The sequence below is a fragment of the Pteronotus mesoamericanus genome, unplaced genomic scaffold (genome assembly GCF_021234165.1).
Source record: "Pteronotus mesoamericanus isolate MK-2021 breed Mesoamerican mustached bat unplaced genomic scaffold, CSHL_Meso_final scaffold_21, whole genome shotgun sequence".
Classification (NCBI taxonomy): Eukaryota; Metazoa; Chordata; class Mammalia; order Chiroptera; family Mormoopidae; genus Pteronotus; species Pteronotus mesoamericanus.
In genome coordinates, this window is record NW_026555310.1 from 7035816 (window position 1) to 7179994 (window position 144179).

A 144179-nucleotide genomic window follows, 5' to 3' on the forward strand; every position below is an offset into this window, starting at 1 on the left:
TCGTTTTGTTTTTCTCAAATCAACCACATAAGGCAGGCATTGGAGCTCATGTTATGCACGGAAACCTGAGGCTTGGAGAATTTAAGTCACTTGACCCATCAAACAGCTATTGAGTGGCAGTTCTGTTATTTAAATATAAATCCTTTTGATTTCAACACTCAGGTTCTTGCCTCTACACTATACTATCTTTTACCAAGTCAGAAGTTGGCAAGAAATTTCAGAAGACCTGAAGGAAGTTCTCAAGAAAGGAGCATTTTTGAGCACTGTCAATATTTCCCTAACAATGTGTTGAAAAAGTGTTCAAAGTTTTAGACATTTTACTGGTTTATTTTGCAAGCAGAACAATAAATGAGTAGAATTATTTTTAACTTAACATCCACTGAGATAGCCATTGAGCCAAGCTAGACTTTGAAGATGGCCTGGCGATCTTTGCCTCTCATTCCACAAATAGAGCAGTGATGACTTACGTGCATAGACTTGGCACTAAACCCCCTCACTCACACACGCACCCTGACCTGCGGTCCCCAGCGACTTACTGCGGCTCTGAACGTTGACAGCCAGCCACATCTAAAAATCGCTGCAGGGAATAGAAGGGAACTGAGAAACCAGATAACCGCTCTCCACTCCCAGAACCTCACGGCAGCGTAATGCAGAAACCAAAGTAGGCCTTCAATAGGCAGCTGAAAGATGAAGTTCTGGGATGGCAGAATTAAACTACCTGAAGTGTAATCATTCAGGAGGCAGTTCGTCCTGTGCCCTGCAGCCACCAGAGGCCTCTGAAAGGCGAGCTGTTCATGAACAGTCTGGCTGTACTCCCTGTTAAGAGCAACAGGTTGTTCTGTTTATGAGCATACAATGAATGGGGTACTCCCTAATACCACTAATTGCCACTTAGTGTAGTCTTGAGCTTTATTCTTTCTGTGTGCTTAACAATCCCTTAATTGCTTAATTAGTCAGCACTGGCTGTGGAGGATATGAATTAGCAGGTAAGTTAGCATTGCCTCTGCATCTACTGGCAAGGGACTAGAAGTCCTATGAAACCTTGATTTTTTTCACACCTTGATTTTTTTCTTGGCCACATCTTGTTTTGAAATTATGTATACCTGGAAAGCCCTTACACTTGTTAGTTTTAACTAAAAAGGTCCCAAGTGACTTCTCAACATCATCTCTTGCTGTGCTCTAATCCAATGGTCCTTACCTTGTGGGCTGGTTAAAACACAGACTGCAGGGCCCACCCTAAGAGCTTCTTATTTTCTAGGTATAGGGGGGAGCCCCTAAATTTGCATTTCTAACAAGTTCCCAGGTGATGCTGATGCTACCAGCTAGGGAGGAAGCATAGTGGGTTCACTTTGAGTAACTACTGCTCTATCCAATGTATCAAAAGCTGTCCCAGAAGACAAAGGTGTGGGCAGTCTTCAACCAATGACCTAGCCTTGCAGGTGCCCAGCATGGAGACTCTGGCCTTTGTGAAGAGAAACACTGACAGTAAGCCAAACTCTGTTTTTTTCTCTTTGAAATGAATAGAAATGGGGAAAGCCACAATGACCCCCTAATTTAGTGGTTTTCAAAGTGTGGTTCCTCAACCAGAAGTATCAGCATTACCTGGGAACTTGTTAGGAATGCAAATTCTGAGTCCCCACCCCAGACCAACTAAATCAGAAATTCTGGGGCTGGGGGAGAATCAAGATGGTGGAGGAGTGAGTGGAAGTCACACTGACCTCCTCCCAGGACCAATCTGGAATTAAAACTGAATTGTGGAGAAATCGCCTGGAAAAAACAACCGAACAATAGCGAGAGAGGAGCTTTATAACCTTGGAGACAGAAGAATCAGCTTTAGTGCAATCTAACTGGTAAGGAGTGCGATAGAGACCCAAGAAGTCAGGCAGGGTGCCCACAGGTGGCAGCAACAGAAGTATATTGAAAGGGCCAGTTGGATTGCCCTGAGAAGAGAGGGGTCTAAACCAAAAGCAGGGACCTCCAGTCTACAGCACCAAAGCCCAAGAAGTACACAGAAAACACCTAGCTGCAAAAAGTGGCAGGCTTGTTCTCTGCCAGAGACAGGCGGCTGGAGATGCAAAGAGCCGTTTAAAGGGCCAAAACATAAATTTTTATTTGCAGCCACTTACCCTGGGCTCCAGCAGAGGCAGAGGCAGAGTGGGCTAGAGACGCCTGAGAAGAGACCAGGGAAGGAGGCTTTGAAGAGAGAATGGAGAGTAGCCAGCAGGGTCCCAGTGCTGACTCCTCCACCATACGGTAGCAGCCATATTGCTCAGGCAGACCACACCCCTGAGTGGCAGCAGCATGAGAGGACCCAATAACCCCACCCCCAGGAGGGACTCCGCCCCACCCTGAGCTGCCTAAGCTGGCCTGCTGAGCACAGAGTGACTAGATTAACAGCTGAAGGAGACAGCCACAGACAGTAGATTCCTGCAAGTCTTGAACAGACTGCCTAAGTTCAGACAGAGTCAACATCTGCCATCATCAGAGGCAGATCCAGAAAGTAAAAATAGCATTCTCCTACCATAGAAGTTCACACCATAAAGTCAGGAAATCAAGACAGATCAATTTAAAAAGCAGAAGGAAAAAAAAGAGTCTCACAAATAATGGGAAGACAAAGAAATACCCCCCACTCGAAGGGAAAGGAGGAATTCCCAGAAAGAAAACTAAATGAAATAGAGGCAAGTAAGCTATCAGATACTGAGTTCCAAACAATGGTGCTAAGGAAGCTGAATGAGCTCAGTGAGCTCAGAGAGAATTACCAAAAACTACAGGGAAACTAGGGGAACTTACTGCAAACTATATCAGCATGAAAAAGGACATAGAAACTATCAATAAGAGACAAGAGGAAGTGAAGAATACAATTTCTGAATTGAAGAACACAATAGAAGGAATCAAAAGCAGGCTAGATGAAGCCAAGGGTTGCATCAGTGAGCTGGAGAACAAGGTAGAAAAAAGCTCCCAGAAAGAGCAAGAAAATGAAAAAGGACTCAAAAAGGACAAAGAGGCATTTAGGGAAATGCAGAACAACCTGAAACATAATAATATCTGTATAATAGAGATACAAGAAGGAGAAGAGAATGAGGAAGGGATAGAGAACCTGTTTGAAAAAGTAATGATGGAAAACTTCCCTAATTGGAGGAGAGAAAAAGTCACACAAGTCCAGGAAGCACAGAGGGTCCCATTCAAGAGGAACCCAAATGAGGCCCACTCCAAGACACATCATCATTAAAATGTCAAATACCAAAGACAAACAGAGAATCCTAAAGGAAGCAAGAGAGAAAGAGGTAGTAACATATCAGGGAGCCCCAATACAGCTAACGGCTGACTTCTCAACAGAAACACTGCAAGCCAGAAGGGAGTGGCAAGAAATATTCCAAGTGTTGAAAAACAAAGGCCTGCAACCAAGACTGCTCTACCCAGCAAAGCTCTCAATTAAAATGGAAGGCAAAACAAGGAGTTTCCCAGACAGAAGAAGTCTAAAAGAATATACCTCCACCAAACCAGCACTGCAAAATATGCTGAAGGGACTACTTTAAGATGAAGAAAATGAGTCAATGAATACCCAGTTCCTTTCACAGTCACCAATACTTGATATTACCAATATTTTTAATACTTATTAATCTGATTGTGACAATGATGTGTTATTTTAATTGTTACTTTATTATTTGTTGAAACTAAACCTGTTTTTGTATATATTTTACTTATTTCTATTATTTTTTAAAAAAATCTTTAAATGACTTTTTGGTATTCTTTATCCATTTATTGAATAAAGGTTTATAGAAATTTTTCCCTTAAAAAAAACAATTAACCCTTTTTTAGATGTGTTGCAAATACTTTCCCATTCTATTACTTGTCCTTTAACTTTTTTTATATGTATATTACTATATAGTCTTAAATGTTTAATACAGTCATATTGTCAATACTTTACTTTATAGCTTCTGGGTTTGAATATTATACTTCAGGGTAAGAAAAATATTAGTTTGTATTTTTTCCTAAAACCTCTTAGATTCCACATATTGATTTTTAACTCACCTGAATATTTCTAGTATAATGCATGAAATAGGGCTCTATATTTGTTTTATTTCAAGTAATAGAGGTCCATGAAGCTTATTAGTTGAATAAATCTTACTTTTACCAATTGATTTGAGATATTAATTTAATCATATATTACATTGTTAGATATATACTTTTTTTCTAAAATGCTCATTATATTTCATTGATCTACTTGATTATTTCTGTGCTGGTGTCATGTTTTAATTGCTGAGCCTTTATAATGGTTTTAAATTTTTTAATATTTTATAATTAACTTTGACATTTAAAAAAATAAAATCAATCTGCAATTTAGAAAGGAAAGAAAGAAAGAGAGGGAGGGAGGGAGGAAGGAAAGCAGGAAGGAAGGAAGGGAGAAAGGAAGGAAGAAAAGTGGAACTCCTACCTTTTGCAACAACATGGATGAAACTGGAGAATATTACGCTAAGTGAAATAAGCCAGTTGGTGAACGACAAAGACCATATGATCTCACCTATAAGTGAAGTCTATTCAACAAAATAAACTAATGAATAAAATAAACCACAGGCATGGAAACATGGAGCAGACTGAAAGTGACCAGAGGGAATGAGGAAGGAAGACAATGGTGGAAAGAAGGGGAAGGGACTAGACAAGGAGCATTTATGAATGAATGACCCGTGGACATGGACAACAGCGTGAGAACTGACTGTGGGAGCAGGGGTTGGAGGTGGGATGGGTGGAGGGGGGCAAAGGGGGAAATATCGAGACAACCGTAATAGAACAAACATGATTTAAAAATTAAAAAAAAAGAAATTCTGGGGGCAGAGCCCAGCAATATGTGTTTTACTAGCCCCACCCCTGCACTGAAGCAGGTGAACTACTGCCTTGAATCTATTCTCAACAAGGCAGAGGGACCTTTATTATTATTATTATTATTATTATTATTATTATTAAAGAGAATGAGACATATATGATAGAAATCCTATTTTTCACTTGTAGTTTATTGCACAACTACATTAGGCTGCAAGTAATAAACCTAACTTTCAACAACTTAACTACATAGATTTATGTGTTTCTTGTGCATCTAGAAGTCCTGAGTTAGTCTCACAACTCTCAGATGTCATTAATATTCAGATCCCTTTTATTTCAGCTCAATCATCTTTGGCCTGCAGCTTTCAACTCAGTGAGACATGGTTACTGATTTCTCCAGCATGACATTTGAGTTAGATGAAGTCAGAAAGAAGGGCATAGCTAAGGAAAAAGGGGAAAACGTCTTTGTTATGTTTTTTAAAGTTACTATTGCAAAATGAGTGAGTTAGGTTTTGTTGACTAAAATCAAATAATATAGTCATCCTAGCAAAAAGATAGTTTAAAGACTAGAAATTAGAGGAAGACAAAGGAAAATGAGGCACCTTGGATGTTGGGTGGCCAATATACAATGTCTGCCATGTTACAAGTACACTTTATAAAGTTACTATTATAGTGAACTTCATAGTTACACTTATTTACAATGTTTCTGTTTTCATAAAATACTGAGATCAAAGAATGTCTTTGGGTTTTGACAGAACAAACCTCCAGTAAACTTCATTTGGTAAACACAATAAAGATTCTGCTACTGAGACTAGGTTTGGCCCATTATTGTTCAGTTAATAGCTACTTCCTAGCTCCTGGGACATGCACACACATGCAGTTCCACAGGAAGACCGTGTTTCCCAGACCATAAACATTGAGCATTGTCATGTGACCTTTCTTTGACTTCATCCTAGGAGAAGTATCCTTTCAAGGGCTTTGACTTGAGACTTGCACCTTTGACTTGCTTTGCCCGAGGGATTCTAGTAGATGAGAGGTGACCCAAGGCCTGAAATGAGATGAGTCTTGTTTGGTGTTGTTCTATAGTGTCCTGCCATTTAGAGTGAAAATTTTTCTAATTGAAATGCTATTTGATAATTGTAGATTCACATGCAGTTGCAAGAAATAATATGAGGATATTCCTTGTATCCTTTGCCCATTTTCCCTCAACTGTAACATTTTGCAAAACTCTAGTATAATATCATAACAAAGATTTTAACATTGATATAATGAACCTATTTTTTTCAATTACAGTTTACATTCAATATTACTTTGTATTAGTTTCCGGTGTACAGCACAGCGGTTAGACAATCATATACTTCACAAAGTGTTACTCTTCATATTTGCATCATGTGTATTTATTACAATATTATTGACTATATTTTCTATGCTGTACTAATGCACCTACTTTATTCAGATTTCCACAGTTTTATTCGTAGTCGTGTGTGTGTGTGTGTGTGTGTGTATTAAGCTCTATGCAGTTTTATCACCTGTGTACATTCATACATCCACCACCACAGACAATTTCCAAGACTATAAAGACCCTTCGGTTTATCTTTTGTAAGAATACCCACCTTCTTCCTGCACAGCTCCTACCTTCTTTATCCCTAACCCCTAGCAACCACTAATCTATTCTCCATTTCTAAAACTCTGTCATTTCAAAAATGGAATCATATAGTATGTAAACTTTTAGGATTGGCTTTTTCACTTAGCATAATTCCCTGGAGATACATTCAAATCATATATATTATTTTGTGTTTCTTTATGTCGCAGAGTAATTTCTATGTGTATGCACCAGAGTTTGTTTAATAGTTCCTGTTGAAGGACATATAGATTAATTTCCATTTTTGGCCATTATAAATGAAGTGGCTATGAACAGTCATGTACAGATCTTGTGTGAGCATAAGTTTTCAATTCTCTGAGGGTAAATACCCAAGAATGAAGTTGCGAGGTGGTACGTAGTTGCATGTTTAGTTTTATAAGACACTCCCAAACTATTTTTGGGGGTTGCTATACCGTTTACATTCCCACAGCAAAGAATGAATTACTCATTTTCTCAACATCCTCGCAAACATTTGATTTTCTCACTATTTTTTGTTTGAGCCACTCTGAAAGGTGTGTCATGATGTCTCGATGGGGTTTTCATTTACATTTTCCTGATGGCTATTGACATACAGCACCTTTTCATGTGCTTGTTTGCTGTGTTTCCTCCTCAGTGAAGTGACTGCTCATCTCTGGCCCATTTTCTAATTGCATTATTTTGTTGTTTCTGCTGTTTTACCATTTAAGTTGAAGAGTTCCTTATATATTTTTTATACTAATTCTTTTTAGATATGTGGTTTGAAAACATTTTCTCCTTCACATAGGCTTTTATAGAGCAAAAGCTTTTAATTTTGGTTAGGCCCAATTTTTTTCCTGGGTGAAAAGGTATCCATAGTAGTGACCTTTCAAAAAATACGTTGTGGTAAAATAGACATAACATAGTGATCTTTTAAACTGCTTCTCTAGGGTGACCTTTTAAAACTCAAATCTGATTATGTTGCTTCCCTGTCTAAAACCTTTTTAATAGTTACCTGTTGCCCTTGGTAAAATCCCTAGTATGGACCAAAGGCCTCCACGATCTCGCTGGAAGGCCAGTGTTCTCTGTACTTCAGCCAAACAGGAACCACTTTCAGTTTTTCTGAGACATCTGGTTTTCTCTCTCTTTCCTCCTCCTGAGACCATCTTTTGTACTCCCTGCCCCTCTAGAATTCTTTCAGGTCTTAGCTGCTTCACTGTGGTGCCCCCTCTCTATATTTCATAGCACTAACATTGATCCACTTGAAGCACTTACCACCTGGAATATTTTTTTCTGTTTTCCCTGTTCTCTAAACTCCTTGAAGGCAAGAGCTATTTCCTCACTGCTGTCTTTGCATTGCTTGTCAAAATGCCCACCACACAGGCTGCCCAGACCTGCCACTAACTGCCTTGATCTGCAGCCTTCCTCAGGGGACCACCCCAGGAGAAAAGAAAAAATGTAACCAAAATTTTAGCTCAGAAATTAACATCACCCTCATCATCTTCCATCTTCTTTCAAAACGTTCTGCAATTATGAAGAGACATTTATTGTTGAGTACTTGTGAGGAGTAGTGTTTTGGCAAAGTGTTTTATAATTAGCTTGTTGATTACTCCTCAAAATGCTTAAGGAGAAATGTTCACCCTCTCTCTGAGATTAGGGAACTGAGCCCAGAGAGATCAGAAAACTGTATCTAAAAATCATATGGCAAATCATTAGCCCTCCCTGCCAAGCGTCTCTATCTCCTTGGCTTGGACCCTGAAGTCTAAGTGCTCACTGTACTGGGGAACTCCACAAAACTCAGGGGACACCCAGAGGGGGTTATCTGATAGCGTTTTCTTTTTTGGACTATTAACAAAAATCGAATGATGATTATTTTAAATGTCTGTTGAGTGTACGAGTTGAACAAATATGTGCCTGCTTTTCAAATGTGGAACTAATATGCTTGTTTAAAGCACCAGGCTCCTTGTAAGGCCTGTTCATCATCAGCTTATTGAATAGTTTCTGGCTTGTGGAATGGAGTCCACAGATCGTTACAATCATTCCTGCAGCTTCTATAATATTTGGAGTAGAGAAAAATAGTCACAAATGGCACTGGTTCATTCTCTTTATTTTGCAAAGTTTAATCTGGATCTCTTTAACAGTTGAATGAAATTAAAGACATCCGTGGTAACCCTCCCACACAGTCATATCAACCTAAGCCCACAGCAGTGGGCCCTTACAAAAGAAAGAAGGGCTTACTTAAAGGGAATAGTGACGATAAAGAAAATTCTGGAAGAAGACTGACCAGCCCACCCCCCCATATAGTCTGCTCTTTGAGTTCTAAGGTAGTACACTTTGAGTCTATATCGTTGCCTTTGGGCTGCATTGATTAGGAAAAAGGTATTAGGGCCCTTCTTGGCCCAACGCTTGATTGCTGCTGGATCTCCATTCTTACATTCTTGTCCAAACGCAGAGAAGACAAAGGGAACAGGCTAGTCTCAAAGCATCACCTGAACTAATGAGCCAGATCCAACAGGTGCTCCAGCCTCCTCAGGGCTCAGGCCTCACCCCGCACCCATCCACCCGAACAGGAGCTGCTCACGTCTGACTGATCTGCCCCTGGGGCTACTGCATCAGGAACAGAAGTGTATTTCCCACAGACTTATTTTCTCCTAAACTCACTCAGAAACATATGGTTTTATCTTGCTTATGAAGGTAACATTTAACTAATACTGGATTTAAAACATTTTCGTAGTCAGGTTTTACTGAACAATATAAAACTATTGTTCATTTATTATTCAACCACATGCTCACTGAGAACTTCTTCTGTGCCCTACACTATGGCACTGAGGATAGAGGGGAAAACAACAAAAGCAAGACCTCTGCCTTGTGGAAGTTTACAGTCTAGCAGGGGAAGAGCCTTATAGTAAAGTCATACGAATGCACACATGCCTCCTTTATAGCCGGTCTACATATGCAGCATTGATGTATTATAACACCAAATGTTTATGTTTGAAACATTTTCCTTAAAAGACACACACAATGCACATTGTATATAAAACTTGCTGTTGCAGTGCACTGTGGCACACGTGTTTCCTGCATGCTCATGCTCAGCAAGAGCCGGCTCCACCCCTGGATCATCAGGCACCGCCCTGCAAAGATCCTCCACCTGCATGTCTTTCTCAGAACAGCAACACTGTGATGCCTACATCCACATGGAACTCGATTCTGCCAACAACTTGAATGAGCTTGAAAGCAAGTTCATCCCCAGAGCCTCCAGAAAGGAATGCAGGTCTGCCAACACTTTTGACTTTGTAGGTCCCAGATCAGAAAGCCAGCCATGCCTATTGGATTGCTATGGAGCTGTGAGATTATAATCAGTGTTGTTTTAAGATGATGGGTTTTAATAATTTGTTATAATGGCAACAGGAAACTAATGCAGAAGTAAGGGTATGAACAATAATCAATAAATTACTGCAAAATTTTAGCAAGAGATGTTGATGTCATGGTCCAGACAACTGAATGGAAGTGACTGATGAGATGTGGTCAGATTTTGTATATATTTTGAAAACAGAATCTGAATGATTTGCTGATATGGTGCATGATTGGGAGGAGCCAAGGATCACTCCAAGGATTTTGGTCTAAGCAATTAAAAGAATGGAGTTTGAACAATGGTGGGGGAATTGCCGAGGGAGTGGGGGGTGTTGGGTGGAGGTGGGAATGGATGGGAAATTGGGACAATTGTAATAGCACAATCAATATAATTTTTAAAAAATAATGGCGTTTCCATTGAAATAGAGAAATGTGAGAGGAGCAGTTTGCAAAGATGAGGTTAGAGAGAGAAGTAGGAACAAAAGTATACAGAACTTTCTAAGTCATGTTAAGAATTTTGAACATATCTCAAAAATAAAGAATAATTATTGAATACTTTTAAGTAGGCAAAGGTTAGAACCAGATTTGTGTTTTTAAAAACCACTCAGGAACCCTCACAGTGGTGAAACTGATGTAGGAAGGTGTGTTACAGAATCTACTCCTTTGGGAGCCAAGATACTGTTACTGAAACAAGCACCCTTACCCCCGAGGTCTTTCTGTTCTAGGTTTGTCTTCGCCTGCTGCTAGTATGAACTGTGGCTCTCAGTGCCAATTTGGTAAAAAGGAAGGGACTATTTATTCAAAGGTTATTCAGGTTTAGAGTAATGGTGGAATGTCACTGTTAAATTTCAAAGTCTTTTTAAAACACCCACAAACCCACACAAATAGTCCTGCCTCCCCTTACCAAACCAGGCCAGTCAGGGGTACCGTATCTCAGGAAAGGAAAGCAGAAGTCTGTAGCTTGGCTAGGCTCCCGTTCTTAATCCAATACCGCATCCTCATGGTGAGCTGGGGAAACCTTGTGCATTCTTTCAAACTGCTGAGAGTTCCACAGGGCTGCCACATCTTGCTTTCCTGCCTCCTAAGCTGCATGGTCAAGGGAGCCCCCACTCTGCTCCCTAAACCGCGGGGTTAAGCCCCTGCAAGGCTGCTGGTGCCCGGGTTAAAATCTGGCATGGATCTTCCTCAGTAACCCCATTTCTGACTCCTCCCACAATCGGTTACACCTGCTAGCACTCCCGTATTCTCTGTCTTTCCCGGCTGCCATAGTTAGTCAGGACAGGGGTGGCCCTGAGGTGTGAGAACCATCTCTAAACTGTAAGGGAGGGGAGCTGCCTCCAAGTTACATCCTGGGTAAAAGTCACACCCATCTTCCTAGCTAGCCTACTATTATTGATATGCAAAATAACTCCGCTGCTTTTCCCAACCCTCAAGCTAGGCTTGTGGGGGGCCCTGGGGCCTCTCAGCCTACACCTCATTATAGATGCATATGACCCACCTAAGTAGGTAACTTACCCATTTAGGAAGACCAGCAAAGGAAAGGTCCCTCAACACGAGACTAAAGAGAGTCTCCTAATTCATTAGAACAGAATTTCTCAAATATAAGTATTAAGATGAGAGACCATTTCAAAAGAAAAAAATCCTCATATATGACTAAGATTTATTAAGCTTATTTTAATGACAATGTTACTTAAATATGTAATAAAATTAGGCATAAACAGTGTATAATTATAGTTCTTATACTACTGTATAGTCAAATCAATTTACAAATTAAACACTAGGAAAATATAACTCAAATTTAGGATAGTAATATACAATTATAGAAGATGTTCTTTTGCAGAAACTAAATTGCCAAAGCTTGAATTAGTAGTTAAAAGATGCAGCCTCTTTTTATTTATTTATTTTTTTACTATCAACAACATAAATGTAAATGCCCGTTCTCAGATGTGTTGTAAAAAGTGATGTTACTAACATCAAAGCTTTCCTTCCTAGTTCAAGATAATCAGATATCATATTAGTCAAATATTGCCAATGAACCATCTTCAAATGGAACTTTAAATGAGGCACAATTTGATAGTTCTGTACAGTTTACTTACTGGCATCAAGACAATATAGCATTGCAACATTTAGAAGTATTTATTAACATGATATTAAATGGTTTTGATGAACATTCTACATTACATGTTACCTCTTTATTTACTACCAATGAACTATTGCGAACGGATACAAATAACAGTGGAATTCATGTAATATATCACTTAAAACAGCACAGTTCCTTTGAAACATGGCTATTCGCAAAGAAGACAAGGAGAAAAAAAGAAAAACTATAAGAATTACAAAGGAGAAAACGAAGTTATTTGCAAACGATAGCACTTTTTGTATAGACACGCCAAAAGAAGCTTCAGAAAATTAGTAGATATAAGAAGCATTAAGCAAAACTGCTGGAAATAAAAATCAAATATGCTGGCAGAACCCTGCACTGACCAGGAGGGGGCGCTTTTTTCTTTTTTCACACAAAGGGCCGGAGAAGCTCAGGGAGGCCTTGGGTGGACAATTTGATATAGGGTGACAAATCTAGAAAATGCCCCTTTCACACCAGAGGGTTGGCCTCAGGAGGCCATCGCTGCCACCACCCTGAGCACAGCAACATGTAGGGTGACAGAGCAAAGACAGACTCTGCCCACACCACCGTCATTCCTGTCACTGCTGCCAGAGAGAGAGAGAGAGAGAGAGAGAGAACACACACATCCTTAGGGTCCCCGGATGGAGTGTGTTGGCGACACTTGCATTGCTTTCAGCTCTCACTTCAAAGGAGGTGGGGAAAGTGAGTACCTGACATATTCCCCTTTAAGACTGAACAGCATTTGAACCACCCGCCAAGACTCCTAAGGTGAGGAATTCCCCAAACACTGGAAGGGGGTTTGGAAGCTGGGCAGCTGAGAAGACTGCCACACACTTGCTTGTTTTTGCTGCTTCCTGTCTTTGTTTCTTCTTTAACCTTTCTGGTATTCTAAAGCACAGACTAATGAGATGCCTAAATGCAACAAAAGACTACGGGAAATCAGTTGAAAGAGGTCAGCCCATGGATAAGTGATGATCTTAACTGAAAAAAAATTTTTTTCTAATTATTGAACTGTCCTTCAAGCTACTGAATTCATTCCATTTAAATGGATCACTGTAACAGGAGGAGATGTAGTAACTTAGGTGTTAGTTTGAAATGAAAGAACTAGATATGATTGTTTAACTCGATTTCTTATTTCAGTTTGACCCTGTAATATTATTGCCATACACACACACAAGCATGGAGAATGCTACATTATACATAGAGACATAGGTGGAGCAGTGTGTGTGTGTGTGTGTGTGCTCGTGCACACATACGCACATGTAACAATATGCATATAATATATAACATAATATATAATGTATATATGTATCAGTCTCTATGCTTGTGATCATCCTTTTAACTTTGCTCCTATTTTCTCACTTCATCTTGTATTTTACCTCCTTCCTCTCTCCCTTTTTCCCCAGCACTATTGATTCAACCTGATACCAAAGCATTGTCTTTCTCAACCATCAGCCACACGTTTTTGATCTTGGTTCAATGAATTCAACTGAATAAATATTTGTCTATGTACAACATATACAAATGTTATTTGAAATTCAGCAGCATGTCCTTTCTCACTTTGTCTCCTTACTCACAGCTCATCACAGGTCAAGCTGCCCCAGACAGATATCCTATAAAAACAAATGAGATGAATGGAGGGAATATAGAAAAGACACAGAAAACAAATGAATCAGTTATCCATAAAATATCAGTAAAATACTTCTCTGTCACAGCTTTTTTGTTTTTATTCTTTAATATCTGAAAACACCTGATCTTAGGACAGTCATTGAAAAGCAAACTCTAAATACACTTATAAATTCACTATCTAGAAAATAAAACCTGTGATGGATACATTAGGCTATTTTATACTATTTCATACAAGAGAAAAAATGCTAGAGATGTCTGTCTTATTGTCATTTCTCTTTTCCAATATTCAGTAAATATGTTCTTATAACATTAGTAAATGACATTTTGAGATGTGCATTTAAGATTAAGAAAAAATGTTCTGAGGCACTTGCAATGTACAAGAACTTAATTAGATATACTTGTTCAATATGCTAGATACAGCTGGGGTCCATTTATTGGCAATACTTTTGAAACCTAAGTGGGGCCACAGTCCCCTTGCTCTGGGGAGGCAACCGCTCCCTCCTGGCAAACCCGCGGGGAGGAAAGCTGAGTGACTTTTCAAAGTCCTGTGTTAAAATCTAATCGAGAGCCTAATAAAGACAGAGACAGTTGTACTGCTTTTAATCTAAACATCTGTCTTTCCCTTAACAGTCCTGAAGCCATGGATTATCTATTACTAGTACAATTACTGCGAATTGGACAGTTCTACAAAAGGACATTGTTGTTGGCTATGTTAAAAAGACAGCAGTTAACAGATTCTGAAACAAAAAGGTTTGCTTTTTAGAAGCAAATAGGCAACACACCCGGCCAGCTTAAAATCAAGTGCTGGGACTTGAATTTGGAGAGATGCAAGCGAAGAGCTATACAGAGCTCTGCTCTCGTGTATTTCATCCTGGTCTCTTTCCTCTTTCCCTACAACTCTTGTTGCTAATCTTCACCCTTCCTTTCAAGCCTCCCTGCTCAATTCCATCCCCTTTCTCAGCAAGTGATCTTGCCTTCTACCTTTCAGTGACAACGGGAGGTTGAACTCCCCCAGAGTCCCAACTTTTGTACTGACACAGATAGGTGTGTGATTATCTGCTGAGTGTCTGTACGTCTCCTGCTAAACAGAAAGCTCTGAGAGATCAGAGTTGGCGCCTGTTCCCCAGAGTCACCAGCACCCAACACGTGGCCTGCCAGGCACTCCAGAGGATCTGTCCCTTAAGCGAGTAAATGTACTTCCTTCTCTTCATTTATACGTTTTTGTTTTAAAAACAAAAGTTTTGTTTTTAGTGTATTATGTTATTATGGTAAAAAAAAAACAACAACCAAAATAGTACCAAATTATACTGAAGGAAATGTGAACATGGTCTTCCACCGGCAAACCCCACAGGCTCCCTTCCTCGCATCCTTCTCTCCAGCCCCAGGAGCAGACTTTCCCGGAGTCCCAGGTTTCCTCCTCTTGTGATCTCTTCTAGGAACCACTTTTCTTCCACGTGGACAAGTCAGGGAGGGGGACTTGGCGGTGGTTTCTTAACGTGGCCAAGTCTTGCAACAGCTGAAGGTGAGGGCAGTGGCATGGCCAAGGAGAGCAGTGGCCGGTGCCAGAGAAGCTAAATGAGTCATCAGATCTTAAGGGCGAGTGCAGGCTAAGGAAACTAAGAGGCAAGAGAAAAGCGCAGGGAATGCAGCAGGAGGTCAAGAATGGAGAGGCAGTGCAAGACCAAATGAGAGCATCCAGGGCCACATAGATATAAAGGACTAACTTAACAGTCACTTAAAAGGAAAACATTTTCTAAAGAAATATATGTACTTCTTAAAATTTCTCTTAACAATATTTTAAAGTATTAACATCAATAAGAGGGTTAAAAAAAATACCTGCACCTAACTAACCTCAAATAAATTTGTAATGTTGTACTTATTTTTGAAAAATTCCAAAGCGTACAAGATATTGGTATTTAAGTCGAGGGGTAGATACATGGGTGTTGATTATACGTCTTTGTATTTTTTGTGTGAATGGCATATTTCATAGTGAAACAACAACAGCAGCAATTAAATATTCCAGGAAATAAGGCCTAAGCCAATAAAAAGTCAGGTCAGAAAACTACATGCCAGAAGCAGTTAAAGAAAAAAATAATCAGAGACATTGCCAAGGATCCCTTTGGCCCCAATAGGAAAGGTTTTAGGCTCAACCTAATAAGATGGGCCCTAAAAGATTCTGCTGATATTTTGTAGGAATTTCCAATATTTTAGAAACCATAACAAATAAAATCTTGGCTCTGTTTGTATTTCAGGATAATGAAAGCAAGAAGTTGGCCAATATTATTTGCCTTGGCTGCACATTAAAGTCATTAGTCTGGTTTAATGAATAGATATTATTCTTGTGAAACAACATAAACAGAAATATTTAAGATTTGGAAGCAAATTATGTCTGAAACAGGAATAATGATCTACAAGTGATCGCTAATCAGAAATGGCTTTGAAATACGACAATAATGGAACTACTGTCTCCCTGCTACCACAACCACTGTGATCCCTTCCTTCCCGTGGGGGGTAAGGAAAGGTTTTAGATGGCTGCTTGGCTGAACCACTCTCTCTAGCCCTTGTGTTAAGGGATATGTGGCTCAGTAACAAACCTACTTTCTCATAGTACCTAAAAGAATGCAAACTCCCTTGCTTTTAGAAACTAACCTTATACGGAGCTATGAAGACAATTAGTACAAGAAAGGGCCATAGTTGTAACTCACAATGGTGGTGTTATTTCAAAAGGGCATAGGGTGCTACACCCAGAATTTTCTACTGTGCTGGGGGTTCCCAAGTCCACCTTGCACCATCCTTTTGGACTCGTCCTTGTCATATTGCTCCAGTGGTAAATAACCAGGCTTAGGGAAATGGTTAATGATGTCTCACCAGCTACCTGGTGAGTTGAAGAGACAGTTGCTCTGTGAAGTTGTGAAGAAACTGGTCCTCCCTCAGGGCTCACGAGCTTGAAGTAGCAGTTCTGTTATTCATGGGGTGATTGATATAAAAGGTTTAATTCCTCGAAGTCTTTTTTATTTGGTGCTAGAAAATTATGCATAGCATATAGTTGTTTTTACCTTATATGCTGTAGTTCCTTTTTATTTTTTACCCAACTTTCAGCAAAATCTGATTAACCCACGTAATTTTGTGTGGTGACTTCAGAGGGAAAAAGCATTAGCCAAAAATGGGAGTGTTCATTCACCTCTTCAAGTGGGTTGAATAGCAGCCTCCAAGAATTAATTCAGGTCCGCCTGAAACCTCAGAATGTGGTCTCATTTGGAATAAGTCTTTGTAAATATAATCTGTAGATGAGATTATCCCAAACTAGGGAATACCCTCGATTCAAAGACTAGTGTTCTCTGTAAGAAACAGAAAAGAGAAAACACAGAGATGAAGAGGAAAGACTAGGTAAAGACAGAAGTAGAGATTAGAGAGACCAATAAGCCAAGGAACAATAAGGATAGTCAGCAGCTCCCAGAAGCTAGGGTAGTAGAATGCAACAGACGCGACCCCTCCAGGGGGAATCCTGCTGACGCCTGCATCAAACTTCTAGCCTCCCGAACTATCAGAGAACCAATATCTGTTGTTTTAAGCCACCCGGTTTGGATCAATTTGCTACAGCAGCCCTAGCAAATTAATTCACCTCCAGAAAGGCCCTTGTGAAGGTGGCAGCGCTTCTTTGAGAGTTACTGGAATCCGTGAGTTTAGGGCTGTCAAAACCAGCACCGTGAGCAGTGGCCTGTGGCCGGGAGCAGGGGAGCAGAGCAGAACCTGAAACCTGGAGGATCCGGAGTCCAGGAGACACAAGTCAGCTCCTCCCCGCATTGCAATCACACTAGAAGGAGGAAATCCGAAGGGAGGCGGAAAGCCTGAGGCACGGGTTCCTCTAGACTGCAGAGTGCCCTAGTAGCCTCCTACCCTCCTCTCCTCTTCCGACGACCTTCAGACTTCCACACTTGGCAGAACTGGACGTCTCACCATGCCCTCATCCATCATGGTCTGAAGATTATAAGCAATTTGAGATAATGCAAGCTTAAATTTTAATCAATGTCATATAAAATTTCTTGGATCTTGTCAGAGAATGAGCTATCAAGTAAAGTGGTTTTCTTTTTTTACTTAAAAAATACAGCTTTATTGAGGTATAAGTAGCATACCATACAATTCACCTACAGTGTACAATTCAATGGTTTTTAGTACACTCACACACTTGCGCAATAATCAATTCTTTCCAGTTTTATTGAGAAATCATTAACATGCATCACTGTGTAAGGTCAAGGGGTACAGCATGATGGTTTGATTTATATACAGTGAAACGATTTTCCAAATAGGTTAAGCTAACATCCTTCATCTTTTGAATACAATAAAAAGGAAAATAAGAAGAAGAAATAAATACTCTCTTTGTGATGAGAACTCAGGATTTACTCGCGACAATTTTCCTATGTAGCACACAACAGTGTCAGCTACAGTCATCACGTTGTATGTTACATCCTTAGGATATATTTTATAACTGCAAGGTTATACCTTTTGACCAACCAATTTCTTCCAGTTCCCCCTCCCATCATCTTCCATCTCTGGCCTGACCTCTTTTTCTATAAGTCTGGGGTTTCTTTTTAGATTCCACATGTAAGTGAGATCATAGAGTATTTGTCTTTTTCTGCCTGACTTATTTCACTTAGAGTAATGTCTTCATCCATCCATCCATCCATCCATCCATCCACTCATTCACCATGGACACTTAGGCTCCATATCTTGGCTATTGTAAATAATGCTGCTATGAACATGGGGATGCAGACATTTTTTCAAGTTAGTGTTTTATTGCCTTTGGATATTTCCCCAGAAGTGGAATTGCTGGATTATATGGTAGTTCTATTTTTAAGTGTTTGAGGATCCTCCATGCTGTTTTCTATAGTGGTGCACCAATTTACAATCCTACCAACAATGCACGAGTGTTCCCTTTCTCTACGTCTTCGCCAGCATTAGCCTTTTGTCTTTTTGAGGATGGCCATTCTGACATGTGTGAAATTATATCTCATTGTGGGCTCCTATGTGCAGAGAACAGTGAACGTTCTTGGAGATGCGGCATGAGGGCCTGTCCCTATCATTCCAGAGATCCAGAATCTGAGGTCTCAGGTCATGTAAGGCCACAAAGACCTCGCGGCACCCAGTGTGAGGCCAGGGAAGCAGGACCAGCTCCTCCCGCCTTCCCTTCTCTGTCCCACATCTCCCCCTAAATCCCCACTATGCCCTGAGGGAGGGCAATTTCTGTCCTGGAAGCAGGGCCTGGGGCCTCAGCTTTCCAGAGTGAAAGCCTGAAGCCTGCTGATGACTTTCTGCCCAGCCGTCTCTCAACATTAAACAGATCCCAATTCTTTTATCAGAGTGAGGTCACTAATTACGGTACTTATTTGTGAGGTGGTAATATGCAATATTAGCACAGTCCCCATGACTTTGAGATTTTTATATCAGATTCTGTATGCGTTTGTGTTTCCCAGAACATTAAAACATAATTTGCCAGAAAAGCAAAATTTAATAACTAAATATTAGCATTCCAAATACTTCTAATACACTTGCCTCTTTTACTGTCACGTATGGAGGTAAAACATTTGCCTAAAAGCAATGTTTGGCTCCAAGGCTGTAGAGATGGTAGCTGTGTCCTTGAAAGCTGTGCTGAATCTTACAGAAAACATGCTTATTCTCTCCGTTGCTGAGGCATAGCCCAGCGTGGTTTCAGCAGTTGAGAAACTCACCCTCCGGGCTTGGCGGCTGCCAGTCTAGGAGCTTCCAGGTCCCAGCACCTTTCTCTCCCCTGCCCTCAACTCATTTCCTGGCACCAACGTGCAGGGAAGGTTCTCAGGGCAGCAGAGCTGGAGGCTGAGCCAAGAGAAAGAGGAGGATGCAGGAGCCATTGTGGCCTGTGCCCGCTGCCCAGAGACCCAGGATCATGCGGGTCCCTTTACCCCACCATTGTCCCAGCTCATCCGGCCCAGGTGGATGCTTGGGCATAGTGGAGGCCATACTGTGGGTGTGGACCAGGATGGCCCTCTCTGAGCTTCACCAAGGGGCTCCTTGGGCAGCTGCGGTAAATATAAATATATACGTAAGTATAGTACTTGTGATGTTATATTATATGATACCATATATTATCTCAGATCATATGGAATTGTATTACACTCCATGAAATTTAGGCTTACATAGGAATAGAACTTTGTAACTTAGAATAAAGAGACAATAAATATTTATGACTGAAAAAAACATATTTTTAGGACATTAAAGTTCTTTGTAATGCCTTTATACACTACATAGACCTGCAGAAAGAGACAGCAGATGAGTTTATCCTTTTGCCTAATTTCACATTTTAAAAATTTATTTGTTCCAATTCATATAACACAAATTAGTGGTAAAATGTTATTTTTTTTTAAATAAAGCACTGTAGAATGGTATTGTGTTAACAAAAGTCTATTTGTGTACTACTCTTAGTTGTGTTTTCTCCTTTATATTCTTTTAGTTCATTTCCTTTTGTTATTAAAATGGGCAAAAGTTATACAAATTACTTTAATTGGCTACATAAAGCAGCGTTTTTCATAAGTGAAAATAAGACTGAACTCCTTTTTTTTGCAACTACTCAGGGTTCTATTTTCCTCCCATCTTTCTCTTGGAGGGCTGAAATATTATGAGAAAGTGGTACAACAGAATGACCGCCCAGAGTTCTGCTGCATGACTCTCCTCCAGCTGTTAGGAAGCTGCGGCCCTCTGCCTCTGCACCGGGGCCTGAGTGTTAATGCAGCGCTGTCAAACACTGCTCTTCCTCACCTTGAACTACCCTTCCCTCATAATGGCCACCTGATTTTCCATTTGCAGAACCAATTTCAACCCAGTTCAGAGGAATCTTATATTCAGGGACTCAGTTTCCAGTCACTGGTGTATCCGGGGCCAACAGTGTGTTCCTACATTCTTCCTTCCGCCTAAAGTATTCCTTGGGAACCTTCCTTGGACTCCGGCTTCCTTGGAGAGACTGGTATCCTGCCTTCGCTTCTCAATGCCATAACCAGGGTCCTCCTGTTCAGAGAATCCCAGGACTGAAGTGTTTCCTGAATCTCCTACATCAGGGCCGCTCTTCACCCTCCCCACACCCCGCTCTAGAATTTCCTTGGCAGCTCCTCCCCTTGCGGGGCCCTCTTACTCCTTCATATACGGCAGGTTATCACCAGATCCTTAGGTGCTGTAGTTGGCCTGCTGGACCTGCCACCCTCCCCACACAGTCCTCAAATCTGTCTCCTCAGTGGGGGAGCCTGGTCTAGATGTTCTCAGTCTTAGTAAGAGCAGGAATCATGTGAGGAATTGGTAATGTGAAATCCTGCTCATTCCAGAGACTCTGATCAGCAGGCCTAGGGTGGGATGAGGCATTTTTTCACAAGTGCCCTGAGGAATTCTCATTCAGGTGGCCATCCAGGGACCCAGCTTTGCAAAGCATTGATTTGGTTCCAGGCCCCATGGTGGCTGCCACCACCACCCTCCCTCGCCGCTGCCCCCCGCTGAAGTTCATGCAGCATCTATGTAATAGATACAGACACTGAAATACAAAGAACCCAGTCTGTTTAGTGGCCTAAATCATACTCTGACAATAAGTGATGGTCCTAGGAAAGGGCGAGAGCTGGCCTCCCAAGGAGGCGTGTCCCAACCTGATATAACTTCAGGCATTTCAAGAAATAGCACAGTGGTTTCCAAACTTGCTCACACATTGAAATGATCTTGGGTATGTTATTAAAATATACATTCAAAAATCACAGCCTGACATTACTGAATCAACGTCTCCAGAATGGAGTCTAGGGATTTCTATTTTAGTCTGTGCTCCAGGTGAACCTGGTACAAACCTGTGCGTGGGCCTGTCAGTGAGTAGGGACTACAGGGGACATGGCGTGTTTCTTTCTGGCACCCAAAATTCCAGTTAGAGATGCATCACTTTGGCCTAAAGGTTGTTTTATTATTCTGCTAACATTAACCATCTCTATGCTAAAGAATGGGAATAATTAACATTAAACACTACCAGTTGCTTTGAGGAGGGCACTGATATATGTTTCAACAATGTTCCAGCTGGAACCATGAGCCTTCTTCATTCTACATTTTTTCATATGTGCTTCTCAACACTGTCCTCTACCCCATCCCAACAATTACTCTCATTTAGGATGATTATTATTTACACGTATACTCCCCACCAGGAAATGCTTAAGAACAGAGAATGCCCGATTTGTCTCTGTATTTTAGATATTTTCCAGTGGGTAAATGTTCAATAAATTGTTGCTTAATGAACACAAGATAGTACGTTAAAATCCTTACACCTTAATGCCAGTGAGTTTATCAGGCCTTTTCCTCTGAGCAGGTGTTGATATGGAGAAGGGCAAGAATATGAGGACACTGGGACATTTCCCCCCGCAACTTCCCATGGGGCAAGAGAAAGCTGAAGACATGTTAGATACATCAAAAGGTTGTCTTTTGTGCTGAGGTCAGTTCTAGAAAGGGTGCCCTATCAGCACACCTCTTACTTAGGCTTCCGTAACAGAGCTTTTTCCAGGGCTTGCTCTGCAAGCAAGAAGAGGGAGTAACTCTCTGTGGGTTTGGTTTAGATTGCACCTAAAGGCTTGCTTGCCCTAAATAGTCAGGCTGCTGATATCTAAATAAAACAAGCTTCTGATAAAATGAAAAAAAAAAAGACATTATGTTTGATGGGGGTGTCCAGTGATTAGAACACTACACCAGGGAGCAAAGCAGGAAGTTTGCCTTCCGGAATGGACAGAATGCTCTTTCTGGTCCTGCAAAAACATAGGAATAGGGCAGTAAACAGGCATGCAGGGACCAGAGGACATTCGAAGGAGAAACAGGCCAGTGTGCCAAAGTCACATTCCATCCAACTTACTCTTCTATCTAAGGCCAACTTAAAAGGGGCCCTATGAAGTGGGTTGATTTTAAAGTGAGAGCAAGTAAAACACTAAGTTTATGAGCAGGAGACTCAATTTGGTAAAGATATTTGGAAAACAAATGCCGTGATCATCTTGACAAACCTGTGCATTACCTCATAGTTTTGAATCAGGATGATCAAGTTTATCTGAGGGATTTTCCTTTTATGCTATAAGTTAAGTTGCTAGCATGAAAACTGGTTACATTAAAAATACACACACACACACACACACACACACACACACACACACACCCCCCCAGAACCTGGGATTGAGGTGTGACTTTGTCCTTCACACATTAAATATTACAGAATATTGCAACACGTCTTTCCTAACATACTACATGCTGCAATATGTCAACATAAGTTTAAGGAGAAATGAGGGGACTGACTCATTTGTCAGTTTCAAATCGACTTTCCCACTTTTTAGTGTGTGTTTGTTTAAAGTTTAAAGGAACCTCTCTGTGTTTCATGTACCAGGCCCTCCACAAAACGAGGGTGCTCAACATCCCTGCATGTGAGACTCATTCTTCACTGACTCACTCAGACACTATCTCCAATTTACAACCTGACTCACTATAAGAACCAGACCCCCTTGCCCCCTTGAACTCTTTGTGGCAAGTTAAACCAACAGATTCTTCCCCCCCGACCTTGCTCATCAGTGAGAGATCCGGTATCAAAATAATTCCACCAAGCCAGAGCATTCCTGCCATATAGCAAAGAGAGCAAAGCTAACAACTTTTTAAAATTGTTTTTTCCATCCCAATTCAGCGCGCCCCCCTCCCCCCGGCTTTTTTTCTCTTTCTACTCTCTCTGTTTACTTTTTCTCCTTCTGTTGCCCCTGCCCTCCCCTCCAGCGTGCGCCTTCGGAAGGTGAAACCAGGTTGGAGATGCTGGACTCGAGCCAGTGCCCCTGAGATCACCTCGCTGACCCTTGCCGGGCAGGAGTCCTGGAGCTCAAAGTACCAACTGAGCCCGGGTCCAGGGTGAAGCCCAGGTTCCGGTCCAGCACTGGCGATGAGCTGAAACTGCCCAGGGACATACTCTCAAAGTTTGAGCTGAGGTTCAGGTCAAAGAGGTCATCCTCGAACTCATGTTGGAGGCCGAGGAGCCTGCAGAAGAGGAGGCAGAGGAGGACCCGTGTGAGGGGGTACTATGGATGACCTTTAGCGCGATATGACTGGCCTAAGGCAGGACAGAAAGAGTCAAAAGCACTGTGCTGGGGGTGAGATGGGATCATCTGTTATTCCTGAAGGATCTGGCAAAAGGAGGAGTAACTCTGGTTACCTCTAGATGAGTAGAGCCTATCTCTGCATGCCTATTGATTGACAGGGGACCTCATAACACAGACACGCTAGCCCATGGGTCTCACTGATGGGGAGACAGAACTAGAATCAGGTTCTGGTGTTTATTCCATCTGGAGACAATGAGTATAGAACACTGAGCAAGGAAGAGGTTTACCTAAGGCAATCGCTCCACCTGAGATGGATCCACCCCTCCTACCATCTCAGGAGCTACAACTATGTCCTGTCTCAACTGCAGACCTGGGCTTTCCATAGGCCTATGCATAGGTCAGAGTCACTACTGTCTTGAGAAACAAAACTTTCCTCTCACTCATCTGTAAGAGTCTTTTCCCCAGGGAAGTCTTTGTCTAGGCCCAGTGTACCCTTCCTTCACTGTGGTCTTTGTCATTTTGTGTTTATTAGTATCACACTTTGATAAAAATATTTCCTTCTATTAAGTTATAATCTCCACAAGGATAAAGTTTGTGTCTATTTTTGCTCATGATTCTGTCCCTAGCACCTAGCACTTGGGAGGTGCCCCCCAAATGTCTATTAAATTGGAGGATGCACAAATGTGGACAGAACTGGGTTTTCTGGGGGAAGAGAGGGAGTCACCAGATCTGAATAGGGGGCTGCCTGTGGGCATTCAGAGTGTGGAGGGGAGAGATGTCTCAAATGAAGCAGCATCCACAAAGCATCAGAGCTTTCCTTTGTGCAGTTAAATTAGTCACAATTTCAACCTTGAATCTTCCACCTTGGAATACCCTTCTGAGATGTGCCTCACTCTTTAGAGCTTGGCATATCTACATAGCCTTGAAGGCTTTTGAAGGCTGACCAAGCAGGATGGCATGAAAGAGAAGGGCCTGGGCCCCCCACTTTGCTGAGGGTCTCATTAGGGAAGAGGCTGGAAGAGTCTTGGCCTCCTAGGTGGAACAGAGTTGGCATTCCCCTTGGTCGGTAGCAGTTGCATGAAGTGGCACAGAAAACCCCAAGAAGACAACTTCTCTTATGTCCCACATAGGTTAGGAAGATGGCCCTCCAGACTAAAGTAAGATTAGGCTGCCCATAAAACCAATATCTTCTTCACAGTAGTATTTCAATCTGAAATATTTTTATTTGATTAAATTCCATCTTTATCTTTAAGAAAATTATTACTCAGCTTTTTAACTCCTTTATAGAGTCAACGCAATCCCTATTAAAATACCAATGACGTATTTCACAGATATCGAACATTTAAAAAACTTATAAGAAATCATAAACGACCCTGAATAGCTGCAGCAATTTTGAGAAAGAAGAACAAAGTAGGAAGGGATCACAATACCTGACATCAAACTATATAATCAAAACAGTCTGGTACTAGCATAAGAACCGACATAGACCAATGTAACAGAATAGAGAGCCCAGAAATAAACCCATGTCTCTACGGTCAATTAACATTCAACAAAGGGGGCAGAAGCATAAAATGGAGTAAAAACACCTTCCTCAACAAACGGTGTTGGGAGAGCTGGACAGCTACATGCAAAAAATTGAAATTTGATCACCACCTTATACCATACACAAAAATAAACTCAAGATGGATAAAAGACTTAAATATAAGTATATAGATAAAAGAAAAAACAAACTGACAGTAATGAGAGAGAAGGAGGAAGGCAGGTAACGGGAAAATGAAGGGGAAGGGTCAAATCAAGGAACATGTATAAAAGACCCATGGACAAAGTCAGAGTGGGGAAAGATGGAGGGTAGGAGGTGGGGATGGGCGGGGCAGGGGAAACTGGTGGTGGGAAAATGGAAACAAATATATTTGAACAATAAAAAAAAAACAAAAGAAAAAGAAAAACAGAGAAACATCAGAGACTGAATGAATGGGAAACTGATTGACCCATTCATTCACTCAGAAAATACATTTTGAAAAAGCATCTGTAGAACTTAAAGTCTCAAGAGGAACCATGCAAACCACCTACTATACAGTGAGAAAGAAGGAAACAGTACCACAGCTGTGGAATAGCCAGATGAAGAAATAAGCACACGATTCTGACCTCTTGCAGACTGTCCATCTCCTACCCTGGAGACTAAAAGTTAAACATTTTCATGAAATTTGGCAAGTTTTGTCTTATTTTAGATTCAGTCTTGTGAAAATTAAGGAGTAGATGACTAATAGTTGCCTGCTCACCACCTCCTCAAAATACAAATAATAGGAAAATAGGGTTTGGGTGTGGTAACAAAGGAACAAAAGAAGTAAAAACTCAGAAGCTGTGCAATTGTAGATCGTCAAACTCGCACAGGATGCAGGAGCAAATGGTCTTCCCTCCTGTACTGAGAATGAGGAAACAGGCCCAGGGAATTAGCATAAAATTTGGTGGGCAATTATAAGAATTTATCACTAACATGTAATGTATTTGTAATTAACAATTTTCATTTGAAAAAGGACACATGGTTTAAGTGCCTAAAGTTATTCATTTAATTTTTTAATAACACTATACATAGGTACAGTTGTTATCACCAAATTACAGCTGAGGAAACTGGGGCATGGAGAGGTAATAATTTGCCTAATTATTATACAACTAATTTCTTGTTATGAGCTAGTAGCCCTCAGAGGTAGGTAGAATTCAAAATGAGAGAGACTGGTTCCAGAAATCAGAAACCAAATGTTTAACTTCACATATTACCTCTGGACTATATATATGAATATATATATATTTAATGTGGTAATTCTCATTAAACTTGTCTAGTTTGGGTGATACCCAAACATTTTTTATTTTTCTAGATTAAAAAATATAAAGTTAATATCGACAAGAATAAGTTTCTTACTCTCAGAGGAATGTCACAAAGGGTAAAATTTGCCTTTGGAGTAATTTGGCATTTTCTGGAAGCTGCCACGCTATTGCGTTACCTGGCAAGAGCACACCGATGTCAGTCCCTGCCCAAACAACGGTTTGGCGAAGCGCATAGGAGTGGCTGTAGCCTGACAGACCCAGCCACGGATTATCTCCCTGGGCACCAAAACGATAACTAGCCACCTACTCATGGTGCCTCTTAACCTTAGAGGAAAAAAAAAATAGAAGATTCAAAACATCATTAGGGATAAATCGCAGGTAACTTAAGAAATAACTCAGGCATAGAGAGAGTTTGTTGCGATATGCAAAGCATAGGGGCATTCTTCTTTCATTCATTCACTTACTCAACAAATATCTACAGAGTATGTATATGCCCAATGCTATGGCAAATACCAGGAACACAGATAATAACCCAGAGACCTGGCTGCTAAGGGGATTGCAGTCAAATGGCAGCCAAAATAGTGTCATTTGATGTGCTTCTGGAGCCCAAATGAGGGCAAGTCTAACAATGGGACAGAATGGGACAGCTTTGGAATTACAGACACCGCAGTCCTGATTCTGATTCTGCTGCTTGCAAACCGCTTAACTCCTCACTCTTTTCTCATGTGAAAGTGAGGACAAAAATACCCACCTCACAGGGTGGTTTTAAGTACTAAATTCCATGCCCAATACCTGTTAGTTCTCTCTTTCACCCTTCTTCAAACTTCTCTGTGTCCCAACTCCATGTCCCCAGCCTACCAAGGGAAAAAAAAATAGCTGGAGGAGTTGGGGTAGGTTTCATTCACTTAAGTGGTGACATGTGAGCTGGGGCTTGAAAGATGAGTAAATGGTGAAGCTGACAGGCAGGGCCTGTCGCAAGGGCTTCCAGGAATTGGGGACAGTGTGTTCAAAAGCACTAAGGTGTGGAAGACCGTGGCTTTGGGGAACAAAGGATAGTGAGTGGTTTAAAATACGGGGTGTCCGAGGGGTACAGTTGACTGGTGCTGTGAGCATCAAGATGGAAAGCAAAGGTGGATATGACTAGTCAGCTGTTTGCATGTAGTGCCATTTCTAGACCAGAGCAACAAAAACTGACCTCCCTGCCCTGGATGGTGTGGCTCAGTTGGTTGGAGCATCGTCTGCTAACCTAAGGGTTGTGGGTTCAATTCCCAGGCAGGGCATATACCTAGGTTGCAGGTTGGGTTTGTGGTCTGGATGCATAAGATCCCTAGTGCAGGGGCAGCCAATCTATGCTTCTCTCTTGCATCAATATTTTGCTCTCTTCTTTCTTCTGTCCCTTCTTCTCTATCTAAAAAGCAATGAAAAAATGTTCTTGGGCGAGTTAAAAAAATTTTTTTTAAAAGAAAGAAAAAAGAAAACCCGACCTCACTGAGGCTGGGCATTGCTTGGTGTTGTGCAGGAGCCACATTCTCCACTCTGAACTATTATCTACGTGAAATGTGGGGCTTGCTCTCTCTTTTCACTTCCTGGAAGGGACCTAAGAGTCTGAGCCCTGACATCTCAATCTGGGACACTATAATTGGATCCTTTAAGATCCTAAATCTAGTTTGATATGTTTATTTTGAGATCTGGTATCTAATTATTACATAATGTGTGAAACTGAGATGGTGAGTGATCTCTTCAAGTATCTTTTTCCTCATGCCAGCAAAAAAATAGTAGCCCATTTAGAGCACACACACCAAAGAAACTCAATTATACCTATGTTGTGGTATTACTCAATTTCTTACATAAATCAAATTCAACTTCATAGAAAAGAAAATCATTATACTGACATTAGAAGGTTATAGAGACATATCATTATGATAAGGAAATAATTATAGTAGTTCTCTTAAAAATCATGATTTTATAGCTAAGTATGTTATTTAAGGTTGGCTACATTGTAGGCAGAAAAAGGGTCATCAATCTTAGTAAAGAAAATGCTCAGAAGAAAAGAGAGATGAGTTATAGAAGGGGAGACATTGCATTTAAAGTCAGGAAACCTGGTTCATGCTCCCATCTGCCATTTATTGGATCTTTGGCTTTGGAGAAGTCACTTAACTTATCTGAACCTCGTTTTCTTCTCTCATTGAATAAAGAAAGTAATACCCCCATGGTTGACTTATTTTAGTATCAAGTAGCATAGTATTATGTTAAGACGCTTTGTAACCTAAAGCCACTTTACTACTTATAATAATTAATTAGAAAAAAATGACCTATGTTAGAAGTCTACTATCAAAGAAAAAGTATCATACAAAAGCCTACTAAAATCATTGCTGTCAAACTTTCTAATGATAACCCATAAACCAAGTAATGTTACATATATGGTGTTTGAATAATAATTGTGTTCTATTTCCTTTGTAAGGCATTTGTTTATACTAAAATCAGTAATGGCTCTCGATCATTAGACCCTAGAGGTATTCCTTAGAAAAGGGCTCATGATCACAGAAAAATACTGCACATTCTAACTCAACTTGGAGGGACTGATTAAAACATCTGGGGAACCCCTCAGTAACTTTTACTACAATGTTTTACAAACTTCCTGGAGCATAGAATTCTGTTTTCATGTACTAGCTTTAGTTCAAAAGAATATATTTTTTGAATATTTTTAATACAACCTCTTCTTAAACAAAAGCATCCACAACAAAACCAATAATACCAATACTAGGACCAGTATGTTAAAATAATTTTAGAGTGGAGAACCTCAATCAATTCAGCTTTGTCAAAATGGTAATAAATTATACTGCTCTATAAGCTCCATAAGCCTTTTTTCTTGATTGTAAGTATTTTATGTTCCTCCATCGCCATGTGAGTTTGCAGTACTCTCTGAAAATAAGACAAGAAAAGAATGTATTAAGAATCATTTAGAACGTAAAGTGACTTGGCCAAGGTCACACAGCTAGTAGGTGGTAGTTCTGAGATTCAAAGTAAAGCTATTTGCTCCAGAGTCAGAGAATGAGTTGATGATAAATCAAAATGTGTTTCATATTGTGGTCCTGCATGAATAATCATGTTGCTGGTTAGGGCTGCCGTGCATTCTTTCAAATTCCAAGTTAAAACAAACTCTTGAGGATTATTGGGTAGATTCAGCATATTCATTAATGGCTCAAGTTTTTTATTGTAGCACAGAAGATAACAGATTATCAGTTGTCTCATATCACCTAGACACTGCTTTGAGCTCCTCTAAAACTCTAATGATGTTGCTGCAAAAGATGACGAATTTGAACTTTGCTCAGCTCTCCATTGCTTTATGGATGAATGCAATTCATTTCACCTCATCCCAGAACCTGTTAATAATTAATAACAGCATATATAGACAGGTAACCCATAGTTCCCTGACAAATTATGCAATAAACCTGTTTTTGATCTTATTTGCACCAGCTAAGATGGAGAGACCAAGAACTGATTAAATAATCAGTGCTTTGAAAAAGTTGAGCAGCTGCATAGTAAACTAGTATCTGTCTTAGAATTGCATTGACTCCATCTTCATTTGTGTTTTCTCTGGAAGGGCTTATAGAAATCTTGGTTTTGCTTTTATTAAATCTCAGTTTAGACAGAGAAAAATGTGTATCTATCTTGATCTCCCATTAACCTCTCCCAAGTCTACCAATTTTGACATTTTAGTAGCTTTATAAAAGGTGCTTATATTTATTAAATGAAAATCAAATGGAGAAGTGTGATAGTGTAAAGATAATCTAGTTTCAACAAGTTCAAAGGACTTTCAAAATTATTCTGATGTATTCTAATTTTACAAAATGGAAACATTATGACAAACTAAAGAGTAAAGAGGTATAACATGTTTGGTAAGATGGGGGATAATCAGTTTTCATAAAACAAATATTTCTTATATAGACTTTTTAATAATTAATTAATTAATTTGCTTTTAGGTTCCAAAATGGTTCTTCCAATGAAAATACTTATTGCACCATCCTTCTATTAAATTTGCATTGTCGAATGGTTTTAGCACAACTTGTGTATGTGTGTACTGGTCATTTTTTAAAAGATTTTGTTCTTGTTGTTTATTGATTTGAGAGAGAGAGAGAGAGAGAGAGGTTTTTTGGTCCAACTATTTGTGCATTCATTGGTTAATTCTCATCTGTGCCCTGACTGGGGATCGGGCCGCAACCTTAAGTACTGGGATGATGCTCTAACCAACTGTACTCAGCCAGGGCTTACTAGTTGTGTTTTTAATGCTCCTTACTCTTATGCATTATTTGGTTGGATTTTTTTTGTTGTTGTTATTACCCTGTTTCTTAAAATACTAAGGTGCTACCGGAATTTTAGTTAATGGGAATTGTAAAATAAGAGTTCTAGGTATTCATTTTATGAACAGTGAGACTCTTCTGAATAAAGTTAAATTGGACATGTGAGAATTCAGAAAGTAATTTGTGTTACCTGGAGAGTTTGCCAAATTGTGGGGTCAGGCCTCCAAAGGAGAGTATTTTTCCCCCTGAAGAATGACAATGAGTACTAAATAAACAGGGGAGTGTGAACATATTTGTTATATGGGCTTTCTTCGAAACGAGAATCATGGTTAACATCAGAAAATGGTTTTAATATAAACAATTTTTTTTCTTAAAATGGTAGGTAGTGGCTTTAATAAACAGAATTGAAATGTCATTTATTATATCCTGGTTTCTTTTTCATACACGTTGAGGGTTATGCTTATTCTGGACTCCCAGGGGAAAAAAATAACCCTAGGAAAGCCTCCTACTCATGGTTAAGTGTTGGGCAAGTTATGTCCCACTTCCTTCTTGCATAAGGTGACTTTAACTGTGAATGACAGGTTTTTTCATTTGTACCCCTTCCCCATTTGTTTATTTATTTATTTTCCTTTATGTTACAATCAAGTGTGACACCCTCACACCTGGAGGAAGTTTAGTCACCTACCAGAAAGCCTCTTACAGACTTCAAAGTGAAGATCAACGTGAATTCCCGCGTTCCAGATAGATCCAATCTATGCAACCTTGACTAATGAAGAAACTTAATAGTCCAGAAAAACAACAAACAAACAAACAAAAACCCCAGTCACACAAAGATCTTCTCTGTTTTGGGGAGCCCGGGCCAGGGAGCACGGACTCGCAGCTCCCAGGCGTTGCTCTTGGGGGGCAGCGGACAACTCAGCCCCACCTGGGAGGATGCTTTTGTTTCTATCTCAGGTTGCTGCCTGGCGATTGGTGGCTGGGCTGCAAGGGAGGGTCCACAGGAAACGCGACACTGGGGATGCTGCCCCCTATCACATGATGGAAATTTCCACTCTTGGACGAAAAGAAAAGGAAGAAGGTTCTCTCAGTCCACCCTTTTCCGATACTTCCCCTGGATCCCAATCCGGAGAGGGTAGGAAAAAAGGCGGGTGAGTGAAAGTTTTTATATTTTCTGTTAGACGTAGAGACTTGTCAATATGCAAACTCGTGGCTGGATCCCAGCTGGGATGTGTGTATTTGCGTGCGTGTGCGCGCGCGTGGAAACATGCACACGTGTGCAGCCCGTCTCTCAACCGTCTGGGGCTTAGGTTAGGCGTTGCGGCTCTTCATAACTTGTTGATGATACCAAATTCTTAACATTTTCTAGAGGACCCCGCTCTGGGTGCAGGCTAATGACCGGATTGAATAGAAATTAACTAACACACGGAGGTAAAGGAGTCTGCCTGGGAGGGCTCGAGTGACTCCCTTCGCAAGGAGAGGTGGCTGTGCCAAGGCAGCCTGTTCTCGGGGGCGGGAAGGGGATGGCCGAACGTGGGGTCGTCCCGGCTCCGGGATTCCCTCAGGGCTGGGGTTTTGAGTTGGGTGGACCGTGCCGTGCCGCCTGCCTATCCCGCGCTGGCTCCGCATCAGCTCAGGATGGAGCTGGCAAGGTGTTACCCGAGCCGCGGGACCAGTGCCCGCGTCCTCAGCGCAAGGGCACTGGGCGCCGGACTTAAAATAGACCCATCGTCCCTGAGAGCTGGGCAGCCCAGGAGGACAGCGGGGTTCCCCGGGTGGGGGTCTCCGACCCCGGGAGCCCCGAGGGAGTCTCCATCAAGAGAGGAGGAAGGCCAGCACAGTGCTGGGTCGAGGGTCCTTGGCTCCGGTCGTGCGCGGGGGTGGGGGGCGGTGTGGAAGACTGAGCCCGCGATTCCCAGGGAGGCGTGCGCAGCCGGGTTGGAAGCCGAGTCGGGTGGGGTCGTGCTGGAAAGAAGGCAGGGGCGCAGAAATGACGAGCGCGAAAGGTGAAGTCCGTGAAACCCAGAGAGGACGTCGGGGAAGAGAGGGGAAGTCCAGGGAGGAGGGGAGAAGGCAAGAATTTTAAGTCCAGGCCCTAAGACGGTGGGAATGGGAGGGAAAATGGAGAAAATAGAATGAATGAAGCGAACAGAGAAAGGAGCCCGAACTTGGGGAGCCCCTGGGAGGGTGAGTTGGGAGCATATCCGAGTCCGGAGACTAGAGAGGTGAGGACGGGAACCAGCCAGCTGTTCGCAGGGAACAGCGGGCGGAGAGGGGCTCTTCGCTGGTACAGGTGGGCTCTGTGTCCTGCGTGGGCGCCGTCTGGGGATGGAGGCGCTGAGTGGGGGGACCCGGGAGTCCCCCTGTTCCCCTGTGCGCGCCGGGGACCAGCCCAGGAGATGTGCAGCGAGTTGTTGATTTGGTTAGAGGAAAGGGGCTGAACTAAACTGGGGAAAGCCAGCCAGGGAAACTTTGTCGCTGCGGTGCCAGGGCGCTCGCCGGGAGGTAAGGGCGCTGTAGGTGGGGGCCTTGAGATTCTTGGTGAAGGACCCGGAGATTCCCAGCCGCAGTCCTCCGCAGTCCTGTACAAGTCTGAGGCTGGTTTCATCGGAAGAGGAAGGGTTGACTCTTGTTCTGTGCTTCTCGGTGCAAAAGGCGCATCTCTACCTGTCTCAGAGGGATCTTAGATCCCGAGAATAGAAGTGAAGTGGTAGCTGCTACCGTGGAGCTGCAAGCTGACCGGGCCCGGGCGCTTGCCGGTTCCCCTTCCTCCAAGGCTCTTAGATCTGCATTCTTCGTTATCCACTCCGGAGAGGTGCAGCTCTCAGGGGAGGAGAGAGCGGCCAGGCCTCCACCGTGGATGGCCTGTTTCCCAGTTTCCTAGTTTCTTATATTCATCTTTAGTTGCTTTCCTGCTGTACAGACACAATCATTATGCCTGAAATGGCTTATGGTGGGAAGAGAGCATCCCAGGTCCAGGGCCTGGTAGCTAGGGTTATAGCTTGGGCTTGTTTTAGCTTTGGTTGCAGCCTCTTGTAGACCCTAACTTTTGGGTGGGGGGTGGTTGGAGTGGGGCAATTAGCCCATGGGGGTTCCCCCCCCCCCACTGTAAACAGTCTCTAAAAGAGTCAGTGAGACTGATGGGCTCTCTCACAAGGAAAGAGAGAGAGAGAGAGAGGGAGGGAGGGAGGGAGGCTCAAATTTTAACAAATGAAGTTACAGAAAAATCCATGCTCTTGGTAAAAGTTTATAAGGACAGAGACACTGAAGAAAACATCTAATATTCCCAAATTACTAAATACCATGTGTTCAGAGACAGGAAGCTTTTATTAAGCGGATTTTACCACAGACATCAAAAAGGAGGAAGACTGGCATCAGGGGATAAATAACTTCCCAGGCAGCAGGGATAGGAAGTGAGCTGAGGGTGCAGGGCTTGGTGCTCTGGGGAGGCAGGTCTCTGCTAGATTAATGATCACAGTGAGATATCTATCTCTCTCCTTTTATATTACCAAGAGCTCCTTTTATGTTAACATTTACTCTCATAACCTTGTAAGATAGATTCCATTATTATACCTATTTTAAAGATTTGGAAATGGAGATATAGTGTGGGGAGCATAGAACATCTTTGGAAGTTCTATTTGGACATTAATTTTTCCTAAATGTAAATGAATTCTCTTTCACTTTGGATTGTACTTCATCATGGGCAGAGCTGGACAGGTGACTTCTTAGGGACCTGAAGCTAATTTCTTGGTCTATTGCAGATTAATCCTATCTTAAGAAAGCCAATGGCATAACTGTGCAGCTAAAGACTAAATCTTTGCAGCCCCAGGACTAGATTTCTTTTTAAACAGGTGACATTTGAGAAATGCCTAGTATAACTATGGTTACCTGTCAGTGTAGCTCATGCTGAAAGCAAGCATCATAAGCATAGCAGCTTGTGAACTCTGTTCTAAATGTTTTCCTTCTTTTATGTTATTGCCTTTGTTCATTTTCATCAGTGTTTTTCAAGCATCTATTCCTTTCCCCCCATCCTTCATACTGCTTTACTGATATTTTCTAGCTATTTTTAAAAACTGAAAACCCTTTGTTTACTTTTTATATATCCAACGCAATGATTTCTATAAAAATCAAAGATTTAATAGGGTTTAATGACTACATATTTTTAATATCTATCAAAGCAATAATACAATTTTTAAAAAATGTGCCCCCATGTATCACCCAAAATGATCTCACAGGCCACTAACTGCCTTGATGACGTCTTGTGGGAAGGGTGAGGGACAGGCGTAGGGGAGGGACAAAAGAAAGGAAAGGGGGATTCTCTAAGTCAGCCTTTGAGCCAAGCCCTTTGCAGATGCGAGTCACATTTGGTCTTCCACCATGCTCCCTGCTATAGGTGCTGGTCAGCTCCGTTTCACAGAGGCAGATACTGAAGCTCAGAGAAATTAAGGAAAGAGCCAAGGCTCACGCAGCTAGGAAGCGGCAGTGCTGGCATAAGAACTATGTGCCTCCTAAGTCAAAGTTCCCGCTTCCAATAAAGGCAGCAGTAAGAGAAAGACTATTAGGAAACAGACACTTAAGGAAAGAAGAGGCTTAAAAAGGTGTTGCACAACAGAGTAGGATGCGAGAGATGGGAGCATGGAAAAATCGAATCGCTTTCACATGACTGCAAATCTTCCTCTGGTCTTCCTTCCACTATTTTCGTAATGACCTAATTCCATTCATGCATTCCACAAATAAGCATTGAGTATCATTATCTTTCAGAAACTGTGTCAGAAACTTTCTTTTATCCCTGTTTCCCTAACACCTACCACACTCGTGGGCAAACACTACGTGCTCAAGAAATGTTTGTTAACTAAGTGAATTAGTCTAGTGGGGGGAAAGAATAAATAAACAGTTATACTAACAGCATGTTGAGGGCCAGGGAAAAATCAGATTTAAGTACACTGCCCCTGAACCTGGCTTAGAAAAGGGGTTAGACAACATTTCAGACTAGGTGATGCCTGAACTAGGTTTTGAAGCAGAAATAAAAGTTAGTCAGGCAAGGGGAGTAAGAGAGGATTCTCAAGAGAAAGACCAGTCTCACAGAGAAACGAAAAGGTGGGGGCCACTCTGGGAAAAGAGCAGTTCAGAACTGAAAAGTGCAGGATGCAAGGGAGGCGACTGGGAGGAAGGTGTGATCTAGGAGGTCCTTGTACACTGTCTCTGCAAGTGTCTTATTGCTCTGCACCTCCCATGAAGTTCTGAAGTGCCGATCTGTAGGGAACAAAATCACTGACTAAAGTACGTCCTCACTTAACATGGTCAACATGTTCTGTGACCTTAAATAGAAGGACATATAACAAAACCAATCTTACCATAGGCTAACTGATATAAACAAAGTTTAAGCTCTTCCAAAATGACATTGAATGAAAGGATATTATTTGAGGAATTTGCAATACATTTTATTATTTTATCACTTTATTATGACTCTTTCTGTAATAGAGAGTTATAGTTATTTAGACTCCTTATAATGTTAGTGTTTTAAAACACATACTCAAATGGAAAAACTAGACTTTGTTGTCTTCTGCTTGGGAAAAAACAAGTTATTTCTCTGGTTCTCTAGTTCTCTGGTTCTCTGGTTCAAGGGGACATTCTTTTTTAGCATAGACACGGTCCACGCAATCATGGAAAATACTTCCAAACAAATGCTCTTCTGTGTTTTTCTTAGGGAGGTAACTTGAAGGGGGCGGGGCAAGGGTTTCTCCCTTTATTTTAGTTTTTAGTGGCTTTATTTTTTTTATTTCATCGTGTTACAGAGGAGTCAAGAAGTAAAAATGTATTTAAAATATAAAGTGAGAGGGGGTGGAATAACAGTGAGGAATAACAGAGAGATGTTTATGCCAGTTGAGAGTCTGGCTTTTGATAATAGACTTTAAACATTTAACTCCCAACACCCTTCTCCTTTTTTCCTTTAGGAATCTTTCATGCCAATTTTTCATTCCAGGCTCAGAGGTCTGCATGTCTTGTCACCATTTTCACACTTGTACAATACTGCTAGTCAGAGTGTTGTTAAGAAGGGAATTCAAAGGGTGAAGGAAATCTACAAATAACCCCAAACTTAATTTCAATTAATAGATTAAGTTCTTCACTCTTTAGGATTATATCCTTGCCATTATATCTAAGTTTCTTAATCTTTCTGAGCTTCGGTCTCTTCATCTATAAAATTAAGATCATACTGTCATTTACCTCATGAGATTGTTATAAGAATGAAATGAGTTGACATGTATAAAGTGCTTAGACTAATGTCTGATATATAGTAAGCATTCAATGTGTGATAGCTGTTACTACTCATATTATTACTTCTGCCACCTGTAGCGTTATTTTGAAATGTTAACATATGTCCATAGTAACTGTTCTTTGATAATGTGCTTTCCTCTGTCATAACTAAAATGAAGGAAACAGAAGAGAGGAAATGAAAAAAGGGCTGCCCCGGCTGGTGTGGCTCAATGGATTGAGTTCTGAAAGTGGATTGAGAACTGAAAGTTTGCTGGTTCGACTCCCACTCAGGGCACATGCCTGGGGTTGTGAGCCATGTCCCCAGCTGGGGGCATGCGAGAAGCAACCAATAAATGTTTCTCTTCCTCCCTTTCTCCCTGTCTTTCTCCCCGTCTTTCTCCCCATCTCTGAAAATAAATAAAGTCTTTTAAAAAGAAAAAAAGGCTACATAATGCATATATAGAGCAGTCCAATCCAGAATGTCATTTCCTATAAGATGGAAATGTTCCCTTATTTCCTGTTGGCTATTTTCCCCTATTGCTCCTGATAAATCTAATGTGTATCCATCATCAGAACGAATATCATCTCCAGTTTCCTTGTTTTCTCTTATTGTTGTCACTTCCGGTCAACTGCTGTCACCCTGGTGCCTAATATCGTGGCTGGCATAAACAGACACTTGGGCATGTTCGCTGAATGAATGAAGAAAAATCTGCTTCTTTTTTTTTTTCTAACAGTATTTATTCTTTAACTAAACACTTTCTCTTTGGAATGTTTAAAGCCTTTGAAAAGTGAGTATGTGCACTGTTGATAGTCAATATAAATATTTTTAAATTAAATTATTAATTCAGTGTGCACTGTTGCACAGGATTAAGTATGCAGCCTCAGGGGTCAGGGTGTGTGGGTATGAATCTCAGTGTCATCATAGAGTCGGTCTTCCTGGATTCAGATCTTGGCTCTGTCACTTGGTCTTCCTGTGATCAAATTTTGGCTCCCCCACATTCTAACTGAGTGACCTTAAGCAAGTCACTTAACCTGGCTGCTTCATTCTCCTCCTCCATGTGCATACCCCATGGACACAGACAGCAGTGTGGTGATGGCCAGAGGGAAGTGAGGGCTGGGAGGAGGGGGAGGAACGGGGGGAAACAGGAACATCTGCAATAGTGTCAGCAATAAAAACAAAGAAAAAAATGAGGGGAACTAGTTCCTATTTCATAAACATTTTATGAGGATTAAATGAGATAATATGTGTAAAGTATTTACATTCATATTTGGTACTTTGTGTGCATTAGAGGTATTTGCTAAATGAAAGTTTTAAAAGACTCTGGTTTTCGATTAAATATAATAGTACCTACCTTACAGAAGTGGTTCCCTGATACTTCAAGGCACATAATAAACACTCTTATAATGTTACTATTACTATTGCTATTGCGTATTTTTACTTCTATTTTCTGCTATGAGGAATTGGGGCTCTGACTTAGATTTTCCATTTTTGGGTCCATCAAAAGTCTTATTGATTCTATCTTACCTTTCACACTTAATCTCGTCTACTTACCCTGTGTTTGTCCTGTCATTTTGCCTTGCGTCATTGGCCCCTTTTACATGGCATACTCCTCAGGACAAGGACTTTGCTCTTTGTTTTGGCATAATTTTATAACATTGGGTACACTCACGGGACTATAAAAATGTTAAAGAAGAAAAAGAAAAAAGATGTAACTGACCAAGAGGCCTCGTTGGCGGACAGCTGGTCCGGCTGCTGTTCTGTTTGCAGTGTTGGTACTCCCGCCCAGCAGCATCTCGGCGGTGGCTAGTGGCTAGTGGCTCCCGGCTCTCCGGTGACGCGCGCGTTCTGCGCAGCCACCAGGCCACCAGGTCGTGCACGGGGCGCAGGGAGCATGAGCTGGGCCGCGCGGCAAGGGAGGAACGCGGGAAGCCAATGCCTTCAGGGACACAGCACCGCTCACAGGTTTGTCTGCTTTTGCTTGACTTTGCTGGAGCGAGCGACCGGGCAAATGAATGAGAGGAACCTGAAAGGAGGAGCAAAGAACTGAAAAGGGAGGGAAGAGGGAGAGATTCAGTAGGGACTGTGGCGGCCCTTTCTGTTTTAAGAAACGTTCCCTGCATGGCTACACAGGCTATAGGCTTATCTTCTGGAATTTTTCCATATGAGAGGAATGTGATATATGGATGTAAATATTCTTGTAAACTCTATGACCAAACTGACCTTGATTGTTAAAGTGGTCTGACTAAAAGAGTTTGTGTTTCAGGCCTTTGTGAATGCCTGAAAAGCAACCAAATGGTTCAGAACACTACATAAATGGGGCGATTATAGTCCTGAGAACACATTTCATCACTACTTTATATTCCTTTTTGTCTTTTGAAGCACTGTTTTAGTAACAGCATACTTAAAAAATACATCTGACACTTTTTTGGCAAGTGTTGCTGTGGTATATTTACACTTGCTGTACAGAGGAGTCCATACTGTTGGTTGACGGGGCGGGCGGGGGGGTGTATGACCTTTCTATTTTGAAGTAATTATAGATTTACAGGAAGTTGCAAAGGTCGTTCAGAGAGGCTCCAAATACCTTTCATCCACTTTCTTCTAATGATTACTTAGACATAATTTTTTTTTACCATAGCAACACCAGGAAATTGGCTTTGGTCCAATAAGTATGTATAGTTTTTATGTCATTTTTATCACATACAGAGATTTGTGTACCCACCACCACAACCAAGACACAGAACTTCCACTGCCACAAAGATCTGCCTTATGCTATTCCTTCAGTCACAACCACCTCCTCTCCCAACCCCTGGCGACCAGATGTTTTCCATCTCTATCTTTTTAAAATCATTTTGAGAATGTTACATAAAAGAAATCACACTGCACATGGTATTTTTTTCTATTAAGCATAATGCTTTTGAGATCCATTCAAGCTGGGTCAATAGTTGGGTCCTTTTTCTTGCCGAATAGTATTCCAGCTTGACTACATTTAATGGTATTTTTTTCTCTCAATTGATATACTGATTTAGAGCTTCAACTGAATTAAAGAAGTGCAGGGGCCACTTGGTGAAGTAAAATGTGTGAGGACAAAGTTTGAATAAGCTTTTCACTTTAAATAGTGTGTAATAGGGCAAAAGGATGCATAAAGTATACCTTCATTTAAAACATGCCATTGGAGGACTGGAAGGAAGAAACAGAACAGCACAGAGAAAAGTATGTATTTAGACAATGAGGTATAAAATCTGGCACCTTTAAAACTTTTCACACCCATATGATAATCTTTTCTGTGATTTTTATCTTAAGACAACAAGGATTTCTTAAAACTAATAAAAACAATGCCTCTGCTATAGGAAATTCCCTGCCCATCTATGTTCTGTCACATAGGTAGTAAGTCAGGGACAGAGGTATGGCTGGAAGCGACAGCAAGCAGATGTTCAGTTTGACACAGGTCACAGGGAGTCAAAACAGCATCTTTAGCATGAGGGCAATTATCAAGGGTCCAGAAACGCTCAGTCTTACACTTTTCTGTCCTTTCAACCCATCTGCCAATGCGAGAAGCTTCCCCCAGAGGTGGCTTAAGCTGCATTTGTAAATGAGGATGTTACTCTTCACCTGAATTCTCACAAGCATGGGGAGCCTGGGCCCTGGAGGCTGGAACCAGCTACGGGAAGTGCATCGCTGCTGAACAGCACCTCAGACAGTTACATGCAGCCCCCACCTTCAGCCAGCCCCCAGTGGAGAGCTCTCCCCACCACCACCCTGCCTCCCAAGCTGAGGAGAGAACAAAATACCCACTGCTATCTGCAAGTGTGAACACCCCTTTGAGTTTTTAGAACTTCACATTTTGGGCTTTCAGAGACATGTTGTTAATTCATAAATAACACAAGCTATCGGTCTGAAGCCCTGACTATACCCAAGTCTAATTGAAGGCACTGTCCTATGTCTTCATTTTTAGTGATTTCTATTATCTGAAAAACAGTCCTTATCCCAAACCCTACCAGGGGATGGAGGGTAGGCAGGGGTGCTGGTTCCAAAGCTAAACATGCAAAAGACAGACATAGCTAGCTTGTTTTATAGGCAGATTTGCTCTTCTGAGTCTTTTGAAATGGAATACAATTGCATATGCTGTCTTTATGATTTATTTTATTTTGGGTGAATATTGGACCATTAGACACTACACATTACTTTGCAGGCTGTTCCAGGTCCTACCTTGTGTGCGTGCACTGTCAGGTCCCACAGCATGCGGTAGGGCAGGTAGATCAGCCAGCTAATCTTGAGGGAATGAACACTTCCCTGTGAATCGGGAGACTGAACAAAAGGCCCGCTGAATTTGGTTTACCTCTCTGATGTTATGCTGTTTGCTTACTTGACTAACATGACAGTCAATAGAGGGGTGTGATAGGCAATGTAAACACATAGGCTATGGCTCCCAACATTGCAGGGTTTTTTTTAAGGGGCGATGGAAAGTTTTCTTCACTTTTTGAACTTTTTCTTTAAAGAGGAGAAATAGAGTTTTTCTGAAAGAAAAGTAAAATAGAAATGCTTCGTGTACTGCATCAGTGTAGACAAAAATGAAGTACTAGCTTTACTTTCAAACAGTTGTGTAATATTATAGCAGTATCTATACTTGGGAGGATGAAACCAAACACAATGCTTTGCATTATTTTTTATACCAGAATTCTGTCGTTTAAACTCCTTAACCTGGCAGTCAAGGTCAGCCTCAGCCAGACTCTCCACAAACATTCCATTTGAGCTAAAATAAACTGTAGTTGTTTGAGGGCCAAACTTCTGATCCCATTTCTCCTGCCTGGAACCCTCTGCTCTCTCTGAAGTCATATCATGCTTCCTCCATAATACCTGCTGTATTTGCCCTAGCTCTCATGCTGAGCTCTCCAGTTCACTCCCATGTCTTGAAGATGGCAATCCTGCTAGGAATAATATCCCGCACAAAGTATGTTCCCAGTGGTAATGGGATATCCTTAGAAGCTGGGCTGTGCAGTCAGGCATGGGGGTGTGAGTCTCGACCCAGCCATTTCTTCACCAGCTTGGGTCTTCAGATACGCTACTCAATCTTTTTGAGGGTTAGTTGCTTCACTTGTAAAATGGGGAAAATAATAATACCTACCCAAAAGGTGAGGGTATTACAGATTTGAAACCTGTGACGTGTTTGGCATGGTGCTGGGCTATCATGAAATATGATTGTTACTAATGAGAACTGTAAAAACTGAGATTTTAGACTTTACGAAATTAACAGAATTATGGTCTGAGTGGAGGATGCAGACCACAAAACTTGATTGTTTAGGCTTCTTTGAGTCTCTCAACGCTAACTGCTGTCATAAGAAGGGGCAGGGTGCCTCTATGGCCTATCAACCAGGAAGAGAGAATCTCCAGTTGCCTACCCACTTGGATTGGACACAAACAGATTGGAACAAAATGATCCTTTACTTCTTAGTTCTAATAGAAAGAAATATGTGTGGCTTGGCAGAGATTTTATTTTGCTATGAGGTAATCAAATGATGAATGAATTTCTATAAAGAAGGAACAAATGCTAGATATTAGTTTCAAAGACAATTAAAATAGCCTCATAATGAGTAATCTATCTTTGAAGTATTTACAAATACAACCTGTAGTCTTAGAAAAGTGAAAATTTCAATGAATTAACTGCTCTTTTGATCTACAGATTCAAAATCATTATGTTTTCTGATATTTCCTTACAAATTGGTTGATATTTCACTGAAGCATGACTTCAATCAGATCAAGGGTATAACCATTAGCACTTTTTTGGTTACACTGATGTCTAAACAAACCCCTTTTGTGTTTTGAATTACAGATTTAAAAATGGTTGTTTAGACCACAGCATGCAATTATTGTTATTACAAACAGAACAACAATACTTTGAGTAAATAACAAGGTACATTGGGTTTGGGATAAAGGATGCAGTCCCATGCAGATTCTGATTTCATTCTGTCTTGAGGCCACACCTTAAATACTTACTCTTTGTTAGGTGATTGGAGCTTTATGTATGCAAGTGTTTCATAATTTTTGAGAATGCCCTCAAAAATTAGATGAGGTACACATGGACATGTATAAATTTCACAATCACAGGAAAGGGAAAGTCTGCTCAAAAATCTCACTTGTCTACCTAAGGATATACAAAAACTCTTTCTAAACTAATTAGGGAATGAATGCAGTATTCTGGTTAAGAAGAAATCATGCTGGCCATAGACCATCAATTTTCAAAGAATTAGAATACAGCCAGAACCTTTATAAAATGTTCCAGAGTGCCTTAGGCTCAGCATTATTAATTTCAACTATAATGTTAAAACTCGTAAGTGCTAGTTAATAGAAATTTCTGGTTGACTGAAGGAATTTATAGGATCCTCATCCTGCTTTCAAACTTTTGGGAGGAATATCAAGAAATATATTATAGTAGTTCTAAACTAAGATGTTTAAACTTTTTAATATGAAAAATTTCTAATATATTTCAAAGTAGAGAATAGTATAATGAAATTCCATCTTCACCCAGCTTCCACAATTATCAATACTTGTCTGTTGTATTTCATTTATACCCACACCTCTCTTCCCTCTACCACTACCACAATCATTACTAAATTATTTATAAGCAAATTCAAGTCACCATATAATTTGATTCATACATGATTCAGTGTGCATCTCAAAAAGATGAAGAAGTCTTCAAGAATAATTAAAATCATATCACACCATAAATAAACCAATATTCCATTAATGTTATCACATTTCCAGGCCATGTTCAAATATTTCTGATTGTCTCTCTTTTTTGTATTACCCTTAGTTTCTTTGAATCAGAATCTAAACAGGGCTCACACACTGGTGGATACGTCTCTTCAGTCTGTCTTAATGTGTAGGTTGAACCACCCCTCATCTCTTTTTTTTTTTCCTTTTATAATTTATTTGATGGTGCAGTCACATCATATGTCCTACAGAATTTCCCATTTTCTGAACTTTGTAGATTTATACAACCTTTTAAATGTCATTTTCAAACTTCAGTATTCTGCTTCTTCAATGTCATATAATTGGTTTTCTTAAAAAAAAAAAACCAGTTGCAACCAGTTGCAATTCCTTTGCTTGTTTCCTTGAGGATCTTCTGGCCTACATGTTGCTCAAGTTTGCCCAAATATCCCTCCTTCTAAGGCTAGGAAGGTAAATAACCTGGAGTGGTCATTCAACCAGGTTTCAAAACATGCTGGTCTATTCACTGGGTGCTACCTCAGCTTTCTCTACAATTGCAAGACATCACCAGCAATCAATAGGGGTTGTTTTGATTTTTATGTGTGCCATGTACTACTTTTTAAAAAGTAATTTTCAGTTTCTGATATATACATATATGTTTACTAGGAAATTATATATTTGATATTTGCTTTAAAATAATGGATGGGAGGGGTGGTAGTTTAGATGTAATAAGATTGGCCATGGTTAATAATTCTGAAGCTAGATAATGCATATGTGAGGTTTCACTATATTATTCCATTTACATTTGTATAAATTTGAAATTTTTCACAATAGGAAATAAAAATGAAACTTACCTTTCTATCTAAGCTAAGTAATAAAACATTTCATTTTGGGTGTCTATATTGTAACACTTTTGCCAATGATCATCAAAAATTCACATCTAAGGTGGTGAACACACAATATAATGTACAGATGGTGTATTATAGAATTGTATATCTGAAACCTATATATGATTAATTGTATTAATCATATCCCAAATAAATTCAATAAAAAAGAAAAAATATCTAAGGAACAAAAAAGCACTTGCTTTTCTCATTCTGCAAGTCTGGTTTGCCAAAAAAAAAAAAAAATACCTAGGAACAAATCTAACTAAGGATGTAAAAGACCTATACTGGGAAAACTATAGAACACTGAAGAAAGAAATTGAGGAAGATACAAATAAATGGAAGCATATACCGTGTTCATGGGTTGGAAGTATTAACATCATTAAAATGTGCATACTACCCAAAGCAATCTATAGATTAAACACAATCCTTATTAAAATACCAATGGCACACTTCATAGATCTAGAACAAATATTCCAAAAACTTATATGCAACCAAAAAAACCTCGAGTAGCCTCAGCAATCCTGAGAAAGAAGCGTAAAGTTGGAGGGATCACAATACCTGATATTAAACTATACTACAAGGCCACTGTAATCAAGACAGTCTGGTACTGACATAAGAACAGACATATAAATCAATGGAACAGAATAGAGAGCCCAGAAATCCACATCTTTATGGTCAATTAATATTCAACAAAGGGGGCGCAAACATGCAATGGAGTAAAAACATTCTCTTCAATAAATGGTGTTGGGAGAACTGGACTGGTACATGCAAAAAAATTAAACTAGACCATCAGTTTATACCATACACTAAAATAAACTCAAAATGGATAAAGAACTTAAATGTAAGTTGTGATGCCATAAAAATTTTAGCAGAAAACATAGGCAGTAAAATTTCAAACAGCCCACACAGCAATAATTTTGCCAATGTATCTCCTAGGACAAGGGAAATAAAGAGAAAAAAAACCTAAATGGGACTACATCAAATTAAAAAGTTTCTGCACAGCCAAAGAAACCATCATCGAAATGAAAAGGGAACCAACTGTATGGGAGAACATATTTGCCACTGATACAATGGACAAAGGGTTAATCTCCAAAATATATAAAGAACTCATATGACTCAACACCAGGAAGACAAATAGCCCAATTAAAAAATGGGCAAAGGTCCTGAACAGACACTTCTCCAAGGAGGACATACAGATGGCCCATAGGCATATGACGAAGTGCTCAACATCACTAGCCATCAGAGAGACGCAAATTAAAACCATAATGAGATATCACCTCACACCTGTCAGGATGACTATCATTATAAATCAACAAGTCCTGGCAAAGATGTAGAGAAAAGGGAACCCTAGTGCACTGTTGGTGGGAATACTGACTGGTGCAGCCACTGGGGAAAACAGTACAGAATTTCCCCAAAAAATTAAAAATGGAACTGCCTTATGACCCAGTGATTCCACGGCTGGGAATATAATCTAAGAATCCTGAAACACCAACTCAAAAGAACGTATGCACCCTTACATTCATAGCAGCAGTATTTGCAATAACTAAGTGTTGGAAACAGCCCAAGTGCCCATCAGTAGATGAGTGGATTAAATAACCGCGGCACATTTACACAATGGAATACTATGCAGCAGAAAGAAAGAAGGAACTCTTACTTTTTGTGACAGTCTGGATGAAACTGAAGACTATTATGTTAAATGAAATAAGCCAGTTGCTAAAAGACAAATTCCACATGGCCCCATTTATAACTAGAATCTAATGAGCAAAATAAATGAGAAAAATAGAACCAGAGACATGGAAACATGAAACAGACCGATAGCTATAAGAGGGGAGGAGAGGAGGGGTGGAAATGGTGGAAGGAAGGGGAAGGGACTAGTCAGAGAACATGTATGAATGACTCATGGACATGCACAACGGAGAGGGGACTGACTGTGGGCTGGAGGGGTGGGCTGGGTGGAGCAGGGCAAAAGGGAAAAATATTGGGTCAACTGTAATAGAATAAAAAATTTAAAATACAAAGTGAAAAACTCAGCATATAAATAATATTTTATATTAAATGCTTTCATTTTCATTATTTAATATTATTATATTTTTATTATATGTTAAATATTTAATATTTGGGTAAATGGTTTGTAATGATTGAAAATATGAGTCATGCGGAGGTGCTTCATAGGTTTTGTGATTTATCTAAGCTGCTTTAGGGTTATAATGTGGCAGAGCTCACTGAGGTGCCCCTCCCTGTAAGATGTCTACCAATAGCTGACAAAAGACTCCTAGAATAGGAATGACTCAAACAATTCATTTGTCCCGTAAGAAGAGATGATAGGTTGGATTATGAAGGTCACATTTACAGGCATTCCCTGCTACTAAGCCAGATGATATGCAGGCTCTATTTTCCAAGGTAAAAGTCAGTAACAAACCTTTCACAAAGCCTTTCACCTTTTTATGTTAGTCTGAGTTCTCTTTATTTTGTTGAACCATTGAAAAGGTAGGAGAATTTAATGACATGCTTACACTAGACATATGTACTAGAAAATACTTTTTAAAGGACCTTTAGCTTTATTAATACTTTTCTATTCATTAATATTATATTTAAGTAATTTATTTAATAGAAATTAATTTTTAAGTGCAATTAGCTATGCAACAGCAAAATGTAAGACTCTAGGAACATTTTAATAAATGAAAGGTAAAAAATTGAAATTTAATTATTTTCTTACTACCAATTTAAAATATGTAGCAATATCATTTGTGATATTTTTACTTCTATGAATGTAAAAATATTTTACAGATTCACACAAGCTTGGCCCCAACCCTGTAACCATATCCTCCCCCATAAGCTGTAGAATTACTCATCCTGGAATTCTCTTGTCAGAGACTTTTCAGAAATTTGATCCTCTCATCTGGTAAGAAGTTATTCTGTATCCTCCAGTCCCTCTGAGCTGTTATTTTCTACACAGTCACTTTTTAAAAATTTTGATCAGAACTGAAATAAAAAGCCAGTTGGTGCCCCTTTGTAATTTTTTCAATAAAACTACTATTATATATAATTATGTGTTTCTGAGTTTCTAAATCTGTAAATATTTTAAATTTTGCAAAAAATTTAGAGAAACAATTTGAAAAACCATGCAAGCACCTTTTTTTACAGCTTTATTCTCCACCAAAATTAAGTGAGAAAACTAAATGAAGGCAACAAACTTTTGAGTAGAGAAAGGAAGGAGATAGTCAAGAGTGACGGCCTTCAAATTCTGTGGGATTTAAGCCACCAAATATGCCAGATATTGAGACTAAAAGAAGACCCAGTCATCTGCCCACCTGACAATAAAGCACAAATAATTTTCTCACAAAAATAGAAGAAATGTTTCATACTTCTTCTTTAGAAACAGGTGTCTCAGAGTGGTTTTGTTTCAGCTTCCTCAAAGCTGACTTTTAACAAACGTGTTCAGAAAATTTTAAGTAAAATAAAAGTAAGGCATTATATTTACACATCATGTTTTTTTATAAAAAGACAGCCATTAACCCAAATTCTTACATTGTTATGGTAGCGTATTCTTTGCCAGGGTCACTGTTATGCATACAAATACACTACACCTTTATGATTCCTATTGTAAATAATAATAAGTACTTAGAAATATTCTTATGGTTTCATACGAAAATGTTATTACCATACACATTTCCATTTTGCAGAAAATCTAATCGTATTTTTACAACTAACATATTTCTGTATGTTTCTTTTTTAAAAAAGAGTTCTCCTTATCTTAGAAACACACATATGCTTCACGTTGCAGTGGTTGCCATGGCAAGTCTGGACCTTTTATTGAAGACCAGGCCAGAGTAAACAGACACTGCATCAGACTGAGGTAGTGCTGGAGCCATCAAGACTGTGTCGTTATTTCTGTTATAAATATGTATGTTTTCAGGGTTCCCTGTACCTGAAGCATTAACTTCATAACATGGTAACACAAGGCAACAATGTTCATGTGGGTGAATATTTTAAGGAGCCCACTAAAGAAACATGTATCTCCTGGGGATCTGTGAATATTGCAAATAACAGAAATTTGGGCACCATTCCTGGAATATGTTTGCCCAGTAGACCAAGGAATTAAATTTGCCATCCGGCTTTCAGCCAAGAATACTGAATGAAATTTTTAAATTGGGGTTTGGTTAATACATGATAATTATTCTTCTGAATAAAAAATAATAAACTGTTTATGAGTAGGTTATCATAAAAATATTAAGTAGCTAGGCTATTTTATGTGGTTCACTTATTTAAAAATATACATACAACCAACAACAACAATTAATATTATTTAGTTCTTACTCCATCCCAGGCCCTGTTCTAAGCTCTTTACATGTATTATCTGACTTGCAGAAAAGGAAATAGAATATACACATGCGTTCTTTAACATGGTACTTTTCTCTACAAAAATAAGGAAAGAAGAGAGGGAGGAAGGGGGGGAAGAGTAATAGAGTAAAATATTAAAAATGTCTTAATTTTTCAATATACTCAAGATATAAAATGAAATGCCCAAGATAGACACCTTCTAACTACTTAGAATTCTTGAAAAGTTATCTGGCTCCTGCTGCCCATCCATATCTACTCAATACAGGCACACTATCATGGACATCTTGTGTCAATAATTCTCAGGTAACTTCAGCAGTCACAACACAGGGTGCCTAATTGTGATTAGAGGATGCAAAGCTTTGGAGAAAAGCTATTTCTTAAACATTTTAGATGAAAATTCATGTTCCGCAAAGCCATGTGACCTCATCTATTTCTGCACATTGAAAATAAATAAATATATAGAAGTATATACTTAAATATTTCTCATGGGTATATCTAAGCGTCTGTGATAATGCACCTGAGTACTTTTATTTGCTGGAATCCTAGGGGAAAACAGAATAAACAGAGCCTCAAATTTTTCACTATAGCTGGGGTGATTTAGTTTATTGAGGTAACCACAAAGATATTTCTCTGTTGAGATGACATCTAAAAATGTATTTCATTGCTATTGCAACACAGTTCTGAATCCTTATATTAATGTAATAAAAATATGTTATACTGACTATTAAAGAAATATTTAAGTAATCTTTTCTCTGACCAAACTATGACCACAAAACACTGAGTAAAATCCTAGGAGATCTTTGAACAGCTCACTGAAGCTCATTTTCTCTATTTTGGATTGTAGTTCTTGCTCCTGTTGATTCTTTTCATAGTTTGGCATGGGGGTGATAAAAATCTTGTTTACTTAATGATTGCCCCAGGAAAACAAGTCTAGGTGATTACACATTGGACAATTAAATAATTCATCAGACTAGTTATTATTATCTTACCACAGAATAGTGCTACTGATTTTTTTAAACTAAATTTGCCTTATAAAAATTAAACTGGGTTGTTGAGATCATGAATGTTACTACTCTGCATAGGTACTAAGCCTAAAGATACCTATATTTATATAATAAATATACTTCGATATTGTTCTGTTTAGGAGGAAAACAGGCACTTATTCATGTCGGTATGTTTACACTCGTGTGAGAACAACTCAGTATGTCAGCAACTAGAAGACCAACTGTCTGAAAAGGAAAGAGATGGAAAGGATGTAAAATACAGGAGTGGATATCACCAATTTTCATCAACATTATATTTATTTCCATTTGTACCCATACCACCTAATAGGTAAAGAAACTGATATATTTCTCAAATAGAATAAGACTATTTTATTAGAACACTAAAGGTTTTTTAACTAATGTTATTTTTAATTTCAATAAAGCTTCCTATTTGAAAACACCTGCATATGTGTTTCTAATTCGTAAAGAATGAATTGAGCTGGGCCCAATAAAGGACTTAACACTGCGGACCTTCCGATTCAAATTCTAAGCAATGTTATCCAGGTTAACCTCAAATGAATGAGAAGTAGCACATGTTCATGTTTGCAAGACCTCCTTGTATTTAAGAGATGTAAAGATGGAAGATGCCCATTAATTATACAGTCCTATTTGATCAACAAGCTTCCTCAAAGAGAGCCAGTCTTTCATTCATGTTTCCAATTTATCCATGCACTAACATATGATGATTAAAAGGGTCTTACATTTGAATCAACTATGATTAAATCAAAATATGTGGCTGGCCAATTTAAAAATGAGTAATAAAATGCCCAGCAGTCTGAAATCCTAGAACGTAAGCAAAACGTAGGTCACTTACTTTGGCATTTGGAAAATGTGCCTTGGTACACCTTTGGGTCTTCATGTTTTGTCAATTTGACTGAAAAGAAAAATAACCCATAAAAAGCCAAACCAATCCTCCCAAATCTACCAGTACATTTGCATATTTAAACACCGGCCCTGAGGACAAGTTCAGGAGTAAATATGTACCGTGGTGCTGTTCAACTTCACAGTTTGGTTAATGTTAAACAAACACGTATTGCAAACCCTGTCTCATTACGTGGTTGTTTTCTGAGATTCCATGGGTCATGGTCAAAATCTGTCCATTTTTCTAGCTTTTCTACAGCACTAATCAATAGTTTAACAAGTCAAATAATGGTCTAAATGAGCAGTGACAATACATTTCTGAAGCAAAAGGCATTGAAACTAATTTAATTCTATGACCAATTTCGTTAATGTTATATTGCCCTTATGAATGAATGGTAATAAAAATACCTTTTACATTTATAAGGCTTATGTATCCATTATCTCATTTAGGCTTCATAGTAATATTGTATAATGTTTTTATTGGACCCAATTTTAAAGAGAAAACTGAGTTTCAGAATATTTATATGATACTTTCTCAACAAAGACTTACTGAATCTCTATCATCATTAGGTTTTGACATTCAAGACAATTCCTTAAGTATGCATATCTAAGAAATATTTACATCATGTTTCCTATGTGCCACTCTTCTAAACATTCTACAAATATTAACTTAGTTAATCCTCATGATAGCAGCGTGAAGTAGGCACTATTATTTTCTTCTTACAGATGAGGAAACTGAGGCACAGAGATGGACACAACTTGCCAAAAGTCAGACAGCTAATAAGTGACCGGAATCAGATTTAAGTCTAGGCGCTTGAGGTCCAGAATCTATACCAGCTGACCCCTTGCTATACTGAATAAGACGCAGTGTCGGCTCCCGAGGGACTTCCAAGTCTAGAAGGGCAGACCTGTAAGCAAATATGTTAGCTCAGCATGTAAGCACAACAGCAAAGCTTGCAGCAGAGGGGAGCAAGGAAATAACTCTCTCTTGTCTAAAGTCTCTCAGAGGAGGAAGCAGAATGAAGATCAGATCTGTATTCTTGAATTTGAACTCCAATACGCTCTCCATTTCATGGGGTAGATCCATATTTGATAAAAAGAATTTGGAATTACAGTGAGGAAACAAAAATGCACTTACAAGAACATAACATATGAACCAAAGGATAAAAGCTGAGCCTCTTTGAATAGGAGAATAACGCACTATGACTCCTGATTAACATAGATATAAACATCAAGAGAGGTATGTAGACCTCTTTCTTCATAAATGTAACATATAATGTGTAATGTAATATATATATATGAAGGTACCGACAGAACTTATGTGTGTCAAATCAACTGTAAAGCTCCTCAGTTATTCCAAAGCTTGCGACCAGTCATTTGTGACCAGTCATCTGAAGCAGAGCCAGATATTTGCAAGTAGAAGGAAAGTCTAAAGACATGGAAACACTCATGACCATCATTCTGGACACACAGTAGATGTTCAGTGATTACTCCCAGTGATTGCTTGATTGACTGATTGAAACAGCAAAGGGAAAGAAGACTAAAGACGTTTCAGTCCATTCACCTTTTAACTTTGGTGAAAATTTTTATGAGAAAAATTAGTTAAATTGAAATATTTAGAATCAGAATTTTATGACAGCATATCAGAATTGTATGTCTGATGTGTCTTTATTGGACAACCACTTTGCTGTTTTTTTTACTGCTATTAAGTGTAGCTACCTACAATATACATTTCTAAGTTTTGTAGTCCAAACAGTGGCAAAAGAAGCTCCACCTGAAGAAGGAAATAACTATTTTGTCAGTTTGAAATACATAGTGTTTATAAGTGTATTTTTGGCACATAGTAGATCCTCAATAAGTGAATGAGTGAATTTCATTTCCTCCTCCCAATGGTCCTGTTTTAGCCCAGGAATGATATACTCTTTATGAATGAGAAAATGAAGGCCCAGAGAGTTTACCCAACTATTAAAGGTTCCACAGTTAGTGAGTGATGGAGTTGGAACTTGAACCCAAATCTGTGGAATTGAACTCTAACGCTAAGTGTTAGCACAAAAAAAAGGAAGAAAACTGTGTTCAGCTATTTAGATCCTTTGCGAGTTGGAAGATGTAGATTAGAAGGGATGAGTAGAGATACTTTCAAGCTGAAAGTGAGGTCTTAGGCTTTTTCTGAAAAAGCTAACATAAAAGTTAATGTTTTAAACAAGCTTCAAAGGACATGCCATCAGCCTTTTAAACTCTAGACAAGCGCACATGCAAAATTGTGTGCATCAATATGATTGTCTGATGCACATGTAAAAATCATACATCATTATAAAGCAAATACCAGTTTTCCAGTTGTTACATATCACACTACACTGGACATTATAAAAAAGAATTGGAGGCTATAGATGCCTGCAAATTAAGACAATCATATTACTTAATAAATTATTCATAATTTACTTAGGCATCAATTTTTACTTAGATGTATTTTTAAAAAGAAAAGTTTAAATATGTTGAACCTTAGAATCTAATTGAAAAATAATCTTCAAATATCTGGGAAGGCCTAGAGAAAGAATCTAGATTTTTATAGTTAAAAATTCAATTCTTGTAAGTCTTGTAATTAGCTTCTTTTTCATGTATTGTACAGTTTTAAAGCAAAGTACTTCATGACCCTAAACTTCTCTGTTCATAGCTAGATGATGATACAACAACTCCAATGGCCCAAGCACAAAGTAGAGACCCCAGCCCACATAAACACTCTCTCCAAGGACTCAGCGCAGGCAAGAGCTGCTGCTTGCTTTCCTGTGGTTTGGCAGTGCCCTTTACGATCACAGTTGCTAACAAAGCATGTTTTCTTCACATATCTGACATTTTGAGTTCTATATGGCACCACTGGGATGGTCTTATTTTTATGAACTCATTTGAACTGAACAGAACAAAACAAACCGAAAAAAGATACTGTGATCCACCAATGACTCCTGCGCTTGTATTTCTCTGCGTCCCAGGAACACCAGGTGGCGAGGGGCTGCTTCTTCCCTCCTTGCCTTTGCTCACACTGTCTCTCTAACACCTGACCTTCTCCCCACCCCTTTGTTCCTGGCCAGCTCCGTTTACGCTTTTAGTCTGAGCCCAGCTGTCCCCTTCCCCAGCAAATCTTCTCTGCCCCGCTCACTCTGAGCTGGGTGCCACTTCCTGCCCTTCAGTTCCCACAGGCATTTCCCCGCCACATGGTAGCATGAGGCCTATTTAAGTAATGGATTCCCATGAGAGACTAGAGCTTCTGGAGAGCAGAGACTGTGTCTTATTCTTTTTTATTGTCCTTCTTACCTTAACCCCTAATCATAAAGCCTGGAACATAGGTGTTTAATAATACTTGCTGACTGAATAAATGAGGATGACTCCTTATTATGCTATATTAAAAACTGAGTACCTCACAGCATTGCGTATTTTAAAATCTCCATTTTTCTCAACAGTTTTGAGATCTATTAGAGCACCACTTGCTGGTGGGGAAAAAAACAACCCGTCCTTCCAGAACAAACTGGATATATATAGTTCTACCTAGACTCTAAAAAACTTGTAAGTTCTCATTTAGAATTAAAAATGCTTAAAACATTCTCACTAAAAATAGAGATGTAGCTAGTGGCTAATGTCTGGGATTGATTCAAGATTGTTACAAAACCTAAGAGAGGAATTCTTTGGTTTTGCTGTTTTTGTTTTTTAATAACATTTGTTGTTTTTCTCAGAATGAAAGTAAATCATACTTTTTAAATGTTGTTTGGCAAATATAGATGAGAAAAAAATAGAAATTATCCACATTTCCACAATCTGGAAATAACCACTATTCATATTTTGATTCTTTCAGGCATTTTTCTTTTGCAAATGTTTTTATATATCATATGCATAATTTAAAAAACAGCACAGGGATCATATTACTATTAGATTTTGTATTTTGCTTTGAAGACCTTAAAATAATTATAATTTTGCCATGTCCTTATTATTCTTTGCATACTCTTTGAACACATGGTTGGTAATTACTGCTTAGTATTCCGGGAAGGCAGCTCCCTATAAGGGCACTAATGGCTCTGTGCATATACCAAGAACATTTACTTCACCATCTCACAACTGGCTCTGAACATGAGAAGTATCTACTATGTTTTAATATAAGGCAGAACCCATCAATTAGAATAGTTACTAGAATGTTACTTGTTGCAACCCTTAAATAAGTTCTAAAGAATTGTTTTGGAGGCACAGTACCTTTAAAAAAGACTTTCACTTATTCAACGTTTATGCAGTGCTCCCTATGAACTAGCCATAGCCTAATATTAACCAGGGTAAACAGACAAAAGAGATTGTTCACCACTAATCTAAACTGGCTGTCTGAAATACTTGAGTCCATCCCAAACCTACTAAATATACCATCTGCCTGAATGTCCGCCTCTGCTCTTGTCCTGAATGAGGTCAAGACATTTACTTTTTCTTAGTCAGCTTTCCTATATTTAAAGAAAGAGTGGTGCTACCAGCTTTCTACCTAGCCCTCCAGGAATTAAAATTCTTAACTCATGCAACCCATGAAGAAGAAAAAACTCAGTTAATCTTGCCATGCTGACCCTGCTAACCTTTGCAGCAAAGTGCCCCCCAAGGAGCCCAGCTCTGGAGTTGCTCATGGCCCAGCTGGAGAGAGAAGTACCCCAGCGTTCATTGAAAAGACCTGACTCAGGAAATCCTTCTTTGCAGTCACCAAAAAGTCCATTAGGAAATGTTAATGTCTATTATTTATAATATATGTAAACTATCTATGTATATATATTTATGTGTATATATATATTTATGTGTGTGTGTATATGTGTGTGTATGTGTGTGTGTGTGTATATATAAACTATCTGTTAAATATCTCGCTCTGCTCAAATTCCTTTGAAGACCATATAAGAAGGACATGCATTCTTTACTTCAACATGCCGAATAGGATGCTGCAAAGGCCAGCTTTGCATATCATCCCTTACCAGGAACACTGATTCTTTTACAGCATAGGCTTGTGTTGTCACCTTTTAGGAGAGTCCTCCCCATTACAGCGCCCGCTGAGTGCTCTTCTCCCTCTCTTGTGCCCTGCCTCATCCCAGACTAGCCACTCAGTCTATTGGGTCACAGCTCAAGATACTGTTGGGAGTCCAAATTCAAGCAAGATAACAGGTTTACAAAGGGCAATCACTGATGAAATAACAAAATAAAAATGCATAGATATTGTTCTGGAAGGGAATTTGTTTTTAAAGGAAAGGGATGGGCAGCACTATGAAAGAAAACAATGGAAATTCGTGTGCTGTGGCCCCCAAAGAATGCAATTTTAAAAAAATCAGTCACTATTGTGTATTAGAGAGACAGCTCAACTTAGCACTGTCTCAATACTGCATTTTATATGAACAACTTAAATTAACAAGGTGAGTTAGTTGTTTAGGAAGTGTTGTTATAGTTATCATTATAATTATGCATCTCTTAGCACTGCTATTTTCTCAAATAGGCATTTTAAACTGTAGGAATCATTCTTTAAGGCAAGCTTCTAAAAGCTCTAATTTAACATTTAGAATCAGTATGTTACGTTAGTTGCACTCAGTCGTAAGCCTTACAAACCTTGTTTCCTTCTTTACCATGACCTATCTGCTTAGGCAGAGGCCAGGAATGAACTTCTGATACTCTTTCCTCTGCATCCTTTCAATGTGGGATCAAGAAGTGAAATTGACCAGAAGGTTTTGCATTGCTTGAAAAGGGAAAGGCAGAGAACAAAATATCATCAACAACATGAGCTGTCTTCTGTTTTATTTTGTTTGTTTGGTTTTTTTTTTTTTTTGGTCAGCTGAGGCTAAAAGGGATTTTCTATTTAGGTCTGTGGCAAAGTCAGTAAGTTTGTCAACTCGCACCAAACTTGTTTGCTAATTTTGCAACATAGTAATTGACTATTCAAACATTTCTCAAAAGTACCATTGTATAACTGTAAAGGTGGAGTGGGCTAGGCTAACGAGAGAGGGTGCCATCCACGAAAGGCAATGTCCTCAGCACACCTGGGTCACTGCATTTCTCTTAGGGAAGTTTTTAGAACAGAAAAGCAGGGCCTCTCCCAGGGCCCTGGGCAGCGAAGCCCTTTGGGGCCTCATATTTAGAAGGGTCCCAGATTTAGACCTTTTGACACTATCATCAAGTAAGGCTATTCATAAAGTCATTCATAATGTATGTGTGTTAAGGTGTTGCTCTGTTAAACAGAAACATCAAAAATGTACTAAAATATAATAATCCAGTTTTGGATTTTTTGTTATGTAAGTGGAGGTTAATAATTACATAATCGTCAAGAGAGATACCTATTAACATAGTTAAGCTTTCATCACTCTGCAAGTGATATAGTAACACAAGTATCTAAGCACTCAATTCACTTTCAGAATAAGGTGGGATTCTGCTTTTTGAATGATTTATGAAGATTTCTGTAACATTTCTGCATGGATTTCTTCTTTCTCCTCCCCCTTTTCTTCCATTTCCTCCTCCTTCCTTTTGCATGTATTCATATTAAGAGAGATAAAATAAAGGATTTGGAGTGCCAGAGCATGACATTAAAATGGTGACAAATTCCCTTTACCACTGTAAGCCTGAAACCCAAAAGCCAGAGGGTAAATCCTATGTTAAAAAGAAGTAATCAAAATCTTGTTTTTAACTTCAGTTGTGCTAGTGTTTTTTGTTTTTAAGAATGACTTGGTAGGGCAGATAGACTTTTACCTACAATACTACAAAAAAGAGTTGGGTTAATGTAAATGATTTTTATGTTTGGAGGTACTAATATTGACTGTAGGATGAAGACAGATATATAATCCTGGGACTTGATCTACTTTATTAGATTTTGAGTTTACAAATCTGAGGCTAGGTGTGATAAAAACTAACTCTTCTTGGAGAATAAGGCATCATAAAAACAGTGTAGTACAGAAAGTTTAAAAAATAAAAACAGAAGCAAGAAAAAATGTAGGTGGCCCAAAGGGAGTTCGAAGTGGGAGCAAAAAAAAGCAAGCGAGTGCAGGTACAATGGCAACATAAAATTATTAAAAATTAGATAATCTGGTTTGTCAGTTATCACTTTTTCTACCTGTTTTCTTCTAATTTGGCTATAATCAGACTACATTTCCAAGTATTATTTTGTCCTATAACTAAAATTAGAAATTTGGGTACAGTCATGATTAGAACAAGAGGTTATCTTTCCCAGTGTCATTGCAAAAGGCCATGATGGTCTGGCTAAGGAATTTTTTTAAATTGTTGACCAATTTTGACTTCAATACAGCTGGCATTTTCTCTTTGAGGACATGACTGAAGTCAGAAATTTTAAACAAGGTGATCAGTGATTTTTAAATATGCACATAGGTATGATCTGAGTCACTTAATTTATTTTAAATCTTGTACATTTAATAGATGATATACTGGAATATACATTCTAGGACCTTCTCTGTACTATTGGAAAATGATAACCACAGATTGATGAAAGGGGTGTTGAAGGGCATGGATTATTACCATATATTCTCTCTCTCTCTATGTAACGAAAAATGAAGATTGTATTGCAAGTTTTTGTTTCTCATTGAATGACCACATAAAATTTTTTGTAGCTTGTATTGTTAGCTAGTGAAAGTGATAAATAGAAACACTAGTGCAAGAAAGAGTCAAACTATCATTGACCGCAATTCAAATCCTTTCCATTGGCCTTTTCTCCTGCCATTTTTCTCAGACAGGCGAATATTGCCAAAGCCAAACTATCAGTAAACCTCTTCGCTGTCCTTGCCCCGGCCTCCATCTTTACCCCATGATCTCACTTGCATTCCTTCCCTGCTGGTTTTCTGATTTCCTTTAGAAGCTTTCCAGAGATCTCCATCATTAAAAATCTGGGTTTCTACACTTCATGAATTTTACAGTCTGGACTATTCTACTCTGTTCTATTTTGCTCCAGAAAGTCTCCATTGCAGCCATACTGGTTCTTTTTGTTGCCAGAATATGTTTTTAGCATGTTTGCATTTTTCATCCAGGATGCATCTCCTTTTCTCTCTAGCTATTGATATATCACCTGGACTTCAAGGCCCTCATCAAGGTACATGGGCTCCCTGAAGGCTTCTTGGATGGCCTCAGCCCCCCAGGACTCTTTTGGAGGCCTTGGGCATACTGTGAAATTCTGCTAACATTAATCATGTTACAGTCTGAAAAGCCAGGTATCCCTTTACTTGGATATCTCTTACCCCCAATAATCCCTCTGTACCTCTCTGTAGACCAAGTCTCATATACCTGTTCCTAGTGGCACTTAACATGAATTCCTTATGTGAAGGATCAGTTAAAGTGTCATCTCATTGCTCAGACTTCATTATTCACTACCCACGTATTTTTCATTTTGTAAAGTCTACATTTTTTGGTCCATTACCTCTTCCTACAGTGATACTGGAACCAAATCAAACCTCACTAAATATGTTGCATTTGCCATGTTTTAAATGTCAAAAGAGTATGCATCTATTACCAACTATATATGAAGTTACATTATGGTATGATTTTAAGAAATATTCAAACACTAAACTATAATGTTTAAGTCTGCATTTTCCTTATGAAAGGAAAGTTACTGTGAGTTTTGTCAAGGCCAGACCATACATTTCTTCATTAATTTTGGCATGTCTAAACACGTCAAATATCTAGGGAAAAGCAGCCAAACAACAAACAAGTTCCTGAACTATTTTAATTCAGTTAACTTCTGTCAAATTAGTTTCATATGTGTATATTTGATTTTGAAGTCAGTGTTAGGAAAGCTTTATGGTAAGAATTTTGCAATTAGGGTAGGTTCAAAAGAAATATAAGACCCTTCATAGAAGCCTCTTATGTGTGCTTCTTATTTCAATCCAACATGCTAATCTACTGTAATTATTTAGTACACTTAAAGAAGATCAGAATTCTAAGGAATCCAAAACTTTAAAATTTTAAAGAGGTAAAACGTAAGGTATTCATACATTTATTGTCACCCTATTTTATATGAAGATATCATATAAAATTCATGTTTTGTAGTAGATTCATTCTTTTTCAGTTGACCCACTATCAAGTGGGATTTTATTAGGATACAAGTATTTAATTCTCTAACAATTATTTCAGGTTTTTGTTTGATTAATCTCATATTCATCTGGTAACTCTGCAAACAGAAGGAAATTGTAAATTGGAAAGATTACAATTAAATGACAAAAATTATTTGTAAAGAAATATTCTTCAAGTTTCCCTGAAATTAAAATAGTATATTTGTTATTATTTTTCCTAAAGCCATAATAATTTTCATCTGCTAAAGGGAAAAAAACCACAGGATAACTCTGAAAAACAAAGGACAAGTCAACTAAAATACAAATAAAAGAAAATACATCATATTAAAGTTAATAGATCAAATGGGCACATTTGAAAAGAAAATGGGTAACTGAACATTTTGTTTAATGTTTAATGTCTTTCATGAACTTAAACATTTCTTACTCTAAGAACAATGTTTAGTTTTTTTTCTAGAAATAGGGAATTAACACAACTGTTCTAATCTTGCATTTCTTCTGATAGCTTACTAGATTGTTTATTCATGTTAAAAAATTGATTTTAATTGAAAAATTGATTTAAAAAATCTTTTTAATCTTCACCCGAGGATATGGTTTTTTAAAAATTGATTTATGGGGAGAGAGAGAGAGAGAGAAACATCAGTGTGAGACATCAATTGATTGCCTCCCACACACACCCCAACTGGGGATCAAACCTGCAACCTGGGTGTGTGCCCCCACTGGGGTTGAACCCATAACCAACTGTTGGTTTACAGGATGGTGCTCTAACCAACTGAGCCACCTGGTCAGGGCAAAATATATAAAAGTTTTTAATATATAAGCATATGTACATTTTAAATCTTTCTCTGACATGTGGAAAGCCAAGTAGATTTTTCTTTAAAAGGGGGAAAACATCTATTTAAAAATTCTTTAAAACCTCCAAAAAGAATTTTGCTTACTCAGCACACTTGCTTTGGCAGGTAGCAGCAATAACAGGGCTTATGGCTTTCAACCTCACGGCACTTTGAGTAATTTGGTGTCGTTTGGAAGTGTCTGTCCTTCTACAATATTTTCTCTAAATAAGTCAAGAATTCGAAAGAAAATAATTCTTCTGCTGTATAACTAATATCTTCTATGCATTCTGATTATAATATTTCACTTAACAGTCTGACTCCATAACTATTATTAGTGTGTTGTTTCATTTTGACTTCAGTTCATAAGCCTTTGGAAAAGTTAACATTTATTAGTCAACCAGAGTACAGAATCTTGATACAGGATGACACCGATCAAGGTAGAACTTTCAGTTAAGTATTTTATTGAATAAAAGCCAAAATTCTAAAAGCAAACAGAAATTGGTGTAACTGATGTTTAATCCAAATGAAAAACAGTAAACTCATTTAGCTTTTCTTTTTTTAAGAGCTGACGCAAGTTGGACAGAGGGAGGTGTTGGACGAGGTGGTGGTGGTGATTGGCTTGTCTCCTTCACGCCCACCGGTCTTTAAATCATTGTCTAGATGCCCAAAGGTTCATACAAGTCAACTCTGTTTCAGGGTTCTGCCATTCCAAACAATTCCAGAAAGACTCCCAGGACTGGATGAATAATTAAGGTAAAGCTGTTTTTACATGAACATACGCAGTGTTAAAATAGTGCTCTTTTCTTCTTTGTATGGTGTTGATTGTTTATAACAAGTTAAAAAGTTTGAAAATACTGTCTGGGTAATTTTTTCTCATGGAAAAAAGAGATAAATTTAATATAATGTTAGACATTGAAATTATTTACCCAGGTCCCGATTGCAGTTTTCTTTCACTGATAATTTTAGGTTTGAGCATAAAATCAAGACAGCGGATAATAGGAAAGGAAACCATTTTAAAACTGGCAGGTAACAAGGCTGTAGTTATTTACATCAGTTGGTTAATTGTTGGATAGAATGAAGAGTTGATATAATTTGTCTTAGGAAAAAATTATAAAGTTTTAGAAGTACACTCTCAATTTATAACTTTGAAGATTTTCTTTAGCTTGGAGAAAATAAAAAGTAGTCAAAGAAGGAGCATCACCTGCAGCAGATGTGAAAGGCTGAGAGTTTGGGCTGCATTATTGTCATATAAAAAAGGGACATCTGTGTCTCGCTTTGTCTTTTTGTGTGACCATTTTAATGGAGTATTTTTAAAGCAAATTCACTAGCAGAAGCTGAGAAATTGAGTAGAACATAAGCATAACTTTAGATTTTGAAGGGCTGAAAACCGTTATCTAAAATTAGAACTATACTCAAATTTATTCATTAGAAAGGGGGAGAATTGTCAGTGGGTTTAGGTATTCTTGCATTTGGGGCATCTTACTGAGCATATGGTGATAATTTTAATTAAATATCCAGGTGATAAAACTAAGAGTATCTTATAACTCAGTGGAAAACTCTTAACTGATGATATAGATCATATTCATGGACAATTGGTTGAAAGTTTTACTTTTGACAAACTAAAGAAATTTAGGTGTGTGTTCTAGAAAACATTGCCATTTATTTTAAGGCCAACCTCTACCAGTCATTCAGATTTATATTTAGGTAATGTTTTGGTATTTTCTTGAAAGTCTTTATACCCCTAAGAAGTAGGTCAGTAACATTTAAATACTGAGACATGTAATTTTGAGGGCTAAACTCTTGAGTTCTCTATAACCATGTTCTTTGATTTATTTTCAGAAAAAAAAGGTACCTCTAGTGGTGGTTCACTATTGACTATATAGAATGGAGACATTTTAGAATTTACTGTATCCACAATCATTATAGTTTATTAAATATGCATCGACATGGGTAGCATAAAGAGTTCCCTATGCTAATATCATACATGCTACATATCCCTATACATTTATGGAAACTACTGTTTGGGGAAATAGGAATTACAATTTAAGCGGGAATTGAAGATGTTTCTTAGTGTTTAAGATACTAAAGAATCCTCGTCTTCTAAGAGCAGAGGTAGAAAGTCTGTAAGCAAAATAACATATTCAGATTTTATGAATAGTTCTTTACACCTCATCAAATGGTTGCTTTAATTCTTATACGAACAAGCATGCAATATTTTTAGTAAAGGGAAAGGCCTCAATATGTGGTTATTTATTTTAAATTTTCTACTCCTCCCTAGATACTACTTGTAAGCTATGTCTAAGCAGCGGAGAGGAATGAAAATGCTATGTTAGCACCAGCAATAGGGAGCAGTCAAGCAAATATAGTTCTGCTGTTATTGTCAGTTTCTTTTCTAAGATGTCCCTCAACTGACTGTAGTGAATGCTTTTATGAAAATTAATTTCTGTGAGAAATCATGTCAGAGACCAACAAGCCATCTATCAATGTGTGACTAGAATGGCATTGTTTGGGAAATTGTTTAAGAGGATTTAATATAAAAATAACAAGATTGATTTCATTGTCCAAGCTATGTCCGTTTATCTCAGATATGTTCTGTGTGGATTTAAATCAGTTCCCTGGATCCAAGGTAGTTTGGCTTTTAGGAGTTGCATGACCAGATACTTCCTCCTTGCTCAACAAAAAGGTAAATGACATGTGAAGCTATTGGCTACCTTAATGTAGATTTCCGAGTAGATTTGTCAGAACTAGGTTAGCATGAAGGACAAAACAGATAGGGATGGTGGAAAATGCTCTGACCGTGTTAGCTTCCTTTTTACTTTCACCTATCACACATAATAAATGTTGCAGTAACTCGGGAAGGTTATAATTGTTGCCTCTTGAATCAAGGGCAGTTTTGCTTTCCAGATTTGATGTTCTTTGAACAACATAAGTAAAAATTTGAGAAATTTGCTTTTCTTGAGAATCTTCTATCCTGAATTTCCTAGGTACTTATTCAAAGAAGGAGACATTATAGTGTTTAAAAACTAGAATTTGGGTATAATGAATCAGCTAGTTAGGGTATTTAGACACCTCTTAATAAAAGTGATGAAACAAAGTCTTTTAATGCTGATAATATTCTAAATACTTTTGTTTCAAGCTTTGATTCTGTATCTTCATGAATGAGTGAATTAGAACAACAATGCAAAAAACGACCGCACTGAGATACCCAGTTTGTTTCTGCAGACATCTTGTATCACAGAGCAACTTAACTTCATTGGAAAGAAAGGCTAGACTACCCAGAGTTCTATCAAATCAAATTTGATTTTTCTTTTAGGATAATTTTGAACATTCATTATGCAACAGAGCTGTTCTTTCTCTTGTAACCATAGAAGAGCTTTCCATTTCATTTTGAAATATTAACCTATCAATAAATAACAGTAATGCATACTTGTATCTATAAAGGAAATCATATGAAGATGCATTGGTCTTAGTAGAATATAACACCAGGCACTGTGCTAAATGTTGGGATTATATAAGAGCCTATAAAATGGTCATGATTTCCACCTTCATGAAGCTTTCTGCCTAGTGGAAAAGACAGCTATTTATCAAATAACCACAACTAAAAGTCTAAGTGCAGAGTGTGACAAGCACTGTGAGGCAGGGGAGAACATGCTATTATGAGAACACATAATGGAGGCATCAGTTTTCAATGTGGGGCCTCTCTGACCACATGGCATTTAAAGATTTTTAGGTCCTTTTAGTTAACTTTGGGAGACACCTGGGTTAAGAATGTGAGACAGAGCCTTCCAGGCAGAGAGAATGGCTTGTTCAAGGGTCCTGCGGTAGCAACGGGGAAATGAAAGGAGTCTAGTCTATCCCGTGAGTGAGGGGGGGTACGATTCAATATGGGACTAAAGATCTATGTCTGGGTTTAAATACGTAGGGCCTGACAGGATATTAGGACATTTGACTATGTTTTTAAAAGTTATGAGAAAATTGTTTTAGGGACTTTAGCAGGTAGTCATGTGGCCTAACAATAATGGTCATGGAGAGAGAGGTAAAAAATTTTAAATAAACGTTAAAAGAAAAGGGTTTGGGTACAAATTGGATTTGGGTAGAGGGGTTCGGGGTAGAGAATGAGAGGTGTCAACACTGACAGATTCTTCTCGTGAGCAATGGGTGGATGGAGGGTCTGTGTGCGGAGATATAGGGAGCAGCAGAAGACTCCATGCCCACAGAAATTACATATGTAATGTGCTATACATAATAGATTATTTTCTTTATTATTATGTTTTTCAATCACAGTGTTTGCCAGCATCGTTCTTTTCTAGCCTACCCATGCAGTGAATCATCAATTAGTTCAATAAGTATTTATTCAGAGGAAAAAGTGTAAATTATGTTATAATAGTTTGTTCAAAGATCTGTTTTCTCTACTAAACAGTTCATCAGGTGCAAGGATTCTGTCTGTCTTTCCTAGTTTCTGGCTCATGTTTCATTCTCAATATTTGCTGAATGAATAAATAAATGCCACCTGCAAAATACTTCTGCATTGCAGTACGATAGTATGATTAATCATGAGATTAAATTTCAGCAATTATGATGTAGTATAAATACTTCAAGGTATGTACTTTGGGCTGCAGGCAAATGATTCAGAATATCTAGTTTCTCCTGATGTTCTATTATTTTATATTGTGTTTTTAGCTTAAAAGAGATAGTAATAGAATCTGAAGAGATAAAGACATGAGCTCTGAAAATGTGTTCTGCCTTGTGTTGTCTCTTGATTGGGGCCAAGATTAGGATTAGGGGCTGAGGTCTTAAACCACTACATTGGGGCATATTATTGTATTATATTACCTTAAAAGAGAGAGGAATTAAGTATTTTATAAATGGTAAAGTAGCATAAGTTTAGGTCTCAATTTCCTTATTTGTGAAGGGGATACCTACCTCTTTTCTGATGTATGTAAGAGTTTTGAGACTATGTAACTGCCTAAGGTAAACTATATGCATGTGTGTATATATGCATGAAAAATACTGATTATTGGAAGAGGCAAAAGGGATTTAAATTTATTAAGGGCCTACCTATTACATGCCAAACTTGGACACGCAAAATATCACTTAAACCCTCACAGCACTGCTTGTGGTGAATGACATTTTCCTCATTTTTACATATGGAAAGAAAAACAAGAAGTTAGTTAACTTGGCCAGAATTTACACCCACTTTTACTTACCATCAAAGCCAGGGTTTCTTACACCATCCGGGCGTAGTCCTCTGTAGTGGAGAAGGCGAGCCATGCAGAGGGGCACGGCCTGGAGGCTACGTAACCTCTCCGTGCCTCCACTGCCTCATCTGTAAGATGAGAATGAGGACAAAAATAGGGCCCACGTCAGAGGGCTGCTGTGAGAATTAAATGAGTTGATAGATGTGAAGCCTTTACCACAGTGTCTGGTGTGTTTTGTTCACGGGCCACATGAGTGTTTGATATTCTTTAAAAAAAAATTCTGAGTATTAGCATGGCTTAGCATGAGTGAAATCAGTGAGGTTCTTACTAATAAGTACAAAGTGAAAGAGGCTCCAGCTGAAGTGGCTGCCAACATGTGTACTCCTGTAACCACCTAAGGGGTTTCCTAAGTCAAGTGTGGAACGCTGGAGGGAGGAACATTCCAGGAACCATGACCCAAGTGTGCAAATGGCCTGACGTGGTACAGAGCAAGGTGAGTTCTTGAAGGCTAGGTAGCTAAAACACCAAGGCGGGGAAGGTATGGAAGGAAGTAAGACTAGAGAAGTAGGTGGACTGCATAGAACCTTGTGGGCATGTTGAGAATTTTAGACTTTATCTTAAGAGTAAGGGAAAGACATTAAAGGGTTTTAAGCAAATGAATGATCTAAGTTTTGTTTTTAAAAGATCACTCTGGCTGTTGGGCGAAAACTGAATAGGTAGGCAAGAGAGGATTCAAGGACATCAATTAGGACAATATAAGAAATGATGGTAGCTTGGACAAGCGTGATGGTGGAAGAAGTGGAAGTAGACTAATTTGGAAAATACTTTAGTTAGTTGTAAAATCAGCCAGACTTCACAAAGGACTGGGCGCCAGGGAGGAAGAAAGAAAACATTGTAATATAAGACAGACACTTCTGGTTTAAGTAGCTGGGTAAGGGGTGACAACATTCTTTGGATAGGAAACATTGGAAGAGGTGAGAACTGTCAGTTAGATTTTGGACACATTTAATTTAAACTACCTTTGAGATATGCAAATATATACATCAGTTAGGCCAGGGGACATATGGAACTGGAGACCAGAGTAGATGTCTGGGCTAAAGATGAACTTGAGCTGTTCTTGTGTATAAAGTTTTGGGATTAGATTGGAAGAAAGGGGATTTAGGACCTAGCCTCGAGGAATTCAAGCAATGAAACTTTAAACAAAATGATACTTTTTAAAAGGAAAAATATCTGAAAAATAACAAACAGAAGTTTTAAAGACTTCTTACAAGCCAGAAGGCTGATAAGGCTGGACAATCTGTGAAGGAGAGAAAGAACCGGGGTAAACCAGGCTATGTAGCAGGAGGGACCATAGGGAGCCTGGTAGCAGTTTGAGTTAAGTCAACATAGACTAAGAAGAGGACTGGATCACAGGCAACCAATGCGTGTATTCACCAAGCAACCTCAGTGTGGCCATCTTGATCAGTTTGGGCTGCTCCTTTTGCCCATAGGGTAAGGCTGTGATCTAGTCTGTAAAGAAAATCTGAGAATGGACTCTAGAATGGGTATAAGGGCTGCCACAGCAGACAAAGACGGGTAACAAGCAGGGCTGGAGGCTCCACCAAGAGGAAAGTACACCACAGCATTTTGTTCCCAGAGGAACCTCTCTCCCCCAGAGTGCCCTTGGGTCTGGGAGCGGGCTCCCTGCAGGGTGCCCCACAGAGAGACAACTGCAGAGAAGCCACACACACAGGACCTACAAGGGAGCAACCCGTCAGTGACACAGGCTTGCAAGACATCAGAGAAACCCTGAGTACTAGCTGTCTAAGTTAAGCAGGAGACTCTTCATTCATGAATGTGAACAGACAACCAAGGATCACTAAGAATTTAAGGAAAACCAGCAGCAGGAAAGAGAAGAGCCAAAATGAACAAATAGAGTAAGTAACTCTAGAAAAAAATAATTATGTAATTTGAGGAACAAAGGAAATCTTGAAAACTTCCGATCAATATTCTGAGAAAGAGTTGAGAAAATATTGCATCCGAAAACAAAACAAAACAAAAGGTAATATGAAAAAAGAGGAAGTGGACAGGAACAAATTATTAGAAGTTAAAAACATGATTGTGAAAAATAACTAGTGAACAGATTTAAAAATAAAACGAATGCAGTTTAAACACTGTTTATCTACTCTCAATACTTTCCTCCAGTACCAAATGTGTGCATATTTTCCCACACTCACTGGTTCTCTTACACCAGCTGGGTGCCCTACAATTCAAATCAGTTCTGACACCATCTACCGGGACTTAGTGTCAGACCCCACAGGGTAAGGGCTTTGTCCCACGAGACTGCCCCCACTTCAGATGCAATTGCAAGAGCCCACATCCTGTACTTCTGACAAACCAGCTGTAAATCGAATTCAGTAATTCACTAGAATTGTTCAGAGAATGCCGGAAAGCAGTTTACTTATTAGATCACTGGTTTATTATAAAAAGTCATAACTCAGGAACAGGCAGATGGCAGAAATGCACAGGGCACAGTAGGAAGGAAGGGATGCAGAGCTTCCACGCCGTCCTGTGTGCTTCCTCCCAACAACTCTATGCATTCACCAATTCTCTTAGGAGTTTTATGGAGGCTCCATTATTGAGGCACAGTTGATTAAATCATTGACCATTAGCGATGAACTCAACCTCCAGCCCCTCCCCTCACCCAGGACGCTGCAGGGTGTGGGACTGACAGTTCCAACCCTCTGATCACATGGTTGGTTCCCCTGGGAACCAGCCCCCTTCCACAGGGGCTTCCCAAAAGTCACCTCATGAACTTAAATGCAAGTATAGTTCAAAGGGGCTCATTATGAATAACAAAAGGCACTTCTTTCACCTTTGTTATTTCAGAACTATTTCAGGAACTGGAGACAAAAACAAATATTAATGTGTTTCATCAGGAGCTCTGTGCCTGGGAACCTGGGAAGAAGACCAAATATATATTTCTTACTGTATCATGCAGCAGAAGATCACATGTATTATTTTGGACATGATGTCACAGATATATCCCTGAACACTGACTAGGAAGGCTAAGATAGAAAATAAAGGGAAAAATTTAGCGATATAGATCAAGAGTTCTAATATTAACTTATAAAAATTTTAGAAGGAGCAAATACAGAGGAAGAAACAGTTTTAAGATAGTATAATATTTTTATGATCAGGAGAAAGATACAAGTCTTTTAATTGAATGGGCTCTCCATGTCCAGAATAATATGAATTTTTATAACTATTCACATCTAGTTGCACACTGGAGAAATTCCAGATAATAATGAGAAAAATTCTAAAGTCATTCAGACAGAAAAAATCAAACAAAGAAGAATCAGATGCATCAGTAGAAGCTAGAAGTCAAGAGATAAATGTCTTCAACATTATGAAGGAAAATGATTTTGAATCTAGAATTCAATCAACCATGTTTGATGGCAAAGTAAAGACATTTTCCAACATGAAAAAGTCAGAAATTTTGTTTACAAACACATAGGACATGTCTGAAAAAAATTTTTAAAGGTAGTATTTCACCACAATGCAAAATCAGTTGAAGAAAGAAGGTGGAATGATAGTCAAGAAACATTGGCAGCTGAATGAGACCCAAAGGGTGAAGGAGAAACTGCTCAGAAAGTAAAAAATATGGCAAATCCACTTTCAACATTTGAGTTATAGAAGATAATATTTCATTTATTGTATAGTCAAACATACCACTTGGTTCTTTGGGTCATACTATTTACACAATCACAATGTTGTAAATCCTGATGATTGGTTTTTAGTGTGTAGAAACAATGTGTAGAAAATTATGAGATATTTGTCTTACAGAATAGTATGAAAATAGAATCTGAACTTTGTAAAAGTATTTAATTAACTAAAACAGAAATGTGTGATAAGGAAGGATAGAAAGAAGTATGTAATTTCCTTATCTTTCATAGGTACCAGCCCAGAGTTGATAAGCCAAGTCAGAGAGGTTTTAGTGAATAATTTAAATTTAGAATGGCTAAATTTAAAGAACTAAAAACAGGAACTGCCATTAGTGGTTGCTTCTGAGAAGTGAAGCTGGTCTGTGTGATGGGTGAGAGAAATCTTTCTATTCATTTAGTGCAAGATTCTATTTTTATTCTTAACCATGTGCACGTTTGACTAGCATTCTCTCAGGTGGATTTTAAGATTTTTCTCTTTATCTATGATGTCTTATACTACCTCCTATTTATGAATATATTCATTTTTATTCCTCCTGCTTAAAGTACTGTGTACTTGGTTTTAAACCCTGTAGATTATCATCTTTTTTTCAGTTCCAGACAATTCTTTGCCATTACATCTATTTTTCTCTTCTCTCCCTAGTTTCACAATTCTCTCATACTAGAATAACTATTACACTATGTTTAAACTTCTTATTCTTGTTTTTTCCCCAAGTCCCTTAACTTTATATTTTTCTTTATCTCTTTGTGATATAATTTGAGTGATTTCCATAGATCTATCTTCCAGTTTCATTACTCTCCCTTCAGCTGAGTTTTCTTTATGTCAATGACTACATTTTTTTTTTATTTTAAGAGTTCTTTTTTGGGGGGAGGGCTCTTTTTAAATCCAGTCTGACCTTCTTTTATAATGGTCTTATTCTACAGATGCTATTTCTTACTTTAAATCTTTTTATTATTTTCATTATATTATTTTTAAAGTCACTTTTTAGTTGCTTTACTATTTGTAGTTCCTCAGGTGTGGATCTTGTCATTTCTCATGCCTCCTGATGCTCATCCTAATGAGTTTCCATACGTGTTTTGTAACTTTTGTAATTTGGAGTGTGAATTGCCTTCCACAGATACGCTGCAGCAGCACTGGATTGTGTGAACATTTCCATATATACATGTTAGGGAACTTACGGATTTCATGAGTTCTAAAGCAATTTTTATGTTAGTTTCTCTGCTCAGGATTTCCTTACCAAATGGATAGTACACATTTCAGAACCGCACCTTGCAAGAGTAATAGCATTTTCCCCAATATAATGGTTTGGCACGACCTGAATGATTCTAAGAGTAAACACTTCAGACATTATATCAACAACATGATGGATTTGTAGCTTTTTCCCCCCCACAATGCCAGTCTGCCCCTTTTCATTACAATTGAGAAAAATAAATAAGGGGTAAATTGTTAAATAACTTGTGCTGAAGTCTAGTGAATTAAAGGTAGAAGAGATCTAAAAGCTGAATCTCTTTGTTGTTAAAGTGTATTTTCATTTTATGTGGATGGTGACTGATGCTGATTCAATGATAAACCTGTGGCTTTTGTTATTGTACTTAACTTGGGCTTCATGATCCAAGTGCCTGGAACATGGCTTCCTGAGCCTGATCCTACCCTGCTTTGCATGTTATCAAGCATTTTGACAGTGTTAATTCTTTCATGCACAATTAGCAGATTAAAATGGTAATTTTTGTATGTTACTGCTGGTAGGGACACTTACAGGTTCTGTGTTGGCAGATCTTCCTTTGTCAACACTTATTTTGTCTCCCTTTCTTTTAAGTCATGCAATCTGCTTACAAATACCTAAAGCTTTTTGGAGGTAGAAGAGAGAAAAGGGGTGATAAATGGTAGCAGAAGGAGACTGGACTTGGGGCTGAGAACACCCAGTACAATATACAGATGATGTATTATAGAACTCTACACTTGAAAACTATATAATTTTATTAACCAATGTCACCCCAATAAATTCAATAAAAACTTTTTAAAAACCAACCAAATACTTAAAACTTCTTGAAGTCTATTGTTACATCTTAAGATTTATTTTTTCTCCCCATGGTGACTAGCCAAGCATGTGTCATTTTCACATATATAGGGACTCTTGTTATAAACATGTTCTGATTTGGCAATGTATTAATAATTTTCTTCCTACAATTCAATTCAATCTTTCTGGACATATTTGTGTGAAGTTTTCAGGACTGCACTTCCTTTCTACATTTTTATAGAGAGCACACACAAAGTAGGTAATTCTTATTCATTTATCTCATTTAAAGAAAATTATTATGATTGTTTTGTGTTCTGGTTGCAGAACAGTGTGCACTGAACATCCATACAAAGTAGAAGAGCCTTAAGCTGAAGGCACAGGATACTTTTTACCCTGAAGGAGCTCGTGTGGACCAGGAAGCGCTGACAGCTCAAATGGATCCTGTGGAACTGAGAAGTGTCAACATGGGACCTGACGACGAGAGCAGCAGTGGGGACAGCGCTCAGGATAGCTACCCCGGGCTGGGGAGCCTCGAAAAGGCAGCCATGAGCAGGTACGCCTCTCGAAATGGCCTGGCTCTGTGGAAGAATTGGACGGGTTTATGGACAGGGAAAACAAGGTGCTTGTCCGGAAGAACTGGATTGATTACCTATCTGAGAGATAACGATGACATTGATGTTAACACATCAACTCCCTGATCCTGAAGGGCACATTTTATACCACTTTTATACGTGAATCCTCTGTGTGACTAATTTAGAATTGCAGTTACAGTGTTCTTATCCCCATTAAATATATAGAGTAACTTAAATTATATTAGCCTATCACTGCTTTTACCCATTGGATCATTCTATCTTAGATTCCTCTTCCTTTGACTACCCTTTAAAATTTGCTCCATGTCAAGTTCCGGAGGGATTCTTTTCTCACTAAAAGTGCACTATCAGCAAGCTCCTTCATAGCTATCATGGTTTCACCCACTAAATACATGAGATATATATATATCTATATCTGTGTATATGCATACACACACACATATGGAAAGCCATCAGGAGGAAGCACTATTCTTCCTCTAAAGAGTCAGTGCAGTAAATTTTAGGGTTGTTGGACTAGAAAGGCTCTGGAGATGGAATCATGGCACTTTTTAGAGCAGGAAAAACAATGTAGTAAAATTCAGGGCTTTGGAATCTGCATAGTAGTCGCTTAACGCTGGAGAAGATATTTATTTTCATTGAGCTTCAGTGGAAAATGGGGAATGGAAAAGTAGCACCCACTTTTTTGAGAATAAAATAAACACCTAGAATATATATAGAACTCAGTAATCTTTTGTTCTTTCTCCTCTGCTTCATGACCCTTAATGAATAGACCCAAATCTGAGGGCCCTTTTGTTTCTGAGAAGGATGCACACAGATTTGAGCTCTGCAGAGGTAGCCAAGCTGAAGGAGACACTTTCCCAAGGAGAGGTCTATCGAGCCATTCCACTTGGTCCTCTCAAAGCCATAATGGAAAGAGCAAAGATGCTTTTGTTCAGCTTCATACAACATGTTCTGGACTGCTCATAGTGCCTTACCTTTTCACTTCTGACTTAGACATGGGCCATCATTTTCCAATTGAATAATCACCTTAAAACGTGTTTGTTTCTGTTTGGGTTGAATTAATCCCTTAAACGAACATTTTTGAAAAATTCAACATAATGCGTTTATTTGGAATCCTTATACTTGTGTTTTCAATACATACTGGATTCAGATTCAAAACGTTTAGGACACCAGGGACATTTCTCATATATTTTATACAGTCTTGGCATGTTTTATGGATACAACTCATCCCATGCCAAAATAAGATCATGCAAATGCCTTGAAAAAGAAAATCTAATTACTTCCACATTCTAAATTTTAAAAATTACTCATGGACTAAAGGATTCTAAGTTATTGATTAAGGTAAAAAGTAGAATGTTAGATATTTCTGAGTTTAACTCATTTTTATTTTTATCCTTAGGCCCATTTTAGACTCCATTTCATCTTGTTGTCTCAGACTCCAATTATGAATATTATATACCAGTCTCCACATAACAAGTATATTAACTACAGACTAAAAAAAGCACAAAAGTGGGAGAGTGCCGAGATGGAAGAGGGCAGCGTCTGAGGGCCACACGCTTCCCCTGAGAAATAGGAGAGAACACCAGGGAATGTTTCTAATTTGTTTGCGCACTTGAGGTTCTTGAAAACCCACACCTTAGGTTCTAGAAAGCACGTAAAACTTTGTGATTTTGTTTGTTGGTTTTATCAATACCAGATAAGTGTTCTCCATTCTCAGAAGGTAACCTCATTATCCTTCCTCCTCACAAGATTATTTTCAGGATTCATTCCGATTATTAAATATAATTTGCACAGTTCTCCCATAATAATTATTTTCCACTTTTCTAAGTGTTATTTTAATGAAATATTCTCCAGTTATTTTATCTTACTATGTCATGTAAAAAATGCTCTAAAAATCACAACCATCTAATTATAAAACAATTTTTTAATTGAAATTATTTTTATTATATAAACCATGTCTCTGAGGACAAGGCCATATATTACATTATACAACAATAACATGATAACCAAAAGCCCAGCAAGAGGGCATATACTAACAATTTTCAACCAGCATCCATTCTCTCTTTCTATTTTATTTTTAATCTTTATTGTATTTTTTCACAATTCAGTCCCCTGATACTCCATGCCCATGTCCATGAGCTCTTTTTCTTTTTTGCTCAACCCCCTAACCTCGCCCCCCTCAGCTGCCACCCTGCTCTCCGTCTGTGAGTCTGTCCCCCTTTTTCTTGTTATTTCCATTGTTCCTTAGATTCCACATATGAGTAAAATCATATGGTATTTGTCTTCCTCTGAGTGGCTTATTTCACTCAGCATAATGTTCTCCAGGTCCACCCATACTGTCGCAAAGTATAAAATTTTCTTCTTTTTTACAGCTGAGTAGAATTCCGTTGTGTAAATGTCCCATAGTTGTTTTACCCACTCATCTACTGATGGACACTTGGGCTGCTTCCATACTTGGTGATTGTAAACAACACTGCAATGAACATAGGGGTGCTTATGTTCTTTCGAATTAGTTCCTTTGGATGTATTCTCAGAAGTGAGATAGCTTCGTCGAAAGGCAGATCCATTTTTAGTTTTTTGAGGTGACTCCATACTGCTTTCCACAGTGGCTGCACCAATCTGCATTCCCACCAACAAGGCAAAAGTGTTCTTTTAACTCAGAAGCATGCATTGTTGAGCATTTCATATGACAAAAAGAAAGCCTCTCTGATATTTTGCAGCGTCAAAATGCAATGGTGGCAGCTGGACTCATTAGTTAAGCCTCCTGGAAATGTGGCTGAGACTAGATTCATACCCTCATAGCCCCTGGCATGTGACTGCAGGAGCTGACCAGGACGGGTAGGGCTGAGCGGCTCCCAGCCCGTGCCCAAGTAGACCACAATCTCAATGTTCCCTCAAGAGTGACATTTTAATGCCCTGCTTCCCTCTCAACTCTCCTGCTAATTCATTGGGTCTCTTCAATGTTTTTCTTAGTTTCATTCATTGCCTAATAACCCAAGCATATTTTCATAGCAATTGAAATATACCAATTCACACAACAAAAACAACCAAACACAACACTGAGCTACCACTGAACTACTTTCCTGCAAGGGTTATATGAATAAATAGGTGGAACCAAAAAAGAGGAAAGTATCCGCGGGATGCTGGACACGGAGCCTGCTGGGGGTAGGCATGCCACTTCACCTACCTGAGCCACAGCCGCCAGTCCTTAGAGTAGGGGCACCATAAGCACTCTCACAGGGATATTTGAGCATCAAATAAAATGAGGACCATAGTGCCTAGGCACTTAATAAGTATTTATTGAATTAATAAAATCCGATTATGTTGTGGTAGTAGCTGAGAAACCTCCATTACAACTCTTTATCCTTCCTTTGGAAGGGCTCTAAGTGAGAACAAAATTAGTTCTAATTATTCTCTTCCCTGCACAGTTAATGTGGGGAGGAGAAATATGGCTTTAAAAATTCCAGCTAAAACCAGTATTTTCTTCCATAACTTCTTCCCTCCTTCCCATAACTGGAGCTCAGTTATTGGTCTTGAAGGAACACTTGTGAGGAGGAAAAGAGAAAAAAGAGTTTTGGGTGTCTTGTTTTTCCTCCCCTTAGTCAGTTACTGAGATCACCCGAACACATAAAATATAATTCAGAACATTGACTTAGATGTGTTTACTTTCTTATTTTCTTTTTTATATGTGTGTTCAGTCAATTTGCTAATGAAGATGATGAAAGTCAGAAATTCCTGACAAATGGATTTTTGGGGAAAAAGAAGCTGGCAGATTATGATGATGAACATGTAAGTGGACCTCTGCTCTCAGGCAATAAACAGGACTTGAGGGTGTCTCATCTACCTAGGTCTCTGTGGGAAAACAGTGTGACTGAAATTTTCCAAGCCTTGATCAGCACATTCTCTGTTTATTCAGGCCCTTACTGGAATAAGGGCTTGTTTTTCCTGTTCGCCATATGGCTACATAAATCATTTATGAAATTTATTTGTTTTTTGGAGAAATCATTCTAACCCAAATGTAATCTGCAATCATACATGCTTTCCCTTCTTTATGTTATTCAACCTGTATTTTCTCTTTTTACTGAGACCCTTGCTAAGGCTCAGCACAGCATTCCATTGAAAATTACATGGTTTTTTATTGAAGCTGAGTCAATAAAAAGCTTTCATTCACTGTGATTTTTATCTTAGTCTTTTATCTTACACAATAATCTCCAGTAAAGATAATGTGAAAATAAGAATAATCCAAAAGTGGTTCATCTTCTGGGAAATATTTGCTTATAATGTGTCCCTTTTTCTTCAAGCATCCCGGAACCACCTCGTTTGGAATGTCTTCATTCAACCTGAGCAACGCCATCATGGGCAGCGGCATCCTCGGCCTGTCCTACGCCATGGCCAACACAGGGATCATACTTTTTATGTGAGTGAGCGGACATGCCTGCCTTGGGTTTGAAGCCCATGCATACCTGGTGTTCTTCTAATTAACAGTTTGAACTTTGATCTTTGTGCACAGAAATAATCTGAGAAATTATTAGCAGATCCCTCTTGCTTTTGGGTAAAACAGCAACTTGAAGAATAATCAGAGCAGTTGAATCATGGTCCTTGTTCAGCCACCCATCCCCTAACCAAATGGCAGAAACTTTACGTGCTCAAACAACCAAAGTGATGGAGGGGCTCCCCAACCCCAGTCTACAGGACCATTTTAGAAAGAAATTCATTATTCAGTGGATGCTTACAATAATTTGGTGTTTAATAGTCAAACGATTTTTCTCAGAAGCAAATCTGACTTTATAACACTCTTAGGAGAGAGACCCATGCCATCCAGGGCCCTGCATACTCTGGGCCTCTGTCATCCCTCATCCCTCATGTCTCTGGGCACCAGGTGTACAGGGCACACTGTCTCTCCATCCCATGAAGATGCTCTGTTTTTTTTCTCACCACAGGGCCTTTGTATATGCTGTGGGAATCCTCTCCTTTTCCTTTTCATGCAGTTAACTCCTGACATCTGAGCTCAGCCTCATCTCTGTGCTGGCTTCCCCAGCCTCCGTGACTGGGACAAACTACCTTATGATACACTTAATCACCATTTTAAATATTTTAGTGCAGTTGTATGATTCATTTGATTAATGTCTATCTTCCTTGCTACACCATAATCTCCAGACAGTTGAGCTTATGTCTGTTTTTACTTATCACATGTCTATATCCCCAAGACCTAGTACTGGCTTGGAACAGGGAATATTTGTGGAATGGCCCGAGTTTATTCTTAAAGCTATGCACTTTAATCAAACATGGCCAAATGCTGCCTAAGATTAGTAATGTCACATAGCTGACCTGGGGGATGGATGCTGCATTGTCTGTGACAGACAGCCACAGATGTCTGTGTGCATTACATACTCCCTGGTGTTTTCCAAGACACAGTTGGCAGCACTGAAATTCTTCACAGGAATAAAGTCTAATGTTAACCAGGCATCTGTGTGAATGTAGACCACAATCTCCAGTGCAATGCTAGAGCATTAAATGACTGTCTAAGAATGCAACATTTGTATTACCCATATATGCTATTTATGTCCTGAACATCACTTATGATTAGATAATCACACAGCTATTTGCGAGCGAAGTATCAGACACGACTATAAACATTTATATTGTGTTAGTGCTTTCATTGAAGTGTTTTAGTTACAATATTGTTTAGCTGAATGGGTTTTTATATTCAAAATCAACTTGATTTTTATAAGCCATGTTTGAAATAAACTCATTTGTAAGATTTTCTGAACCTTAATGACTATAGACGTATTCACATATGTTGCTGTATATATACTTTTTCTCATTAATTATGTATACTATCAAAATAATTAGGAAGCCAGCATATATCACTGATGAAAAGAAAAAAATCATTTCCCTGTCCTAGGGCCAGATTATTCTCATGGGAGGAGAATATTCCACTTTTAAAACCAAGGGCCTCATTTCAGGCTTATAAACATGTAGCAGATTAATTTGGCCAGATAAATTAAGTTGCTAGACATTGGGGGTATGTTTTGGGTATCTAAGCAGCACAGATTGGATTCAGCTCTCTCTCTTAATTCACAGCAAGTAACACAGGATTTCATTGGTTTTACTCTTAGTATCTTCTGCCAAAGCAAGCCTGTGTTTAGAATACAGGATATGTTCAGTACTTTTCCAACGAACAAAATTGTGCAATCTAAATTACGTAATGCTTTAAAAACAGATAAGTTCATGAGGCATACAGAAAAATATATGAACAAGTCATTGATTATTTAGTTCTGGTACTGCATAGTAGAGTAGTTATAAAGTTAATAACTCATGGTCCAAATGTACAGCTGCAACACTGACTTCACAGGAATTACCGAAGAATATGATCAATTGCAGGAAAAATGTTTAGTGTGCCCTTATCTTGTAAAAACAGACAAAGAATACAGGGTTGTTCTTTTTTTAAGGTCAGGTAAAGTTTAGTATTGCTCCTTTAATTATTATATAACTGGCTCTATCCGTCTTATTTTTGCTCCTCAATTCTTGATCACCATCTACATAAAGAGATCATACATGCATATGGACATGTGGAGGGTCCTGAGATGATTTTTTCTGAATATAAATTTCCCTGCACCTTATACTTACGTTTCTCTGTTTCTCTCTTACACAGGCAATTGCTTGCCCCTCTGGGTCTCCCACTTGACCTCTAAGTGCCGGGTCAGTAGTGATGGAGCTCAGTCTCTGCATGCTGTGGCTTCTGTTTCTAGATTTTAGATTAAGGTTTAGTCAGACTATTGAATAACCCTTCAATTATATATGTTGGTGCACTATCATGCAAATATGATGTACATAGGCCCATTGACTGAGAAAGTAGTTGTGGTATTTGCTAATTTTGCCATACATTTAGCATCCTAGTTAAGTTATGAACCAGATTTTATTACAGGGTAACATTAAAAAAAAGATATGTTAGGAATTTCAGGTAGTGAGTTTTGGTACACAAGTAGCCAATTCCATTTTTGTGACATTAAAGAGTATGTGTGGAGCTCTGAAATGAATATCTCAGCTTCCCCCAAATCCACACACTTTTGAAAGTTAATGATTGAAAAGACCAATGTGATAACTTATTGTAATATCTGTTATTATGCCTTATTTATTTTTTACTCTCTATTCCCTTCACAGAATCATGCTGCTTGCTGTGGCAATATTATCACTCTATTCAGTTCACCTCTTATTAAAGACTTCGAAAGAAGGAGGTATGCTGCCTGTTCATTAAGTCTAAAATGTTCCATTTTGTTTCTTATTGAAGGGTATGTCAGTCTACAGCTCCATAACTACAGGATGATTTTGGTCAACTTCACATGCCATTTTCTTCTGACCCCAATGACATGGTTTCTCAATGTTTTTAGTTATTTGGGCAACTAAGAGCAATAAAAGTCAACTGGCTCAAGTGGAAGCCAAAGAGATAAAGAGATTTTTGGTGAATAATGCAAATAAGAGTTTCAACTTGTTTCGTGGAGCTTACATGAATAAAGTCATTACTTCTTGTTGAGAATATTTTAATATATTTTGCATTCTTTTTGAGATTGTGCCTTTTGAGTTTATAATTTCTATGTGGTGTTTATTCATATGTGAGACTCCAGTTGAGAATTATATTATAGAATTATTGTAGTCTAAAATAATCAATCTTTTTTAACAAGGGCATTTTATTTTTGATTGTAGGGTCTCTAATTTATGAAAAATTAGGTGAGAGGGCATTTGGATGGCCTGGAAAAATCGGAGCTTTTACTTCCATTACAATGCAGAACATTGGAGGTAAGGGGATATAGCTTTCAATAAGCTACTTAAACTTTCTAAAGAATGTTTAATATATAAGAAAACTGTTACAGCAATACACAAGCCCTTAAATACAGAAAAATAGATGCTTTGTAGTTTTTAAATTTAAAAAAATGTTTTTTTAAGTAGACTCACTCTCCTTTAATTAAAAAAAATAGCAATATGTAAGAATGTAATACTATTTAAAACCCTACCGATTGAATTCTAGAATTAAAATATAGAGTAAAACCTTCCTTGAAATCTGGGTGTCAGCCTAAATCTTCCCCTCGCTCTCTAACCCTGAATGTTCAATCAAACACCAGCCAGCTCCTGTTCATTCTATCTCTTAACCTCTTCAGTCTTGCCTCTCATTCTCTTCTTATCACCATAGTGATCACCTGAACTTGAGCTTCCCCTGCTCCCATCTCTAACTCATTCTCCAGATTAAGTTTCTCAAATTCAAATCTACTTTTGCTTCTCCTATGCCTAAGATTCTTCTTCCACCTACCCTCCCGATACCTTTCCTACCAACACTCTATCTATCTATCTATCTATCTATCATCTATTAATATCTGTTTTGCTATTTCTCTATCTATCCCCTATGTGTCCTGTGTCATACTATAACAGACTATATTCACTTCCCCTATTCTTGCAGTCTTCCACCCTAACACATACAAACATATAATTACACAGATTCATCCTCTCTCTCTCTCTCTCTCTCTCGCTCTCTCTCTCTCTCTGTCTCCTCCCATGATCTACCACTTCTCTAGGCTTTTAGGAACTACTGTTCCTTAGTTCCTCTGGGCTTTTATAGCTCTCTTTGTGGGTATTTTGTCTGTCATTATTTTTAAAAGGTATTTTAAAACCCTTGCATAGATAACAGACTTGTGGATTCTGATGCATTATGGGTTCTGAATTTGAGTCTGTTTCTGTCACAATCTGTGACCTTGGGAAAACCACTTTACTCCTCTGAGTCTAATTTTCCATCTATGAAAATAAGAGCAATATTCCACTCTCACAAGGTCATCATAAGGATGAATGAAATAAGACAACATAAGGCACATTATATGGGTTCAGTACATGCTTCTTTCTTGCCTGGCTATCAATTCAATATCCACATCTCCTGAGCCCTTCTGATTATTTTTTTAAATGGGCATTATTATAATTTTAAGACAAATAAATGCTAACTGTGAAAACTAAAGCATTACATAAAATATAAATGACAAAGAAATGTTAATGTAAGTCACCCTAGAAATAACTACTCCAGGTTTTTCTCTATGCCAAATTTAACGAATATATTGTTTCTGTTAAAATTGGATCTTCTTATAATACCAGTTTGCAGTTTGCTTTTTTAATTTAACAGTATGCCTCAGGTATATTTATATATTATACTTTTTAATGACTTTTGAGTTTTCCATTGTGCAAATGTAGCAAAATTAGTTTACTAAATCAGTTATTGATGAACAGTTGGATTGTGTCCAGTTTTTCACTATTACAAACAATGTTGCAGTAAATAAACTTGCACAGTGATCTTGCAAATACGTAACCCTGTTGGATAAATAAAAATGGATAAAAAATAAATAAAAACCACTGGAGTTATCTAGGATTTTGGGAATGTAGCAATTCTTTATAACCTTTATCTAACCTTACCTGCTATTGGTCAGGCATAGTTGTAAAGCAGAGCCAGGAGAGTAGCTAAGCAGATAAAATCCAAGGATATATTTATTTCTTCTTATATTTGTTTCTCCTCATATTTTTATGTACTAGGACTACAATCTTGGGCAGAATTTGGCAGTAACACCAGGATTGCTCCGCTCATTTTACTGGTTTGGGGTCATAAGTATTTAAGTCCCCTTATCCCCCCATCCTCCACCAAATAGACTGCTCTACATTTGGTTCAAATTTTCATCCTTATCAAGATTTAAAGTACCAAGGATGTCATAGGATCACCTCCTAGTTGACCTATTTTACTTGTTTGGACAACTGAAATAGCCATGCACATATTTAGCCCTGAATCTGACAGGCTGAGTGACAATAGCACTGTCTGTTGCTCAAAGTATAGCTGCTATTGTGCTTCTAGATAATGGAATGAACTACCAAGTGGTCTCTTGATCAAACCACACACATGAAAAGAAGTGTGGCTTTAAGGGAGTAAGATAAAATTTTATATTGTTCCTGACAGTGTTCTCACTTTGGTTACTCTAAATGTTTAGTGGTTATTTTGCCCTAAGGGAAATCACTTGTATTTCTGTATTTAGCAACTCCACATTTAGAACATTCAATTTTCTCAGTCCCCTGAAAATTAACATTTACCATGGATGTTTCAACACCAGCAGAATAATGTTGACATTACCTAGACAGGTCAGGATAATTCTGAATTTTTGAAGACCAAACACATTAACAGGGGTAACATCATTGAAAGTCAGCAATAATAGCTTCTAAAATTGAGCGGTACCTCACAGAGCCAGTTAATCAGAAATATCTCCTCTGTTTACACTCTGTAAGATTTAGCTTTAGCCAAGGTCTTTGTAAAGATTAACCAAATAATGTTTGCAGAAAATACGTCAGGTATTGTAAAAATCATTCCACTTCACAATAGAGAAGAAGCCACTGGCTTGAAATCAGGGAACTTATATTTTGGATGTGGACTGTCCTTTTCAGGCTATGTGATCTTGAACATGTCATATAAGTTTTATATCCTAAGCTGTGGAATGAAAATAATGGTATATATCTTGCCATTTAAATGGCATAATGTGCAGAACTGAACACCATTATTACATTTGTTTGAGGTTAAAGAAATATCTTTAAAATTCATTAATATTAATAGTTCTATTTACAACTTAATGTCTGCTTTAATATCTGTTAGATATAGCAAGGACTCATGGACAAAACCAAAGGGGAAGAGCTGAGGGAGGGAGGGGGCAAGGGAGAATGGTGGGGGGAGAGGCAGAGACAAATGTATTTGAAAAAAAAAATTTAAAAAAATTAAATTAAATTAAATTTTAAAAATGTTAGCAAAAACTTGCCAGAAGGATGTAGCATACAGTTAATGCTAACAATGTAAAACTTGTCCGTTTATTTTTGAGTCTTTTGACTGTGTGTCAAATAACAAATCAGTATTATACTTCACTGAGCGGGTGGACTTGGCAAAGGGATGTTGCATAAACCCCTACAACTGTAGGCAAAATTGTCTATTATGCATATATATACACATATACACTTTCCCAGGGTTTGGGTTTACAGATTTCATCAGGTTTTCAGAAGCGTACACGGTCACACATATGTCACTTACCTAGATGCTCAGGAAATGTTCCCATTTTGTGTAACTTCTAATATGGCCAAGGGGAACCAGGATGTAGAGGAGAAAAAAACTGCATTGACCAAGAGGGGAGAAGCTGTCCTGTCCTGTACGCTCATCAATCCCGCATGACTCCAGTTTAGATCCACTCGCGGGGATCACGGAGGCCCAGACGGGCACCCACCTGGGGAGAGCCAGAGCAGCAGGTGCCCTGCCCTGCGTCCCCCGCCACACTGACCTCTCCTTCTGGCCCATGCGTTTTGTTGCCGACGCTCCCTCAGACTGCGCGGACGCTGAAACAGGCGCCCTCAGGGTAGCCCCATGATGACTCAGAACTAATGAGGGGCGAACCTTCCGATTGCAGCTTCACCGAAAGCCTCAGAGAAGGATTTAACACAGAATCATCACTGATACCGTTAGTGAAGTTCCATACACAAGAGGCAGAGGGCCAAATGAGTATTTTTGAAAAGCACTTGGAAGCAGTACAAAATACACAGTGGGTGACTTTTCATGCTGTTTGGTGGATTCAACGCTCATCTTACTGGGAGGAATGTATATTCCAAATGCAAGGACTTCTCACAAGTTACCTGTGACTTTAGTGCTATGAACCCTACTAAGCTGTCATGTTTTTCATTTTAGCAATGTCAAGCTACCTCTTTATCATTAAATACGAACTACCTGAAGTAATCAGAGCATTCATGGGACTTGAAGAAAATTCTGGGTATGTCTTAGCTTCTCTCTGTAATGTCCAGTGACTCGTTCTAGTTGGTCTTTTCCAATCCCAATATTCTGGTCGGTTTTTCTCTTCTAGAGAATGGTACCTCGATGGCAACTACCTCGTCATATTTGTGTCTGTTGGAATCATTCTTCCACTTTCCCTTCTTAAAAATTTAGGTAAAGTCATTTTTTATTTTAATTTTAATTTTATATTGTAATAACAAGCTGATTGTAGATGCTGTATTAACCTTCCCGAATTTCTCTGCCAACTCCTAGGTTACCTTGGCTATACCAGTGGATTTTCTCTTACCTGCATGGTGTTTTTTGTCAGTGTGGTAAGTGATTTATTGACATGATTCTTGTAGCTTGGGGAGCATGAGGTGCATTTAGTGCCTAAATTAGTGTTCTCTTTTTCGTTCAAGCACCTCACTAGCATGAAATACTTCTTGTATCACAAGCATTTTCTTTTTTTTGTTTTCTAATTTGGAGTGAGAAAAGAACAGTCAGAACAGTCATGAGTTTAAAAATAGTTGAGTTAGAATGTCAAGACCATAGCTAATAGTATGTTTCAGGCACACAATACATATTTGGACAAAAAGAACACTTCAAGGAGGAACATGACAATAACCTAGTAGTTAGAAATGTGGAGAAATAAGATGATATGAGTCCCAGGAAAGAAATGAGTAGGCGACAGAATCAGCCATATCCACATGAATCAGCCATGTTCTCCTACACGTTCCACCCATGAAGAGAGGCAACCACAGTGGGATTAAAGCAGAAATCTCTCCTAACCTCCCTCCAATCCTAGAATCTCCCCCCAAAAGAGAATTTCTCATAACATTATAGCTGCCAAATTTTAATTTCTCCAAAGAGGTAGAGAAGAAGAATTTTTAATAACCTATATTATTGTTAGTTTGAAGAAATAAAGGATGTGAAATAGAGCAAGGAAATGATCATCTTTCTCATTAAAGAGTATGCGTGAAGTTTAGGATGGATTCATGCAAAATACTGTCCTGTTGACCCCGAGGGGCAGGGCTGCCAATCATAGTTCCAACTCTTTCCTTAGGACAGAGGCTAGAGGGGGTCTCCATTATCCCTTAGTCTAAAAGGAATCCTCAGCAAAGGCCTCTTCACCTTCATCCCATAAGGCACACGTATGGATTTTCATTTCATTGTTTTCCTCAAGAGGCTAACTTTTTTTTGTAATGACTGTGTCTAGGTGATTTACAAGAAATTTCAAATACCCTGCCCTCTGCCCATTTTGGATCACAATGTTGGAAACCTGACATTCAACAATACACTTCCAATGCACATGGTAATGTTGCCCAACAACTCCGAGAGTAATGGTGTGAACTTCATGATGGATTATACCCACCAGGATCCTACAGGGCTAGATGAGAACCAGGCCAAGGGCTCTCTTCATGGCAGTGGAGTCGAGTATGAAGCACACAGTGACAAGTGTCAACCCAGATACTTTGTCTTCAACTCCCGGGTAAGTGTGAGGCATGGGCCCCTAATGAGCCCAGCAGCGTGCCCCTGAGTTTTTATTTCATTAACTGAGATGGTCTGTGATTGCCTTCTGCATTGGGATGCTAAACATGCGGTATTGTCTTTGTTTTGCAGACGGCCTATGCAATTCCTATCCTAGCATTTGCTTTTGTATGCCACCCTGAGGTCCTTCCCATCTACAGTGAACTGAAAGAGTAAGGCCGCCATCCTTTTAGCATTCTAATTTGCTTTGAAAATGGGCTCCTATGTTCAAAGGTGCTTTATTCAGAAGCATGGTTTATAGCTTTCTCTTCAGAGAAAGTGTGTGCTACAGCCACTCTTCAGTAATGTGCTTGAACCAAAAAGGTGTGAATCAAACTCCTCCCTGCACTACCTTGTCTGCTTCCTTCTCTTCTGTTCCTCCATCTTAAGGGTCCAGAGGAGGGGACTCAGGGAGGGGGAGGAGAAGCCAAAGGCTTTAAGGATTGTGGTGGGCATGGAGAATTTGAATTCAGGTTTTTATAGAAAGAAGTGATGTCACCTGAACTGGGAATTAGCATACTCATAAAGACCGAAAATTATGGGTAGGGTGACCTTACTAAGCCACTGATGTCACTTGTTGTCAGTCCCTAGCCGTTGTCTAAAAGACATTCACCACCAAGATGTACCAATGTATGATCTTCATGGTCTTACCTGTACAATGGAGACACTGGGTAGGCAATCCTGTTTCTCCCAGCTGATATTCTACAAATCACTAACACTCTTTTCCCTTTGAGGTTGTTGACATCTACTTGAGGATGAGTTGGATCTGAGCCCACTATAGCAGCTTCCCTGTTCCCTTAAGGGACAATGTCTCATAATTTTCAACTTCTTTAGTCCAAACGTCAACAATGTCAGTCTTTGTTTCCACAAAATAGCAACAATTTTCCCCATAAATTCTGATTTACCTCATACAAAATTTTTGGGATTTTTATTTTGATGTCTTTGATTTTCTTGGAAGATCACATATAGCGGTACTCTAGAGGCCTGACAATTGACTTTTAGCCACTGGGTGCCTTCTAGAATGGTTTCTAAAAGTTGTCCAGGTATACATTTCAAGCATCCTGAAATAACATCAGAATTCCTGCAAGTAGGGTTTTGCTGATTCTAGTACATACCTGTCCTCATTGAACCCACCTCATTATGAAATATTAGGGTTTTCATATTAATTATATTCTTAAAATCTCAGTAGACAAGCTTACTTATCAGCATAAAGTAAACTGATCCTCTTCTAGAAGATTGGAAGGCTAAAGGAGTGATGTTTTAGAAAAATGGAGACAAATCCTTCATGACTCTCTAAGATAAATTTAAACAAGCTAGCTATGCTTGTGAACCTGAATGAGGTTTTATAATGAGTAGCACAAACACACTTTCTTTCATTATTTCCTTATTTTAATTGTAAAACGTGATCTGTTCATAAATTTAGAAAAACAAAACTCAGTGTTCCTTTTCTTTTTAGTCGGTCTCGGAGGAAGATGCAAACAGTGTCAAATATTTCCATCACGGGGATGCTCATCATGTACCTGCTTGCCGCCCTCTTTGGTTACCTAACCTTTTATGGTAGGTCGGTCACTTTGTCAAGGTCATTCTCTTTTTGCATATCCTAGTTGGACTGATCATTAACCCAGAAGGGTATCATTCTGTTAATTACCCTCTCAAGCAACATGAACTGTAGATACAAGTACTTAGTTAACATGCTGTCTTAGCCATGCCACTTGATCTAAGAAAATGGGATCCGAACCAGCTTGGTTAACAGGTTACAACAATTTGTAAATCCACACATATTTCATTTAAAATATCTCTCAAATTTAATTGTTTTCCTTCTGGAATAGATGATATTTCTTTGGCTTGACTCCCTGGTCGATCTCAGTCTAGAAGCAATGAGAGTGAATCCAATTGCATGTTGTAAAACTATTAAGCGAATGGCAGGAAAAAAACAACAACACAGCATTGCTGAGTTGGAACTTGCTTCTTATTTACCAGTCAAGTTGAATTTGAGGGCTTGAAGCATTAGGCATTTTTTTCTTTTTTCTTTTTCTTTTCTCCCTCTTTTTCTTTTTTTTCTTTTCTTTCTCTCTCTCTCTCTCTCTTTTTTTTTTTTTTTTTGGTTTGTTTTTGCTCATCCCATTCTATACTATTATAGTGCATGGTTTCCTAAAGAAAGAAAATTACATGACAGAATTCCCTTCAATCTGTGAATGTACTATCAAAACAAAATGTGACTATGGCCACATTAGATAATACTTAAAACATTTCCTCTATGGCGTGTTAACAGGACACAAAAAGGAATAGGACTGATATTCCCTTATAGGAAGCATGGCCTTATAGACAAATTTCAGGGAGTCAAACATGGAACAGCTAGCATTTGTTCACACTAATCAATGTGAGATACATACACACACACACACACACACACTCACACTTTTTATATAAACTTAACTTTTTGCATTCTTCCAAATGACTTGAAAAATGAAAGTGATTGCAAGACAAGTTGGGGAGGAAAAAGCTGGAGGAAAGGGATCATCATTTGATTGAGCTTTATTCTATTTGACTAATATTTGGCTATTAAACAAGTACTTGCTTTAGACTGGGCATTAACTCCTTGCTGGTTTTGAGTTAATAAGTCAGGTCAATACCACTGAAGATTTTTTTTAATCCACCTTTGTCTGATTTTGAGGTGAGTAGTGGGAAAATCAGACTATACCTGGTTCTATCGGCATGTCTTTGTGCCTGAAATTTTGAATGAATGTGTTTTCCAGGAAGGCAGCTTGTTAATCTTAGAGCAATATTCATTGGGAGACCTTGTAAAAATCATACTAACTCATCCTTACATGTTAATTATACTGACTCTGAGTTTCCTAAGATGAGCAAAAACTTGAAAAAGCCAAATGTAAGTTTATCAGTCTTGTCATGGAGTTATAACTGTTGAGCTTGAAAAAATGTTTGAGATCATTTATCCAGGGTTTCCCTACTGGGTTATGAGAATCTGCCTCAAGGCTGGCTGGGCAGGTGGGGGCAGAAGAGAGTGACAGGATGTGAGGGACAGTTGGCGGGGCTTGGGCTTTGGACGCCCTTCTCCCAGAGCACCTCAGTCTATCGTCTGTTTTGTGAGGCTTCTGTAGAGCGGAGATAGGTTTATCACCATGCAAATAAGCTAGAGAAGCCTCTCAATGATTTCCTATTAGCTTCTGCAGCTTACAAAGGTTCAGAACCCCTTTGTTCAACGGTCGCAGAGCTAATAAACTCAGAGACACGGTTAAAACAGAAGCGTCTGGACTCCCAGACATAAGTTTTTCCTGCTGAACTATGTTCCCTCCATAAAATGTTGAGATAGGTAATCAGTAATGACTTGACAACATCGAATGAACTCTTTCTATTCTTCCTCTTTGCAGGAGAAGTTGAAGATGAATTACTTCATGCTTACATCAAAGTGTATACCTTCGACACCCCTCTCCTCATGGTACGCCTGGCAGTCCTTGTGGCAGTAACGCTAACTGTGCCCATCGTGCTGTTCCCAGTAAGTACATACAGTTTTGATGAAAGAATCCTGCTTGACTCCATAGATTAGTACATATGTTCTGACTTGATTTGGGTTTAATTGTAACCTAAGTTTTCAATTGCAATGCCTGAGGACATTATTATTTTTATATAGCATTTTGGAGCCACTTAAAATTGACTACTTAATATGAGAATAGAGCAAATATTTTTTAAATGTTATTTTATTTTAAGACTTCATTTATTCATTTCTAGAGAGAGGAGAAGGGAAAGAGAAAGAGAGAGAAACATCGATATGTGAGAGAAACATTTATCGTTTACCTCTTGCATGCCCTCAACCAGGGACCTGGCGCGCAATACAGGCATGTGCCCTGACTGGGAATCCAAGAGTGGCTTTTTAGTTCACAGGCCAGCACTCGACCCACTGAGCCACACCAGCCAGGGCCAGATATTTTTTGTTGTTAAGAGTTGTTGAAGTATAGGGAAAAATCATGAACTTTATATTTATTTTCCAGCCTTATTGAGGCAGAAATTTATTTTTAAATTCAAATTCAAAAAACAGATCTTGAGCTCTTATCTTGTGGATTAGTAGACATGAGTAGGAATTCATATAACTTCTGAAACTTGAAAGCCGAAACCACAATAACTTGCAAGTCATACTACATTTTCACCATAGTTTTGAAGGTATTTCATTTTTTTCCCCAGTTTATGTGCAACGATAACATCCAAAAGTCACCTTATTTAATTCCTTGAAGACTAATGAGAAGGGGATTCATGTTAAGGAAATTGCATCCTAAAACCAAATTTCTTGAAAAAGTTATATCATCCATCATGTATCTCTTTTACTTCTCCCCAAATTGACACACGTCCTCAATGCATTGCCCTTTCTTGGCATTTGCCATTGACGTCATTTTTTCTGGGATCACAGAGCAGGGCTGGTTGTGGAGGTTTGGGCAGCGTGAGTTAAAACCACCACCTATGGATAAACATAGGTCTGCGCTTTGCTGCCAACTCTTCTCCTTTCATAAACACTGAATTTACTCATTCATTTCAGGGGAAAAAATAAGCGACACAGTAACCAGCACTGTCCTGTACGGAATGTTCCGTACGGGGCCAAACATACGAGGACTACTCATGTAATGACTGCGGTTACTTTAAATGCAGTTTGTGTCCTGAAATATTTTTTGGCACATTCCTTTTTCGTGAGTGCATGAAATCAGATCCTTATTACTGTGTTGGCTAATATTTACTGTTAAATAATGTCTTGCCTCTCGTGTATCTGAAAGTATTTTAAATGACACACACACAGCTTTAGCCTAAAATCAGCTCCATGGTGGGTACAAAGCAGAAGACAGCTGTAGACAGACAGGGTAGGATAGGGTAACATTTCTAGGCAAACAACGTCACTGGGAGAAGAATATCGGGAGCCTTTCTTTCTGTACGTAAAGATAGCACTAACTAAATTTTGGTACACAGTAGGTACATCATTGTTCAATCAAAGCATTTTATAAAAGAAATCTGGTATGTGCTTCTGTATTGCTGTATTCATACAGCCTAAATACAGTGCTTTCAAGTCTTGGTCTCAGGAGATTAACAGACTTGGCCGTGGTCACACAGCTAGTGGGTAATTGTTGAACTAATGCAGTGCTCCAAGCGTAACACTGGCGGCTGGATCATGACAATGGAAAGTACAAGTCAGCCTTTCATTTACTGATGACCTTTTCACCTCAACATTAATAACCCCAACATCCCCATAGACAGTCTTCCCTTGTGTCATAGATAAGGCAGTGGTATAAATCTGGCCATCAAGAGTCATAGTAGTTTTGAAATTCCCCCCATTAGATGTCCATTACAACCAAAATTGACCATTGCGAACAAGTTTCAGAAAAATAATGAACTGCTCTCCTTCATTATCCAACGTTGGCTTTTACAACACCTTCTACATGTAATTCTGTTTTGCCCTGACAGTGTCACGTGGAGATGATCTGTATGCGCGTCCACATTTCCCTGGGTTATAAATCCCTGGAGGTTAGGGATATACACAGTGACTGATGTAGGAGAGTCTCAGCAAAGTTCACTAAGAAAAATGCTCTCCAAATGAATCGTACCTTTCCTGGAGATGTACAAACTCCCTTTTCTAGCAAAAGCATAGACTGTTCCCCTTACTGATATTCGTCTCTAATTCCAGTTTGGGTGAACGTCTGGGCTGAATGAATGGAGCCTCCGTGGATGCGCGAGATGATGTAGATGGGGGTCCAGCCTCCCTGTCTCAGTCAGTGCCACACGGCTACATTCAGACGCTTTCCCCCACAGTGACAGAAAAGTTGTTAGTGGTGTTTTTGTTTCTTACAATCTTAGAGCCAAGAATTTCAAGGTATCAAATGCTGAGTCACAGTGTGGTTCTCCTGACAGGTTTCTTTGTATCAGGAGACTCTTGACAGATAAGAAGGTTATTTACTTCATCTTGCTATCCCTATAGAAATAATGAAGCAAACAAGCAAATGAAACGCACCTCCTCCCCAAGGACTAGCTGTGCTTCCCCTTATGTAGTAAGATTCACACCGCACCATGAAACACAGAAAAACAAGTGATTCTAACAGGTTTATTAAGAACTCAGAGATTTAGATTCCACCTGCCACAGCTTACAAAAAAGAGATCATGTCTCAGATTCTCTAGTTACTTTTATTTTATTTTACTATAGTAAAATTATTCTTTTTATGTATGTTGCCTTCAGATCTGTTGTAAAGTGTCTGTAGGTATAAGCACAGAAATATGGCAGATGTTGCTATGAAAACTGGAGTGGAACTGTGACCCATGGGTATCGTTCTAAGCAATCCTAAAAGTAGAACTGTGGTTTATTCCCTTTTCATGCAATTCAGACCTAAAGCTCCCACTTTCTACCCTGCCACTGCATTTCTGACTTTACATTAGGTCCCTACGTTACAACATAGCACCTCCTAAGAGGTCTTGTTCAGAACACTTTTTCTAGAGCTGCGTAGAACTTTGCTGGAATCATTCTGGTCAAAACCCATGGCTGTTGCTGGGGACTCTCCCCACCCCCGACAGCATCTGACCTACATTTCCAGGTTCTTATCAGTTTGTGTCTGTAGAGAAAAGGGCACTTAGATAAGTGGAACAGCAGGCAGTGCTTTGTGGGTAATCAGCCAGAGCGACCTCTACCCTGACATAGGTAAACAGAATTGCTAAGGATCTTTTGATCCCAGGCTCACTTGTCAAGGCTGCATTTTAACCTGGAATGACCAGCAAGTCTCCTTCTGTTCTTCTGCACCTCCACCTACCACCGCCAGCAGCCTGCTGTCTCCCTGTTCGCCTGGCTGCCTTCTTCAGGAATGAATGCCTTGGCAGCCCTCTGTGTCTTCAGTTCTGTTTGGGGTGCTGCCATTCCTTACTCGCTATGAGAGGCAAGCATTCACCATTTATTTCAACCATTTTTCTTGTAAACTCTCTGTCTCTTACATCATTGGGCTAAACCTTCATCTCTCTGGGAGCCATGTGACCTTTAGAAACTCTTTATATTGTACGTATAGGATTGCCTCTAACTCAGCTTATTGAGTTAAATGCATTACTTTAACAAAGGACTAAACAGCACATAGACGTGAGCTCTGCCTTAAAATAACCTATATTCTAGTTGTTTATCCTATAAACTTAGCACTTTCAGACAAACAAATTCTTAAGCACTGTGTATGTACCATAGAAAGCTCATTTTAACCCTACTAATTAGACCAGTTGGGCAATATTAAGTAAGCACTAATTGTAGGACATAACGTAGAATTTATAGTCTGTGGGGAAAACAAAATCAAGGCATTTGCTTTCCCCAGTCCTTTTCACAATGACTTTCATCATTTTTGCTAATCCAATTTTCAAAATCTGTTACAAAGTCTCCCTTAAACCATTTCCAGAGACTGTCTGGTTTGCCGTTCTGGAAATGAAATTGCCTTTTAAAACTGAACAGATGGCTTCAATTTTTGGTGGAGTGGTATGAATGGAATGTCACATTCGAAACTGCAAGCAATTCAGCTGGAAGTTTTTGTCATTCATACATACATACAGTGTTTCAAAATACTATATTTTACATTTTCTCTCTTTTAAGTAAATTCCCATCTCCATGCCACAAGAGACTTCAGAAGTAAAATTTTTAAGTGAAAATCAATCCCAGCACTTCTAAAAGTGTGAAGTCCCGGCTTAACTGAAGTGCTCACTTACTGAAAAGCCAATAGACTAATTCCACTAAGTCCAAATTGTCTTCTAAAAGATCCCAAAGATAAGACTAAGTTCAACTTTGTTAAGCTGTTCAAACAGGACTGGCACGCCCTCCGTCCACCCACGAGGACCTTTTTATCCAGTTACATCAGGGTAACTTGAGCGGCTGCTGTGAAAGGAGAGCCTCTCTTGACCCTTCACCTACTTATTTCAGCTGTTGAAATAGGACTGAAATCTGTCAAGGATCCTGAAGGGAGGGGAAAGATTCATCCTGCTTAATGTAATTCAGCATTTATTGAGTGCCTGCTGTGTGCCAGACTCGAAGCTAGAAACTCAGAGGAATGTTAACATTATTAGTTCCTTGCCTTTTTTTGCATTTATAATCTATAATTGAGGGTGGGGCAATAAAAGAGGAAAGAGAAAAAGAAGTAAACACAAAGAGTATTATATTGTAAAAATGTATCAGAAAAGAGTTAAGTACAATGCAAAATTAAAGAAAACCAAGGGTTGTAAAAATTCCGTTTGCAATCCCATGCAAATCAATTCAGTGCTCCCCTTAATATGTGATCAGTCTGATGAGAAGTAATTAGAAATCAACAAGACTTTTAATGTATCTCTGAATTATACCTTTTATATGTTATTTTATCTTTTTCTGACTGATATTATTTTTAAGAAAAAATTCTGAAACCTGAGGAAATGAGCACAAGATAAATATATCAACAAAGAAAAAAAATGACACATAAAAATCAGCACTGCACAAATTTACTTAATTAATTAATACAAATTTACTTAATATCACTAAACTGTACACTTAAAAATGGTTAAGATGGTGAATTTTATGTGTATTTTACCACAATAAAAAAATTCTAAAAAAATCAGCATCAAAATCTTTTCTGGGAAAAAAAGGAGAAACAAAGAAAATGCTCCAGGGCAGAATATTACATTAAGCAAAACAAGCCTGTCGGAGAACAGCAAATATGACATGATCTCACTTGTATGTGGAATCTAATGAACAAAATAATCTGACAAACAAAATAGAAAAAATGGAACAGACTAACAACTGTCAGAAGTGGGTGAGGGCCTGGATGAAAAAGGTGAAAGGATTAACCAAAAAAAGGATATACATAACACTAAGACACAGACAACAGAGTGGGGTTGGGGGCACAGGGGGAAGGTGGGCAAAGATGGAGGGAAATGGGGACAGAAAGAGACTTTGCTTGCGGGGATGGGCACACAATGCAGTGTGCAGGAGATGTTTTGTTCAGTTGTACACTTGAAATCTATATGGCTTTGTGAACCAGTGTCACCCTAATAAATTCAATTTAAAAAAAAAAGAAAACGCTCGAGAGCAATGAGAATATTTGAAATAATAAAGTTGAAAACAAAGCCGTAACCTTGCCTTTGAACTTTCTTGTTGCAGATTCGTACATCAGTGACCACACTGTTATTTCCCAGAAGACCCTTCAGCTGGATAAGACATTTCCTGATTGCAGCCATACTTCTTGCACTTAATAATGTTTTGGTCATCCTTGTGCCAACTATAAAATACATTTTTGGATTCATAGGTAAGTTTCAGAAAGGCTTTGGTTTTCTATCTAATTTAAATTTTATTTATCAATTATAGTTACTTTCAATATTATTTTGTATTAGTTTCAGGTGCACAGCATAGGGGTTAGACAGCCGTATACTTTATAAAGTGCTCCCCCAGTATTTCCAGTACCCACCTGGCGCCACACACAGTTATTACAATATTACTGGCTATGTTCCCTAAGCTGTATTTTACATCCCCTTGACTTCTGTAACTACCAATTTGCACTTCTTAGTCCCTTCACCTTTTCATTTAGTTAAATGTCAGACAAGGAGACTCTTCTGGGACGTCAAGGATCCCCACTTGTCTCAGGCTCACAGTGGTCCTAGGAGTCCAGTGGGACTCCTGCTGTCACCTTCCCTCCCTCCCAGGTGACACTGGAAGTTACTCACAGGATCAGAAAATGTTAGTGCCACATGCTGCCTTATAGGTCCTCTAGTCCTTTTCTGACAGACGAGGAAACGGAGACTCTTAGAAGTCAAGTCATATACCTTGGAGTGGGCCCAGGATTTGCACTTAGGTCTAAACTCTGCATCAAAAAGTAAGGAAGATAGATTTCACCTATGGGATGCTCTCTCGGGTCTGTGAGTATTAGCTGAGCATTAAGAATATCTTTGAAGGAGGAGAAGATTGATTTTGTAAAGCATATTATTTCCCTTTACTGTGTGGCCTGTTAACATAGTTAATTTCTTTATTCTGCTGACTTGATGGAGTACTCCATTTTAAAATACAGTACCATATAAAACTTCTAAAAATTAAGCGTAAGCCACTTGAGAAGTTAGAAGCGTATAGGAAGGGTGTGGGATGAGTTCAGCCTCTTTAATAGGTGTTTATAGCATTACCAGTAATACTATAATATCCTGTAAATTTGTAACAGTCATTTTATTATTGATTATATGTTATGTACACTTAGTATGTAGCTGTGATGTTAGGTGCATTTTAATTTTCTTTATAAACCTATCTCCTTTGAATAAGCAACCAAGAGGATCTCAGGATGCTTCTCATGCTAAGATTGGGGTAGCTCTGGATGTGGTGTGTTTGCACTGCGTGCCCTCGGTCTCTGCCTCGCTGTCCCAGGCCTTCTGTGTGAGCCACTGACCCATCCTGTGTTCCTCTCGCAGGGGCTTCTTCGGCCACTATGCTGATTTTCATTCTCCCAGCAGCTTTTTATCTTAAACTTGTCAAGAAAGAACCTCTTCGGTCACCCCAAAAGATCGGGGTAAGTAAGGCTTGCAGTTTTCCCCATTGCAAGTCATTTTTTAACTACTTCGAATAAACCAGAAAATACACATGGTTCAAAAAATATGAATTGATGAACAAGAATGAAAAATTAAAGATGAGCTGGAGAGTAAGGGGGGTAGATTTCTGGCGCTCAGATGATTCCCGGATTGCTTCTGTTCAAATACCAAATATCTCGTATTGAGTTCTTCCTGCCTGTCAAAGGCTAATGGAGTTTTCCCACAGGCAACGTGTATACCAGGCGTCCACCACTCAGCTTTTGCTGTACTATCTGTGGGAAATTGTGCAGGAAGGAATGAGGCTCCCCAGTAGTGTTATGAAATAATGTAAACATTTGGGCCATATTCATTATGTTAGTAAGGCCAAAAGAAGAAATGATGCTTTTGTTTTCCCTTCCACAGTTACCTATCATCCTCTGTTGTGGACTGAGGTCCAGAATGGAAGCATTTGTTTTCTTACCTCTTTAGATATAAAATATAGTTTCATTAAACTAGAGAATATGTATTTCTTTTCCATAATAAAACTAACGAAAAATATGTTAGAAATAATTATTTTTCCAATAATTGAATATTACCAATGACTGCTTAATAAAGTCTTATATTAAGGCTTGAAAAGAATGCCTCTTACTGGATGAACTACCCTGAATTTTGCCTGGGAATCATTCACCTCCTCAGTTGTTCAGCACTTCAGGGCAGTTTGGCATCAATAGCTCTTCCCTTCATCTCACGCCTAAATTTCCACTCTAAGTAGTCCATCCTTCTTGGACTTTTATAACAGTGTGACCTTGGCTAGTTACTTATCCTGTTTGAGATACCCATTTTCAGTTTTATCAGATGTAAAAATGAGTAAAATTGTATCCTCGATTCTTTCTAGTGAAAAGAAACATCAGCCGCTTCCTTCGTGTATAGAATTAGGAAACTGACCTGTGCAGTACTGTATAAGGCTGTTTGTACTGCTAAAATTCTAAAACATTCTATTATGCATACACATGCACACTTTGTTTTATTTCCCCAAGGAATATGCAACATATATTAGGATTTTATTTTTATTGGTTTGCTTTATAAATTTTGATTATATCATACATGCTACTCAATCATGACCTACACTTTTTCACCTAAAACATTGTGTGCCTTCCCTAGATCATTAAATTATTTTCTGTTACTTGATTTTTATTGATCACAGGGTATTCCATCCTTTTCATGTACCTCATCAATGAACCATTACTGTATTTTGAACATTTGAGTTAAATCTCTCCAATGTTCTCACCCTCTTTCCCCTACTATGGTTTGAAATTGACTGAAATGTTAGGCATGGATATCTGAGCTATAAGAATAATATGATTCAATATTCAAATCAGATTGCTGGCTTAGGTAAACAATTTACTGTTTCTGTGTTCCCTAACAAGTTCTCTTTGACTTGCAGGCTTTGATTTTCCTTGTGGTTGGCATCATCTTCATGAGTGGAAGCATGGCACTCATTATAATTGACTGGATTTACAATCCCCCAAATTCCAAGCATCACTAACCCCCCCAAAAATACTTTCTTTTTCTACTGGACGTGGTTGCAAATTATGCTCCAAAGGACATGTGAGTTATTTTGCCCCAGTGATTGGAATGTTATTCATAAGAAATAACAAGAAGATTCGAAAGACGTTTACTAGCAACATCACCAAGCACCTTCAGAAGAAGAAATCATCATTTTTGTCAAGAATGGCTGTTTATGTGTTTAAAATCTGTGGTGCACATTTCTTCTACCCAGGTTTTGCAAGAGGAGAATAAGATGATGTATTTTTGCTGCTGTACAAGCAGAACGGGTAGCTGAGTATCATTGTCATTGGATAATTCCCTCCCCCACCCCCTCCTTCTTCCCAAAGTACCAAATACTTGTATTCTCAGAACATCAAACAAAATGCCCTGGTGGCAAAAACCAACTAATGCCTTTCCCTAATCTTGCACCAAATATTCTGGGTCTATTTAATAAAAAAGGCAAAAGGCATGTCTTATGAACTGTCCCAGTAAGGCACATGAATGATCAGACACCGGGCTAGAATATCTTCTCGTCAACAGTAAAAGAATATTTTGCCCATTCTGTTTGTGACATTGAATTAGTGACTTCTTCATTTAGATATTCTGGTAAATGTTAAGAGAGGGGTTTTATTTAAATTATAGAGCAACGACAAAAATAATTCTTATAACTAAACCGCCTGTTCTGGAGGCATTTGCTTTTTAATGTTATTCCCAGTCCTCTTGTCATACTTTTATCATTGAACAATGCTCTCCCTCTCGTCTTCCATTCTCATTCAGAATTTTTAGAAGACCACAGTTCACGTGGTGGTACACTACCCAGTATTGATACATTTTTATTTGATAAACATTCAGTGCAGGAAACTGTGATTGCTATGTGTTTATGTATATAGTCTTATTCTGTCGTCATCAGAATTTTAGTGTATGGTACATTTGATTTTTATTTTTTACATGTGTAGTTGTTCTCTCATTACAGTCAAAACATTTCTATTACTTGGGGTGGGGGCAGGGAGTTAAGTTGATGGACTCAAAAAATCCATTTGTATGTATCTGTCTATTGAGGATATTTTAAATTTGAAACCCAAGTTATATATAGTTCAGTAATGCTCTTCAATGTTTACAATAGCATCATAATCATCTGCAGGAAAATAAGTTCTTATTTGAAAGTAATTGTTAATACTAATGTTCATTTAATTTAGCATATCTAAAATAGCATTTAGTTCATTTCACCTTCTACAGGTGTTTGTTGACATTCATTTGCCATTTAATATAATGTCGAGTGGTTCTCCATCAAAATAAAAGTGCTAACACTACAAAGAGAAGCAAACTATTGCTCACTTCTACAACATAAATGAAATGGAGTTTGCTACTTTTTATTTTCAAATTAGTAGCAAGAACATTTGTTATGTATTTTATATTTTAGTAAAGTCAAGTATGAAATATAAGTGTCATATAAGTATGATAATATTAAATCATATTTCAATTGTTTTTCTGCAATGTGTTTAAGAAAGTATGTATTTGTTTTATATATTATTTTCTAGGGGCGCAATATATAAAATGGTGCACTTTGTTATGGAAATTGAGCATTACTAGAAACTATCATAACTTTTAAGTTACTATTATTGGAAAAAATTTGCCAAATAGCATTTGAAGATATATTTTCCTTCATCTAAAGAGATAGCAAGTGGAAAAGCTACTTTCTGAGTGTTAAAAATGTTTAATCTGAATGTATTTAAATGTAAATATCAAAGATTAATCCAAAAAATGGAAAACTGTAAAATCTGTATATATTTTGAATACTTCATGTTTGAAATGACTAACTTGAAAATATCAACATGTGTAATTATATAAACATTCAAGAGAAGTACAACAGTGCCGGGTAATAAAGCACTATTTCTCGTGGCCATTTTCAGAGGAGTCCACATAGACTGCAGGGCAGATATATGTATGTGCTTGTACTAGTTAATTTAACCCCATTTATAAACAGATGAAAATTTTATTTTCTTATTTCATTTGTAAGATGGTTCAATGCATTGGGAGGCTTTTTTATTACAGAAAGTGTATATTAGTATATAATAAATGAACTTTTCAAATGCCTATGATGTGATTTTCTTTCTAATGTTGAAGGCTATGAATTATTTGGACAAGAAAACATTTTAAGTCTAAATATTTTCTTCTTAAATTGGTGTATGTTCTATTTTCATTGTCACTCTTGACATATAACTAACATCTATAGTTGTCAAAACTAGTTACCATCTTATTTAGGCAAAATACACAGCTAATTGTAAGTCACCTTTATGCCATCATATATGTATCTCCTAGGATAAATGTGGAAGAAATGAGTCTCTTTATAGTTAATTAGAGAGAATTTATTTGAGATGGAAAAAGAGGGACTAAAAGAAGCATGAGAATAGTAAAGTTAAAATGTGGAAGATTTGGGAGAAAGGAAAGCAACATGTGAGTGCTGAGGATTGGAGAGAAATGGACTGTTAGTGGGAATGATGGGTAACATGGTAACTGCATGCTTAACCTTCTAAGATACTTCCGCATACTTCTCCAAAGTGATTCTACCATTTTAATTGTCCCCAGTAATACATACAAGTTCCAGTTGCTACATGCTTGGCATTGTGTTTTGTACTTTATAGGCTTTCAAGTGAGTGTGAACTGGTATCTCATTGTGATTTTCATTTTCATTTCCCTGGTGACGAGTGTAGGAAACATCCATGTGTTCCATGCCCACTCATGTCTCTTTTTTATAAAGTGTATGTTTGAATATTTTTTTTATTTTAAAATTAGGTTGTCTTTTTATTGTCGATATGTCAGCGTTCTCTACATATTCTGGATCTATGTCCTTTGTCAGACTGCAAGTATATTTCCTCAGTACCTGGCACACCTATCCATTTTCCTAAAGGTGTCTTAATTACATCCTTCTGGAGCCAGGTCTTCCTGGCTTGAAGCTCTGCCATTCCTGTCTTACTGGGATAAGAATAATTGGAATGGTATTGTCATAACTAATGTTTAGATTTTCAAGTTTGGAGGGTAAGAGTCTATTTTTTTGGTTAGTTGGGGTTTTTTTGTAGTTAGCTTATTAATGTAGGCTAGTACAGCTCTTTTTTATACCGATATTTAATTAAAAATAACTTTTTCTAAATTGCTTTGAGTCTTGGTTGAGACCCAGTACTACACAGACAAGCCCGGGATATCAAAAACCCATATTGGCTACTTGTCATCCACTTGATAAGTTTTCTCAGCACTAGTTACAAACACATGTAAATGAAATAGGAGAAATTACTTCATTTGGTTCTTATTTACCAGACTGGAAGTTCTGCCGTGTTCTCCTGACTCTGCCTTTTGCTTTGTGTGCAGAAGCAGGATGCATAGCCTCTGCAGCATGCACCCTCATGACTGCCTTTTCCCAATAAAAGTTTTGCATTAATTATTTAATGGACAGTATTTAAGAAACTGACTGAAAAAAGAAGTAAGTTGAGAGACTTTCTTCACGTCACACATCAAAATGAAAAACTTAAATATGAAAGTCAAAACACTCCCTGTGGACACTTTAGGAAGAACTACTTGATAGCTGCCTTGGAAAGCAGATACAGTGGAAGAAATCACAAAAGCAGTGATGAATGCACACAACTGCACAACAGTAACAAATAATCTTGTACCTTAGAGAACAAGTAATTTTTAAAAACTAGCTGCTACAAAAGAAGACCAATATATCTTTGATGGATGAAGAGATAATAAAAATCACTAAGGGAAATGCTAAGAAGCTAATAGCAGAATGGGTAATGGACATGAAATCACAGAAGAAGAATGGTTGGTTAATGACTATTTTCAAAGTTTGACCTCACTGTGAGGCAAAGACAGGCAAGTGAGGGTGGGGATGGATGGCACACTCTCATTCCATGCCGGTGGCAGAGATCTTGGCTCCGTTTATCTGGACAGTATTCCTGCAATGCTTATAAAGATTCCTAAAAACATTTGTAGCAGGCAGAATGCCCCCACCTCACAAAGATGGTCACACCAGAATCCCTAGAACCTGAGAACATGTTACCTTACGTAGGAAATTGGACTTCACAAATGTGTGAGGTACACATCGTAAAATAGGGGGATTATCCTGAATAATCCAATCTGAGAACTTCAGCTGAATTTAGAAAGACTCCAAGAGTCTTTCTCATGAGAGGGACCCCACCTGTCATTCCTGCCATGAGGATGGAGGAGATTACATGGAAACTGAGAAGGAAATGGATTCTGCCAGAAACTTTCACGAGCCATGATGATTCTCCTCCTGAGCCTCCAAAGAGGAGCCCAGGACACCAACACCCTGATTTATGGTTTGAGAAGCCTAAACAGATTAGTAGTGGGGTACAGCCAGTACCCTAAGCAGAGCATCAGCTTCTGAGCCAGCTGGACTTCCAACATACTAATCTGTGAGATAGTGAATAAGAGCTGTTTTAAGCTGCTAGCATTAGGAAACAAATATAACGTTTATGTTCTTTGATCCACTAACTTCTTTTCTGAGACTCTAGTCTTAGGAAATAATCAGAAAAGTGATTTGACTTTTATGTACTAATGTATTCTTTCAACATATAAGAGGTTGCAACTTGGAAATACTGCAAATGTCCAAAATTGTGGAATGATTAAATAAATTCTAGTGTCTTCATAGGCTGGAATAAAATATTTTTGAATAATCACCAATGAAATAAAAAACTGTGATATAATATTAGGTGAAAAAAATGCTTTCTTATCTCATTTCACATGTTTAAAATGCATGGAATAAAAAAATCAGGAGCAGGAAAAAAGGAAATAGACCTAAAATGTTAAAAGTAGATGTCAGTCTTTTCTTTTTATTGTATCTATATGAGGGGATGGCTGTTAGTTGAGCCTATTGTGGTAATCATTGCACAATCATATCATTATGCCATGTACCTTAAATGTATATAGTGATGTATGTCGATTATTTCCCAATAAAACTGAATAGAGAAATAGATACTTACAGATAGCAAAACAGTGAGTGATATTAGTTTTCATTTTTATACGTTTCTGTTATTTTCTAAGTTTTCTACAAGGACTATATATTCCTTTTATAGTTAGAAAAAACTTTTAAGAAAGAGAAAAATTCTTTCTGCCGATTTATATTTTCTGGAATAAGATATAAAGCATGTTGCCAATTTCTATATATTTTTATATTTTCAGCTGAATCCAAGGGCAGAATCGGATGCAAGTGCAATTCACAATTGGGCAACCGTCACCAATGATGGAAGCAGAGGACAAAAGGCTAGTGCAGATGCTAGACAGGGGTGGGGCTGGAAAGAGAAAGGAATGACTTGTTGAAAAAATCAGTGCAGCACAGCCAGTAGACAAGGATTTGAGTCTCAGATCCACTATATGAGCAAGTCATTTAATTTTATTGAGCTTTAGTTTCTTCATTTTTGTTGGAATAATTTTTGTGTAATTCAATTACTAAGATCATTTAGCTTGAGGTCATTGGAAATATCAGAAAGTCCTTATAGCAGTCATATGTCTAGTACAAAGGCTTAGCAATAGTCATAAATAAGGGATCATCAGAAAGCTATAAGGAATGCTTTGCAGTAATGATTTTTGTAACTTGGTCCTAAAAGTGAGTAGATAAGTCAAATTCTTCTGAGGAATACTCTGCCTTGCCACTCAGACTGAGTAATTTAATAGATAAACATTTATTCAGTGAAGTCTGGCTGCCAGATACTGTCCTAGACACAAGAACAGAGTAGTCCTCTCACAGTCTAGAGGGTGGGGCACATATATACAGTTACAACATAAAATGGAAAATGCGGTAATATATACCCAGAATTCAATAGAGCATCTACGGGGAGTGCCCAAGTCAGCCTTGGGGAGAGATGAGTAGTCAGAGGTTTCTGGCAGCAGATGCCCCCGATGCTGAATCCTCAAGGATGCATTAGAGTTAATCAGGCAGAGAGGGAGAAGCAGAGTGAGCAGTATGCATGGAAGCATGACTATTCTTATTGACCTCCTACCCCACACACTCTCTCAAACACATACATGCATATAACTTCCACAAACTCTATATTAGATTTCTTTCTCTGTTACAACAAATTACCACACACTTGGTGGCTTAAAAGAACACATTTTATTATCCTACAATTAGCACCAGCAAGGATCAGTAGAAGTCCCAGCAGAACTATATAAACTAAACAGACCAAGTAAAACGACAGAGGTTCTTAAAATTAAACTGTGATTTAATTCTACAGCCACAAAGTAGACCAGGACCTGTGTGCCAAGCCTAGACAGAGTGACTGCTTACTACAATAAAAGATTTAAATAGGTCTGGCACACAATTGAAAATTACCCATTATACCAAGAACCAAGAAAATTACAGCTGGCATGAGAAAAGATAATCGACTGATGTTAACACTGAGACAAATCAGATATTTGAATTATCTGTTAAGGATTTTAAAGCAGCCATTATAATAATGCTTCAATGATCAATTACAAATGCAAATGAAAAATAGACAGTGTCAACAAAAAACCTAAAGCTTTAGAAAAGAATGAACTGAAAATTTAAAGAAAACTTCATTGGATGCCTCAGTAGTAATATGGAGATGACAGAGGATAGACTCAGTGAACTTGAGTAAATATCAATAGAATTCACTTAATCTGAACAACAGAGAAGAGAGATGTTGGGAGAAAAGAGACAGTGAGGGGAAGTAGAAGGGGAGAAAATGGGCTGTGGGCCTGTGGGACAAAAAGTAAAAAAGCAGAGTCTCAGGAAGAAAAGAAGAAGAGATTAGAACTAAAAGACAATTTGAAGAAATAATGGCTGAAAACTCAAAATGTTGTGAAAGTCACCAAGCTACATGTTTAAAGAACTTAGTGAATCTTATCTAAAAGAATTCAAAGAAATCCACGTCAAGTAATAATCAAACTTCTGAAAACTCTTGAAAGCATCCTAGGAGAAACATCACATTGCCGTTAGGGGAACACTAATTCAAATGTCAGGATTTCTTAACAAAATGTGAGGATGAGAAACAAGTGGCACATTTTTCAAGTGATGAGAGAAAAGAAATGTCAACTAAAAATTTATATCCAGCAAAACAATTATTTAGGAATAAAGGGGAAATAACATTTCTAGAAAAAGAAAAACTAAAAGAATTGTTGCAGACCTATTTTAAAGATTGATTAAAGAACCTTTAAACAGAAAGTAAATGATAAAAGAATGGATGTTGGAGTATCAGGAAAGAAGAAACAAACAAACAAGAAGTCCAGAAATATGGATACCTACAATAGACTATCATTTTCTTCATGAGTTTTATAAATACATTTACTGATTGAAACAAATGTTAGAATGCCATTGGATACTCAAGGCAACCAGTTTTTTAAGTGGGGAAGGTAAAAAGGACCTAAATTAAAATAAGGTTTTCACAATTGCTCAAGGTAAAATGTTGATAGCAATAGACTAAATCACATATGTATGCTATAACACTCAGAGTAACTATTAGAAAAATTATGTACAGAGATACACTTAAAAACATTTTATATAAATCAAGATGAATTTCTCAAAAATATTTAAGTAACCCACCAGAAGCCAAGAAATGAAAACCAGGAAAAAAAAAAAGAGAGAAAGAACAAATAATAGAATGGCAGACTTAAGCAATAACACATCAATAATTACTTTAATGTAAAAGTATAATGTAAGTATATCAGTTAAAGAACAGAGATTGGAAAAATGAATAAAAATCATGACCAAACCATATGTCGACTGCAAGAAACTCACTTCAAATTCAATGACATAGGTAGTTTGAAAGTAAAAGGGTAGTTTGAAAGTAAAAGGACCAATCCAGCAGAAAGACATACTAATGTTAAGTGTGCCCACGCCAAACAGCACAACCTCAAAATACATGAAGCAAAAACTGACAGAGCTGAAGGAGAAAGACGAATCCACAATTAGAGTTGCAGACTTCTGCACTCATCTCTCAGAAACTTATAGAACTACTAGACAGAAAATCAGCAAAGATATCGAATATGGAATAACACAATCCACAGATTTTAATTGAAATACATAGAACAATCCACCGCCAGCAGCAGGACACACCGTTTTTTCAAGCACCCATAGAACATTCACCAAGATAGACCACATCCTGGGCTATAAAACAAACCTCAACAAATTTAAGAGAATTGAAATCATACACAGTATGTTTTCTGACTATAATGGAATCAACTAGAAATCAGTAACAGAAAGGCATGGAATTCAAACATCATACCTCTATATATTTCATGGGTCACAGAAAAAGGATAAGAAGAACTAGCAAATAAAAAATTTAAACACATAGACCTGGATAAAAATAGCAAAATATGTAGCGTGCATTTAATACAGTGCTGAGGGGTAAATTTATAGGACCAAATGCTTACATTAGAAAAGAGGGAAGGTCTCAGATCAATTAGTTAAACTCCTACATTAAGAAACTAGAAAAAGAAGCCCTAACCAGTGCGGATCAGTTGCCTGGGCATCATCCAGCAAAGCAAAAGGTTGTTGGTTTGATTCCTGGTCAGGACACATGCCTGGGTTGCAGCTTCTGTCCCCAGTCAGAGCGCATACAAGAGGCAACAGATTGACGTTTCTCTCTCACATTGATGTTTCTCTCTCTCTCTTTCTCCCTTCCTTCCTCTCTCTCTAAAAATAAATAAATAAAATATTTTTTAAAAAAGAAACTAGAAAAAGAAGAACAAAATAAACCCAAAGCAAGCAGAAGAAAATGTTAATAAAGATAAGAGCATATATCAGGGAAACAGAGAATAGGAAAACAACAGAAAAAAATCAATAAAGTAATGGTTGGTTCTTTGGAAAACTTAATAAACCTCTAGCAAGACTGACACAAATAAAAAAAGAAAAGAAAGCATGTGTCTCATTTTAATTAGCAGCATTTTTCCTCTTCTAGAGGTATATAACATAATGCTTTATCTTAAAATAAAAAATTATTATTCTATGAGATGTGCTTTTTGTAAAAAAAATTAAAAGAGCTTTGTCTTCTGTGGTCAAAAGGATATGGTGTTTATTTTTCTAGGGTTTCTGTGCACAGCAGTACAAAATGGTTTGGCAACCATCACCATGTGCCATTCTAATTCCAGGATGGAAGAGAGAGTGTGTGTGTGTGTGTGTGTGTGTGTGTGTGTGTGTGTGTGTGTGTGTTGGAGGGGGGACTGAGGAGGCCAGACCAGACCAAAGGAGGGTTACAGAAGGTAACCAAATAAAACATGAACTCACTGCAATCTAATTTTTTTTCCAAATTAGTCTAATTGATTTTAGTTTAATTGATTAGCATAGTAGACCTATGGGAAGAAAATATTATATCCATTTTACTGAAGGGACATAGAGACCCTAGGAATAAAAGAGTAGTAGCAAAATTTCACCACACTGCAACTGGCCTCCTGGTCTCTGAAGCCCCAAGCCATGGCTAGGGCAACATGCAGTTCCAGCATCAGGCTCCTGGGCAGCAATCTGCACTCTTACATTGACATTAAGTTTAAGTGTCACTGAGTTGGAGTTTTTCCACCAGCCCTGCAGGGAGAGAAACAGAAACCTGATTCTTCCCTGCTGAGCCTAACCCACCTTCCCCTGGCACAAGGTCATGGAGCATTTTATCAGGGTTATTTGTGAATAAGTTACTTGAGATTGATTACTCTATAGTCCACTTCCTGGCATTATCGTCTCAAAGGAATACTTGACTGTTCTCCATAAAGTGATAGGCATATTTCTTCCATTATCGTCAGCTTTTTAACTTAAAATTTTGGAAACTCATCAAATTTTACTTGGTGAGCGAGAGGTTATCTAAACCTGGTCTGAAGCCCAAACCTCTGTTCCCAGAAGTGTAATCAGCAGTTCTTTCAGTTTATGCTAACTCAGCAATTTAATGAGGGACAAAAATAGTTGCCATTTTGCATTGATTTCTTTTTCTAAAGGTACAAAATTTGGTCATCCGCTGATGGGGTGTTGGAAAGGGCATAGCTGCTAAGATGACAGCAGTCCTCACCTCGCTGTGCAAGAAAGTGAAAGGATAAGACAGACTATGTCGTCAAATAATTATTTATCTATAAGGAATGCTTATCATATGCATAATTTTCTATTTAATAATGTTATGAAATGAAGTATTGTTTAGTAGGGGTTAACTTAAGGATTTCGAGACTATTTATTTAGAATAAGAGTTAGCCAAATTAAATTATTTTACTTCCAACTCCAACTCTACTGATGAGAGAGTTAAAGTTCAAGAACTGAGATTTGAAGGCCTGAAATGTAGTTACTCTCCCTGCCAGGGGATCTGGGAAAGCCCCTCCCTGTATGAAAGCCTTACTCACAGAAAACACAAATGAACTGAACTGGATCTTCCCTAGGGGCTCTCTGAGTCTACAAAGGAGCCTTCAGCTAGAGGGGAAATTTACCAAGTGAAAGTTGTAAAATGCTGGGTTTGTGTGATATTATCAAAATCTCCCTGAAAGACAGACTGCTCCACACTTTGGAAAGAATTGTGTCATAGTCAAGAGCCAGGATGTAACTTCCTGGTTTATACAACTCTTCACATCCCAGGCCCATGTTTCTCTCATCCCAGTAACCCACACACACATCACGGTGGACTGAATGTTTGTATTGCTACCAAATTCATATGTTGAAACACTAACTCCCAATTTGATGGTATTTGGAAGTAAGACCTTTGGGGACTAATTAGGTTTAGATGATGTGTTTTGTATTGGTCTCAGCCAATCAATAACCAAAGTAGCAGCCAGACCAGCCCTTGTGGTTCTTATTATAATTACAAGATGTCCTTCAGCAATAGCCATCAGGAAACTTTGAAAAGAATAATGGTTTATTACTCACAGGACCTGGAAATTACATAGCACACCTGGAGCCACACAGTGAGGTAGCAGGGAAGAGGGAGAGAGATAGAGAGACAGAGAGAGGAAGAGAGAGAGAACACGGGCCTGAGGTTCTGCTTTTATTGGGGTCAGGGGTAGAGGATAAAGTCTTTGTGAGGTCACTGTCTACTGGTGAATTTAAACCATAAGAGTGAGCCCTTACTGGTGTGGCTTAGTGGATTGAGCGCCGGCCTGCAAATCGAAGGGTCACCAGTTCAATTCCCAATGTAGGGCACATGCCTGGGTTGTGGGACAGATCAAACACAGGGAGGAGACAAAGAAACATTGCCCAAATGAAAGAACAGATCAAAACTCCAGAAAAAGAACTAAATGAAATGAAGATAAGCAATCTATCAGATGCAGAGTTCAAAACTCTGGGTATAAGAAGAATCAAGGAACTTGGTGAAGACCTCAACCGCATAAAAAAGATCCAATCAGAAATGAAGGATTCACTAACTGAAATAATGAACAATTTACAAGGAAACAACAGTAGAATGGATGAAGCTGAGAACTGAACCAATGATTTGTAACATAAGGAAACAAAAAACAACCATGCAGAAGAAGAAGAAAAAAGAGTTAAAAAAACGAAGATAGTATAAGCAGCCTCAGGGACAACTTCAAGAGGTCCAACATTCACATCATAGGGGTGCCAGAAGGAGAAGAGAAAGAGCAAGAAACTGGAAATTCATTTGAAAAAATAATGAAAGAAAACTTCCCTGATTTGGCAAAGGAAATAGACATGCAACTCCAGGAAGCACAGAGAGTCCCAAACAAGATGGGTGCAAATAGGCCCACTCCAAGATGCATCATAATTAAAATGCCAAAGGTTAAAGATAAAGAGAAAATCTTCAAAGCAGTGAGAGAAAATAAGTTACCTATAAGGGAGTTCCCATAAGACTGTTAGCTGATTTCTCAAAAGAAACTTTGCAGAAGGGATTGGCAAGAAATATTCAAAGTCATGAAAAGCAGGGATCTACAGCAAAGATTGGTCTACCCAGCAATGATATAATTTAGAATTGAAGGGCAGATAAAGAGCTTCCCAGAAAAGAAAAAACTATGGAGTTCATCATCACCGAACCATTATCAATGAAATGTTAAAGGGACTTATTTGAGAAAAAGAAGATCAAAACTATGAACAATAAAATGGCAAAAATACATATCTATCAACAACTGAGTCTAAAACTAAGCAAACAAGAAGACCAGAAACAGAATCATAGATATGGAGAGCATTTTGATGGTTGCCAGATGGGAGGGAGGTATGGGGGAATGGGTGAATTGGTGAGGGGATTAAGAAGTACAAATAGGTAGTTACAGAATAGTCCTGGAGGTGTAGAGTACAGTATAGGAAATGGAGTAGCCAAAGGACTTACAAGCATGACCCATGGACATGAACAATGGCGGGAGGGATTGCCTGAGGGAGTGGTGGTGCTTGGGGGAGGAGAGAAAGAGGGGAAAAATCAGGACAACTGTAATAGCAAAATCAATAAAATATAATTTTAAAAAAAGTGGAGAAAGCAGGGCTCTTTCTCTCTCTCTTACATGTGAGGATCCAGCAAGAAGGCAGGCAGCCTTCTGCAAGCCAGGAAGAGGGCACTTACCTGGTACCAATTTTGCAGGCACTTTGACTTCTCAGCTTCCAGAAACTATGAAAAAAAATGTCTACCGTTTAAGCCACCCAGTCAATGGTACTTTGTTTGGTCAGTTAGAGGCAAGGTGTACACACACACATCCCTGCATTACTGTGCCATGTACATGTATACTTGCCACACAACACCCAAATGTACACATGCACATGTGCCCCTTCCCTCCCTGACCCACACATACATACCACTCAGCACTATGGCCTTGATTCACACTGATCTTCTGTAATCCTCCAAGTGTGCCATGTTCTCTTTCACCATTCAGGCCATGACACAAGCTATTTCCTCTATATGGAACTTTTCTCTGTGACCCTCTTCACCTAGCTCATTCTTCTTCATCCTTCAGTTTTCACCTTAGAAGCCTCTACCTTCAGAAAGCCTATCTGACATCTGACATCCCCCTCCACCTCCTATCCCATCTTGTTCAGATCCAGTGAAGTACTGTGGTTGTCTTGTACTGGTTTTCAAGATCTGCCAATCAACGCACAGCACCTCTTTATAACTCCATAAATAACATGTTGATAGTTTAAAATTGGTTGGACTCTTCAGACTGTAGAAACTCACAAACACTACAAATGAGGGAGAGGAGCATTTGTTTTGTTTTGTCTTTTTGGTAGAGCCAGTTGTTAAACACTTACCAGCACACTACTGTTTAGATCCCTCTGTGGTCTTCCCATAGCACCTTATAATTTCTCTTTATCTGCATTTAACACATATTACTCTTGTTGTTTCCTTGTCTCTATATCCCTCAAGACTATAAGTTCTGTGAGGGCAGACACTGACTGTCTTGTTCACTACTGGTACACCCAGTATCTTGTATAGTATCCAGCTACGTTGACTTCAATACATATGTTTGAATAGATGACTAGATGACTTCTTGTTGTCCCTCTTCTACTTGATATCTCACATGGCCAATAACTAACTAACTGTACCAGAAAGCCATGGGAAAGTGGTTACAGAGCACTTCTGTTTCAGGTAACAATGGACAACTTTCACAAGCTCAGAGCCAAGCTCTGGGCAGCATCTGTGTCTGGAGAACTCAGTCCCTCCAGGGTGTTATTACCCTTTTATCCCCAGCCAGCTTTTAAGAAAGTTGATAGGGTGAAGCACTTAGAAAACCATAAGGTGTGACTCAAAAGCAAAACTCTGAAAAGCACTTCCCCATCTTGATAATGCCTGAACTTGCCTTAAGAGAGATAAATCATTTCTTGCCATGAGAGAGATATAAAATGTAAATGTTCCATTAGAAGGGCTTATCTTGTTTCAAGTTCACAATTAAAGTAAAAGAATCCTATAAAATCTTCTTAAAAGCTAGCTTTGATGGAGATAAAGGGGAGAGGAAGGGCGCCAAGAGCTGAAGGATGTTAACTGCTTAAAATAGGGAAAGGAGAATAGGTAGATGGTCTCTAATGTGGTCACCGTAACTCCGCCACCACCACTGCCCCGCGCTTGCCCCGCCTCCCACCATGAGGGAAGCCCCCAGCGTCTGGGCTGGCCTGAGACTTTCTTGGACCTTGGATGTAGTTGAAATGACCCAATGCCAATTCTGGGCACTTAAGAGACCTGGAAGCTGCTTCTTTCGTATTCTCTGTATATCCTTCCCGTTCTTTTTCTATATTTTTATATCATAAATAAAAATATAAGGTTTTGCATCTTTTTTAAATGTAAGTGTATATGGTACTCTATAACTTTCTTTTTCTTACTCAATATAATTTTTTGAGATCTATTTTTATTCATGCATATAAGATTTCATGTATTGCTTTAACTATGGTAACCCCATTGTATGAATATATCACATTTTATTTAAATACTCAAGTAACAGTCATTTGTCGTTTCTAATTTTTTTATTATTACAAAAATGCTGCAGTGAATTACGTAGGCCATCATTCATACGTTCCTATATACAAGTGCAGATGTTTTTTCTGGCTGGATCATACAGTCTGCACATCTTTAATTTAATTGAAACTGCCAAATTATTCTCCAAAATTACTGCATCAATGTATTCTCTAACCAGTAGTATATGAGATAACTCATTTCCCTACGATTTGATAACTTTTAGATAGTCTCATTATTTGATAATTGCCTTTATGTAAGGAAATACAGAATTTCATTATTTTAATTAGCATAAATCTGACTACATATCTAGTAATATGTTTATAACAACTGCTTCATCACTGGAAAGTTGTTTGCTTATATTCTTTGTCCATTTTTCTGTTAGGATGTTTCCTTTTTCCACATTAATATGTATTATTATCAGTTTCTTACAGACATTGTGTTTATGTGAATTCTAAATGACCTGAACAAAGTCTTCTGGTATCAGATATCGCAGTGCAGGAGGTAATTTAGTCACTTGATTTGATTTGAAAGGAGAGTATATTTATAAAGTAAATATTCACAGACACCATCAACTTTTTGTCTAACTTTTTGGTGTCATGTTGTACAGTCCCCAGCCCCCTCAGATGCAAGTTCTCAGCCTCTCTTCCTGCTATGAAAATCTGCTGTGCGAATAGGATCTGGTATCAGTCATTTTAGCGATGGTTGAATTTAAACCCCTTGTTTCCCTCTTCCTAAACTATTTACATACAAAGCTTCTCTCAAACTAAGATTTAAAGCTCTGACTCTTTTTTTAATGGGGTAGAAAAAATATATAAAGTTTACCATCTAAACTATTTTTAAGTGCACAGTGTTAACTCAAAGTACCTTCTTGGAGAACAGATCTCTAGAACTTCATCATCTTGCAAAACTGAAACTCTGTACACCTTGAACTACTCTTTCCCCCTCTGCACAGTCCCTGGCAACCACCATTCTACTTTCTGTTGTTAAGAGTTTGATTACTTTAGATACTTCATGTAAGTGGAATCAAGCAGTATTTGTCTTTTTGTGACGGGCTTACTTCACCTAGCATGACGTCCTTAAGGTTTATCCATGCTATAACATATGACAGGATTTTCTTCAACATGAATTAGAATTTTTTTTAAATTATGAAATTAGAGACACAATTAGAAAACAGTAAGTGGAAGTACATAGTAAGAGCTGTTTTGTGGTCACCGTCAAGGCCACACGGTTCAAATTGGGCAAAGCTTTTCTGGGATTAGAATAGTTGGTGAATTGGTGTGCCTTAAAGCTCAAAATGGATGAACTACTTATTGCTTTCTCCTAAATGTTATAGAAGAAAAGAAATCAAATCCTTAGAAGCACTAGACAACCAAAAAGCTGGCCTTAGCAGACCAGAATATTAGGAATTTCTCTTTTTTTTTCCTTTTTATTGAATTTATTGGCGTAATACTGGTTAACACAATTATACAGGTTTCAGGTCCACAAATGTACAACACATCATCTGTACGCTGTGCTGTGGGCTCATCACCCCGAGCCAAGTCTCCATCCATCACCATGTATCCCCCCCATACCCGCCTCCGCCTCTCTCCACCGTAATCATCACACTGTTTGTCTACGTCCATGGAGAATTTCTGTATGACATAAAGCAGATGGGCTGAACTTGGGTGTTGGCAAAACCCAACAGATTTTGGGAACCTGCTTTCCAGGCAATTACTTAAAGAGTTTGCCCCCAGTCAAAAGTCCTAACAATACCTCTCCAAATAATAGCATTTACTTCTAGGGAATGGCAGCATGGGCCCTGGGGCTGGAGCTACCGTGGCTGGAGGGTGATACCCTAGGTCACTTCTGTCTTCACTGTGGACATGGAGCTCTATATTCAGACTATAGGCTTCTCTGGCCTTCAGAAAGAGCCCACCCATCACACAGGCCCACCTACTATAGAGCCAGGTCCCAATATTTGAGGAAAAGAGAATGGAATGAATAGAGGAATTATTTTCATGGGAAGCACAATTAATGGAAGAGACTAAATAAACCCTAAATAACTCTTTAAAGAAATGTCTTCTGAGAATTCAAGAAAATCATATCTATTAAATAAGAAAATAGTATGAAATTCAAGTATGAGAACAGTAAATAACTCTTGAAAGTTAAAAATTGGGTTGCTAAAGTGAAAATTCAGTAAAATGATTCAATAGAAGAACAGAGAGGTCTAGGGGCATACTTAGCAACCTGGAAGCTTAAGATAAGGCCTTTTCCAAGAACACAGAAAAAGGAAGGGAAAAAAAGAGAACTATGAGAGAAAAATTAATAAACATGGAGCTATATCCAGAAATCTAATATTTACCCAATAAAATGAAGAGAACAGAGAGAATGGAGGAAAAGAGTAAAATCAAGGAAAAAGAAGAAGGAAATTTCCAGATGCCAAAGATGGGTGTTCAGGTTAAAAGGGCTCATTGTGTGCTTTATGCAAATATTAAGAAACAACGCATTTCAGTGATTTTTTTATGGCTCCCAAGGATAAAAAGAAAATGCCACAAACTTTCCAAAATGGAGAGGGTGAAAGAAAAGGAAAATAAGGAGTTAGAATGAATCTGGCACCAGACTTCTGACTGACAAACAGAGAAGCTAGAAAGCTGTGGAGAAATAGCCAAAATATTCTGAGGAAAAGCATTTGGAAATTTTTCCCAGCCAAATTACTATTCAAGTATGAAGGCAAAATGAAGATAATTTCAAACATGCAAGCAATTTAGAAATTTTGCCACCCACATAACCTTCTGAAAATATTACTCAAAATAAAAAAAGTAATCCAAGAAATAGAATAACATGAGATACAAGAAATAGAACAAGAGTGGAAGAAATAAAACAAGTAACCAGTAAAGCATATAATTAAGACACATAACTTCTGATCATGAAGCTGTAATAGGTATTCCAATTGTTGAGCAAAGATGCCTAAAATAGAAAATGCAATTTAAAAACAATCTGGAACAGTTGTTTAAGAAGAAGGAAAAGGAAGAGGAGGTGGAGGAGGGGGAGGAGAGAGAAAGGCGAGGAGTGGGTAAGGAGCAGAGCGATGTCAATGGTCTTGTTTTGTATAATTTTAAGAGAAGGCTGGAGGGAGGGTACAGTGCTCAGGAAGGTACAGATTGGTGAGAAGGACCCCATCCACACAATGTCCCTGAAATTTCCATTGAGTTCTTAATTCAATCAGCAGAAATCACAATTTATCAGAACTCCAGAAATCCTATAACAGCAGATGCTACTTATCCCGATGTGGCTTTTTCCTGACCTCTTGTTATTTATAAATAAGTTGTCCATTATTATCCAAATTTGGACATGTTTGAGAGTGAATGGGGCTATTAACTGGACGGATGCAGGAACAATATGCATAAACCAGGACTGTCCTAGGAAATGGGGGTATGTGGTCATCCTACCTGTAGGTAGTCATCTGTCAGTCACACTCACTCTGCAGGACAGAACCCTGTCAGGTTGGAGGAAACAGCTGGATCCTTTCTTGGCCACAAATCATTTATGGGCTTTCATTAGCAGTGCTGAAGAGTTTATATTATGAAGTGTACACTTCCATGTAAAAGGGTGGTTTGCAAACTTCAGGATTTCTAAGTTCTTGAGTTAAACTCTGCTAAAGGCTGTTCTTGATGAGAGTGCCCACTCTGCCATTCTGTTTACCCCTGAAGGGGTTAAATCTAACAAAGAAGGTGACAAATTGGAGGTCTGTTGCAACCCTTGTTTAAAATGACCATTTCCTCACACTCCAAAGCTGAGAGGCAGAGGTTGTAAAATGCTCCTTTGAAGGGACTTAAGAGGTAAATTGCTATCTCAGTGGCTGAGAGCTCTGCACTTAATACCCATATGGGCTGGTCGTAACTCAGGAAAACAGGAGGAAGCACGTGTAGATGAAAAGACCATCAAACAAACTTACTAAAGCCAACTGTGCTTGAAGTGCAGGAAAACAAAGCAGTTAATAGCTATAAGGGCCCAGGTGAGCCAGAGCCGGGTCTCCCTCCCACTCACAACCCCGGTCTCCACATCCTGCAAGTCTTAAAACATCTTTACAGGAGAGGCTTTCCGGGGATGAGCTTCCCAGGATGTGGGCCCTGAATGCACGTTCCGGTACATTCTCTCTGACTTGGGAGTGTTTATTCTCTGTGTACTACTTTCTTACTGTCTTTAAGTTACTTAAAAAAAACAAACAAACCCCACACTTTGGTTATAATTAAATTGTCCCAAATACAGACATGCATGTGATAAATAGGTGTGTCATTACCTTTCAATTATTCCTGAGTTTTTCTGGAAAACCAGTATCCAGTCATGTTAAGCAGAATTTCAAGTGTGAAACCAGGTGTTAAAAGAAATGCAAAATTGAGCATCTAAAACAACTGGGTTATTTTTAAAAATTTTATTTAATCTTTATTGTATCTTTTAACATTACCTTTTAGTCCCCTTACCCCCCAGCAATCATTGTCCATGTGTTACCGAATGTGGACCTGTTGTGGAGGAGCCCCAGATGCTATTACAGGAACAATGCACCCCCTTCCCTGGGGTCCCTCTTTTACAGGTTCTTCACCCATCACCCTTAAAAATTATGGCTCTCAATGATAGACTGGTGAAAAGAAAAGGAACTATGTATTCAAAAATTATATGGGTTTTGAGTAATGGCTAAATATTGCTGTTAAATCACAAAATCCCTTTAAAACACCCTCCAACACACACAGCCCTGCCTTCCCTGCCTTTGCCCAGTCAGGCCAGTCAGCTGTACTGTCCTCCAAAAGATAAAAAGAACAGAAGTCCCGAGCTCAGTTAGGCAGGCCTCTCGCTGTTCCCAGCACCATCCGCTGCATTGCCGCAATCTCCAGCTCTCAATTCAGGACCATGTGGCACCTTCTCATGGCCCACTAGCAAGAGTCCTTTTTCCCTTTTCCTTCCCGCATGGTCTTCTCATGGAGCAAACTACCTCCCAGCTCTCACCACACAAGCTGTAACCCTCAGAGCAGCTGTCCAGTTACATCCTGGGTTTAAGTTGCACAAATCTTCCTGGTTAGCCTTGTTGATATGCAAAATAACCATCTTTGCATATAAGGTTTGAAGCTATTCTGCTGTTATTGACATGCAAAATGACTCTCAATGGCCCTGCTCCAAGTGTCCCATCCTCCATGGCAGCCTGCCTTGGAGTGGGGAAATATCTTATATTTTTCTTGGACACCCCAAGTTCTGGACCCTGTTACAAGTCCCCTTTGGGGGGCCTAGCTGCACTCTGTTACAAATGTCTATGAGTCCTTTTGCCTTTTTGCTCAATCCCTCCATCCCCTAACTTCACCCCACCCCGCTAGCTGTCAGCCTGCTCTCCATCTATGAGTCTCCCCATTTTCCTTGTTAGTTCAAATTGTTCATTAGATTCCACATAGGAGTGAAATCACATGGTATTTGTCTTTGCCTGTCATTTGTCATTTGTCTTATTTCACTTAGCATAATGTCCTCCAGGTCCATCTATGCTGTGGCAAAGGGTGAAACTTTCTTCTTTTTTATGATGGAGTAGTGTTCCCTTGTGTTAATGTCCCACAGTTGTTTTATCCACTCATCTACTGATGGACACTTAGGCCACTTCCATATCTTGGCAATTGAAAATAACGCTGCTTATGTTCTTTCAAATTAGTGTTTTGGGTTCCTTAGGGTATATCCCCGGAAGTGGGATCGCTGGGTCAAAAGGCAGATCCATTTTTAATTATTTGAAGTATCTCCACACTGCTTTCCACAGTGGCTGCACCAGTCTGCATTCCCACCAACAGTGCAAAAGGGTTCCCCTTTCTTCACATCCTTGCTGGCACTTGTTTGTTGATTTATTGATGATAGCCATTCTGAGACTTGTGAGATAATATCTCATTGTGATTTTAATTTGCATTTCTCTGAGAATTAGTAATATTGAGCATCTTTTCATGTCTATTGGCCATCTGTATGTTTGTTTTGGAGAAGTGTCTATTCAGGTCTTTTGCCCATTTTTTAATTGGGTTGTACATTTTTTTGATGTTGAGTTGTGTAAGTACTTCATAAATTTCAGATATTAACCACTTATCGGATGAATCAGCTAATATGTTCTCCCATTCTGTGGGTTGTCTTTTTATTTTGTTGATGATTTACTTTGCTGTGCAAAAACATTTTAGTTTGATGTAGTCCCGTTTGTTTATTTTTTTCTTTTGTTTTCCTTGCCTAGGGAGATATAGCTGATAAAAAATTGCCACAAGTAATGTCTGAGATTTTGCTGCCTATGTTTTCTTCTGGGATTTTTATGGTTTCACATCTAACATGTAAGTCTTTGACCCATTTTGAATTTATTCTTGTGTGTGGTATAAGAAGATGGTCTGGTTTCTTTTTTCTGCACATATCTGTCCAATTTTCCCAACACCATTTACTGAATAAACTATCTTTAGCCCATTATGTGTGCTTGCTTCCTCTGTTGAATATTAATTGACTATAAAGGTGTGGGTTTATTTCTGGGCTCTCTTTTCTATTCCATTGATCCATGTGTCTGTTTTTATGCCAGTACCATGCTGCTTTGATTACTGTGGCCTTATAGTACAGCTTGATATTAGGTAATGTGATTCCTCCAACTTTGTTCTTTTTTCTCAGATTCACTGTTGCTATATGAGGCCTTTTGTGGTTCCATATAAATTTTGGAAATATTTGTTCTAGTTCTGTGAACTATGTCATTGGAGTCTTGATAGGAATTGCATTGAATCTCTAGATTGCTTTGAGTAGTATGGACATTTTAATTATCTTAATTCTTCCTATCCATGAACACAGTATGTACTTCTGCTTATTTGTGTCTTCTTCAGTTTATTTCTTCAGTGTTTAATTTTTGGAGAACAGGTATTGGTTAGGCTTATTCCTAGGTATTTTATTCTTTTTGAAACAATTGTGAATGAGATTGTTTTCTTAATTTCCCTTTCTGTTAGTTTGTTATTGGTGTATAAAAATGCAACTGATTTCTGGAAATTAATTTTGTATCTTGATACTTTGCTGAATTCATTTGTCATTCAAGTAGTTTCTCGGTGGAATCTTTGGGGTTCTCTATGTACAGTATCATGTCATCTGCGAATAAAGACAGTTTTCTACTTCCTTTCCAATTTGGATGCGTCTTATTTCTTCTTCTTGTCTGATTGCTATATCTAGGACTTCCAGTACTATGTTGAATAAAAGAGGTGAAAGCAGACATCCCTGTCTTGTTCCTGATCTTAAAGGGAATGCTTGTAGTCTTTGCCCATTGAGTATGATGGTGGCAGTGGGTTTGTCATATATGGCCTTTATTATGTTTAGGTATGTTCTCTCTATTCCCACTTTGCTGAGAGTTTTATCATAAATGGGTGCTGGATTTTATCAAATGCTTTTTCTGCATCTATTGATATGATCATGTGTTTTTCTCCTTCATTCAATGGTGTCCAACTTGCAGCCCACAGGCTGCATGTGGCTCAGGATGGCTATGAATGTGGCCCAACACAAAATTGCAAATTTTCTTAAGACATCAAGAGATTTTTTTGTGTGTGTGATTATGTGTCACAATGTATTTAAATTGTGGTCCAAGACAATTCTTCTTCTTCCAGTGTGGCACAGAAATGCCAAAAGGTTGGACACCCTTGACTATGTGGTGAATCACATTTATTGATTTGCAAATGTTGTACCAACTTTGCATTCCCAGAATAAATCCTACTTTATCATGGTGTATGATCTTTTTGATGCATTGCTGTATTCAGTTTGCTAATATTTCATTGAGGATTTTAGTATCTATGTTCATCAGAGATATTAGCCTATAATTTTCTTTCTTTGTACTGTCTTTATCTGGTTTTGGAATTAGGATAATGCTGGCCTCATAAAATGAGTCTGGGAGATTTCCCTCCCCCTGAATTTAATGAAATAGTTCAAGAAGGATTGGTGTTAGTTCTCAGAATATTTGGTAAAATTCTCTTGTGAAGCCATCTCATCCAGAGCTTTTGTTTTTTGGGAGTTTTTTTTTAATTGCTCCTTCAATTTCACTAGCTATAATCTGTCTATTTAGATCCTTTGATTCTTCCTGATTTAGTTTTGGAAGATTGTATATTTCTAGGAATTTATCCATTTTATCCAGGTTGTCCAGTTTGTTGGCAAATTGTTGTTCACAATATTTTCTTATAATCCTTTATATGTCTTTGATGTCAGTTACTATGTCTCCTCTTTCTTTTCTGATTGTATTTATTTGTGTTCTTTCTCTCTTTTTTTCTTGATGAGTCTGGTTAAAGTTTTGTCAATCTTATTTATCCTTTTAAAGAACCGGCTCTTGGATTCACTGATTTTTTGTATTGTTATTTTTGACTCTATTTCACTTATTTCTGCTCTGATGTTTATCATTTCCTTCCTTCTTTGCACTTTGAGCTTTGTTTGTTGTCCTTTTTCAAGTTCCTTTAAGTGTGAAATTAGATTGTTTATTTGAGCTTTTCCTTGTTTTTTGAAATAGACCTGTAATGCTATGAATTTCCCTCAGGGGATTGCTATCCCAGTGTCCCACAGATTTTAATTGTTGTGTCCTCATTTTCATTTGTTTCAAGGTATCTTTTGATTTCCTCCTTGAACTCATTGTTGACCCATTTATTGTTTAATAACATTTTATTTAGCTTCCATATCTTTGTGTGTTTTTCAGTGTTCTTCTTGTGATTGATTTCTAGTTTCATAGCATTGTGGTCAGAGAAGATGCTTGATATGATTTCAATCTTCTTAAATGTACTGAGACTTGTTTTGTGTCCTAGCATGTGATCTGTCCTAGAGAACACAGATGTGCACTTGAAAAGTATGTATATTCTGCTGCTTTGGGGTGAAATGCTCTGACAATACCAATTAAATCTATTTGATCCAGTGTGTCATTTAAGATGACTGTCTCCTTGTTGATTTTTGCCTGGAAGACCTATTCATTGAAGTCAATGGGGTGTTAAAATCCCTGACTATGACTTTTTTTCTATCAATCTCTCCTATTATGTCCATCAAGATTTGCTTTACATATTTAGGTTCTCCTATCCTATGCTGGGTGTGTAAATGTTTACTAGAGTTACATCGTCTTGTTGGATTGATCCCTTTAACATTATGTAGTATTTTTCTTTGTCTCTTATTACGGCCTTTTTTTTTTTGAAGTCTGTTTTGTCTGACATAAGTATTGCTAACCCACCTTTTTTTCATTTCTATTTGTATGAAATATCTTTTTCCATCCCTTTACTTTTAGTCTGTGTGTATCTTTCCATCTGAGATGGTCTCTTGGAGGCAGCATATATGTGGGGTCTTGTTTTTTTAATCCATTCAGCTACCCTCTGTCTTTTGGTTTGAACATTTAAGCCTTTTACATGTTAAGGTGATTATTGATAACTATGTATGTAGTGCCATTTTATTTTTAGACTGTTTTCCTCCATTTTTTTCCTTTCTCTTTCTCCTCTTTCTTCTTCTTCTTCTCCCCACCTTTCCTCCTTCTCCAACTCCTTGTTCTTCTTCTTCTTCATCATCCTCTTCATCTTCCTCTTAAACCAAACCCTTTAACATTCGTTGTGGTACTGGTTTGGTGTTAAACTCCTTTAGTTTTTTTCTTGTCTGGGAAGCTCCTTATTCTCCTTCAACTTCAAAGGATATCCCTGCTGGTTAAAGTAGCCTTGGTTGTAGGTCCTTGCTTTTTATCATCTTGAATATTTCCTGCCACTCCCCTCTGGCCTAAAATGTTTCTGTTGAGTAATCAGATGGCAGTCTAATTGGTGCTCCTTTGTAGGTAAATACCTGCTTTTCTCTTGTGGCTTTTCAGACTCTCTCCTTGACTTTAAGCTTTGTCATTTTAATTATGATGTATCTTGGTGTAGGCCTCTTTGGGTCCAACTTATTTAGGACTCTCTGAGCTTCCTGGACTTGTGTGTTTTTTTCCTTCACCAGATTAGGAAAGTTTCCTGTCTTTATTTCTTCAAATAGGTTCTCTATCTCTTGCTTGCTCTCTTCTCTTTCTAGTATTCCCATGATGCAGATGTTGCTATGCTTCATTTTGTCCAAAATATTTCTTAAGCTCTCCTCATTTTTATTTAATTCTTTTTTCTTTTTGCTGCTCTTCCTGTGTGTTTTTTTCTATCTTGTCTTCCAAATCACTGATACAATCCTCTGCTTCATCTAACCTACTGTTTATTCCTTCCACTGTATTATTTATTTCAGATATTGCATTCTTTATTTCTGACTGGTCCTTTTTTATGGTTTCTATATTGTTATTCATGCTTTTGAATATCCTTATAATCATTACTCTAAACCCCCTATCTGATAAATTGCTTGCCTCCATTTCATCTAGTTCTTCTGGAGAATTATTTTATTCTTTCTTTTGGAGTCTGTTATTTTGTCTCTCCATTTTAACTGTTTTTTTACATTTTCCACCTTAGTTGTTAAACTAACCAGCCACTAAACTGATCAGTTGTTAAACTAATTAAGCTGTAATCATATCCTGGCTTAAGCTCCACAGGGTGGAGCAGAGTAACTTCCCCTGAGACTGATGCCACTTGGAGGGGACTGCTCTGCCTGAGAAAGATGGCTCCTGCAGTAGGGGGACTGACTCAGCACAGGGATCCTGGTAGTTCTTCCTTCACTTCTCTCCCCCAAGACACCAGCCCCAGACTCTCCTCATGAGTCTCTTTGCCAGAGCCCAGGATAAGTGGCTGCAAAAGAAACTTATGCATTGGTCCTTTAACAGGCTCTCTGTGTCTCCAGCCATCTCTCCCTGGCCCACAGAAACCCTGCTGCTTTTCACAGCCAGATATTACCTGGATTTCTTTCCGGCTCTGGTGCTGTAGTCTGAGGAGCCCATCTTGGGGTTTAGGCACCACATTTCTCAGGGAGAATCCCCCCAGCCTCTGAAATATGCCTCTGGATCTTCAGCTGCCACTCATGGGAGCCCAGCCGGCCCTCTCATGCCTCCGCACTCCCTATCAGACATGCTGTGGTGAAGTGGTTTCTTCTGTTTGTCCTTAGTTATAAGGCTTCTCTCTAGCAAATGTTCAGTTGGTTATTCAGGATACTTCCTCTACAATTTAGTTGAAATTCTAGATTGGTCCTGGGGGGAGGTCAGCGTAGCTTCCAATTACTTCTCCACCACCTTGGACCTCCTTTAACAGGGTTACTTTTATGCATAATATATAAGTTTAATCACATGAAATTAGGTCTGATGTTCACCATCAGTTTATTCTCCCTGAAGTATATCAGCTACAGCATGAATGATGTTTAATATCTTTGTCATGGCAGCACTGAAATCACCCTCTAATGTTTTTCACTCAAGAGCAAAATTTAGTATTAGATAAGCCCATCTTGCAACACTAACAACAACACAGATGAATCTTGAGAGCATTATGCTAAGTGAAGTAAGTCAGAGAAAGACAAATACTGTATGATTTCACTTATGCCTGTAATCTAAAAAACAGAAGTCATAGATACTAAGAACATATTGGTGGTTGCCAGAGGCAGTGAGTAGGGTTGGGCAAAACTGAGAAGGTGGTCAAAAGGTTCAAACTTGCAGTTACATGTATCATAAATAAGTCCTGGAGATATAATGTACATCATGGTGACTACAGTTAATAATACTGTACTGCATATTTGAAAATTGCTAAGAGGGTAGATCTTAAAAGCTCTCATTATGAGAAAAATTTTGTAACTATGTGAGGTGATACATGTTGACTAAAATTGTGGCAAACATTTCTCAGTATATATGCATATGAAGTCACTATGTTGTACACCTTAAACCAATGCAATATGTCAATTATATCTGAATAAAACTGGAGGGAAATATGTCTATCTTAGATCCTATCCAGAGTGATTTAATTCCTGAAGTTTTTTTTAAATCACTGTAGAGCAAGTGGGGCCCCAGAGTATGTATAAGTATGCCCATATCTTTAAACAAACAAACAAACAAATAAATAAATATCAAACAATGCTTACTATGTGCCTCAAACTATTTTTAGTGCTTTACAAATATTAACTCATGATAATGAAATCAAAAGAGCTTTACTCTACTAAAGAATAATATGAGCTGTTTCTAATAATATAAAAGTCCTATTATTACAGCAAAAAAGGGAGACAGAGGAAAGGAAAGGGCAAGAGAGAGAGCAAAGACCAATGAACTGAGAAACAGAAACAGGAAAGGAGAGATAGAAAGTGGGACTTCCTTCAATAGGAAAGATAATTGATAAAGAGAGTTAATGATGAGAGAGGCAGTATGAAAAGTTACTCACCAAAAACAAACCCCCTTGCAGCATTGACATTTAGAGAAAGCCTTTTATTACACTGGTAGCAAAAAGAAAACACTGTGAGGATTTAGTACATGGATGAGGCATTTCTGCTAAATGAAAGCTAAATGATGTCATTGCGTACCTTATGAGAAAAGTTATTTTGAAGGAAGAGATAGGAGTCTAGAGTAATCCCCTGGTGCAAGAGAGCTTGGGTAGAGCAATCTCAGAAGACCCAAGTAACACTACATTCACGTTTCAAATTGCAACTTAGCCAAGGAAAACAATGATCTATCACACTGAAATAATATTGTTAATTTTGAATATTATTGTTTTTACAGCATTGTTGATTTTTAGCACATTAATTAATTTTGTCCTCATGTTTGTGTAGAAATTGTGGGTTACAAGAATTTATAAATAATTTCTCTCTTTTTATATGTAAGACATTAAAACAAAAATAATTCCAGTTTCCATTAACCTTTACATGCACACACATACAACCCAGGTTCAATGTTTTCATGTGGGAACTCTTCTTAACATTAAAGAAGAAATAACAATACATTTATACAAACTCTTTCAGAGAAGAGAAAAAGAATAAGCATTCCGAACTCATTTTCTTAGGCCAGTATAACTTTGACAACAAAGAATGTCAAGAATATTACAATAAAAGGAAACTGTAAATTAATCTCTCAAACAATGATGTGATCCTCCACAAAATAGTAGCAAATTATATAAAAGGAGACATTTCACCAGAATTTATGAATTATTGATAAACCGAGGCAAACATTTATATTAGAACAGCACTATTTAGCATTTGTTAATTGTTAACATCATGCATTTAAGGAGGAAAGACTTATTTTAAAAGTCAACAGCAGCTTTTTCTTTTCTTTTTTAGTGAGATAATTATTTTTTATTTGACAAAACACCTTGATAGGCCATGGTTCTGGAAGGTGGAGGTCTGAAACAAAGAGAAATTTAATGGCTGTAAATATCTTTTAAAAAGGTGGAGTTTCTTTGGCAGTCCAGGAAAGAGGACATAAGGAGACTAAGCTGAAAAGGAACAGAGATGAAGAAGTTTAAGCTGAAAGAGAGAGAAGAGGCCAAGCAACTTGGCCCTGTGAACCAAAGCAGGGGCCAGGAACACATTCCCAGCCATGGGAAGGTCCAGTGGGCTTTCAACAACACAGGCATTGTGTGATACTCCACAGTGAGTTACCATGTGTGGCACAAGCTGTTGCTGTATTACCCTGTAAGCCTTGGATAAAATTCTTCTAACTTGCCTTGTGATGAAGATACTTTGGGGAAATCCAGGATAAGAGACTGTGGTCTATATGTGGACCAACAAGGCAGGAAAAAAGAGAACAACCACAGGACATGAGAAATGAGTGGAAGTGCTCAGCTAGCGCAAGCTGCTGTATTCTAAGGAAGGTGCACCCGTCCGGGGGCAGGCACCATAGATAGGGCCTGAACTTTGGCCATTTTAATTTTAATGTCAAAAACAAGATGATTCTTTGAGATGACAACATTTGGGTTAAATATGTATGAGAATACCAATATTTATTGAGTTTTTAATACGTACCAGGCTGTTTTCCCAAGCCCTTTAATATATTAACCTATTTAATTCTTACAACAACCATATAACTAGGTAACATGATTATTTCCACTTTGCAGATGAAAGTTAGGTAACTTGTGGAAGATCACACAACTCTAAAATAGTAGAGTTGGGATTTGAACCCGGAGAGCTGATTTACCAGCACCTATACCAGAATCTATGGTTTTACCTGCCAAAGCATGCTGTCTTTTAAAAATGATACATCTGCAATTTTTCTCCTTCTAAGGACTCAATCATACTTTAAGGCAGACAAACAAATAAAAACAAAAAAAAACTACCAAAAAAATCCACCTTTCTGTTGATGTCATCAAGTCCTGTGTTATAGTTCAACTAATACTGCCTGAGGCCAGAACCTCCTCTTCTGCAGAGACTGTTCTCTAGGCTAGTCTCCCTTCTCCAGCTCACAGCTCCCTTCAAAATCCCTCATACTGATTACGCTAAGTCAGCTATTTTCAATGGGCGTTCCATGGCAGGCACGCCATTGTACCACAGGAATTTTTAAAACATGCAATTCCTGACTATTTAGTCAGGGGTGCTGACCTCTTTTCCCTTAGACTGGCAAATTTAATAAAAAAGGACAACAGCTAACACAACAATAACCTTCCAGTGTGAATGAATCAAATTATACCTAATTTTTTTGTCAGACTGGCAAGAAAATACATTTTTTGGTGTGTCACCAAATTTCAGTAATTAATTTATATGCATCATGATATGAAAAATGTTGAAAATCACTGCTCTCTGTAATCATTGTTTTCCACAGTGATTAGTTTAAAACACAAATTGTGTGGGTCAGTATTTGACCTGGGTGGACACTACCTGACCATCTCAGTCAAGACTTTGGCGGTCAGAGTACACCAAAGCGAGTACTCGCCATGCCACACAGAGCGTCTTGGGTCTGTTGGTGCCTCGCTCTGCTCTCCCCGCAGCAGCCAGGCAGCTGACACTGCCAGAGAAATTCATACTATTCTGCTAACCTGTGTTCTTCTGGCTCTGCTGAGTCTTCAGCTCTGCCCTTCACAGTTTTGTTACCTTTGGTCAGCTTCTTCTCTATAGTCAGTTATTATTGTAAACCTTCACCATCCTCCAAGCCTTAACACACTACTGCTCCTCTCATTATTAGCAGATGGCATTGCTTCCTATTTTACCCCCAAAACTAGAGAAGACAGCCTTATGCTGCCACAATGTTTACCATTCAGGAGCGTTCAACCCTTGGCCTATGGGCCGCATGCAGCCCAGGACAGCTTGGACAGATTGTGGCCCAATACAAAATTGTAAATATACTTAAAACATTACCTAGTTTTATTACTTAGATAGGTACATTTTCTATATTAGTGATCACAAACTTGGGACCTGCTCAATGATTTTAAAAAGATTATCGAAAGGACTGCTGCATAATTAGGGTTATTATGTGAGGACTTTTTTGCTTATCTGTGGTGGCAGATATCACAAAAATTATGCATGGACTCTTTTTTTGCTCATCAGTTTTCATTAGTGTTTGTGTATTTAATGTGTGGCCCAAGACAACTCATCTTCTTCCAGTGTGGCCCAGAGACACCAAAAGGTTGGATGCGCCTGGTACATTACCTTCTCCTCACCCCTCCTGCTGCTCCTATATTCTCTATTTCAGGTGGTGACAACATTATCCATGCAAGTCCCAAAGCCGACAGGGAAGGAATCATCCTTCATCCTTCTTCCTTCACCAATCCTCAATCAATTACCAACACTTTTCCAATTCCTCCCCAATACATCCCCAATTTGCCTCATCATTCCAGCTAACACAGACCTATGATGTCCTCATTGTCTTTCAGAAAATGACTGCAATAGTCTCCTCTGGGTCGCCCTGCATCAGGTTTTTTCTCCTTCCAAATATAGCCTTTCGGATCGATTTTTAATCAGATGTCTACCACCACTGCTTTGACATCCCTGATGTACAGGATAAAATGTAAACTAATCTCCTTCTTTTCTTCCCCCAGTACTTGCGTGATGACTAGATCATCAGGTTTATGTATTCTAAAGCCATGTCTATTGTTCAGCCATTTGGGATCAGGACAAGATAAAGAGAGCTGGCATTTTGAAACTCGTTTGCGGCCCCTGGCTAGATTGTCTTTTTTTTTTTTTTCTTTCAGAAAGAGCTGAAGGACTCACATTTATTGATTACAAAACTTACTACAAAGCTGCAGTGATTAAAGCAGGGTAGCACTGGCATAAATACAGACATATAAATCAATGAAATAGAAATGAGGGTCCAGAAATAAATCTACATATCTACAATCAATTGATTTTTTTTATTTTAAAATTTCAATTACAATAGGCACTACCTGACCACCTCAGTCAAGTAGATTACAGCATAAGAATATAGTCAGTAATAGCAAAATAACTGTATGGGGCCAGGAGGGTACCTGAAGCAGTGGAGAGACCGTGGTGTAAAGTACATGATTTTCTAACCACTTTGCTGTACATCTGACACTAACACGATATAATATTGAATGTAAACTGCAATTGAAAAATAAAAACTAAAAAAATAGATTATCTTTATAGCTCTCAGCCTTCCACTTCAGAATGAGAGAGGAAAATCAGGAATTAAAGAGGAAAGTATTTTTTTTTATTTTTTGGTTTTGGGGTTTTAGGTATTTTTATTTTTACTGTTCTGGAACTCAAGATCCAGGAATGGTGGAATAGGCACAGTGCCTTGGGGTCCTTATCTAATTACTTATACACCTGGCACACAACAAACATAGGCTAATTAGACACATTTAAGTAAAAACATGGCATATGATAAAAGAGAGTGACCAAACAAATTATTTTCTCTTGCAGGAGCCATGTAACGCTCACGTTAAGCTGCTTTTGTGGTGTGTTAATGTATTTTGGCACACCTGGGTTGGGATGTCTCTTTGTTCCTGAGCTGGTTCGCACACGCCCGTGCAGTCACAGGTTGTGCTGGGTGCACGCTATGGGAGTTAACGCTGCATATTTGGGGAACTCGTCATGTCTGAAAGCAGGAGCTTCCTCTCCTGATGGACTGAGGCACGTACTTGCTTGTTTCGACTCACTTCTTCTTCCCAAAAGACTTAGCAGCTTAAGGGAACTGACAGCTCATTATTTCGGGACTTGGAAGAAGTGCTGGAGTTGGCAAGCATGAGCCCGTCCGCCCCACGAAGGCTGCTTCCCTGATCCCCAATTCAGTGCCATTCAATTACACAAATACTTATTAAACAACTTAGGCACAACGGACTAGACTGGAAACCCAAGGAAGGAAGAGGAGCATGACACCATTTCTGCTATGAGAAGTCTTGTTAGAGGGCTATTACGCAGATACCTACACTGTAAGGTATGGTCAGGTTTCCTGAGGGAGGCCCAAAGTGCCGTGTGAGAGCAGCAAGGAAAAGACAGGACACAGCCGGTGCCCACAGTGCCACTGTGCACAAGAGCGGCAGTCCGAGCAGCTCCGCCCTTTCCCAGCTGGGCACAGAACTCACCTCAGAGCCATTTCTTATCTCTCCCATGTCAAAGGGTTAGACCGAGGATTAATTAAAATATATTATTTTAATGCCTTTGGTACAGCACTCAAAAGATAGTAGGAACTTAGCAAATGTTCATTTCTTCTGCTTTGATGGTATCCTTGAGATTAACTCTCCCTAGAAACGAGCGTGAGATTTACAGGCAGAGATGGAACATAGAGGGGCACATTTTAGGCAGAGGAAAATATCATGAAAGGATGCAGAGAATGTCTTTTGTTCAGAAAAGTATGAATGCTCCAGTTTTGTTACAGGAAAATAGAGAGATGGACTTGAAAAGGTAAATTGGGACCACACTGAGGGGAGGCAGGATCTGGAAAGGCAGGGTGGTGCAGTGGTTAGGCCTGGGCTTTGGAGCCCAATTATTTAGGTCCCATTCCTGGTTCTGCCATACCTAGTCACTGTGCCACCCAGAGCAAGATACAAAGTCCCTGTGCCTCCGATCCTTCATCTAGAAAACAGTTACTGCAAGTGTCTGCCATACAGGAGTCCCGCTCTATGGATTAAAAGGATTAAAATTTGTAAAGCAATTAGAACTAAGCCTGCACATGGTGGAAATCCAAGAAATACTAACTAGTTCTTATTAGCAGACTGACATATTCATCATGAAGTGGCGTAGCCAGAAGTCATGCTCAAATGCTGACCCATCAGAGGACCTTGACCCGCCCTTACTAAGTAAATGAGGCTTTCTGATCTGAGAAAGGGCTTGGCCTCATTACCTGATTGAGATAATACAGAGTTTCTTTAGCAAATGATAAAGGACAGGTATGAACTCTTCCCTTAAACTTCCTGCCCTTCGGATGATACCTGTATGCCCCTCCTCTCCAAGAGGTTCCCTAGCTCTGCCCCAGGAGGAAAACTGCCAATTCCTCCCTAGGACCTCTGAACAATAGCGGACATCACTCCTTCTTGCTTTCTGATGATTGGAGGATCAATTGTATCATTATGGACAGAGGAATGACTAAGTGGCTAGAGACCAGCTTGAGTAAGAGTAGTTCAGGTTTTCTGGAACTAAAAGCCTCACCTTCCCAAAGAAACTACCAGAGCCCTTACGTTCACAGAGTGAAATCTGCCTAGACAAGAACCAGCCCCTGATCCCTGCTTGGCTGCATTCCAGAGGCTGAGTGGATGTAAGAACCACCCAAAGGAGGATGTTCTGGAGGCCAAGGGAGGCCTCTGAGCCTCCTTCCCCCAGACCTTCTATTCAACTGGCAGGCATACTTGTGGGATAACATTGTGTCCTTTGGGTTAAGAACACATATCACCCCTTGAGCAGTAGTATTAATCCTTCTGCTTTCTGAAAACCCATTAGGTAAAAAATTCAAACCACCTAGTCTGAAGAAGAAAAACTACATCCAATGCTAAAATTTGGACCTAATCCCTCAACAAAGGGAAGAAATTGAAGGGAACCATGTGTGCGCGCGTGCTTGAGTAGCTCTGTGGTGAGGTGGGTGAAGGTGGAATCCACAACTTCAAACCAGGCATCAGGTGCAAGGTTTATCGGAGAACTGAGTAACCTGAGGAGGTTTGTATACCCCTGCTCTCCTTATGGTATGTGCCGGAACGTGGACTTTTTAGTGGAGGAGACAATCACTTTGGCACTCAGGTATTGAGCCAACTGAACTTAAGGGTTTGTTGATCATGGGAATAGTGGCAAACACTAGCTGCCCAAGAACTAGAGGACCCTGAGGGCCTATGGGACTTGGCAACCCCTCCTGCTGTGGGAAAGAAGCCACCAGTTCAGAGGTCACCACATCTTTGACAAGCTGGATTCAGGCGCAGCCCTTCCCATGAGGAAAGTGGGATCTCCAGGCCCAGCCAGCTTGTTGCTAACAATCCACAGAGAGCTCCTGGATGATTCCACAAGCCTCATCCCTGAAGAACCTCAAGTTTTGCTCAGGGAATTAGACTGAACTGTGTGCTCAAGCCAACAGTGATGGAAGGGTGGGCTGAAGAGGAAGAGCCTGGGGCTGCCGCAGCAGCAATCAGATATTCACGTAACCTGCACCTAGGTTGCTCTGGATATTCAAGATGAAGAAGGGTACAAAAAACCACACCCTTCGAAAACAGTTAAAAATACTTTAGAATGTTTGGCTGACCAGGGCTACACTCAAGTTTAATAGTCATGCAGACGAAAAGTGGACTTATTCAGTGTAATCCCAGACAGCAGACCAGAAAATAATGAGCAAATTTTACCTCAATGCAAAAGCATGTGAAAACACAATCAGAGCTGCCCAGCAAGGGGTGAAGTGGTATGCTTCAAAAGAGTGAGTTCCCTATCTCCAAAGGTATTGAAGCAGAGCCTGGGGGCCATCTGTCAACTGTTATGTAGATGTATTTCTCCACTGGGAGGTGGTTAAAGTAAACAAAGGAGGCTTACCCTTGCCCCAAAGTCACGAAGGCTGTTTTTGCTCTTTCAATGGCCCAACTCAGATGTTGCTTTAATTTTGCTTCATAGAACCCAGAATGTTCAAGAGGTTTGCGTTGGTTTTTCAGGTTCTACAAAGGACCGTAGGGGTCATATAAATCAACTTCACCTCGTTTTACTGATGGAGAGACGGAAGTGCCACTGTTAGTTGGCTTCTAAGGTTACATGATTGGTAAGTGATAGAACAGGGATTTGAACCCATGACCTGGATGGAGTACACTAGCCCCCTCTTCCCCATGGGGGATACACTCCAAGATCCCCAGTGGGTACCTTAAATTGTGGATAGTACTAAACTCTATAAATACTTTTTTTTCCCTATACACACACACCTATAACAAAGTTTAATTTATAAATTAGACACAGTAAGAGGTTAACAATAATACTAATAAATAGAAAAATTATAACAATATACTATAATAAAAATAATGTGAATGGCTTTGGGGCCGTAATTCAGTAAAATTAGAGTCACTGGAACACAAGCACTATGATACCAAGGCAGTTGCTCTGACAACATAGATGGCTCCTAAGTGACTAGCAGGCAGGCAGCATACACAGTGTGGATACCCTGCACAAGGGGATGATTCATGTCTGGATGGAATGGAGCAGAAAATGTGAGATTTCATCACACCACTAAGAACAGCAAGCTATTGAAAATTTATAAATTGTTTATATATTGAAATTTCCATTTTAGACTTTTGGATCACCGTTGACAGTAGGTAACTGGAACCATGGGACGTGAACCACATGTCAGAGGGGATGCTGTACTATGCTGGTTTCCTCACTGGTCTCCTTCCATCAAGTATGGCCCAGTACTCTTGATCCTGCCCACACACCACATTGATATCTCTAAAACACTGCTCTGATTATGTCGTTGCTGTATTTAAACTATTTCAAAAGCTCCCTCTGCTCTTTAAAAATATACTTGGAATTCTTTATGATGGCATTTAAAATTCAGCCTTCTTGGTCTTCTCTCCAATTTCAACCCTTCGACCCAGGTCATTTTATACACCAAGATGTTATGTTGAATGTGTATTGAATATGATTGGTTGTAGAGAAAAACAATTTCACTTTTTTCAGACTATTTATTGCCATATTCCTTCTTTGTAGGGTTTGCTGATTATCTGGTTCTGGACCAGCATGTGACAAACATCAGAATCTCAAAAAAAAAAAAAAAAAAAAACAGTACTATTCTTCAGGAAACTTAAGATACCACAGAGCGTGTTCTGACCAATGTTGCAGTAAGAGAACTTCACGTGAAAGCCTGTTATGTGGGAGGGAAAGAACCTAGGCATAGCCCATTTCAAGGAATTTTCACCATAAAAATAAATTAGAGCTTTTAAGATGTGCCTTCCAGATAACAGTTTTCATAAATCATTCTGCACTTATGTGAGGGTGTGTGTCTTCAACACCAGCATCTTTGTTATTTTAAGAGAAAAAGATCACGCCCCTGAATGCATTTAAAAGCCATGTAGAAAACTCCTCCAGGAACACTTAAAACATCAGAAATTCTAGACTTTAATAGGAATAACAATATAAAAGTTATTGAACCATAAATTAGCCAACATTAATGACAATGATACTTTTGATTCTTAACCACTTTTGCAAGCCTTAATTTCCATTAATAATTGACTATCTATACTCTCCAGCATCCATATCAACTGACCCAGGATCCTACTCTTTTGAAGATAAGAAACACAATGACTTGTGATGGGTCTGTTATTTCCAAAGTGAATAGTTAGCTTTTGCTGCCAAACAACTTACTACCCAAACTTAGGGGCTTGAAATGACCTCCATTGGATTGTCAGAGGGTGATAAACCATCACTCAATATCTCAAGCAAACAAATAAAACACAAAGCTGAATTTATTGCTGACATGAGAGGGGAGAACTACACTGATCAGGCAGTCTTGCCAAGCAGAGCAGACTGTTGGTCTGATAGAGGGGCTGAGGGATTCGTGGGGTTCAGAGACTGATGGATTTTCAGTGTCCTAAGTGAGTTGACATTATCTGTTGAATCACAGTTACTTGGGTGAGACTTTTGTTGATTGGTTGACACACTCAGAGGTGTGCTTATTTGAATGAATTCATTCCTGATTGGTTGATTTATAACAGTGGGAGGCTAATACTGATTGGTTGGGCTTACAAAATCATGTTTAATGGGGCAAGCTGTAGCTGATCTATTAAATGGGTTAAAATTGGTATGGTGACCATTTGTTGCCACAGCTACAGAAAATTTATCTTTTTATAAGAGTATGTGAAGTAGGAAACCTGAAAGATGACTTCCAATGGTCCCTGCCTCCTAGTATCATGCCCTTGTATAATTTCCTCCCTGGAATGTGGCCTGGACTTGCTTTTAACAAATATAATGTGGCAGAAGTAATGAGTTGTCACCTCCAAGATTAGGTTATAAAAAGGCTGTGACTTCTGCTTTGGAGGTCTTCTTCCACTTGCTTTCACTTGGATCTCTCATTCTGGAGGATGTAAGCTGTCATGTTGTGAGCAGCTTTGATGAGAGGCCCATTCAACAAGAAACCGATATCTGAGGCCAACAACCAGTGAGGTCCTGAGGTTTGTCAACAGACATTTGAGTGAGTGGATCCTTCCCTAGACAAGTTTTGAGATGACTGCAGTCTCAGCTGACACCTTGACCTAAGCTTTGTGAGAGGCCTCAAGTCAGGGGCACCCAGTTAAGATGTTCCTGGACACTTGGCCTACAGAAACTGTGAGATAAGAAACGTTTGTTGTTTTAAGCTGCAAATTTGAGGATGGTTTTATTACTTAACAATAGAAAAGCTATACAGTGTGGGAACTTTATTTAATTCTCACTATTTAGCTTATGGTCTGTGAGTCAGCTGGATCATTCTTTGGGACAAGTTTATCTAATCTTTTCCGAGCTTCCTCATGCATCTGTGGTAAGTTAGTGCATTTGATGGTGAATGTCTTCACTCACATCTAATGGTTGGCAGGACATTGGCTAGAAATCCCAATTTCTCTTGCATCTTCTATCATGTTAGCTCTGGTGGTTCACCTAGTGGTCTGTCTCAATGTTCTAAGCCCAGCAAAAAAACAAACGCCAGTATGAAAGGACTTTTAAGTCTCTATTTACATTAGGTTTGCTAATATTCCATTGGCCAAAGCAAGTCACAAGGCTAACCCATATTTAAAGGGTGAGGATATAGACTAGCCCCTTAAAGAAGGAACTGTAATGTCACATATTACAAGGGGGAGAATTTGTGCTTATTTTAATTAAAAACATGACAAAAATAATAATTAATTGCCTTTCCTTTTTTCCTTCCATTCCCAAAAGAAGATGTGAACAGCCCAGGCATTACTAAGCATTTGTAAATAAACTGAAAGGAGTTCATAGAAGAGAAAGTTAAGGATTTAGATGGCTGCTTTAAAGAGGAAGATTGCATGAGCAAAAATATATCATTTGGATAAGAAACAATAAATTGAATTTCTAAAAGTGTCTATAAAAATAGTGTTTGCAAAAATAAGAAGGTATATACAAACATGATCCTGAAATCACAGAAGTAAATTTGGCCTGAACATTGAGAAACTCATCCTCCAAAGGGATTTGGAATATCTCTCTCCCATGAATAAACTTTGGAAATTTTATTGCATTGCAGTCACTCTCATTTTAGAAATACATGGCAAGTTTCCTCTATTCAAGATGAAGAGTATGTGTGTTACCTTCGCATTTAGAGCCTAAGACTGTAGAAAGGATCCCGGTACATCACCCTTTAGTATATTTATCTAATCTATCAATACTTTTAGATTCCCCTAGTTGATCACATAACTTTAGTGATGCTGTAATTGCACAAGGAACTCTGCTCAGGAATCCAAATGCAGAGGCTCATTGTAAAGTATAATCTGAGTCATACCTGTTTTCTCAAGTTGCCATTGAGGCTCTCACATGTTTTAGAGCCTTGTTTACCCGTTTTGTTCTCTTAATGCTCGTACAATCAACTGTTCTCACTAGTCCCTAACAAACCATATTAACCATTAGCCATTTGACCATGCCAGTGTCACTCTAACACAACGGCCGTTCCATCCGTCGTGTATACTCAGCACTGTGGAGAAAACTGATATACTTCAAAGAGTTTATCAAAGCCAGAAAGATAGCATTTCTATAGCAAATTAGAAATACGAAGGATTTTCTCAATTTTTCTTCACAGCAGCCATACAATGCTTACTTTAAAAAAACAAAACAAAACAAAACAAAACAAAACATTTTATAGAGGAAAGATCTCATCAGAGGGGTGTGGCTTGCCCAGAATCACTCAGCCAGAGAATGGAATAATCAGACCACACTCAGTTCTTCTGGCTCCAAACAAATTCTTTCCATTTCATCACATATCTGTATCTTTACCCATCAACCTCTCATAACCATTCTATTTCCCACATACAAAAGCCATTGAATCTATTCCATGAGGGCAGGTATGAGAAATGCAATCTCTGTGAGTGTTCTCTGTCCCTCAGCAATTACAGAGCCCAGTGGGCCTTCACAGTTTAATTACTTGTTAATTAATTATACCAGTAGGCATTTTGAGCATATAAAAAATCACAAAGACTTTTAAAATGCATCATATTGGTTAATCCAAGCCCAAACAAGAAGCAGAAAATTCCTGAGTGTGAGAGAAAGAAATGTTGCACACTTTTCTGTTCTAAATTTGGTATAAACATGTGCATTACATCTGTTGTTTATATTTTCTTGAATATTCTCTGCAAAACTTCATGTTTTAGAAAATATTATAATGATATTAAGAGACACTTGCATTTTTGAAGTGGCTTATAGTTTATAAGGCACTTTCAAACACATTCCTTTTTTTTTTTTTGAGTATTTTAATTCTCCCACCAAGTTGTGAGGTAAGCAGATAGCAATTGGCCCCATTTTATTGACATAAAACTAAAACTCAGAGAGGTTTAGATGCTCTTGAGTTTTGACAGCTCTTGGGTGCAGGAGGCAACTCACCTCACAACATTAGAATTAGAAGGGCCTTCCCTAGACATTGTATCATTTTCCAGCATGTGTTCTGTGCCACACTGGACTTGTGAGATGCTCTATAAAAAGTGGTCCAACCCAGCAATTCCACTTCTGGGAATTTATATGAAGAAACCCGAAACACTAACTCAGAAGAATATAGGCACCCCTACGTTCATTGCAGCGTTATTTACAACAGCCAAAATTTGGAAAGCAGCCCAAGTGTCCATGAGTGGATAAAACAACTGTGGGGCATTTACACAATGGAATACTACTCTGCCATAAAAAAAAGAAGAAAATTTTACCCTTTGCAATCTCATGAATGGACCTGGAGAACATTATGCTAAGGACAATAAGCCAGTCAGAGAAAGACAAACACCATATGACTAGACTCATATGTGAAATTGAACTAACAAGCAAAACAGAGACAGACTCATATAGAGAGCAGGCTAACAGCTCTAGGGGGAGTTGAGGGGTGGAGCAAAAAAGAAAAAGGATTCATGGACATGGACAACAGGGTGGTGACTGAGTGGGGAAGGGGTGTGTAGAGGTAGAAAAGGGTATAAGGGGAATAAATGGTAATGGAAAAAATAAAACACAAATAAAAAAGATTTTTAACAAGTGGTTCAGTGTATCAATAAATTTAAGTAGCACTGCATATTATATTCCTCACTTGAGAATTACAACATATATTACTATAAGTAGTCTCTGAGAAGTATTGCAATGTTTATTTAAGGTTAATTTAACTGAGTTTAGTTAACTTAGTTTCCAAAATTGACTTAATCAAGGAACCCTGTTGGAAAACGTTGACCCTAAGGTAACCCTTGCATTATAGAGATGAGAGAAATGATGTTCAAAACTAAAAAATAATTATTTAAGATCACATGATTATTTACATTAGAGTTACAGATGGAACTCAAATCTCCAAATTCAGACACAGCATTCTTCCTGATACCACATATGACTTCTCTATACTTAAATGTTTCTTTTCTATTCCAGGAAAATAATTTGGTCTTTATATTAAAAATTAAAGGCACATTTTGAATAAAAATCTTGTAAAAAAATAAAAGAGATCATTCTTAGGTCATTATTAATTCACCTTTATGCTACCAAAATGTCTTTTAAAAGAGATTTTATTTATTTATTTTTAGAGAGAGGGGAAGGGAGGGAAACAGAAAGGGAGAGAAACATCAGTAGGTTGCCTCTTGCACATCCCCATCTGGCTCACAACCCAGGCATTTGCCCTGACTGGGAATTGAACTGATGACCTTTTACTATGTAGGCCAGCGTTCAATCCACTGAGTCACACCAGCCAGAGCCAAGATAATCTTTACGATAATAGCTGTCATTCTGTAAACCAAGATTGTAAGTAATTTTTAAAGCTTTTTATAAACTTGCAAGTCAAATGTTTTTACAGGTAAAGACATTAAGACTCACAGAAATAAAATAACTTGATAAAGATCATCCATTTATTACAAGGAAGAGCCATGATTTAAACTCAAGTGTATTTGACTGAAAAACTGTTCAAAAGTAACATCATAAGGGTCCCATTTCTTTTGGAAAAGATCCATGAAGACTGACCATTCTTTCTCTCACGCAAAGACTACTGCAAAGAATTTTGAAGAACAAACAAATCATATGGGGAGAAACAAAACAATAAAATCTAGCCAGAGATTAAGCAGGCTGGAACCAAACAATGTATAGGGGAAGGGAAAAGTAGATAGTATAATGGTAGTAGAGACAATATGCATTTTCTTTTTAATGCCTTCAATTCTGGAAAAAGTATTTTGAAATATAGAACCAAAATCCAGAAGCACTTTTTAACTTTCTTTATTATATAAACCAAACTAGCAGCCATTGGCACTTTGATGAGGTTTGTCAGAGGATCAGAATTTCAGGTCTAATGGAGCCTTAGAGGCTTTGAACAATTAAACAAGACTCGAATCCCACATCCCAATGGCTGGTCATCCAGCCTCCGCTTAAACACCGCAGGGATTTAAAGGTGTTTTAACACCTCTGGAGGTAGGCCAGGTTATTGTTGAACAACTCTTAACTGTACAGAGTTCTCTGACTCGACTGTATGCTACTTAAAAGCAGGGCGCATTTTTGTCTTGCTTAAACTACATCCCTAGTGTCTAGCATGAGAGAATCCATCACTAAGTACGGTTTGAATGATTGAATGGTACTGACATGAAACATTTCTTTTTGTAATGTTTATCCTGTTATTCTAATTTTTTTCTTTGGGCAAAAGTTAAATGATTTACTCAGAGGGTATCCAACTGGGCAAGGTGCTCAGGACACAAACCAAAGTCTAAGAAATATTTTTTAATTGAAATATAACTCAAAAACCATAAAATTCATTCTTTTAAAGTTTACAATTCAGTAGCTTTGAGGCTATTCACAAAGTGGTGAAACCACCACTCTGTAACTCCAGAACATACTCATCACTGCCTCAGAAACCCCGTACTCCCTAGCAAATATTCCTCTTTCCCCTCCTCCCCCAACCTCTGACAACCGCCTTCTGCTCCATGATTTGGCCTGTTTTGAACATTCCATATAAACGAAGTCATATGTTATATATGTTCTATGTGTTCTATGTGTTCTATATGTTCTATATTTGTGACTGGCTTCTTCAGTTAGCATGATGTTTTGAAGGCTCACCCATGTTGTAGCATGTATCAGTACTTCATTCCACATATGGCCAAATAATTCATCACATGGATTTACCACATTTTGTTTATTCATTCAACATGGGCATTTAGGTTGTTTCCTCTTTTTGGCTATTATGCATAATGCTGATATGAACATTCATGTACACATTTTGTATGGACTTATGTTTTCAGATGTCTAGAGAATAGAGCTGGGATTGGAATTCTGAGGAACTGCCCAACTATTTGACAAAGCAGTTTATCATTTTATAATCCCACCAGCAATGTATGAGAGTTCCAATTTCTCCATATCCTCATCAACACTTACAGCTTTATATTTTACTTTTTAAAAAGAATTATAGCCATCCAATTGGTGTAAAGTGATATCTCAAAGAATTTTGATAGGCATTTCCCTAATAACAAATGATGTTGAGCATCTTTTTATGTGCTTATTGGTCATTTGTATATCTTCTCTGGGAAAATGTCTATTCAGATCCTTTGCCTATGTTTTAAAATTGGGTCATTTTTAAATGAAGTTATAAGAGTTCTTTATATATTCTAGATACAATTTCCTTATTAGATATATAATCTGTAAATATGTATCCCATTTTGTGACTTGTCTTCTTATTTTCTTGATGATATTCTTTGAAGCACAAATATTTTTAATTCTGATTACTTAAAATAATTTTTCTCTCATTGCTCCTGCTTTGGGTGTCATATGTAAGAAATAGTTGCCTAATTAAAGAATGAAAATCTACTTCCACATTTTCTTTTAAAAGTTTATTGAAAGGCTCTCAACTCTGTTCCACTGACCTCTATATCTATGCTTATGCAAATATATACACTGTCTTGATTACTGTAGATTTGTAGTAAGTTTTGAAATTATGAGCTTTCAAACTTTGTTCTTTTTTTTAAAAGATTGTTTTGATTACTCTTGATCCCTTGCATTTCCATTTGACTTTTACAAACTGTGTCAATTTTAAAAAAAGATTTGATAGGGATTATACTGAATCTTAGATCAGCTTGGGGAATATTGCCATTTTAGCAATACTCAGTACATATTTCAATCCATGACTATGGTATGTTTTCAACTTATTTAGGTCTCTTTTAGTTGCTTTCAAAACTGTTTTGCAGTTTTCAGTTTAAAAGTCTTTTACTTTTTTATTAAATTTATTTTAAATATTTTATTCTGTTAATCTATTATAAATGAAATTATTTCCTTAATTTCATTTTGAGATTTCTCATTGTTACTGTATACAACAATTCTTGTGTATTGACTGCAATCTATTAGCATATTATTAGCATAGTAGTATATTACTAAACCTATTAGCTTTAATAGTTTTCTTGTGGATTTATTAGCACTTTTTTTAAGGAAAAAAATTGTTTTTAATTTTTTTATTGTTGTTCAATTACAGTTGTCCCCATTTTTCCCCACTGCTCTCCCCTGCCCTACCCGCCCCTACCTCCCACATTCAATCCTCCCCCTACCCTTGTCTTTGTCCATGGGGCCCTTCTACTTGTTCTTTCCTCTTTTGACCCTTCCTCTTTTTTTCCGTTATCCCCTTTGATCACTGTCAGTTTGTTCTTTATTTCCATGTCTCTGGTTCTATTTTGCTCACTTGTTTGTTTTGTTGATTAGGTTCCACTTATAGGTGAGATCATATGGTATTTGTCTTTCACCGCCTGACTTATTTTACTTAGCATAATGCTCTCCAGTTCCATCCATGCTGACAAATGGTAGGAGCTCCTTCTTTCTTTCTGCTGTGTATTGTTCCCTTAGCACTTTCTATATACAAGATAATGTCATCTGTGGATAGAATTAGTTTTCTTTCTTTCTTTCCAATGTTCATGCCTCTATTTCTTTTTATTAAATAACTGCCCTGGCTAGAAGCTTAAGTACAATTTTGAATAGAAGTTGTGGGAGCAGACATCCTTGTCTTTTCTTGGTCTTACAGGGAAAAGGCTAGTTTTAGTCTTTCACCTTTAAGTGTCATGCTAGCTGTGGGGTTTTTGTACATGTTCTTTATCATGTTAATAAAGTTCTTTTCTATTCCTGGTTTGTAAACTGTTTTTATCATGAACATTTGATTTTGTTGAATGCTTTTCTTGCATTTGTTAAGATGATTATGTTTTTTGTCATTTTTTATATTACTATGGTGTATTACATTGACTGATTTTCATATACTGAAACAATTTGCCATTCCTGAGATCAACTTCACTTGGGCATGGTGTATAATTCTTTTTATACACTGTTAAATTTGGCCTACTAGTACTTTTGTTAAGAATTTTTGTGTCTATGTTCAAAACAGATATTGCTCTATTATTTTCTTTTCTTGAGATATCTTTTTCAGATTTTGATACAAGGGTAATACTGGCTTCATAGAATGAGTTGGGAAGTTTTCCCTCTTCTTCTAGTTTTTGGAAAACTTTGTGGAAGTATGCTGTTAATTTCCTTTAAACATTTGGTAGACTTCACTGTTGAAGTCATGTGGGTCTAAACATTTCTTTTAGAAGGTTTTTGATTACTACTTCAGTCTCTTTTATTAGTAAGGTCTAGTCAGATTTACTGTTTCTCTTGCATTTGTTTGGGTTCTAGGGATTTGTTAGTTTCATCTGTTACCTGACTGATAGGCATACAATTAGTCTCTTATAATTGTTTTTATTTCCATAAGGCCAGTATGTCTTCCTTTTTGCTAATTTTATTAATTTGAGTCATTTTCTTTTTATTTTGGTGAGTCTAGCCAAAGGTTTGTGAATTTTGTTCATCTTTCCAAAGGACCAACTTTTGGTTTTGTTGATTTTTTTCCTATTGTTTTCTATTTCATTTATTTCTGCTCTAATCTTTATTATTTTCTTCCTTCTCTTTATTTTTAGTTTAGTTTTCTCTTTGTAGTTTTTTAAGGTTGGTTTAAGGTATTTGTTTATCTTTCTACTTTTGTAATATAGGCATCTACAGTTATACTTTTCCCTCCACTTACTGCTTTAGCTGCATCCCCTAAGTTTTGGCATGTTGTTTTTTCATTTTCACTTATTTCAACGTATTCTAATTTTCTTTTGATATCTGTGACTCAGTTTGTTAGCCATGTGTTGTTTAATTTACATATCTCTGTGAATTTCCTAAATTTTTTTCTGTTGTTGATTTCTAACTTAACTGCATTGTGGTTGGAGAATATACTTTGAATGATTTTAATCTATTTAAATCCATTTAGACTTGTTTCCTATTAGTTAACACTATTATATTGCATATAATATATATGCAATATATATTATATATGACATCTTACATTATTATATTATTATATATGACTTACATTAAACTTCTTAGCAGAGTAGATATTTAATGTTTGTTAAATTCAATTCATAAAAATTTCTCCAGATATCAGGTTTAACATAGTGTCTTAAATAAATATAGCAACCAAAAAATACTTGAAAAGATAGGAAGGTCTATACCATACACCCATGTTACCCAAACTTAATTGATGATCAGGATCTTCTGGGGAGTATTTTAAGACTGGTGACCGTGCTGGAGTTAGATAATACTAATGGGGTCTATCCTGGGGGGCCACCCTTGGACTTGCTAAATAGGTGGCTCACCTCTACATTTGCCACCAACAAATCCAGCAAGTGGTCATTTCTGATAAGAGCACTACATTTTCTTTCTCTTAAGTATTGTCTTTAAGGGAGCTCAAGTTATTTCCAAATTGCACCAAATGACTTGCAGAAAGCATATAGAATGTAATTCAAATTTGTCATTAACACAGGTTGGAGGAACCATATTCTGGGCTAAAATATAACATCATAGCACTTAGAGAAATATTTACATAGACCTTTAAATAGTTTTAAACAAATCCATACATTATTTCTTCACCAATGAAAAGTAAATGAGTCACCACTGTCATTATTATATTAGTAAATAAAGAAATAATAAGGGAAAATTGAACTCTGTTTGGGACATGCATATTGAATGAAGTAAAATAAAGCCCAAATTCTCTAGACCAAGGGTGTCCAACCCTTGCCCTAGATACAAAATTGTAAATTTACTTAAAACATTACGGGATTTTTTGTGTGTGTGTGTGATTACGTGTAACAATGTATTTAATGTGTGGCCCAAGACAATCTTCTTCCAGTGTGGCCCAGAGACACAAAATGTTTGGACACCCCTGCTAGACAAATCCTAATTTTAAATATTCTTCCCATTGTTTCCTTGTACCTTTGAAACGTCCTGAAGCTCCCAACATTTTAAAGTTTGACTATATCTCTTAGACTGTGTCTTAAACAATGTGTTGTTAGGTCATATCTCTTGTTTCTCTATTTAGAAAATAGTCACCCACTTTATTCAGGTAAACTATTTTCCACCTTGAGAGAAAACACCGATTCTGCTTTTATTCATTTTTAACCTATATTACAGAAAAGACTTGAAAATAAAATAAAGGAAATCATGAATATAAAAGAAAACTATGTAAACTCACCAGAAACAATTTTATTTCCTTCACACCTAGCTCTAAGATATGGAATTTATAAGAAATTATTCCAGAAAATGGAATATGACTGAACACTTATCAATATTGTGAGGAAGCTGCTCTCAAGTTTTTTCTCATCTCAACAGATTCATTGAATATGAGACACTTTCATGAACATAGAAACTGATGCAAACGTTTCTGAATTGGGTCTGAGTATGATGCATAATTCTCCTCCATTGCTTGCCAGATCAACAGCATCA

General features: G+C 38.3%; 1 protein-coding gene across 2 annotated transcripts; it reads left to right on the forward strand.

The window, feature by feature from the left end:
• Positions 1-31787: 31787 nt before the first annotated feature.
• SLC38A4 (solute carrier family 38 member 4) lies at positions 31788-99709 on the forward strand. 2 transcript variants are annotated; one of them, XM_054591189.1, is made up of 17 exons: positions 31788-31892; positions 61417-61473; positions 71962-72190; positions 75926-76016; positions 76529-76644; positions 79392-79465; positions 79932-80024; positions 83962-84043; positions 84134-84216; positions 84316-84374; positions 85259-85531; positions 85663-85742; positions 87026-87126; positions 88959-89083; positions 94703-94847; positions 95992-96089; positions 97532-99709. In XM_054591189.1, exons 3-17 carry the CDS (start codon positions 72072-72074, stop codon positions 97631-97633), a joined length of 1641 nt encoding a protein of 546 aa, XP_054447164.1. In that variant the 5' UTR covers positions 31788-31892; positions 61417-61473; positions 71962-72071; the 3' UTR covers positions 97634-99709. The 2 variants fall into 2 exon arrangements, with proteins under 2 accessions (XP_054447164.1, XP_054447165.1); XM_054591190.1 differs by lacking the exon at positions 61417-61473.
• Positions 99710-144179: the final 44470 nt, after the last annotated feature.

What these genes read in the sequence shown, in the direction of transcription:
- SLC38A4 (XM_054591189.1), top strand. Translation starts at nt 72,072, where the DNA reads ATGGATCCTGTGGAACTGAGAAGTGTCAACATGGGACCTGACGACGAG. An exon ending in CAGATTATGATGATGAACAT is followed by an intron (nt 76,017 to 76,528) that starts GTAAGTGGACCT and finishes TTTTTCTTCAAG; the next exon opens with CATCCCGGAACCACCTCGTT. An exon ending in TGGTGTTTTTTGTCAGTGTG is followed by an intron (nt 84,375 to 85,258) that starts GTAAGTGATTTA and finishes GACTGTGTCTAG; the next exon opens with GTGATTTACAAGAAATTTCA.